General features: G+C 41.2%; 1 protein-coding gene across 5 annotated transcripts; it reads right to left on the reverse strand.

The window, feature by feature from the left end:
- Positions 1-18,036: 18,036 nt before the first annotated feature.
- RCL1 (RNA terminal phosphate cyclase like 1) lies at positions 18,037-101,453 on the reverse strand. 5 transcript variants are annotated; one of them, XR_006737966.1, is made up of 10 exons: positions 101,110-101,417; positions 83,193-83,264; positions 80,598-80,773; positions 72,214-72,288; positions 71,148-71,272; positions 62,928-63,053; positions 60,074-60,230; positions 56,345-56,448; positions 23,237-23,350; positions 18,037-18,098 (listed from the first exon to the last, which is right to left on the reverse strand). XR_006737966.1 is itself a non-coding variant. In XM_045563895.1 (9 exons), exons 1-9 carry the CDS (start codon positions 101,243-101,245, stop codon positions 23,341-23,343), a joined length of 981 nt encoding a protein of 326 aa, XP_045419851.1. In that variant the 5' UTR covers positions 101,246-101,417; the 3' UTR covers positions 22,733-23,340. The 5 variants fall into 5 exon arrangements, 3 of the variants coding, with proteins under 3 accessions (XP_045419851.1, XP_045419850.1, XP_045419852.1); XR_006737967.1 differs by lacking the exon at positions 18,037-18,098 and adding an exon at positions 20,872-20,889; XM_045563895.1 differs by lacking the exon at positions 18,037-18,098 and having other exon boundaries at positions 22,733-23,350.
- Between the last annotated feature and the right edge of the window lie 14,132 nt (positions 101,454-115,585).

A 115,585-nucleotide genomic window follows, 5' to 3' on the forward strand; every position in this document is an offset into this window, starting at 1 on the left:
TACCTAATATAATTGACAATAACTTCTTAATATCTAGTGCCCAGATCATATTCAAATTCCCTGGATTACCTCAAAGATATATATTTATAGTTGACTTGTTTGAATTAAGACTTAAATAAGCTCCTCGTGTTACATTTGACTGTTTTGTCCCTTAAGCCTCTTCTGTTCTACAGTAGTCCCCTTGCCATTATTTTTTCATGTGTTAAGATTTTTAAAAAGCTTTATTGAGATGTAATTCCAATACCATGCAATTCATCTATTTAAAGTGTACAACTCCATAGTTTTTAGTACATTCACAGAGTTTTGCAACCATCACCATAATCAATTTTAGAACATTTCATCACCCCCTAAAATAAATTCTGTACCACTAACCATCACTTTTCATTTTATGGCTTTAACATTCATTGATAAACATGTTTCTTAAGTCTACTAGGGTTGCAAACTGGTGATTTTCCATTTCTATCATTCCTTCTGCATTTATTAGTTGGAATGCTTCCATAAATAATGTTCATCAGGCCAGGTGTGATGGCTCATGCTTGTAATCCCAACACTTTGGGAGGCCAAGGCTGGAGGATTGCTTGAGGCCAGGGGTTTAAGATCAGCCTGGGCAATACAGTGAGATCTCATCTCTACAAAAAATTTTAAAAATTAGCCCAGTGTGGTCATGAGCACCTGTAGTTCCAGCTACTCAGGAGGCTGAAGTAGGAGGATCACTTGAACCCAGGAATTCAAGGTTACAGTGAGCAATGAGCAAGCCACTGCACTCTAGCCTGGGTGACAGAGCAAGATCCCACCCCCATACCATCTCAAAAAAAATAAAGAATTTTTCGTTGGTTGTTTATTATTGTTTGGTTATCCTGAAATAATATTTGAATGGGAAAGGCAGAATAAATGCTTGATTCTTTCTCTTTATTTATCAATTTGTAGATGAGTTTGTGCCTTAGCAACCTTCACTGAAGACCAAAGAAGTTTGTTACGTTTTGTATTATGAAATTTTACATATCTGATGTGATTCAATGAATTTCAACTATTGTTTTTTTTCTAATGTCTATATTTTTCCAGTTAGTCTTTGATACCTTGCTTGTTTTCTGGTACAATAAGATGTCCCAGGTTTATCCTATATACATTTCCTACCCCGAAACTGCAATCACCCATGTTTCCAAGGAGACTGGCTTCCTTTTCACTGGAAATAGAAATCACTATTTGAATACTAAGGGGCTCATTGCTGCTGTACTGTCATTGCATTTAGATCTTTCCAGTAGACAGAGTTAGAAAGTACATACTGGTTTCTGAAAGAAAAAATATAAAATTATACTGATTTTCCATTTCACAGTTAAGATTTACAGGTGTTTACATAACTTCTCTGGGTTTTTTTGTTTGTTTGTTTTGAGACAGTCTTACTCTGTTGCCTGGGGTAGAGTGCAGTGGCGTCATCATAGCTCACTGCAACCTTAAACTCCTGGGCTCAAGTAATCCTCCTGCCTCAGCCTCCCGAGTAGCTGGGACTACAGATGCCATCTGTTTTTAATTTGTAAGCATTTCTTTTTATCATTTTTTAAATTTAATTTTATTTATGTAAAACATTAACATGGTTCTAACATCAAAACCATATAACAAAATAATTTGGCTAAAGTCTTGCTTCATCTCTGTCCCTTCCCCTGAACCTTGCTTCCTCCCATAGGAAGTAATTTTATTAGTTTTTGCCTCACACTTATATCGCTTTGAAAAGATGAAGTAGACATACCTATGCCCCCCTTATACAAAGATAGGACACTATAAGCAGTGCTCTGCATCTTATTTCTTTCACTTAAAATATAGAGATAACTCAGTAAAACATATAGAAATCTTCCTCATTCCTTTGTACAACTGCATGGTTAGGAGAGATCTTTTTAAAACATAAATCAGACTATAGGATTTATCTGCTTAAACGTTTTAAACGTTTCCCATTGCACTTAGAATAAAATCTAAACGTATGACCATAGTTCTAGAAGCCTTGCCTTATCTGGATCTGCTAATAACTCAAACTCACCTCATTCTCTGCTCCCTCTAGCTCAGTGGTTCTCAACCCTACCTGTATGTTAAAATTATTAGTATCTGGGCTACTTAAAAAAATATTTTTCTCCAGCCTCACTCTTCAATTAATCAGAATCTCAGGAGGGCAAGGCTCAGGCATTAAAATGTTAAAGAGCAGTTCTCAAACACTAACTCACATCAGAATCATCCAGAGGGCTAGTAAAACACACCTTCTTAGGTCCCACTCCTGGAGATTCTGATTCAGCAGATCTAAGTGAGGGCTTGAGAATCTGCATTTCTAAAAGTACCCAGATAATTCTGATGCTACTAGTCCTGAGAACACTCTGAGAACCCACTCAACTTATTACAGGCATATCTCATTTTACTGCACTTCACTTTAGTGTACTTCGCAGATGTTGCATCTTTTACAAATTGGAAGGTTTACGGCAACCCTGCATGTAGCAAGTCCATCAGCATCATTTTTCCAACACCATGGGCTCAAGTTGTGTCTCTATGTCATATCTTGGTAATTATGGCAATATTTCAAACTTTTTCATTATTATTATCATATGGGTTCTAATGATCTGTGATCACTGATCTTTTTTTTTTTTTTTTTGAGAAAGAGTGTCACTTTGTCGCCCAGGGTAGAGTGAGTGCCGTGGCGTCAGCCTAGCTCACAGCAACCTCAAACTCCGAGGCTTAAGCGATCCTACTGCCTCAGCCTCCCGAGTAGCTGGGACTACAGGTATGCGCCACCATGCCCGGCTAATTTTTTCTATATATATTTTAGTTGGCCAGATCATTTCTTTCTATTTTCAGTAGAGACGAGGTCTCACTCTTGCTCAGGCTGGTCTCAAACTCCTATGATCACTGATCTTTGATGTTACTACAGTAATTGTTTTGGGGGCACCACAAACCACACCCAAATAAGACAGCAAACTTAATCAATAAATGTTGAGTGTGTTCTGACTGCTCCACCGACCAGCCATTCCCCAATCTCTTTCCCTCTCTTCAGGCTTCCTCTTCCCTGAGAGACAACAATATTGAAATTAGGCCAATTCATACCCTACAATGGCCCCTAAGCATTCAAGTGGGAGGAAGAGTTACATGTCTTTCACTTTAAGTCAAAAACTAGAAATGAATAAGCTTACTGAGACAAGCACAATGAAAGCCAAGACAGGCCGAAAGCTAGGCCTCTTAGCCAAACAGTTAACCAAGTTGTGAATTCAAAGGAAAAGTGCTTGAAGAAAATTAAAAGTGCTGCTCCAGTGAACACATGAAAGATAAGAAAGCAGAACAACCTTATTGCTGATATGGAGAAAGCTGTAGTGGTCTGGAAAGAAGATCAACCAGCTGCAACATTCCCTTAAGCCAAAGCCTATCCATAGCAAGTCCCTAACTCTCTTCAATTGTGTGAAGGCTGAGAGACATGAGGAAGCTGCAGAAGAAAAGCTAGAAGCTAGCAGAGGTTGGTCCACAAGGTTTAGGGAAAGAAGCCATCTCCATAACATAAAGTGCAAGGTGAAACAGCAAATGCTGGTGTAGAAGCCACAGCAAGTTAGCCAGGAGATCTATTGATGAAGGTGGCTACACTAAACAACAGATTTCCAGTGTAAATTAAATGGCTTTTTATTGGAAGAAGGTGCCATCTAGGCCTTTCATAGCTGGAGAGAAGAAGTCTGAATATTTTAAGCCCACTGTTGAGATCTACTGCTCAGAAAAAAAAGATTCCTTTCAAAATATCACTGCTCATTGACAATGCTCCAGGTCACCTAAGAGTTCTGATGGAGATGCACAAGGAGATTAATGTTGTTTTTCTATCTAACACATCCATTCTGCACCCCATGGATCAAGGAGTAATTTTGACTTTTAAGTCTTATTATTTAAGAAATACATTTTATAAGGCTATAGCTGCCATAGTAATTTCTCCGATGGATCTGAGAAAAGTAAATTGAAAATCTTCTGGAAAGGATTCACCATTCTAGATGCTACTAAGAACATACATGATTCATGGGGGGAGGTCAAAATGTCAACATTTTGGAAGAAGTTGATTTCAACCATCATGGATGACTTTGAGGGGTTCAAAACTTCAGTGGAGGAAGAAACCGCAGATGTAGTAGAAATAGCATGAGAAATTAGAAGCAGAGCCTGATGATGTGACTGAATTGCTATAATCTCATGACAAAATTTGAATTGATAAGAAGTTGCCTCTTAGGAATGAACAAAGTGGTTTCTCTCTCACACGCTTTTCTTTTCTTTTCTTTTTTATTTTTTAGAGACAGGATCTCACTTGTTGCTCAGGCTAGAGTGCAGTGTCGTAATCATAGCTCATGGTACCCTCAAACTCCTGGGCTCAAGCAATCTTCCTGCCTCAGCCTCCTGAGTAGCTGGGACTACAGGTGTGTACCACCTTGCCCAGTTAATTTTTCTTATAATTTTTAGAGGCAGGGTCTTGCTATGTTGCTCAAGCTGGTCTCAAACTCCTGGCCTAAAGCAATTCTCCCTCCTCAGCCTCTTGAGTCACTGGGATTATAGGTATGAGCCACCATCGTTGGCCAGAAAGTGGTTTCCTGAAGTGAAATCTACTCCTGGTGAAGATGCTGTGAACACTGTTTAAATAACAACAAAGGATTTAGAATATTCCATAAATTTAGTTTATAAAGCAGTGGCAGGATTTGAGAGGACTGACTCCAATTTTGAAGAAGTTCCACAGTGGGTAAAATGCTGTCAAACAGCATCGCATGCCACAGGGAAGTCTTATGTGAAAGGAAGAGTCCAACAGTGCAGCAAACTTCATTGTTATCTTATTTTAAGACACTGCCACGGCCGCCCCAACCTTCAGCAACCACCACCAGTGAGCAGCCTCGACATTCAGGCAAGACCATCTACTGGCAAAAAGATTACAACTCACTGAAGGCCCAGATGATCGTTAGCATTTTTTAGCAATAAAGTGTTTTTTAATTAAGGTATGTACATTATCTTTTAGACATAATGCTATTGCACACTTAATGAACTACAGTATAGTGTAAACACAACTTTTATATGTACTGGGAAAGCAAAAAATTCGTATGACTTGCTTTATTGCAATGTTCACTTTATTGTGGTGGTCTGGAACAGAACCTGCAACGTCTCCAACTTGTATGCCTGTAACTTCTATCGCTTTACCATGTTTGTTTCTTTTTAAACTGTTAATCACAAATTTTTGTTGACTTGCTCATGTCAGCCCCACATGGAAAGAGGCCATGCTTATCTTGTTTATGGCTCTGTCTATACCCAGCACCTAGGACAATGCCTAGAGCATAGCTCTTTAATAAAGAGCTGTAATGTATTGAATCATAATGGAAGAAGAGGCCTCTCCTACAAAGCAACAACTCAAGCGGTTAAAAATAAATAAGAACACTTCACATGTGTTAGGATGGCTATAATAAAAAAGACAGATTAAAAAGTGTTGGGGAAGATGCAGAGAGATTAGAACCTGCATACTCTCCTGGTAGGAGTATAAAATGGTCCAGCAACTTAAGACAATAGTCTGGCAGATCATCAAAACAGTAAACATAGAATTAGCACATAACTCAGCAATTCCACTCTCAGGTATTGTGACAATTAATTTTATGTGTCAGCTTGGCTGGGCCACAGTGCCTAGATTGTTGGACAAACATTTTCCTGGGTGTTTCTGGATAAGGTTAACATTAAAGTCAGTGGACTCTGAGTAAAGCAGATTGCTTTCCATAATGTGGTTAACAATTCTGATACTACCATACATTTATACTGTAACTGAACAATTAAGTAAATGGATGGCAGTTGGTGAGGACCAGGTTTCTCACTGTCACCATGGGAATTTACAGATATGCAAGGAGAGGAGGCTAGAATGATCTGTGTGGTAACAGAATAAGAGATATCAGTATGAACTCATGTTTGGCTTAATATAGATATAGATGGACACATATGGAAATATTTATTGATACACACACACCCACACACGTTATCGACACACATATATTGCCTTGCTCTGTCAGCTGAAAGGGGCTAGAAACAACACCGCCCCAGTTGCAACAAGCATATCTAGCACCAGATGTTGGTTTCTAACACCATTCTCCAATAAAAGGAATCAGGGCTCCCTGGAGAAATGATGGATTCTAGGACAGGAACAAGAAATACACAAGATGAACCTGAAGCATCTTGTCATGCCAGAAAATAAGGAAGTACTCAAAACAAAACAAAAATAAAAATAGCCACAATGATAGAGGTATGTCAAAGGGACACAGAAGCCATGAGAAAGAGTTCCAATGGCCAAAACTGGAACAAATTAAGCAACAAATAAATGTAGTAGCATTGGATTGTAATCCAAAGTATGAAAGAAATATCCATGAGTCCATGCTGACATGAACAAATCATTGAAATAGTAAATAAATAAATCATTAAATAAATGAGAAGGGAAAAATCTCCCTTGCAGAAGTCAAAATAAATTATGTAGATAGATATTCTGCTTTCAAGGAAGTGGGTCATAATTCCCCACTCCTTAAGTGTGAGCTGTGCATAGAGCCTTCCTTCCAAAGAGTACAGTATAAAAAGGAGGGAAAAGAGAGTGACCTTACAGTGAAGAAACCTGACGCACTACCAGAGCCAGGTGGTTAAGGTTCACATCAACAGTGATAAGTCATATTGACAGTGTGCATCCTTGATGTGATGTGATGAGAATAACACTTTACCTCTGTGGTCTGCCTCTCCAAAATCCAAAACTACAGACAGATCCCGTCAGAGGGACATTTTACAAAATATTTGACCAATAGAGTCAAGGTTATCAAAAAGTCACAGCCAAGAGGAGGCTATGGAGACAAAACAACTAAATGCTATGTGGTGTCCTAAACAAAAAGCACACTAAGTTAAAAGTTTAAAAACCATTAAAGTATGTACTCCAGATAATAATATTTCAATATTGGTTCATTAGTTGTAGCAAATGAAGCATAATAATGTAAGAAGTTTATAGTAAGGAAAACAGGGTGCAGAGTATATGGGATTTCTGTACCATCTTTGTAATTTTTCTGTAAATCTAAAACTGTTCTAAAAATAAAATTTATTTAAAAATTTTTAAATGTTTTAAATTTATGCAGTTAGACATTTTAAAATATCTCTCTAAATAACTTTTGGGTACAAAAGAGAATGGAAAGAAAAATTATAAACAATTTAGAAATAAATAACATAAGAACATTATACCTAAGAAGTTCCACAATATGGATAAAGCAATATGAAGAAGAACATTGAAGCAGCTAAAGAAACTTCACCCCAAAATATGACTCCTTGGTATAAAGAATATTTTGCCCTTAGAGATCAACGGGCCTGTGGAAGGGGCTTTCTCTCTATCCGCATAAACCAGACCCATCAGAAGAACGATTGACTTCCCTTCCCCTCCCTGTTATCTCACTATATTGCAGGAAACAAAATCAAGAATGTAACCAGACCTGGCCCAAATCATTTTAAACATAATACCTGTCTCTCAGGTAAATTTACAAGTCAGTCTGTTTGCTCTCATCCATTCATTCTTCCAAGTATCTATTCATCCTCCCTAGCAACCATTTATTGCCCCAAAACAGAATTACCTATACTCCTCATCTCCCCCTCCTCTCTAAAAGGTGTGTATAAAAATATCTGGGTCCCATTGGGATATTGGGTAATCACTCTGTGATTATCAACAGTAAGAGGGCATGGGGCAGAGAGAAGAAAAAGGAGAATAAATTAAAGAGGAGGGCAAGAATCGGGGGTCAGAATGGCCAATGGGGACAAGTAATATGAGTCTCTCTTACTCCTTTCCATGGGTAAACTCTCATTATCTGAATGCCTTAAATTTTAAAATGGTAAAAACTCTAGAGCAGACTATTCAGTATTTGGGGAACTTATAGTGAAAAGATTGGGAAATATCTCCCATATGATACAGCTCAAATGTGCAGGGCATTCCCGATTTTTTGCAGGATGTGAATTTAATTTTTCCTTTCCTAGCCTCCATAAATTCTCCCAAATACCCTCATTTCCACTTTGCTTTTCTCCTCTTCTGCTTTCCTCCACTTCTTCCTTTCTTCTCTCCTAAAACTAGAAGATCCTCCCTTCCTTTCCATTAAACCTAGGCCTGGTACCAGAGGAGACTGAGGTTTTGTGTCTAACTCAACCATGTCCTCCGTGGAATGGGGGAATAAAGGAATCAGAACTGATCACGTATTTACTGAGTGCATTCCATGTGTGGAAAGAGTGCACATTTGAGAACTAAACAGAACTGGGCTGAAATCAGGCTCTTTGCTTATAAGCTCTGTGCCTCAGTGTTCTTATCAGGAAAATGAAGACAAAAATAGCAGGTCCCATAAAGGGTGGTTGTGTGGATTAAATGAGATCCTGCTGGTACAATGCCCAGATACTCAGCAACTAGCACTCATTAGGAAACTATGTTTGGAAAACAAGCACGGCAGTAGAAAGGGCTGCTCTATCTTTTTCTCCCATTCTCCTACCCTCTAGCCTGAAATTATAGAGAGGAAGAGAGAGGAGTGAAGGAGGAGGCAGGGGAGGGTGTGTGGGCAAAGCGACACTATAATTTAAATCTCAGTCCTCAAGTTAGCTACCAGATTAGTCAAAGACATTGACTTAATAGTTTTTACTTTGTATGACTAATTTTATAAATTATTCCAGAGAAATTATCAAAGGAATAACATTATATTTGGAATAAAAATCTCAAAGAGGAAAATGTTTGGGGAAAATGCTCTTAGACCAAAACTCCAGTGAAACTGACACACCCACATTACTCACTGGCTTCTCAAGAGAAACAAAAATCTGGTGATGTCATTTCTCCCCTTGCTCAATCCAGTATCAATATACTTTTAAATTCTGAGACAGTAATAGAAGGTTTAGTCTTTCACACAATAAGAAAACACAGCAAATTCCCTAAAACTCATGGGGGTACTAGGATTGGGAAGGAGGGTGAATTTTATCTAATGAGTGAATTTTCCAAATATTTTATGTTTGTTCTGCATAAAAATATAAATGCCATTGTAAACAATTTATTCCTAGTGAAAAGGAATTTTAACTTGTTTGGAAAGCATTTTCAAAGCAAGTAAACACATTCTTCAGATACCAGTCCACTATATAATTATTACTACACATATAATCATTTTTGTTTTCACATTAAAAACAAAAAAAAAAATAGTTGAAAAGGGGCAAGTTCCACCATAGTCCTCTTAGAAAGCGCTTCATTTCCCTCTGTTGTTGTTCAGCCTTGGCCATATCTGATTCTAGTACACATTTAAGTAATAAAAACACATTCAAGTCACTACCAAAAAGATATTTCATCAGTTTTCCTGTTAGCATGAGTCATGGGAGAGAATAATTTGATGCTTTGCGAGAAGAAATCACAGTTCACTAATAAGCACTCTAAGCCTTTATGCCATAAGAGAGTGGAATCAGCAACAAACTTTACTCAAAATCTTTCTTTGAGCACCTACAATGTACTAGCAATGTTCTAGGTTTTATGGGTACTGCTAAAAAAAAAAAAAGTACAGGATATTCCTGACCTTGAGGAATGTATAATCTGTAATTTTCTTTATAAAGAAATCAGCATTCTTTTTTATTAGTCCTCTGATGTTGAGACTTTTTAAAAAAAAAAAAAACCCAATATAGCTCAGCCTTCATTTGCCTTTAGAACAAAAATAATGACATTAACATTAATAGCAAAATTTCACCACCTCCAAGCCCCCCATTGATTGGACTTCCTTCTTGACCACAGGAAGTCCAACCTTGCAGAATCTCTCCTTCAAAGTTATTTACCGGTGCCTGCAAAGATGCCTACAAATGTCCACAAAAAAGTCGTGGACATGAGCTAATGAACTCGGCTGGGAGGAAAAGAGGCTGGAGTCTGCAAATGGTAAGTGGTTAGTTCAGACGGCTCCTTCATTTGCCACCTTATTAAGCAGTTTAGGCACTGACAGTTCACCCAAGGGCCACATCATCTTGCCAGTGAGGGACATTGATTAACACAAAAATGCCTTGATAAATAAGAGGCATGCTATGTGAACCCACTGGTGGTCAAGGTCCAAGTCTTCTATTCCAGGGGGTTCCTTGGTTCCCTTGCAAATCAGTGCCTGACTGTCTCAACAGAATCACCTGAGCCCCAGCTCCAGCCCAGCCAAGATGCTCTCTTACACAAACCAACACTGGGAATGTCACTGTTAGGTGAATGGTCATAAGCAATTGACCAGTGTGATGGTAAGCACGCTGAAACTGTAAAAAGCCTTCCTGGCTTTTTAATGATATTTTCACTTGTCAGTCAACCAGTTCAAAGGGGGAAAGATAGGGGTTTGATAAGAAAGCCTTTTAAAGTGACCGCCACAAGAGAAAATTCATGTTAATTCTAAAATAATTAGTATTTTTCCTGTAGCTTTTCTCTTCTCAAAAAGATTAGAATATTTTATTTCAGAATATTATGTGCCCAGAGCCAGAAAGCAAGGAGCAATTGACCTGAAATGTTCTGCTTAAGGGAATCTTGAAAGATCGAGTATAGCAATTAGAACACAGTTCAACCCAGACGGCAGAGCATGATCGGCAACATTTTTTGAGCAGTTTCTACATGCCAGGCATTGTGCTATATGATTTACATGCATTGTCTCATATGAACAAACAAAGCTTTGAGGGGGGCGCTGCCATGATCTCCACTCTACCAACAGGAAAACTCAGATTAAGGAAATGTTCCAAGATTCTACACCAGTGAAGGGTGGAGCTGGGATGTGAACATCAGGCTTCTGAGGCTCACTGCCTGCCTGTGGGCTTCACTGTGGGATTTGGGATCTGCCAAGTTTGACCGTTTCTGCTACTAGAGGATCCCTAAGCCTTACTACTTTGTCTATAAAATGGGGAAATGAAACTTCCCAGGAAGTGGTGAGGATTTTCTGAGACAACATTTGCAAAGACCTCAGTGCAGTGTTGCCATTTTGTGAAAGGGATGATGGGGACAGAGGATCTTCCCCCTCTGTTCCAGAGGAGGATCCAGCTCTGGGACCCCGTCAGTGCCCAGGCACAGGAAAAGAAGGTCAGCATTGTTCCCAGGTGCAGTGACAGTGTGATTTGAGGTATGAGAAGAATGTGGGCACTCCAGTCACCAGTCACGTTCCTGACCTCACACCATCACTGACTTCGGGAAAGGAGGTTCACACATACTAGACTTATTTTAGTTCCTCCCCAGATCATCTTTTGCCTTTGTCCAAAATTGCTCAAGTTGGGAAAACAAGAGTTATCTGCTTCTATTATTGTCATGAAATTTTTCTCAATGACCAAAGCTGTTTTCTGCAGATGCACTCTTGCTTCTTATCACAGTCTCTCAGAACAAGCTTTTCCTCTTTGATTCATGAGTATTATCATATTTTCTCCCTTTAAAGCATGCCCACAAAAGTGACTTCTGCTTCTTTCTTTGTTCAGCATGATTCTATGAATGATAAGAAACCAACAAAGTAATGCATAATCTCATGATATCAGCTCTGCAAGTCATAATTTGTCAGTATTTAGGCAAAATCTTCAGGAAATACTTGGTATACTCCTTGATCCTGTTTGCTCCACAGCTGCCCTCCTTACTTGCTCCAAAATGACAATTTTGTTTAAAAATGTAATGACAATCTAGTCTCCTAAGTAAATCACCACACCCATCTCTTCACCCATCCATCTCTTTATGTTGCTCTGAGGAAGAAAAAAAAACCTGTTTCTTTTGGAGCAGGTACCGGATCAGACTTCCTAAGTGCAGAGGCTGTTGAAATCGATGTGGTAGGCTGCCAAGTGCTTTCTCTGAACAGCACCATAATGAACCCTTAATGCATTAATGATCTCTACAAAGAGCCCTCCCTGGCAGAAAGGCAGAGATGTGTTCTCGGGAAGGAGAGAGAAAATGCTGTCTTCACAAAAGCCGCAGTTCCCAAAAACTTGTATTCAAATGCCCCAGAATCCTTGGGGAACTTTATAAACATAGATTCCTATAAATAGTTACATCAGAAAACTATTATGTAAATAATTACATTAGGAAGGTATTCTAATTCGATAGGTCTGGGATGGGGCTTAAAAATCTGTATTTTTTTAAATGTTTTCTTAGAGACAGGGGTCTCCCTCTGTTGCCCAGGCTAAAGTACAGTGGCACAATCATGGTTCCCTGCAGCCTAAAACTCCTGGGCTCAAGCAATCCTCCTGCCTCAGGCTTCCAAGTAGCTGAGACTATAGGCACACACGACCATGTCTGGCTAATATATTTTTTAATCTTCTTGTTTTTTGTAGAGACAGAGTCTTGCTCTGTTGCCCAGGCTGGTCTCAAACTCCTGGCCTCAAGTGATCCTCCCATCTTGGCCTCCCATAGTGCTGGGATTATAGGTGTGAGCCACTGTGCTCAGCCAAAATTCTATATATTTTTAATGCTAATTTTAATGATAGCATACATACAGAAAAATGTAAAAATCATATGCATACAGCTTAAAGAATTTTCACAAAGTGACCATACCCAGAAAACTGATCAGATCAAGAAATAAAACATACTAGCACCCAGAATCCCTTTCACGTTTTTTCCAGACTCCACTTCTTCCCCCAAGGTTAGCCAATATCTTGACTTCTAACAGTATAGACTGGTTTTGCCTTTTTTTGAACTTCATATAAATGAAAATACATACTTTTCTATGTCTGACTTTCTTTGTTAAATATTATGTTTGTGAAATTTATGTTGTCACTTTATTGGTGGTTGGTTCATTCTTATTGCTGTTCTCTTGATGAACACTTAGGTTGCTTGCAACTAGGGGCTGTTACAAATAGTGCTGCAATGAACATTCTTATACATGTCTTTTGGTTCATATATGTATGCATTTCTCTTGGGTATATATCAAGGAATAAAACTGCTGGGTCAAAGAATAGGCATATGTTTAGCTTTAGTAGAGACTGTCAAGTAGGTTTTCAACATGGTTGTATGAAATCTGACTATTTTTAAACTGCTTCCCAGTTGATTCTGATGCCAGGTTTGGTAACCACTGAACTAAAGCATGAACAACTTGAAGCCAGCCACCATGTTGCCTTCTTTCTACTGCTCCCAGTGTATTAGACAGTATCTTAACACATGACAAGAGATCAGTAAATATGTTAGATTAAGTGGCGATTAAATTTTCCACACGTATTAATGAGGAACAAAAAAGCTCTCACTTTAGTTTCTGATCATCTTTTCTTGAAATTTCATAATAGTATCCCAAATAAGTTGGTAAAAAGGAGGCATTACCCCAACCAAATCAGGGTCAAATTCTCTCAGATCCATCCAGAAAAAAAGTCTATAAGAACTAATCCTGGCTTAATTACAGACACACTCCAATGTAATCTAACAAGCATTTAGTGAGCCTACTGGGTTTGAATACCATTTTGATAATTTTAACTAGTTCTAAAAGAAAACTGGAAGTTAACTCTCAGGGGGATATCTTAGCACACTATTTCAAAGCATTTGTTGACAAATTTCTAGGGAAAGAACACTCTGATTTTTGCCTCCATCCAGGAAACAAAACCTTCAGAGCTATGTTTAGGTTGGTCCAAATTCATAAGTTCCAGAGTTGGCAAAAACAGTGGTTGATGTAGGCAAGAGATCCCCAAATAGAAGAATGATTCTATACAGAAAGACTGAAAATAAGGACTAAATTTTCTCTTCATGGGGAAAAGTTCATGTTTAAGACTAAAATACTAAAGACAGATTTTAAAAAAAAAAAAAAAGCAGTACAAGCATGTTATTTTTGAAAATCTATCTATATACACACACTCACACCCATAAATAAGAAAAAAAATAAGAAAATGACTGAACAGGGAAAGAGAGTCTCATATATATCAGTAGGATTAAGTTGACAATAACTTTCAAATTTTAATTGCATGTGCTTTTTAACCCAGCAATTCCACTTCTGTGGTTATTCTTACAGATATGTTAGCATGTGAGCCCAACCATACATGTACAAAGATGTTTATTATGGCATTACTGAAAATACAGAAAAATCAAAACAATCTAAATGCTCATCAATAGTGGAATAGTTAAAATAAATCATGGTATACTCATGCAATGGAAGACCATGCTGTCTTCCATAAGAATGTGGTAGGTAGTTTTCTATAGGTACTGACATTGACAGCTGTCTATGATATACTATTAAATGAAAAAAGTAAGTCACAGAGCAGACAAAGAAACTTCCTATGTATGACTCTGTGTGCAAAAACATAGGAAGTAAGTCTGAAAAGACAGTGTTGGTCATGGTTACCCTGGGGAGAACAGTGGGATAACAGGAAAAGGTATGTATTAGTCTGCTAGGGCTGCCATAACAAAATACACAGACTGGGTGGCTTAAACAACAGAAATTTATTTTCTCAGTCTGGAGGCTAAAAGTCGAAGATCAAGGTGTCAGTTGCTTTGGTTTCTTCTGAGGCCTCTGTCCTTGGCTTGCAGCTGGCCGTCTTCTCACTGTGTCCTCACATGGCCTTTCCGCTGAGAGTGCACATCATGCCTGGTGTCTTTGTGTATCCGTAGTCCTCTTCTTATAAGGACACCAGTCATATTAGAGCAGGTCCCCCACTCGTTTTAATGTAGTCTCCTCTTTAAAGGCTCTATCTCCAAATACTCACATTCTGAGGTACCGGAGGTTAGAGCTCAAGCGACCCTCCTGTCTCAGCCTCCTGAGTATCTGGGGCTACAGGCGTGTGCTACCACGCCCAGCTTCAACACTATTTTTTTAATGAAATGAATAAATCTGACAGCTCCCTCTTCAAAAGGTTGGAAAGTAAACATACTCAGGGAACCTTTGGAACTGGCTTATGATCTTTAATTATCTACAGTGACAGTTCACTTAGAGTCAAGTTATTTAAAATACGTGATCATTCAGAGATGGCATGTATTTCTTAGGGTATGAAAACCAACTTGTCTTCTCTCAATTTTCCAGGTTACAGTACTAAAGTGAACCTAGGCTTAAGTTAGTAGCCTTTTCAAGCAATTATTCAAATTAAAGATTTTTTCAAATGAGTATTACACACTGTCTATGCAGTTAATTAACACTGTGAATGGCATACTTCTTCTTACTTTACTCAATTTCACTAAGTCTTAATCCCAACACCAATAATAATCATGTCCTATATAATGATAACTTTTTTCCCAAGAAAGGTATACAGTATAGTCATTAAGTAAATAGTTCCCTCATACTCGTATTATGAAATCACCTGTGGAAAAATGTGTAAAGAATAAGAAAACAAATAGCGTATGACTCCAATACTTACCTACTTTGCCTGAGGGTTTGGAACTCACAAATCCATGAGATTTGCTAGTTCCTGAGTTCAACATCTTTTCCTTGGGGCCCACATGAGCAAACTACTGTTAGGAGGTGGGTTGTCAGTGTAGCTCCCAGGAGAGTTCTGGTCTGGGTGTGGAGAAACACAGGATGCTTCGAACATCTAATAAGGAAATTGCTGCATGTTCCCTATGTGGCTATTTGAAGGATAAAGTAATGATGTCTTCCAACGTGGCATCGTCTTTTTTTTTTTCTCTTTTTTTTCTTGGACACTGCCTTTAGTGCTGGTAAGAGCAGATTTCCCAGAGATGGAAATCAATCTAAAGTAATAAATACAGGAAATTTTGAAATTTTTCTTTTTGTGGTCAGTGATCCCAGTGGTTTTCTTCCCAATGGGGAGCCACTCAAAACTCCTGATTATTCATTTATCCACTGGAATGAAGCAGATTTGGAAACTGCATTTCCTTACCATGCCAAGTCTTGTCAATGACAGTGGTTTGCATTTACCAGCGCTTTTAGAAATGAACAGGGTTTCTTTTTCATTCACATTTCTAGTAGTAATAAGCCAAAATAAACACTTTGGAGAATTGCTATGAATGGAAGATTAGAGAGGAGTGAGTGGCTTCCAATATTATTAATACATCACTGAATGTGACATTCCACAAACTCTTTAGTAATAACAATATTGTATTTACAAATATTTTCTTCCCATAAAATGCAAACTAAAAATTGGCTTAAATTAGCAATTATCTAAACATCTATCTCTATACCTAACTCCATGCAAGCTGGGAAGGTTAACTATTATATGTTTGTCTACCTGCTGGAAAAAGAGTGGGAGAGAAAGACGGAACGGCCAAAGATGGCAAAGTGATTAAGAGCTGCTGCTCGTGTTTGGATTCAATTCTCTTTCATCTCTTCAGATGTGCAATGTATACCCTTTTGTTCCCAGAGACAAAGAAGCAGTGTCTTTGCCAGGTTCTTTGACAGGATTGGGGGAGGCACCTGGACTTGATGAGGTGGCTCCACGTGGGCAAATGAGCAGCAAGAGTTTAAATGAGAGGTACCAAGAGAAGACAGAGGAAGAAAGGCATAGAGGCTGCTGGCTGCCCTCTCTTGTTCCACCCTGGCGAGCATAGGGTGAGCCCCGCTCACTAACACCAGGTCTTCTTGTCACAGTTTCCCACGCCCTTGTACATACAACATATCGCCTGGCTTTCTCAACACCCCTATGGGAAAGAAATGGCAGGTTTACACAGTAAATACTATTTTGTGTCCCATTGAGTTTTCAGGCTTTGGAGGCAGACTATTGGGATTCAAATCTTAACTCAGTGACTTCATGCTTCAGTGCCCTTAACTAAGGTAATTAATTTCCTTGAGCCTCATATTTCTTATTCATAAAACAGTGATAATAATAACACCTGCTTCATAGGATTGATGTGAGAACAAAATGAGATAACACAAGTCCTCAGTACATGACCCAGCATATAGTAACCTCTCAATAGATGTTAGCCACTATTTGTCATCAGTATTTGCTTGTATCTTTGGTATGCCATGAAAGTTCTTTCTTTCCCTCAGATTATATATTCATTCATATTTCCTTTTATGTTTTATGTTTTACATTTCAATCTTTTATCTATTTGGAATTTATTTGGGTATATGCGATAAAGGAAGGAATCTAACTTTGTTTTATTTTTTTCCAAACGGTTACAGGTATAAAACTTTAAACAACAAAATCATATAATACATAATGCCTAGCAAGGGTGAGGACAGGGCAGTTCTTTCATAATGAGACCAGTTTAATTATGTCTTTTTAAAAATAATTTCTCTATGATCCCATAAATAAGCCTTTTTCTTAAAAGGCTATGGAATTATTAGATTTTCTTGGTTTATCTTGGTTTTTATCATCAAAAATAACAAAAAATTTACTTTGTCTTCTCAAAATATTAGGAAAAGAAGAATATACCAAAAGGTATATTCTTTGAAAATAAAATGAGAAAAATAATGACATGCTGGTTGTATCAACTAACTCCTGTCTATTCCTGGCAGGAAGAAGCTATAAATAATCTATATTTCTAGATATTTAAGGACAAAGCGACATAATGGGGAGGGAAGGAAGCATATCACAAGCAAAATATTTGTATTTTATTTGCTTATATCTATTTTACTTTTTAAATTAAGATAGTTTAACAAAAATATATAAAGTAGAGAGTAAATTAGAAAAGGACAAGAAAAATGATGCAAAAGAAAAATAAGAGTAGGGCATAAATAGGAGGCAAGAATGAAGCTAATCTTAAAATATTTACCCCAATGTTCTGTGTGTTTTCTATAAGTGGGCCATAAATTTATCCCTGAGCTTTCAATTGTCAATGAAAAGTCAAACATAATGGCAGTTACAAAATTCAAAGTACCTATAAGAAAAAAGCAAGGACATTTCTCAGAAGCTACTGTTGGAGAATAATAAACACAGATGGATATGATTGATTATCATCCCAGAATTCATTCTCCCCCTCATGCTTCCTAAGTGAACGTCAATTTCTCATGCAGCATTTTTGACTGAAGGAAGCTGATCTCAGAGGCAGACAGATTAGTATAAGCCAACAAGTGATTGGTTCAGGAATGAGCATATGATTTAGTTCTAGCCAATAAGACACAAGGAGATGGTTGCCGAAGATTTCTAAGTAAGTTCTTTCTTGCCCTTAAGAGACACCAAGGAGAAGCAAGTGTCTCTCACCTGAAGTATGCGAACAGAAGCTGCAGTTGCTGCTGGCATCCATCTTGAAACCATGAGGGAATCTAGCTTGAGGAGAAGCAAAACATAGGAGAAGGGAAGAGTCAAGACAATTAAAGAGAAATAGATTGAAAGCCCTGATCACACTGTACCTGAAGTCTACACCACTACTAGACATCTACCCCTATGAATCTCCCATTTACCAGTGTATTGATTCCAGTGTCCGATATTTGCAATCTAAAACATGTTGATGCATACACCCTCAAATGTATGAAAACATGGTGTCTTTTTCCCAAACTAATCATCACAGTCAAGTTAACACATGTATAACAACACACCCTTTCCTATTAAACCATCCATATCACAAATATCTCTTGAATACATATCATATGTCAGCTTACTGTGCTAAGTTCTGGGAACGTAGTGACATAATGGTGATGTGATAAGTGCTATGAAAGAGTGCCTTACACCATAGGAAGGGGATTTGATCTATGCTGGGAGGCAGGAGGCCTCCCTAGGGAAGACTCATTTAAATTGAGACATGAAGGATGAGCAGGCATTTGCCAGAAGGAAGAAATTGAGAGGGAAGAATATTACAAGCAGAGTAAACGTCAGACAGAGCGGGACTGAAATTAGTCCAGCAGAGATGGAGCTGAGACAATGAAGTGGAAAACAGGACAAAATGAAGCTGAGAGACAGAGAGGTGCCTCCTAAGCCACACAAAGGATTTGGAGCTTTATCCTAATGGCAATGGGATATCCTAGAAGAATTTTAAGCAGGGATGAAATAACATATTTGCATTTTTAAAAGATTATTCTGACAAAGGATGGAAATGGACCATAGTGGATGCTGGAAGTCACATTAGGAGGCTCAAGCAGTAGCCAATGTGACAGGTGATGATGGCTCGGACCAGATTGGTAGCTGTGATGGAGGGAGAAGCACACTGACTGGAAAAATGTGTAGGAAATGTAATCTACAATATTTGGTGATAATTTGGATGTGAAGAATGAAGAAAAGAGAGCAGTGAAGAACAAGTGCCAGGTTTGCAACTTCTCCAACTGGGTAAAAGCTGGTGCCATTTATTGAAACAAATAGCAGTAGCATAAGAGTAGGCTTGAGGGGAGTAAGAAGCAATAACGAGTGTAGTTTGGGGTCCATTAATTTTTTCCAAGATTTTGTTATAAAAAATGTTCATGCATACAGAAAAGTTCAAAGAATTGTGCAATTTACATCCATCCATATGTCCAACACCTAGATCCTTTAATTAACATTTTATTATATTTTCTTTATCACATTAATCTCACGTGATAAAGAATCCATCTTACTTAAAACTGAGGCATTTCAAAGTAAGTTGCAGTACATTTCACCCCTAAACACGTCAGGATACATATCTTCAACTGGAGTTAAATATTTGTCTGTGGCTCGTTTTCTGAGGTAAAACTTACATACCTTGAAATGCACCTATCTATCTTAAGTGAACAATTTGATGAGTTTTGACAAATGCATACACCTGAGTAACCCAAAACCCTATAGTAAATACAGAACATTTATATAAAATATATGACTCTTACACCCACCTCCCCCTTCTCCTTAATATTATCATTATCACATGTATTAAGTCTTCATCTAGGTTCACAGTTGTTTTTTCTTTCAACACTTTGAAGGTATCATTGGCCTCTACAGTTTCTAATGAGATGTTCACAGTCATTTTTCCCCTATATCTAATGTGGTGTTTTCCTCTGGATGCTTTCAATATTTTCTATTTATCTTTAGTTTTCAGAAGTTTGACTATGTTGTGCCTAGACATGATTCTCTTTATATTTACCCTTATTGGGGTTCTTCCTGAATCTGTAAATATATGTTTTTCAAGCAAATTTGGGTAAATTTGTCCATTTATTTCTTTAAATACATTTTATGCCCCATTTTCTCTTGACTCTCCTGGAACTCCAATTACATGTATGTTAGACCTTTTGATATTGTTACAGAGGTCCCTGTAACTGTGCTCATTTTAAAAAGTTTTTTCCTCCGTTTTCTTCAAATTGAATGATTTTGATTATTCTAATTTCAAGTTCACTGACTCTTCTGCTATCTTTATTCTGCTATTAAGATCTCTAGTAAATTTTTATTTGAGATACTGTATTTTTTTAATTCTAGAATTTCCATTTTGTTCTATCTTATAATTTGTACTTTTCTTCTGATATTTTCTATTTTTTAAGATGAGCATATTTTCCTTTACCTCCATGAGTTATTATAATACTTACAAAATCTTTTTCTGCTAAAATCTTTATATACTACTTCCAATGTCTGAGTCATCTTAAGGTTGGTCTACATTGATTCCCTTTTTTCTTGAGTATGAAATCACATTTTCCAACTTCTTTGTATGCCTAGAAAATTTGTATTTTATGTGAACATCGTGAATAACACATTGTAGCACCTCTTGATTCTGTTATATTTTTCTAAAGAGTGATGATTTTCCTGTTTGTTTGATTGATTAGCCAATTAACTTGACTGAACTCAATGTCTAAACTCTGCTTCTCCTGCAGTAGACAGCAGCTGAAGTCTACTGATGAAAGATTTGGAGGAATTAGCATATAGACTGTACATAAAGCCATTGAAGTAGATAAGATCACTCAAGAATAAAATGAGAAGACAATGTATTAGTTTGCTAAGGCTGCCATAACAAAGTACCACAGACTGGGTGGGTTAAACAACAGAAATTTATTTTCTCACAATTCTGGAGGCTAGAAGTCCGAGATCAAGGTGTCAACAGGGTTGGTTTCTTACAAGGACTCTCTCCTTGGCTTGTAGATGCCCATCTTCTCCTGTGTCCTCACATGGTCTTCCTTCTGTACCCATCTGTGCCCAAATTTTCCCATCTTATAAGGACACCAGTTGTATTAGATTAGGGCTGACCCCCAATTACTTAATTTTAACTTAATTAGCTTTTTAAGGACTCTATCTCCAAATATAGTCACATTCTGAAGTACTTATTGGGGGTTAGGACTTCAACATATGAATTTGGGGGGACACAATTCAGCCCATAACAGAGGGCATAAACAGAGGCCAAAGGAATACTGGTATAAGGGGTCAGGAAATGGAATAAAAATCAGCAAAAGAGAAAAAAAAAATGTGTCCTAAAAGTAGGAAGATACTCAGGAGAGTATTCCAGGTGCCAAAGAAAGAAAAAGTTTCCACGAGGGCATAGTAAACAGTGTTAAATGGTGCTGTGGAATTCAATACCATAAGAACTAAAAGACATCCAGTCTTTTAGTGAAAGGGAAATCACTGGTGACCTTGGTGAGAACTGTTGTGGTGCTATGATGGGAGTGAAAGTCTGATGAGAATAGATTGAGTAGTAAGTAAGAGAGGGGGAAATAGAGTCATTTAACTTCTCTGGGGCTAGCAACCAAGAGGAGGAAGTAGGCTTCATTGTGACACTTACTGCAGATTGGATCATTCAATCCTCACTTCAACACCCTTTTAGCTTCTTAACTGTGTTATATTCATTAATTCATTGAATATTTATTGCTGAATGCCTACACTGTGTGCCAAACACTGTTTCAAGACACTGTCCATGGTATATCCATGAACAAAACAAATATCTGAGCTCTCATGGAACTTAAATTCTTGTGGAAGAAGACAGACTATAAGTATTAAACATGATAATATCTTAATTATACATCAGTAATAAACTATAAAATTATACAGTATATTAGGAGGGATAAGTACTGTGAAAAAAGAGGAAGCGAGCAAGGTAAGGGGAATGGGAATTCCAGGAAATGAGGAGAGGAGGAAGCTGCTGTACTAAATATCAAAAAATTGGGATAAAATTAATGAAAATATGCAAGATTTCTACACTTAGAACTATCAAACTGAAAAAAATCTTAAAAGATCAAATACATGGAGAGATGTACCACATTCATGGAAAACTTAATATTGTGAAGGCATCAGTCCTCCATAAATTGTTAAATAGATTCTATGCAATCACAATCAAAATCCTGGCAGGCTTATTTTTGCAGAAATTAATAATCTAATTTTAAAATTTATATGTAAATAAAAAATCCTAGAATAGTCAAGATAGTCTTTTCTTGAAGGAGAAAAAAAAAAGTTGGAGGGTTTCAACTACTAAACTTTAGGACTTACTGTAAAGCACATGAACACATCCCACCTCCTGGTTTTCTTTGTGTGCAACTGAGATCTGTATACCTGCTCCCCACACTTCCCACACACCCATATGAAAGGACATCATATGGGTGATCTAAGTTAAATCAAAGCCTTCCCAGAGATACAAATTCACTAAATATCCCTTAATTTAACATTTAGTAATGCTGTCCATAGTAGAGAACACAGCCAAAACAATAAGAAAGTTTTCGATCGAAGAAGAAAATTATTGGCCTACTGTAGATTGATTTTCACTTCTGTTTACCTTAACCCAGTATTTCCTAAAGTGTATTACTTGGTGATAATGTTTCATGAACAGGAAGGAAGGAAGGAAGATAAGGAGGCAAGGAGGGAGGGAGGAAGGAAGAAAGATAACTCTAGACTAAATAAATTTGAAGATTGCTGAGTTCAACAAACTTTATGATTTTGTTGTTACAGGATTTCCCACAACACCTAATCAGTTAATGTTCTCCATAATTTTCCACAATGGCAGAGAGTAAACTTTTGTGTTTGAAACTCTTTTTAAAATAACTAGTGTTCAATGAACAACATACTTTCCGAAATGCTATCTCAAACCAATGGAAATGCTGCAAATATAAATTTATTATTTTTCTCTGACTCAAGAAGAAAAAGCTAATCTTCAAGCTTATTAGAGCAAATCTTATATTTTAAGTCATGTGAAGCACCAAGTTTTTATCAAAAGAGCATGGGATTAGGAACCAGGAAATGTGCTCTCTTCTAACTAGCTGTGTGACCTTGAGCAAGTATCACTTTAATCTTTTCTAATCCAATTTCTTTCCTACAGTTGCAAAAGCAGAAATCCCCTGGACAGAGTTCTTTGTGGCGGCCAAATATAAAATGCATTTGAATAACAGAGAATTAAAGACAATACAAATGTTAGAATGGAAATCCCCAGACTGTCCAGTAAGAAATTCCCTCCAATTTTCCCTGGTTCTTGCTTGTTGAGTACTGACCACATTTTGGTGTTGGGCTTGGCTCAAGGGTCCCCAAAGGCAGAGTGAGGTCAAAGGTGCAAACTTACCGGGGCAAAGCCTTCTGGAATGGTCAAATCAGCAAAGTCAATGAAGAAGCGCCCACTCTGTAGGCCTCCCCACCTACAGTGCTGCGTTTACAGATGTCTCCTGCTCAAGCAAACCTATGAGGGTAATTGTGGGAGAAAAGAAACAGAGAGGGATCTTTAAAGAACCCAAAGTTCTAAAAATCCAGAGCTTTAGTCCTTAGGGGAAGAATCAGAATAAAAGACTGAAGAGTTGATGAGACTACTTAACCCAAAATATTTTTCACCATATTTTTTTCATTTTATCTTGAATGATATAGTGAATACCACTACTTAGGGATTCATTTACTCTAAACTGATTTAGAAAAAAAATGCAAATATCTCTAGGAAGGTTAAAGAGTTATTAAACATCCATCTGCAGTGTGAGTTTATTCAATCAGGCCACTTTCCTCTTAATACTTGAGGTTATTTGTACTCAGGGAATAGGAGCTGTGACTGGCAGAGTGGGGAAGGTAAGAGGAGGCTGGGGATGGAGGGAGTTTTCCCCAGTGGGAGGTGGGGCATGGCAGGGAAGGTTCGGAGAAAGCATTCATATAGTACAGAGAAGTGCAAAAATGGAAGTGTAAAACAAGATGTTAACAACATATTATCCACTTCCCAATGGCTCCTAAGGCCTATCCTTCCTTTTCTTCTTCTTCCCTCCTTCACCTTATGGTCCCCTGCTGGAAGCTACCAGGAAAGCTGGGACTAGGATCGGGCAACATCATGAGTGAGCTTGGTTTTTATGAGCTAGCCTGACAAGCTAGCCCACTTGTCGTTGTGATGGCCAAATATATTCCAAATTCCAAAGCACCTCCTTACATGAGAAATTTGGGGATATAACCTGTTCGTGAGCCGACAATTTCCCATAACAGCTAGTCAATAAGTATTTACCGGGTGCCTACTAGGTGCTGAAGATACAATGGAGAGTAAGAGACATCTCAGTGCTCACAAAGCTTAACAATTACATTTGCATTTCAAAGGTCACTCAGAAACGTAGAAAGTGGGTTGCAGGGAAACAAGACTGGGGCCAGGAGCCCATCTAGCAGGCAGCTGCAGAAATGCAAGGAAGGACATGGTCTTAATAAGTAAGACTGTAGTCTTTTGTATTTTTCAGCAGAACTGGTATTTTGATCAGCAGGATAATGGGCACTCTTTCCCTCTAAGGTGTATAATAAATAATCACTTTGGTTTTAACATTTATTCCAACTCATCAGTCTTTGGTTGAGGACTGCTCCCTCTAGAGCAGGAGTGGCCAGAGGAAGCCCCCAGGCAGAACAGGTGCTGGCAGCTAGATATTCTGTCCTGCTCTGAAGTGATAAAGGCAAGACAAAATGGTCAGAGCACTGACCATATCTGCTACCCACTACGGGGGGCAAGCAGTGATTTTTGGGATCCCCCTACAGACTACGGGAAGACAATGGAACCTGGGGCATTGTCTCAGGCCCATCCACTAGACACCTGCTGGCCATTTCTAGCCATCTACCTAAGTAGTCCACACTGCTCAGATGACCTACACTTTGAGAAACACAGCTCTAGCCCCTTGAAGAGCATCTCGCAAGCAATCAACACTGGTTGAAAGAACAGACATACAGTTTAATTGTTTGTAGAGCAAAAATATGTCCATGTTTTCCATCATGTTTGTCTCTTCATTTCAGTTTTTTCTCCTGTTAACATTTATCCTTCCATGCTTAAGGGGTCTGGCTTCTTTCAGTACATTACCATTTAGCCATCCTTCCTCTAGGCCATCGCCCCTCAACCTATCATTGCTACTTTGATTCAATTTAGTAACTATTTCCTGAGTACCTACTGTCTGAAAAACACTTTGAGAGCCGTGGAGGCCACAAAGATGACTAAAGGCAACATGAACTCTTATTTCAAAAAGGAGTTCTTTCTGACTTCTCCTTTAACTTCTTTGACTTCTTCTGGCTCCGTTGAAGTTTATTTTAGTCCTCTTATTATTAATTCCCTGGCTCTCTCTAGCTCTGCCCCCTCTAGCCTCCCATTGTCTTGGAAACATAAACTTCCCTGCTATGGTAGACTGTTACATTAATGGCTCTGAATGAATCATGTACCCAATGAATCATGCCATTCCGTAGGGAAGTCAGTCCCCCACATTGAATTTGCGCTTGGTCACATGACTTGTTTTGGCCAGTGGGGCATTAGCAAACATGATGCATGCAGAGGCTAGATATGTGCTTGTGCACTACAGTTTTCTCTCTTGGAATACAGCCACTGCCATGAAGGGAAGCCTGGTCTAGACTCCTTGAGGATGAAAGACTATGGAAAGAGGTCCCACTGCCCCAGCCATCCCAGCTCTACCCAGCATCCAGTAGACCTGCCTGCTGAACGCAGCCACGTGAGGGAGACCAGCAGAAAAACCACCCAGCTAGAGACACAGAATAATAAGAAATAACTTGGCCGGGAGTGGTGGCTCACACCTGTAACCTTAGCACTCTGGAAGGCTGAGGCGGGTGGATCTTTTAAGCTCAGGAGTTCGAGACCAGCCTGAGCAAGAGCGAGACCCTGTCTCTACTAAAAATAGAAAGAAATTAGCTGGACAACTAAAAGTATATATAGAAAAAATTAGCCAGGCATGGTGGTGCATGCCTGTAGTCCCAGCTACTTGGGAAGCTGAGGCAGTAGGATTGCTTAAGCCCAGGAGTTTGAGGTTGCTGTGAGCTAGGCTGACACCACAGCACTCTAGTCCGGGCAACAGAGTGAGACTCTGTCTCAAAAAAAATATAAAAAAAAAAAAAAAGAAGTAACTGTTGTTGAAGCCAAAGTCTGGTTGTTTTGTTATACAGCAATTGATAACCGAAACATGCGCCTTATTTTCAAGGCCCTCCTTCTTAGGTCTACTGTGCAAGCGGGAAGAGCCCGGGCTCCTGAATCCACCTTTTGGCATCAAGGCCTTCTTAGTTCTGTGGCTTTGGACAATTTACTTAACCTTTCTAAGCTTCAGTTCTCTGTGCTAGAGCTGTGTTTCTCAGAGTGTGGTCCACCTGCATCGGAATTACCTGGGTGTTTGTTTAAAAAATATAGACTGAAGCAGCTATTTTCATAACGGCCCCAAGCTGGAAATGATATAAACATCCACCTACTGGTGAGAGGATAGGATATATTCATATGATGGAACACTACTCAGCATTACAAAAGGACTGAACTATTGCTACATGTAACAACACGGTTGACTCTCTCCGATATTATTTAGAACAAAAAATGTCAGACACAAAAGAGGACGTATTGTATGGTTCTATGTATTTCAAATCCTAGAACAAGCAATACTGACTTGCAACTATCAGGCAAAACAAATTGATGGGATCAGAAAAGCGATTGCCTCTGAGCAGGCGACAGGAATGATTGACTGCAAAGAGGCACAAGGGGACTTGCTGGCAAGGTGGGAACGTTCTATGTCGCGAGTGGGCTGCGGGTTACATGGGTGTGTGCATTTGCAGAACTCATTAAATTATTTTCTTAAAATCTGCATTGTTATAAGAAAATTATATCCCAATTTTAAAAAGAGATTGCAGAAAACATACAGATTTGGGCCTGCCTTGTGTGCTGGATACTTAGATTGGCTCCCTCCAACTATTTCATCTCCCACACGGAGAGGTTAGAAAGCTGAGAATACATGTCCAGGTCCCCTTGCAGCCAGGCTTCTGGGTGTGAATTGGTTCTGCCAGGTACATGTGTCCATGCGTGATTTGGAAAGTGTAAAGGAAGCAACACTACTCTGCCATCTTTCCACTGAGCTTCAGGCCAATAATGGGCTCTGGCAAATGGGAGCCACTCTCTGATGGGTGGCATGATAGGTGTGGTGGTGACAATATTGACGGCCTAATAGAAAATAGTGACAGAATGACAGAGGTTCCTTATTACATTTTCCCATAGTTCCCTGTACTTTTTCCTTAGAACCACTTTCCTAATTATACTTAAAGATTAATAAGTTGTAACTATTTCATACTTCTCTCCCACACTAGATGCATCTTCAAGGAACGCATCACTGGACAGGACATTTATTGCTCCAAACAGCCAGGCTCAGTGCCTACAATATCAACTCCAAAGAGTTCATGCGAGGATTTAAAAGGGCCGTGCACTCAGCCCCCAGCCTGACAGATGGCAGCTGCTCCGAAACGTTAGCTATTATCATCATTATTGAGGCTAAAAATTCTGGAAGCTCTCCCCTAGAAATTACTTCTGAAATAACCTTCATATCAGAAGCTTTTTTAAACCTAATCCTCCTAGAGAATTTTCCTCCTAGAGAAAGGGTGAAAGTAAAGGCTCTCTTTTTCTTCTTGTTCTCTTATTCTTCATTCTTTTTGGTTTTCCTGACAAATATTCACCAAGCGCCTACCATGTGTGAGGAATCATGCTGAACGCAGGGATATTACCATAGTCCTAGCCCCTCTAGCTCTTGTGATCCAGGTGGAGGAACCCACTGAACAAATTACACAAATTTTCATACTTAATAATTTAATGGCAAAAGAAGGGGAAGAACAGAAGTACTCTAAAAACACAAAACAGGGTAGAAACTGACGGAGTTTGGGGGGTCAGGAGAGTTTCCTTGAGCAAGTCATAGTTGAGCTGAGCTTTGAAAGATGGGAGGAATCAACCAATCCAAGGTTGGGAAGTGAGAGGTGGAAGGGCCCATCCAGGCAGAGGGAGCAGCAGGAGCAAGGACTATGAAGGAGCAGGACAGGTTTCTTATTTGCCAGGGGGGGTGCGCATGTGGCTATATTTGTTTTTACTTTTCCCTACAGTCAAGAGCCATGGAATTATTAAGCCTAAACCTGAAATTATAGAAGGAACTGGAATGGCAATTCTGGGACCTGGGCATTAGTTGTAGCTGAGTCATTATCTGGTCTCTGTGTATAGGTATGAGATCTTCTATTTCTTCATGTGCAAAATGAGGGTTCTTAGGATAAAATTATCTTTAGGATGATTCTAGGGACCTCTACGCTTCTAGGAGACTAACTGACATATGTTGGACATTTACTGGATCCTCCTCTGGGAACGCCATGTTTCTAGTGTGTGGCCCCTACCCCCCTGAACACAGTTGATTGATTTGGGGTGGGAATCTGACTCAAGCTGGGCCAATCAGATTTTCTTCCCTGGGAATTTACATTAGGCTGGTCCCTTGAATGAAGGAGATAAAAACTGGGAGGTTGTAGGAAAACAACTTTCTTCCCAACGGGTAGAATAAGAAGCAGAGGAAGGAAGATTTCAGAGAAAGAAGAATGAAGCATATGGGCAGAAAGAAGTAGCCAGGTTCAAGTTCTCTCCTAAGGCCAGCTGTATGCCTTCCCTAGTATTCCATGAGACACCACTGTATCCTTAAAATAAATTCCCCTCTTTTTCTATAAGCTAGCTTGAATTATATAGTGCATTGTAGTAGTTATGTTTGTCTAATGATGTGTTCCCCCTCTCCTGAGCTCCAGTGATTCTCCTGCCTCTGCCTCCTGAGTACCCTGGGACTACAGGCGCATGCCACCATGCCCAGCTAATTTTTATTTTATTTATTTATTTATTTATTTTGGTAAAGATGGGGTCTCACTATGTTGCCCAGGCTGGTCTCAAACACCAAGCCTCAAGTGATTCTCCCACCTCAGTCGCCCAAAGCGCTGGAATTACAAGCATGAGCCACCTCGCCTGGCCCAAAATCTTAACTAATACAATATATACAATTTTATAAAGTCTTGGAGTTCAGACAATTTTGCCTGTGGAATTAACAAGACCACTATTTTGTTTTTGTTTTTGTTTTATGTTGACACCCAGTGCAATTCCAAGGACCACTGTTTTAACAGGGGCTTCCAAGTTACCCACGTAACTCCTTCCAGATCCCCTTGCTGCAGGTCCTCCAGCCTTTGGTCTCCATTATGAGTTGAATTGTGTATCCCCTTAAAAAAAGATACGTTGAAATCCTAACCTCATTACCTCAGAACGTGACCTTATTTGGAAACAAGATCATTGAAGTTGTAACTAGATAAGATGGGGTCATATTGGAGTAGGGTGGACTCTTAATCCAATACGATCGGTATCTTTATAAGAAGACGCTCATGTGAAGACAGAGGCCCAAGGATAACTATGTGGAAATAGAGGATTTATCTACAAGCACCTACGAGCCAAGAAATGCCTGGGATTACCAGAAGCTAAGAGAGAGGCATGGAACAGATTCTCCCTCAGATCTCTCAGAAGGAATCAACCCTGCCAACACCTTGACTTTGGACTTCTACACTTCAGAAGTGTGGGATGATAAATTGCTGTTGTTTTAAGCCACCCAGTCTGTAGTACTTTGTTGTGGCAGCCCTAGGAGACTAATACAGTCCCCAAAGCATGAAGCACTATTTGGGTTGATAGTTTTCAGGTACAGAAGATGCTGACTTGCTGCCTCCCATCAGGGTTGTAATTTTATTTATGTCAGAACAGCTGTCCTTAGACCACGTTCCCACTTTGCTACTCTTCTTTCACAATTTGTTTTCCTTTTGCTTTAAGGAAACTGGAGGCCTAGCTGGAAATTCTGGTAGCACAGCCCATGGTCAACCCCAGCGGAACTGAGTTGAGAGCCCAGTTTCCAAGGGACTCGGACATCTATGGAAGATGGCATTCATGGCTGGCTGCAAGGCAGGAGAAAGAGACAATGAGAACCACACGCTGTGGCAGGACTGGCAGCAAGGCAGGCACTCAACAGCGGTAGCCAAGGCCCCATTCCCAACCTGTGTCTGGGCAGTGCGACAGCCATGTTGAACACAGGAATTATCCTTTTTTCCCAACAGCCAGCACCACCCCCGAACACAACCTCTGACATGGCCAGCCCAGGGCATAGGAAAGAGAGAAGAGGGGAAGGCTAGAAAAGAAGTAAAACAAGCACAAACCCTGACGTCTCTGTTCCTAGGAGAGACAACCGGGAGAGAAGACCCCAGTGTGGCTGCCTGTCCTCGGCCAGCTAACAGAAGATGGAGATGATGTGGCATGACACCAACACCAGATAAAAGGCACCCATGCTGAGAGCTATACGGCTCAGCTGGAAATAAGGGTCTCAAGGAGCTGCAAGAGAGATTCAGAAGATGAGCTGGTAATTGTTACAAGTGTTTTTCCTCTAGAGTTTTTCTTCTGAAAAGCCCATAATCTCCCTCATTCGCTAACGCTTCCCTCTGTTGTTGGGAGGACCTGCCAACCTGGACAGCACAGGGCCTGCCCCTAACTGTGGGAGCAGCTGCTGAGTGCATCTTCAGATCTCATCCAAGGGTGGGTGGAGGGGACAGCCTGGGAGCCACTTTACCAGGAAGCAAGATACAGCTTTAGAAAAACAAACAAATCAAAACAATCTCAGACACTTGATACTTCTTAGTTTCCCAGCAACGGCTCCATTAAATTGTCATTTATTGATTTAACGTTGAAGCGAGGTTGGTGCCAAGGCTCAGATCAAACTGTGCTTGTCCTTTAGGCTAGACAGGTTTTGGTGACCAAGATCCCTGAGGCAGCGAGTGGATCCAGGTCAAGCTTCTCTGAGACTCGAGCCTCACCCAGGCAGTCTCTCCTGCCCTCCCCGAGCCCCACGCCACACCCTGCCCAGGACTCAGGGCCTTGGCCAGCCCCCACTTTCCCCTCCCCTCCCCTCAGAGCCCAGGCTGAGCCCTCAGCTTTTAGAAAGCTGGGCATCTGGGTGTAGGGAAGAGGAGGGAGCTGTCGGACAATCCACACCACACCACATTCTTCACAATTTGAGAAAGGTCGGCATCTCCATGGCAAACAAAAATGGCTCTTTTACAGAGATTGCCACGGAGGGGAGAAATAAAAAATTCTGGGTCTGAGATTTTCTTTCTGGCATTGCTTTCAGTTTTGGGATATACCACTCAAGGGTGTGTCAAATCTTAAAGCTGGAATTACCCTTAAGGACATCCCGCTCCCACACCACACCGTGTGCCAGCGCTGCTGCAGGCCCGGGGGGGAGGGACAAATACAACATTGCCCCTTTCAGGGCCTTATAATCCAGCCAGGAAGAAGCAAGAACAAGTAAACAAAGTGGGATAAACGCTGTGATGCTCTGAGAGAGGTATGTCCAGGGTACCACAGGGATCCAGCAAACACTTCGCCTGGTGCAAGCTGTCCCTCACATATTCTTAAATTTTCTGTGGCTCACAATATAGAATGGCTATTTAGGATCCTATCATATGAATGCCCTATAATTTAATTGACAAATTTCCTAATTAGTGAATGGTTACATTTTTTTCCTGTGGCCATCCTATACTCAGCCTTTTGTCCAAACAGCTGATTATTCCCTCAGGATAAATTTCTAGCAAGGGAATTATACCCATCAAAAGTTATGAAGATTTTTTGAACTTCTGATACAAATTCCCTATTCCCCTTTAGAGTGAAGCCTTTTAATGGGGAAGTGGCCTGGAAAGATTTGTGTTTTACTCAGATATATCTGGACAGCGGAGTGGAGAATGTATTAGAGGGAGCAAGACTGCAGTCAGAGAAACCAATTAGGAGACTGTGGATGCTTAAATTAATGAAATGATTAAAGAAGTGTCCATAGACGTGGAAAAAAGGGATAATGATGAGAGCTACTAAGGAGACAGAGTTACCACAACTGGAGACCGACTAAAAGGGTGCAGAATATAAGAACTAGAAGAGGGTGGAGCAAAAGACGACCCCGAGATCTCATCATGTGCCTTCTGTATAAATAAATAAAATAAGTAGTCCAAGATTTCTGAATTGAGCTACCACCCACCAAGAGAAGAAATGTAGGCCAACAAGCAGCTTTGGAAGCAAGGTAAAACGAGCTCTGTGTTGCACATTTAGGCTTCCCATTCCTGTGGGGTTCCCAAGGGCTGTAATTCTAGAACAGTTAAAGAGCTCTGGTAAGAGAGATGCATTTGAACAATTAGAATAAGGAAGATGGTTTGTACCTAGAGAAGTGATTTATACAAGTTGGAAAGAATCACATTTACCTAAAAATGGTGGCTTTCAAATTTTTATCTACCTCAGCCCAGCTGAGTATCAAGACATGTCTCTTCAGCGGGGGTGGACACCACATACTCCCTAGAGAAAGCATATCAGAACTGAGGATGGGGCAAGACGGAGTTTATAGCTGCTGGGGTGAGAGGGAGGGGAGAATATATGATTCTGATGCTCTTCCTCAGGGAGGCATGCTGTCCTCTCCCTCCTTCCATTGAGAATCCCTGTCTTTAAGACCCAGAGACAGACAGAGTATATATCTAACCTGCCCAGTGCTTCGTAAGCAATGAATAAATTGGCAAGTGTAACCTGGAGTTCAGCTTTGCAGTTTTGGCTGCAAAGACTGGCCCTTCTCCCAGGAGCATTCTGGACATAATGCTGCAACACCCCCGCCCACATTAGCAAGAGGTCCAGAGTATCCACAGCCATCCTTGTGTGCTTACATCCCTACCAGCTCCTCCCTCGTCACAGAAGCATCTTCTGGGTCAGAGCCACTGAGAGAAACAGTCCTCATGCTTCAAAGGCCTTAACTTTTCTGAGTCTGTGGCTGCCTCATGTTTGGGTCCTGAGTCTTCTCTCCAACTTCCCTCCAGCTCCCACTCAACTCCCCATCAGAAGCACTGTGCCAATCTTTCTCAAACTTTTGTGTTCAGGGCCAAGAGTGACTCCCCCAGATATCCCACAGTGGCTCAGTGCCTCCCTGTAAGTAATTCCAGCAACAGAAAATAGACAAGCAAAAACTGCAAGTCCCCTTCCCAATCTCACAGGCCTATGCTACTCCCATTAATGGCTTAGTATGTATCCTTCTAGATGATTACTCTTTGGGGACTCTTGAGAACATTCTTTGACCTAAATCAATGCATATTCTGAATACTAGGCAGAGTCCACAGTAGCAGCCATACTGATGCACCCTCTGCAGAGCCTTAAGTGGGGTGTGACTACCGTGGGCTGTTTTAAAGTCTGTTTAGGCTGCTGTAACAAAATACCATAGATTGGGAAGCTTATAAATAATAGAAATCTATAGTATTTCTCACAGTTCTACATGCTGAGAAGTCCAAGATCAAAGTGCCAGTAAATTCAGTGTCTGGTGAGGGTCCAATTCCTGGTTCATAGAGGGTGCCTTCCTGCTGTGTCCTCACAGGGTGGAAGGAGCACAAGGTCTCTCTGGGGTCTCTTTTATATAGCACCAATTCCATTCATGGGATCTCTACCCTCCAGACCAGACTTAATCACTTCCCAAAGGCCTCACTTCCTAATTCCATCACATTGAGATTTCGGATTTCAACATATGAACTTGGGGAGGACAAAAACATTCAGACCATAGCACTGGCCAAAATGGACCACTTCCAGAGCCTGGAGATCTCTTGGTGCAGCTACAGCCCACACCAGCCTTGGGTCCTAGAAGAACCTGGCAGGGTCATGAGACAAGCAAGGCTGTGCTACTGGCTGGCCCAAGTGGCAGGGTTGGCAGTGCTCCTTGGTTCCAGTAGCCAATGGGCTGGGACCAAGATCTGGTCTGAACCTTTCCCTATCCTAGCTATGTGACCTAAGTCAAGTCCCTCTGCTCTCCAACTTCCTCGCCTGGTGAAGACAGAGTTGGAATAAGGAAAAGCAAGTTGAGAAGATGCTCAGGGAACAAATCTGCAATGTGATGGAATAGAGAAAATTGGAACTCTGCCAATGGAGTGTCCTAAATGTTGCCTAAAGGAATATTCTGATAAGCTGCTGAGTGTTAGGGGGCTAGAGGCACATTTCTTTTTTTTTTTTTTGAGACAGAGTGTCACTTTGTTGCCCTGGCTAGAGTGAGTGCCATGGCATCAGCCTAGCTCACAGCAACCTCAAACTCCTGGGCTTAAGCGATCCTACTGCCTCAGCCTCCCAAGTAGCTGGGACTACAAGCATGCGCCACCATGCCCGGCTAATTTTTTCTGTATATATTTTAGTTGGCCAGATAATTACTTTCTATTTTTTTTTTAGTAGAGACAGGGTCTCACTCTTGCTCAGGCTGGCCTCGAACTCCTGACCTCGAGCGATCCACCCACCTCGGCCTCCCAGAGTGCTAGGATTACAGGCGTTAGCCACCGCGCCCGGCTAGAGGCACATTTCTATAGAAAATATTTATCTTGGCCTGCCCAGCACCCATGTCCTTATCTTTTGGCACTGGAAACCATATTTTCCTTGGGGAATCAACTCTCCTACTCTTGCTCCATGTGGTATGGGAAGTCTCACTGCACTGGGTTCTTGGAGTTGGCATGCAACCCAGTCGAGGCCAGTCACAGCAACCAATCCTTCTGGTGACAGCGATTGATTTCAAGTTGGGCAAATGACCCAACTCGATTAATCCCATGACATTCAACCTTTTGGGACAAGTAGTGGAAGTGTTGTGAAAAGTGTGGGAACTGTTCAACGGAGAGATTCTTTCTGTTGGGGCTGCCGAGAGGATAGGATATAAGCCAAGAACTTCTCGTGGCCTCTTGTTACCATCAGTGGAGTAACCTTGCTGGAGAATGGAGCAGGAAACAGAAGAGCTGAGAAATGGAGCAAAGATGATGAGTCTGGATGACATGGTTCAAGCCCCTGGATCTAGTTTATGCCTGGAGTGAGATGCACCCCTGGACTTTTCATCTAAATGAGTCAATACATTCCCATTTTTGCTTAAACCTGTTTGAGTTGTTTGCAGTCACTTACCCTCAAGGAAAAAATTCCTACTATAACTTCCAAAGGGAATGCTTGAGTAACAAAAGATAACCAGTTTGCCCTCGGTTAACTGCAGGGGTTTAATTTACCTGAGAAAACATGAAAAGTCAGGGTGCCACCTCCAACACCCCCCTTTTCCACCTTTCCCTCACAAGATGTTCATCCTCTCATCTCTACATAGATATTGAACAAAATTTAAAGAATACCCATTTGAATGGGTACCAAGGTATGACCTGCTGGAGACACTCATACATCATGGTTCAGAGCTGCTGGAACCCAAAATTTTATGTTTATGCTCCAGTTTCTCTACAAATCGTGTGATCTTGAGTAAGTCTCACAGCTTCTCTAAGCCTAAACTTAAAAGTCTCTGTGAGGATGGAATGAGATAATGTCCATGGAGGTGTTGTGAAATCCATAAGGCAGTGACAACTGGGTGTCAAGGCCACCTTGGAAGTCAGCTGCTTTGTGGAGGAAAACATCCTATGCCTTGCCTTGGGCAACACTTTAGGATCAGGAGATCAGTGATGCTAAGTGGAACGCCATCTCCCTGACTGATGACTGAGACGGCCGAGTTACGGCGCTGCCCTCCAATCTCCCCCTTCTTCTCTCTTCTACCTCCCCTCTCCCAAAGAAGGCAGATAGTCAAGGTTTGTGCCAAGAAATTCAAATTTTCTATAACCTTCAAGAATAACTACATAACCAAGGCAGGTAACCAATCGGAGATTGCTATGGAGGAGAAAGCAATTTTACAATGTAACAGTCACTACAACCTTTTTAAGAAAGCACAAGGACCTTTTTTAAACATCCAAAATTTTCAGACCTGCTTCTGTATGATGATAGAATCTGTTGATTGAAAACGTACACAATGAAATAAGTATGAATTCAGTACGGCTTTAACGTGGATTTGTATGTCATTTGCAGTAACAGTAGTTCTTCACTTGTAGGAAGACAGTCCCACAAGACGTACAAGGCATATTATGTGCTCAGCATTCGGACAGTCCTCTAGGACACACGAATTCCTGGCAAACAGATCAGACAAACAGACCAGTCCCTGGGGGCTAGAGCGGCTGACCCACTCCTGTTCTCCCTGCAGGCCTCTTATTTTGCCAAAGCTGTTTTCTCAGTATTGTTAACAAAGGTACTCATCACACACTCCTTCCACACAAGGTTGTTTTCCACTTGCTTTCTCACTCTTCTTCCTCTCAGGTAGGTGGACAGGGAGTTCAAGGTCTTTTACCTTCTGTACTCCCAAAAGACAAAACTCAGGGACTACAAATAGCAATCACTCAGGTTGTTGAGAGCTGCAAAAGTTTATCCTGGGCATACAGGATCAACGGCTTCGCAAAGCACCCATGTAAACTATATTTTGAAGAAGACACTCAGAGAATATTGGTCAGGCTCTCTTCTGGAGAGCCCATCAACAGAGCAGTAAGGCTGGCAGCGATTCAACACAGAGGCTTAGCCCACTCCGTCTCCCCATTCCCAGTCACCATTGCCTCAAGGACTGTGTCTGTGCATCTCTGTGACAGCTGCTGGCAGGTGGTGCACTGGTCAGAATTCTCTAAAAAGCCAGGTGATTCAAGGTTCAGGCTCAGCCTAACTGTATGGTCAAACACAGTACTTAAAGGAACTTTCCATTTCTTCTTGGTTCCTCCTCCCCAAGGATTTCTCCCTGACCTCTTCCAACTTCTTCTTGCTAAGAACCCAAAGTGGGCTCTACTGCCACATTGAACCTCTGAGTCAAGAGGAAGAGAACAGTCAGGATAACTCTCAAGAAGCTGGGGACACTGTTATAATACCCTACCAACAACAAAATCCCATCCTATCCACACACCTGACCCATCTAATTCCTAGAAGCCCAGACAACAAGAGAAGACAATGGGGCCAGTGGGCTGGTGGCCATTGACTTAAAGCTCATGAGTGGTCAGCACTGCAGGGCTGGGGTAAGGGTCAGACGTGAGCCTGGACATTCCACCCAGGTTCCCTACAACTACTCAGCTTCTCACAAACATCCCAATCGAGAATGCAAGAGCTAGCCAGGCACAGTGGCACATGCCTGGAGTCCCAGCTATCAGGAGGCTGGGATAAGAGGATCACTTGAGCACAGCAGTTCAGTGTACCACTGTACTTCAGCCTGGGCTTGGGGGGAAAAAAAAAGAATGTAAGAGCTTATATTTTCTATTTTCCTAAAATATCCTACTAGACCCAGAGCCCCCGGAATAAGAAAACTACATGATATTAATATTTTCTTTCTTTTTTTTTTTTTTTTCAGGGTAGGGAGAGTACCATGGCTAAATGAGTTTGAAAAGTACTAAGTTAAGCAGTTTCAACTGCAGGACTTCCTGGAGCTTTTGCTCTATTAACATACATTGTGACTCTCCAAGCCTGGGATAGAGACGGTAGCATTTGAACATGCTCTGGGAAGTAGTACATTAGACATCAAGAGACCCTAATTTGGAGGCTGAGCACCATGCTCTGACCTAGAATCCTGCTGCCAGCCCTGGAAAACAGGTAACGTGCAGGGGCCTATGCCACTTGTCCAGCCTCCTAGCAGGAGTCCTTCCAATTGCGGCACCTGCTTCCCAGCCTCCTGCCACATCACAAGGAAGTTGATTGTGTAGTTCTGTGTTATTTTGGGGTTTTTTTGAGGGATGGTGCAGAGGAGTGGGACAAAGAGAATTCCTAATCTTTATTTGCCTTAGGGTTGATGGAAAATTACGGGAGTTGTACCTGAGATTCTTAATATAAACTAATATATATACATATGCAAATATTTGTGTGTGTATATAACCATAAAAACAAAAATAGTTTAAATTATTTGTAAATAAGAGAAGCATCTCTCATGCTCCCACCCCAGGACCCTGTCACAGCTTTGATGTGTCTTCATTGCTCTCTTCCACAGGCAGCTCTTTTACATTGTCATCCATTTAACTGTCCTATTCCTGGCAATGGAAAAAAGTCCTGGTCTTCTTCCCCCACTCCTGAATCTTTCCAGAGGTTAGGAACGGCAGAACCATGATAAAGACAACAACTGACATTTTGCTTTAGGGTGGGCCCCCACCCCTCCTCCTGGCCCACACCCCACATGCTGCTCCCACACCCAGAACTGATCACTGACATTTCTCCTCCTCTGGGTTATCATCTGGGGTACTGTGCCCCTTCTAGCCCCAAAATACCACTGGCTAAAATGATAAGCATTTGCCAAACATCCCTGTTAATTTTGGTCTTCTGGGTATAATGATCTTCCTTTGTTGGGCATCATTTGTTAAACTGAATTCATCCTTGTCTACCTCATTCTATATCATAACGCTGGAAGATTCTGAATGGGGGAAGATGGTGGTGGGCAGGCAGTACTGTGGGGCATCTTTCTGAGAACATTCAGGCAAGTAGGCAATACAGTCTATAGTGGACAACTGTTGTTTCTGCCTGCCCAGTACCAATTCTTTTTTCTAAAAGCATTCAGATTCCCCTTTGAGAATCACCTCTTCTTATTCTTAGTCCACACAATCTAGGTGAGGCTGACATCATTACCACTCCAGGGAAGAGAATCAAATGGAGAATAGATCTGGTCAGAGAATTTTGTATTCAGCAAAAAAGGGAGACATAATTCTGTGGTTTTTTTTTTTTTTTTTTGAAACAAGTTCTCTCATTCTGTCGGCTAGGCTAGAGTGCAGTGGCGTCATTGTAGCTCACTGCAACCTCAAACTCCTGGGCTCAAGCGATCGCCCTGCCTCTGGGACTACAGGCGCACACCACCATGCCTGGCTAGTTTTTCTGTTTTTTGTAGAGACGGGTCTTGCTCTTGTTCAGGCTGGTCTCAAACTCTTGGGCTCAAGCAATCCTCCTGCTTCAGCCTCCCAAAGTGCTAGAATTACAGGTGTAAACCACCGCACCCGGCCTCTGAGGGGTTTAAATATATATATATATATATAAATATACATAAATATATATAAACATATATGTATATATTTATATATATTTTAAACATTGGGTAGAAAGTATCTCCCTGTCCATGAGGGTTGCCAAGAGGACAGCACATTAAAGACAATGCTGGAAAAGGCAAACAACACAGAAGAAAGCAGAGCTGAGAGATGGAAGAGAGTTAAATTCTGATGACATTGGTTGAACCCCTAGATCCAGCTTTACCTGAAGCCAAATGCACTACTAAACTTCTTAGTTAAAAGAGCCTATAAATTCTTGTTTGAGTCAATGTCTTTGATTTTTCATTTACAACTACATTATACCCAATTCAAAGCCTTAGGACTCACCCAAGTTAAAATGACTTCCATATCCCTTTCATAATATCTCTGGACTCAAGAAACCTAGTCTTTCACTTTATCATCGGTCAAGAAAGCAACTCAGGTTGTTAATGCCTAGTATTGTCAATATGCACGCTTAATCTTCATAGCCTTCTGCAGTAGGTTTTGTTCAAATCCCAATGAAACTACAGATCAAAAAGCTGAGTAATTTGCTCAAAGGCAGGCCTGAGGCAGAAGACCCAAGACCAGAACCTTAGGCTTGTCTGACTTTTTCTATTATATATGATGTTCCTTGTAGCCCCAGGCTGGCTACAGGAAAAGTAGACTGACATACAAAATTTCAGAATTGGCAACTAGAGATTATGATTCTTTTCCTTCCTTGGTGGGAGAGGAAAGGATGGAGTTCCTTACAACTCAGTTTGCTTTGGTGTACATATTAGCTCCAGGATCTTACAGCCCTGAGGTCAGCCAGGGTTTTCACTCTGCCCCGACTGGATGGATCCTGGCACTTGAGATCACGGTGAACTCACTCTTATAACATGTGTCATGGGACAGTTTGACCTCAACCTGCATGCAGGTGCCACAGTTTGTCCCTGGTTTTCTAGCTGAGTGCATCCAAGAACTAGATGTAAAGATAAACTCTGTGACTCATGCTGACATTAACCTGCGAGGTGGAAGGCTGCTCTGAATCTTCAACAAGGACTGAACTAAAAAGAATCCTACCCACAACCATTATGCTTAACAAATCCTCTCAACAGCAGGGTGGGCATGAGGTAGGTATTTCCCACTCTCAGGTCAGAAGGATGGAGGACCAGTCCAGTGCTACTGACACAGCCAGATTCAAATATAGGTTTAATTCCTAAGCCTGTGTTATTTCCACAATGCTCTACAGAAATTCAAGAAACCGTTCTGCTTTCCTTGTTTTAAAAAAAAAGAAACCAAAGCCTTTTCTCATAAATAAATTTTTTTCTAAAAAATAAACACTTAAAAAAAAAACAACAAAAAACCTTTAAGATTGTGGCCACACCAAACCTTGAAAGATGGCCCCAGTCCTTACCACCATAGGTTAAAACGGAGGAGAACTGACCAACTAACAGTGTGATAAGCACTAGGATTAGGGGGTAGAAGGGCCTATGGGAACATGTTGCAGGGGTTGTATTGCAGGGTCGGGGCTCCCTGAGGAACCAGCCGAGGCTTTAAGATTGAGGAGGCAACTCGGTGAGAGAAGGAGAGGGCTTGGACGGTTTTACTTTCTAGGCCTCTTATGAGAGAGTGTCATCAAACCACACATATTAAAATCTCTGAAAGGCTTTTTATAATTTTGCCTTTTAAATAGTTGGTGATCAACAACTCATTTAGCATGATTAGCTACGATTCCTTGGCAAACACAAATTCTTGTGAAGTGATCGTCTCAGCAGCTCAGATACTAAAACCAGAAATTGCTGTGAAAAAAGAAATTCTCACCTACATTGTCTTCAATATTTTAACAATTAAGCTGGAAAGCATTTCATTTTGTAGATAATTATTTTTGCTCTTTTCTTTGCATAATTTGCAGCCAGTATTTTTTTTTTTTTCCTGGTTTCTTGGAAGCATTTTCATAGGTCCTTCAAAGCTTATAGATCTTAGGCATGAGGCTTTTAATTGCCTAATGGGTAAAATAGCAGAGTGGTCAAACAGAGCTTAGGATCGAGAGAGGAGCACGCAGGAGGGTCCAGGAACCAAGTGCATGCAGCACTTACAAAGCCTGAGATTGGTTGCAACGATTGAAGCCAGGCACCGTTTCAAAATATATGGTCCCCACGAACATTGTTCCTTGAAGACTACAAAAAGCTTCCAGACAGCCACAATTCCCAGAGGTAGCAGAAGAGGCAGCTGCTCCTACCATTTGCCTTTGGGGCATCACTTGCTCCCAAGATGGAGACCAGCGACCCAGATGGCCACCAGTGAGGACAGCAACAGCCCCACCTCTCTACCACAGCTGTGGTGACAGGGCGCTGGGAGAACAGACGCATGAAGGCACCACACATGTCATCACTGGGTTGGTTCATTATCTTTCGTCTTTAAGTTGGCCTCTACTTTCTATAAATTCATCTACCACTGTCAATTTGAATATATCATTTCCCAAACTGTAGCAGAGAGAAATTATTAACAAATTAATCAATCTGGAGGCAAGGCTCTTTAGAGGGCTGGGAATGGGGAGGAAACAGAGAACTAAAGAATGTCCCAAGCCCTCGGAGAAAGCCAAATCAGAAACATCTAAGATTTTGGGGGGAAGAGGTTGGGGGGTGGTTTATTTGTTTTTGGGGGTTTTTTTGAGACAGAGTCTCACTCTGTCACCCAGGCTAGAGTGCAGTGGCATCATCATAGCTCACTGCAACCTCAAACTCCTAGGCTCAAGCAATCCTCCTACCTCGGACTCCTGGGACTACAAGCAGGTGCCTAATCTTTCTATTTTTAGCAGAGATGAGGTCTCACTCTTGCTCAGGCTGGTCTTGAACCCCCAGCCTCAAGTGATCCTCCTGCCTCGACCTTCCAAAGTGCTAGGATTACAGCTGTGAGCCACCATGCCTGGCCTAGAATGTTTTAAAATAGGTGCTGACCTGTGCTCTGGGTAGGGAGTCAGATGATCTGACAGGAATGGGCCAAATGTGACAAGGAAGTACAGCAGCCCCACACCCAAGCACCCTGGACAAAATGACAGCTTTTATTTGCTTGGGTAAAGGAGTGATGTGGCTTGGCCTCCGTTAGATGCCAAACACTGATAAAGTGTTCAACTCAAATGGCCTCTTAGATGTGGCCAACAAAAGCACAAAAAGGCCCCACCGCTTATTCACATTCCCATTAACTGGGCACTTCTAAAGAACAGGCCAGGGTTGTCTGAATACAGAAACTCTCGGTGCCACTTAGTTCTCATCTGCTGTGCAGCTGGGTGAGGAAGAGCAGAGATCCAGGCTTGGCGTCTGCCCACGGTGCTGCATTCCCATTCATCAGACTGGCTAAAATCACCCACTGTACATCCACAGGTCTCCAACACAGTGCCAAATGGTAAGGTCAACAGGACCCCACATTCTAACCCTCACCCCCTTGACCAAAGCCCCCAGTCCATCCATCTTTTCAGCCCACCCTGATGCCCACCTAACCCAGGTGAATCCCACTCCCACATCAGGCACTGCCAAAGGTTTGGGAATTCTGTCTCCCTGGCATTTTGGTGTCTCCATCTATCTTGATTTCATCAATTGCTTCCAGCTTCCTCCATCCTGCCCAGCTCTTTCCCTCGCTTTACCACCCTCAGCTCTTCTGTGACCATAAAACTAACTGCCAGCATTGGCCTCACCTAGCAGCCTCCCAAAACAGAGTCCTAGCAAGACAGCCACCTCATGGCCTTTTATTGTAGGAGTGACAGTCTGAGGACAGACACCATGGTGCAACTTGAGTTATAAGTTGGGTCTGTGATTAGCTACCCCTCACCACTTTTTATCAGAAATAATTTTTTAAAATAAAGAAAACCCACGTGGTTTAGCTGCCTATGAGAGCAATTTGGATTTCAGCAGGTCCTCCTGTTGCTCTTTCCCCATGAGCCCGTCATGCTGCAATACACCAGCTTCCTTTCACCTTTTAGCAACTGTTCTGACAAACACGGTAAAAATATTAGGTTGGTGCAAAAGTAATTGTGGTTTCAAGTCATGAATTTTAAATCATTATAACTAGGCTCAAATGCATCTTTACTAATCAAAATAGGAGCCATTACAATCAACACGTTTTTGCCAACGAGAAATAAGTTTGTTTGTTATTCCTGTAGCATAAAAATCTGTGCTTTGGGATTTGACGAACTCTTGGAAAGCATCTTCTGCGCCCTGCTGGTTGTGGAAGTGTTTTCCCTGCAAAAAGTCCAGATGATGAAGAAGTGGTAGTTGGTTGGCAAGAGGTCAGGTGAATATGGCAAAACTTCATAGCCCAGTTCATTCAACTTTTGAAGCATTCATTGTGCAATGTGCAGTGGGATGTTATTGTGGAGAAGAATTGGGTCCTTTCTGTTGACCGATGCTGGCTGTAGGCATTGACTGCAGTTTTCAGTGCGTCTCATCTATTTGCTGAGCAGACTTCTCCGATGCAATGGTTTCACCAGGATTCAGAAAGCTGTAGAGGATCAGACAGGCAGCACACCACCAAACAGTGGCCATGATCTTTTTTTGGTGCAAGTTTGGCTTTGGGAAGTGCTGTGGAGATTCTTGGTCCAACCACTGAGCTGGTTATTGCCGGTTGTCATATAAAATCCACTTTTGTCACATGTCACAACCTGATCAAGAAATGGTTCATTGTCCTTGCGTACAAAACAATGATTTTTTTGATTTTTGGTCAGCTCATGAGGCGCTCACTTATCAAGATTTTTTCACCTGTCCTATTTGCTTCAAATGCCGAATGACCATAGAACAGTCAACATCGAGTTCTTAGGCAACTTCTCATGTAGTTGTAAGAGGATCAGCTTCCATGATTGCTCTCAATTGGTCGTTGTCAAGTTCCGATGGCCGGCCACTGTGCTCCTCATTTTCAAGGCTCTCATCTACCTTGCAAAACTTCTTGAACCACCACTGCACTGTACGTTCATTAGCAGTTCCTGGGCCAAATGCGTTGTTGATGTTGCAAGTTGTCTCTGCTGCTTTACAACCCCTTTTGAACTCAAATAAGAAAATCACTCGGAATTTGCTTTTTGTCTAACATCATTTCCATAGTCTAAAATAAATATAAAATAAACAGCAAGTAATAAGTCATTAGCAAAAAAACATAAAGTGAGAAATGTGCATTAAAGTGATGTATGACATAACCACATTTATTTAAGAATGTATTCCAACATCAAAGGACAAATTTCAACAATGCTAAAACCACAATTACTTTTGCACCAACCTAAATAACATGATGATATCTGTGCAGAATGTAGTTGAAAAGTGCTGAAACACAGAGGCAGGGCCTGGTAGATGACAGGAAGACAAACACAGTGATTCTGCCATGACCTTCCAAAAGTCCACAGGTGTATCTGCCTTAAAAACTCGCTAGTCCCATTGAGCACCAGTTGCTATAACTCAGAGCAGTTTGTCAGCAGGAAGGAGCAGACAGACCAAGACAGAAAACCAAGCCCCCAGATGCTGGAATCTCTCCCCTCAAACTACCCTAGTGAGTAACTGGACTGACTAGCAGCTAAGCTAATAACAAGGCAGACGCTGCTGGAGTTGAATGGTCTCTAAAATATACCAGCAACCAGCAAAGGATGCATTCTGCCCAAGGAGTGGTATTGTTTCTCTTCAGAATTCGAGAAGGGGCTGGAAGCATGCTGTTTAAATAAATATTACATTTGTCCTCCTTTTGGCAACCATTACTGCTACTGCCAGATGTTTTGGCTCCAGAAGCAGCTGTGCCAAATAGAGGGCTAGAACCCCACCAGACACTTCCATGTCTGCAGCAGACAGGAGCCCTGCCTGGCCTCCACATACCACCCCGAATTGACTAACAATACCATTTCCAGAGCTTGCACCAAGGGACAGAGGCCCCTGCTATACAGTATATGATATGTCCAAAGCAACATGGCCCTTCTCCTAATTCTGGGAAGTAGAAAAAATAAATAAATAAATAAACAAAACAACATGGACCCTTAGTTCTGAATCTGAATTCTGTATGGGTAGATCTGAGTTCAAACGTCAGCTGCACATAATAAGATTGGGGTGTGTGTGGTGGGCAGAATTCTAAGATTTCCAGCCCCTGGTTATTCAAACACAAATCTAGGTACTGCTGTAAGTAGTTGACCTTAAGATAGGGAGATTATCCAGGTGGGCTATTATGATATGAGTCATTTAGAAGCAATGTTTCTCCAGCTTGCATCACAAGAGGAAGCCAGATTGGAAGCACCAACGGTGCCTTAAGCCAGGCACCATTGCTGGCTTAAGATGGACGGAACCAAGTGCACACGAATAAGGGCAGTGTCTATAAGCTGAGAGTTGTCCAGACTGACAGCAAGGAAACAGTGACTTCAGTCCTACACTCTGAATTCTGCCAACAACCTGAATGAGCTGGAAGCACATTCTTTCTTTCCCAGAGCCTTCAGGTGAGAGCCTAGCCCAGCTGACACCTTGACATCAGCCTTGTGAGACTAAGCAGAGAACCCGACCAAGCCTGCCTGGATGATTGAGCTACAGAACTGTGAAATGATAACGGGGTGTTGTTTTAAGGTGCTAAGTTTGCAGGCATTTGTTATACTCTGACAGAATACCAATACAACACGTAACGTTCTCGGCAATGCCTCAGTTCATAATGTCCTGGCATTCCTCGGTGTTAGCTCTCTACCTCCACATCCTCCCACACCCCATCATCCGAGCACAGCCTTTCTCTAATCCCTTTTCACTGCAAAATAAAAGGGTACCAAGAGGGACTGGTGAGGCAAAGACCTTTGCTTACTTCAAAAGCCCACCCTAGGTGGAGGATACCATTTGGAATCCTAGCGTAAAGAATTAGATCTTTCCCCTTCTACCAAACCCAACCCCATACAGACACCAAATGTAGACTCTATTAGTTGGCAGGGGAAATCTGTCACAGATCCTGAGTATTCCCACACATTCTTGCTGGGTGGGAATACCCTTTACCCCTTTATCTGGGTCCTTTCTCAGAACAGTGTTTGCAGCAAGCAATCCTGAGGGATGGGGTAACACCTCCATGTGGAAAAAAGAGCAGGCCTGCACAAAAGAGGTGGAATCCCCAAGCATACATGTTTCTTGGCTGTGACGCAAACCCATTATGCACATGGCATCTACCTGAGCCCCTCTACGTCCACTGTGGGATGTGGGGGGTAGGGGAACAAATATAAACAAGAAGCTTATGCTGCTTACTATGCTGAGTAATAGAAGTTCTTTGTCTCTGACCCAGGACTCCCATGTCTTCTGCTAGCATCAACAAAACAGTAATAATCTAACTTATTAATTTGCAAGTAGGGTAAAATCCTAGACGTTGACTCTATTACATTTAGATCTTTACATCAGAAGATTTAATGTCTTTACATTATAAATTTCAAAGGAACAAAACACTCTTTTTGAATTTTCTTGTGGAGATAAAATTTACATTATATGGTTATTGTGAGAATAAAACAAAATGTATAGCACACCTGGGCTGCAGAAAACACCCAGAACTTTAGTTGGACCCCCACCCTCTACAGCTACCCATCCCTCACATATGCATGCAATGAACAAGATAAGGATCAGTATCTGTGCCCATAATAGCAATCCATTCAAAAGAGATCAAATAGTCTAATATACCCAGTTCTGACCTTTGCATAGCACTGCACAACTCATAAAATAACTTCCACATATATTATCTCATTTAATCCCTATAACAGAAACCAAGGCTCAAAGAGGTTAAATCCTTGGAGAAAGAACAGTTACCACAGGTTACTCCACAAGTCTGGAAAATGACCATATGACATAAGCCCAGGTATGTGGGCTGAGGAGCCATGGCTGAACGCAGCTGCGACACTGGTCTAGCAGGACAACCGTGTCCTGAAGGCACACTCTTCCTCCAGGTTAAGCCGAGGGAGCTCTTACGGTGACTGGGCCTCCTGAGGAATATCAATGCCACTGGAGAAATGGCAGGAAACCACATGATACAGAGATGTCTTTTATTTGTATACAGATTTTTTTAAAACAGAAAATTAAGCAAGTCCTTAATATAAGTAGCTGTCCTGTCCTGGAAGAATACATTTGGACTTGGTCCCTTTGCTGTCCTTGGCAGTCTCTGCTTTGTCTGTAGGCACTGGGGCCTTATCTTGTGATAGTTATCACTTGAGGGTCTTGCTAAGGTTGGAGAAGCCAATGCCAACACAGGTCATCAGTACTTTATCCCCGCCCTTGAGTTCTTCACCACATGGCTTGGTTTCAATTTTAAACATAATCTGGAAAAAGCTCTTCAAATGCCGCAAAAATTCTATCCTAAAAAAAAAAAAAAAGGAATAAAAAGGAATTCATTTCTTAAAAAAATTTCTCCTCCCCCCTACCTAGAATCCAAGCTTTTAATTTCCCAGACCAAGAAGAAGGACTGAAATTAAAACATCTCACCAAATCTGATTAAATAGTACGTATTTCCAGCCTAGCAGTTTCCAATGGAGATTTACATAACTTGCAGAGATGCATGCAATATAGCAAGACAAACAGGGGGGAAAAAAGGTTAATGACACCTAAGTCACTTAGTCCTACACACCCATTAGGGAGTGGACATAAATATGGTGATAATTTTTTCTTAAAGAGACAGTCTCACTAGGTTGCCCAGGTTGGACTCCTACTCCTGAGCTCAAGCTATTCTCCCACCTCAGCCTCCCAAGTAGCTGAGACTACAGTACAGGCACATGCCACTACTACGCCTGGCTTTTCAGTAGCCCATGCAAAGACAGAACTTCCAACCAAAAAAACAAACATAAAAATCCTTCCCTTGTGAAGATTTCAATCTAATGGTGTAGACAAGATAAATAAGTTAAACATTCTTGAAAAGTACTATGGAAATTTAAATAAAGCAAACAACACAGATAAGGAAGAACTACAGATATTAACAATATTTGTGCATATTTGGCAGGAGGCACTATTACATAAAGTGGCCATGGAACAGCTCACACTAAACACAGCAAAGAGTTTCATAGGGCTGTTTCTTATAATCCCTCTTTAACACACAGTGATGGCATCACCCCAAGAATACCTTGCGAAGAGCAATTTTATGGATGGACCACAGGGCAGGTATACAAGTTTCTGATGGTCTGCCCTAGCAGACCCAGCATCGCCCCAGCTAGCCTGACCAAAGCACTCACCTGCAGAGTTCATTAAATACACAGGTTCTTGGGGTTCTGATCAGCTTACAACCAGTAGGAAGAAATACCCATGTGGAAGAGCTCAGAATCACAGGCTACACGCAAAGCTGTCCCCTCCTCATCCCCTACCAGGCCCTGTGCTCCCCAGTGCATAGAGGCCAGAAATATATTAACAAGCATCCCTGGCAATTCTCATCAGGCAAGTTTGGGAAATACTGGTTTAGTGAAGAACGATGGTCTGCACACCTGCAATGAAGTATTACAACAACCTTGTATTGTGCTGTCTCCCAATCAAACCAGCCAAACTCCCTACCCTGGCCAGATGGTTCTCAACCTCAACCACACACCTGAGAAGCTTCAAAAATACTGATCCTAGACGTGCAGATCTATGGAATAGAATTGAGAGTCAAGAAATAAACCCACACATTTATGGTCAATTGATAATTTGATGGGGAAAGAATAATCTTTCAACAAATGGTGCTGGAACAACTGGATATCCACATGCAAAAGAATGAAGGACCCTTTCCTCACATTATGCAGAAAAATTAACTCAGAAAAGATTAAAAGCTTAACTCTAAGAACTAAAAACTATAAAATTCATAGGTGAACATACTGAAATAAATCTTCATTACCTTGGGCTAGGTAACAGTTTCTTAACCATTTCTTAAATACAACACCAAAAGCACAGTAATTAAGAGGAAAAAAAAGATAAAATTTGATTCCATCAAAATTAAAAGCTTTTGTGTATCAAAGGATATTACTAATAAAGTGAAAAGACAATCTACAGGATGGGAGAAAATATTTGCAAGTCATATATCTAATAGAGGTCTGGTATCTAAAATATATAAAGAACTTTTACAACTCAATAATAATAATAATAATAATAAACTCAATTCAAAGATGTGACAGACCTAAATAGACATTTCCTCAAAGAAGACACACAAATACCCAGTAAGCACATAAAAAGATGTTCATCATTAGTTATTAGGAAAATGAAAATGAAAACCACTATGAGATACCACTTCATACCCAATAGGATAGTTATAATAAAAAGACAGACAATAACAAAAGTGTGGGTAAGGATGTAGAGAAATTAGAACCCTCATAGACTGCTGGTGAGAATGTAAAATGGTACAGCCGCTATGGGAAACAATCTGGAAATTCCTCAAAATGTTAAACAAGGAGTTACCATTTGACACAGTAATTCTACTCGTAGGTTTACATGCAAGAGAAATGAAAACATAAATCCACACAAAAACTTGTACCCAAATGTTTGTAGGAACAACCCAACTGTCCATCAACTGATGGACAGATAAATAAAATATGGTATATACCCATCTAATGGAATATTACTCAGCCATAAAAAGGAATGAAGTACTGATACAGCATGGATGACCTTGAAAACATTACACTAAGTCAAAGAAGCCAGTTGCAAAGGACCACATATTGCATGTTTCTAATTACAGTATATGAAATAGCCACAATAGGCAAATTCATTAGAGACAGAAAGTAGATTAGTGGTTGCCTGGGGCTAGGGACAGTGGGACAATAGCGAGCGACTGCAAATGGCCACAGGATTTTGTTCTGAGGTGATGAAAATGTTCTAAAATTAGATTGTGGTTGTGTTTATGCAACTCTGTGAATATGCTAAAAACTGTACACTTTAAATGGGTAAACTGTGTGGTATGTGAATTTTATCTCAATAAAGCTGTTTAAAATAAATAAATACATATTTGTGACACTAAGAAACAATACTGATCCTGGTTCTCACCCCTACTCCATGCATGCCGAACTACATAGAAAGCCTATTTCCATGAATTTTCCACCCCTGGCAGTAGCCTGTCCTGAGCACTGGTCTAGTTAAACGAGGGAAAAGGCAACGAGAATGGGGCCTGAACAATCCCTTACCCTGTCTGGCTGAAAGCCCCAGCACATTAGGGGCCAAGAGATGAAATGGTTGCTGCCCTAGAGAGCAGCAGTTCTGGTGAGTGCTGCATGCTAAAAAATCCCCCAATTCTTAGCTTTCCCCTCCACCTAGGAACATGCAACTTCATGTCCATCTTTAAAATAACATTCTGTTTGTCAGCTCTTCTAAAGGCTCTCCTAGAGCCCACCCCACACCATCTTTCCTTCCTCTCTGAATTTCCACAGAACTCTGAAATTTCTCTGCTTATGTTGTCTAATTAAATGTTCATGTACAGTTGTCTCCATAACTGTCCTCTTCCTCCTTATTAAATTATATAAGTACCTCAAGAGCAATGACCTCTATCATTGAAACCCATTATTCAAGGAAGGCAGTATATAAGGCTCTCAATATAGAGGCACCGAATAGAGTTTAGGAGTTAATGGCAATTTTGAGAAAAAATTTCAACATTCTTGGCAATTAAGGGAAGTTCTCTCCCTGCTGGCTTTCCTGTCTTACTAACCAATTAAATTTTTGTTGTTACTTGCTTTCCATCCACCCATCCCACCACCTCCCCTACCCAGTCCTAGGGAAAAAGAAAACAAACACATCAAACCCACAGGTAAATAGTCCACATCTGTGGGCAGAGCTTCCAGCTGGCAGCAGCTCAGAAAAAGCCAGCCATCTCACTCGTCTGCACGAACAGCTTGGCCTCTCTTTCGCTGCTGCCTCACACTAACACAAGCCTAGGGTGTGCTCTGCTCGCAGGGTCTCACCCTGCCTACTGCACTCTGAATCATTCAACTGTGCTGGAAAAACCAGACACCCACCCCAGCTGGCAGAATTCCTAAGGGGCCTCAGCTTGCTTCTGATCTGTTGGAGAAGGACAGGAAAAACACAGGCTTGAGTGTGTGCAGGCCTACCTATTTGCAACTTCGGGGTATTTGTAGACTTTGGAACAGTTAGAAAAAGCAAAGTTGGTTCCACTTTTTACATAATGTTCTGCCAATCCCTCAGCCTATCTAAGGAAGACTGTGTAAGAGACTGGATTAAGGTATATTTCAGAACGTCTTTCCCCCACCTTCAGTATCATTCTCCCTATGTCTCCAACAGCTAGGATATTAAAAAGCAAAAATGCTGGGATGGCATGTTGATGTTAAAAAAAATTTAAAGAAAAAAAGAAAGGAAAAAAAGCAGAAATGCTCAGAAGCTGAGAAATAACCACGAAGATATTAAATCCTAACAAATAGCCTCCTTAAGAAAAAGAAAACTGAATGAAGAAGAGCGTCGCCCTGTAGCTACATGCACTTGAACAAAGTCTCGCCCGGTGCTGATCCACATCCTTCTCCACAGCCCCAGAACTCTGCACAGCTGCAGCCCCAGCAAGGCACCAGCCCCCAAGTTCACAACACTCCCTGCCCTTCTCTGCCACGGCACCCTACCGCAGATTCACACTTCCCAGATATAGCCACACGGCCACACAGCCAGGACAAAGAGAGACCCACAGCTCACGGAGCGGAACTCCTCTGCCCTTCAGTGAACGACCACCCCCACTGTGCCATCAGCAGCTTTTCAGACAAACCATTTTTGGCGATCTGATCCTGGCTCTATGCAACTCCTGTATGAAGGGCTTTAACTCTTGACTTACAGAACTGTATCTGCAGTGAGCCCCTCACCTTTTCTTTCAGGACAAAGTGATTTATTTTCAGAAAATAAAAAACAACCAACTTTTCTATGAAAGTCTCTAGTCCATCTGACAGGCAGGTTTCAAAGAATTCTGGAGCACAGAGATAACTTTTCTTGGGTATTTTCAAAAGGTGGGTTGTTCCCACTGCCACTGCTGGTCAACAGGTAAGGCCATGAGGCTCCTGGTCATCTGCCTGTTGAACCTTAGTGGCCCAGGACTTGACAGGCCCCACCTCTTTAACACAGCCCCTCTCACTCAGTCCCCTTTCTGAAGCGTGTTAGAAAGTAGGGAGAGAGCAATCCCAGGGTGAGCTCTCTCTTTGGCAGCTCCCATAGGAAAAAAACCACACGAGAAGGTCCTGCCTCCTGTTCCACTAAGCCACCTGGTTTCCATGCCACTAGGATATGGGACAGAGTCAGGGGTTACCTACACCTCAGGTGTAAGGAGATGCTCTGGAAGTTGAGGGCAAAGGCCTGGGGGTAAGAAAAGAATCTGCTCAATGGGATCTCCTGTAGTCATTACATAGCACCTTTTAAATATATTGGTGGTGCTTTTACTGCCAAATACCAGCTTTCCCAAAGACCAGCTGACCTCTACTCCGAGAATGAAGTTATTAAATTCTGTTACACAGGCAGCAGGAAACAGTGAACAGGCTAGCTGCACCGTCAAGGGATGAGGGTCCCAGGCCTCATTTGAACAGGAACTCAGTATAAGTAGTTCACTGACCTCTTTTTTTCATCTAAAGTAAGGATATCCCTTGCTTTTACTATACGCCAAATATGTTCTGGGGCTCAAACATAACTAAGGTCATGGGACTTTGCAGCATTTAAACCACTTTTCAAACGTAAGGTTTTGTGTTCACAGGGTCTGGTGAAGCCGCTGAATCCAAAGAACAACACCTGTGGCTGGCAGTTCCCAGTTTTCCACGCGTTATCTCATTCAATCTTCACGTGGCTGTGCTTCAGACGGGGTGAGCCGACAAGCCCTGATCAGTCGATGTTTAACAAGGACAGTGGGTGCCGGCTCCCACAGCACTTCCACAAGTGACAGAAAGAGGTCATTTATCACAGTTAGAAAAAAACAAAGAGGCATGGTTTATTTTAGATTTCCAACTAAAGATAGAAGGAGATCATTTTACAGCAGAATTTGAAACGAAGACTCTCATGAAAAGATGCAACATGGCATTGTGCCTCATGTAAGGTGCTTAGAGTCCAACAATATGGATGGAATCCCAGCTCTTGCATAAGAGCACGGTGGTTACGGGAAGCAGCAACTGTGGATAAGACTGGCCAGGTCTGAACCCCGCATACTGTCTGTGTCACCCTGGGCACATAATTTAACCTCTCTGGGCCTCAATCCCATCGCCTGTAAGATGGAGCATATATATGATAGTATCTGCCCTTTTCCCCCTCACAAGGTTATGATAAAAACTAAATGAGTTAACATTTCTAAACACTTAAAACAACATTTGGCACACAGTAAACATGGTGTTTGTTAAATAAACACCTACCTGAGAGAATTCATGGGAACAATCAATAAGATATAGGTAGTTTGTTTAGTAATTAATGTAACTGGAGGAAGTTAGTCATGAATTTAAAAACGAATAAATATAGGACAGGCATGGTGGCTCACACCTGTAATCCCAGCACTTTGGGAGGCCAAAGCAGGATGAGAGGCCTGGAATTCAAGAACATAGCAAGACCCTGTCTCTACAGAAAATTTTTAAATTAGCCAGGTGCATGCCTGTAGTCTCAGCTATGCAGGAATCTGAGGCTGGAGGATCACTTGAGCCCAGGAGTTCAAGGCTGCAGTGAGCTATGATGGGGCCACTGTACTCTAGCCTGGGCTACAGATTGAGACCCTGTCTCAAAAAAAATAAAAAATAAAATAAAAAATAATGGATATGAATTTATTGGTAGCTGAGTAGATAATTTAAAGCTGACTTTAGGCCTGAGACCACCCAAAGCAACTTTACTAGGCCTCCTGGTATTCAAAGTGACCTGACCAAGAGACTGGACTGAGGCAGGGCAGGGGGTCTCCAGGCAGGAACTGCGGCAGCCAGCACTGACTGAGCACCTCACCTGGCCTCATTTAAGCTTTACCCTATTTCCACAAGCCCATGACTTCAGGACCAGGCACTTTATCTACAGATGGGACCAAGGCTAGAAATGCTAAATATCACTTCCACGGTCTCCTGGTGGCTCTGTGGCCAGTGTGATATCCAATACTATTTTATTCTCCTTAGAAAACATCTCTCTGATCTTCCTAGAGGATTTCACACATATAGACTTACTTTCTCAAATAGCAAAGAAAACCACCAACAGCAATCTCCTGAAGTAAAACAGTGGGAAGAACGCAATAAGGAACATAGAGACACTTACTTTGCAGAAAGGGTTTGAAAACAACACTGAAAAAAAAAAAAAACCCTTCTTAATCCCAGTGTTCTTTAAATAGACATTTAAAAAGCCATTGATATAAATCAAAACATGTGCAAACTGCCAGAAGAAATATATTTTTTTAAACCAAGGAGGGTCTTGCTTCTGGTTTACTTTGGAAATTTGAGGTTTCACAAAACAGGTTTCTATGACTTTAACTGCACATAAAAATAAATGTGATAATCTGGTCTCCAAAGCTCTAGAATCCAACTAGAATAAACTGTTCCCCTGCCACGATGGTCCTGACTATGGATTCTGTCCCTTTTTGACCCTCAACTGTACTCACAAATACAACATTAACTTTGTCTGCTGGGTCCCACCTTCCCCCTTCATCCCTTTGGGCCACTGGACCCTTCCACTTTGATTAAGGGCAGAAACAGTCCCAAACGGATTCAGCTTTCTTGAAAATAAACTCCCTTAACCCTCCTGTGCTAGCTAGCCAAAAAGAAGGGAGGCTGCCCTTTCCCACTCCTCGGCAGACCCCTTTGCATGAAGCCTTGGGAGGCAGGTAATCCAGAAAAGAGAATGTCTCTAAGCGGCAACCCCAAGTCTCAAAATATATCATCTTACGATTTGTCCTACTCTTTCAAAGCTCCATTCAGAGCAGATCACTTTGTTTTCCCCAGAGATCCAGTAATTTTAGGAAAGGTTTCCGCAAGAAAAGACACTGCAATTAATGTTTGGTGAAGGGGTGTATTGAAGAGGACACAGGAACTTTTTTAAATGTCCAGTCAAGTCACATCTTGACCATCTCCAGAAAGCTGCCAACTTGAAAAGCAGGCTCTGGAGTCAAATTGAAAAAAATCTCCAAAAGCCAAAAAAAAAAAAAAAAAAAAAAAGTGTCAAGGAAAAACAAAAATATATATTCCATTTTTCACATAATGTTCTGCCAAACCCCATGCCCCAGGACCACACACATTTTGGGACGATGCCTCATGCTGTGTGAGTGGTCAGGTCTTCTGCAGCCCTGAAGCAGGGCCTGGGAAAATGGCAGCAACGAGACCAGTTGAAAAGCTGGCAGGGCCATGGTGGTCACACAGCTGTTGGCTGCTTCCAGCAAATTCTCTATGGGAAGTGAATCTCTGCAGCTAGAGTGCTGTACTTCTAGCCCTCGCCTCCTCTCCAAGCACTAGCTACCAACTCTACTTTAGCACTGTTGACTACTGATGTTAGCATGTCATTTAGGATTACTCAATTCACAGGTTTCCTGTCCTGTGAAATACTTTACACAAGTTATCAGGAGATAATGTGGTCCTCACCAGTTTCCTGCTTATCGTCTCACTCCATTGCTGACAGAATGTATTCTCCTCCATTTTCCTGGTCCAAAAGAACCTCCCACCACCACCAAAAAAAAAAAAAAAAGAAGAAGAAGAAACAGCCTTCAGAAGAATTTCTTTCAAGCTCTTGATTTCCATGCTTTGAAGCCATGGCCCAAAGCTGCACTACTGCATAACAGTCCTCACCCCTTTCTCAATGTGATGGCACCACCATTCTTCAGTTATCACAGTACTGTACCTTTCAGATATACAGCATCGGTACCATGATAACCGAAAAAGGACAGTTCAGTCTCATATCTACCTGAACATTTTCTCCCACCCAGCTCACCACCCACAGATGGCCATATGATGACCTCTAAGTTCATAAGCATATGCACGTAGGTATGTCACAAACACAGCGTCAGTACTCAAATAGGCAGTCTTCAGCAACCTCATTTCCTGTAGATAGGAAATGCTTTTGCTGTGCTGTTTATAATTAAAGTTTCCTGGTGAGCTGTTCTTTTTGGAGAGTGCAGGCTTTTCTATCTTAGCAGTCAACTTTTGCTAACATCCAATGGCCCACTTCTACCATTTCCCTACTCGTCCAATAGCATTACTGCAAACTCTGCCTTTCTTCTTTCCCAGCCAGCTTGTACCCTCTCATCTTGGACAAAAAGACTGTCCATTTTGCCACAGCTAGTGAGACTGCTAGGGAAAAGAACAATTACAAAAACTAATAACAAAATCCAAGCTACACTGAACCAGTTGTTTACCTCCAAAGCGGAAGCAGAACTTAAAGCACAAACAAAAGAAGAACTGCCTAACAGATATCACACAAATGTAGTTACATGGGAATGACAGATGGGAATGAGGAAAGAAAGGAAGGCAAAAGTCCTTGTGTGTAAAAATAAAGATCATATTAAGAGTGACAACTGCTGGCTCATTTAAGGATCAATATAAGCAGGTATTCATAGTGACTGGCTATACACAACACCTTTGTCATTTTGTGCAATTAGGAAATTAAACTGGACAGAATAATGAGGTTGAAAGAGAGCAACTTACGTGTAGGGAGAGAGTGGTCCTAGCAGGACTTTGGAAACATCCTGCTGTCCAAGGGTCATGAGCAATAGTGCCAGGCTTTGGTTGGTTGAGTCCACACAGCCACCCTGCAAACACAAATTAATCATTGTACAAAGCAGAAAATGGACAACAAAAGAGAGCTGGAAAAAAAAAAAAAAAACCAGAAATATATGCTCAGAATATCAAAATCCATAGTAGAGCAGGCTGCAAAGTCAGGAAATAATAAAACAGAATATACATCTTATAAGAATAATCCTTGTATTGACTAACTTTAGGGATTAAACTAACAGTTAATCAAAGCAACTGTAATAGCTGAGACTATCCGAATGAATAGACATTCAAATCTTCTGAAGTGAATCTAATGAGAAATGAAACTCTCCCCTTATAATTAAAGCAGCAAGAAGACACCATTTTTATTGAATATAAGCCCAAAGAAAAGCATAATCAGTTCTAGGAAATGTTTAGTTAATCCCAAGGGTTAAGTAGATGACACTTATATTTATTTAATCTGTTATAGAACAACACAGTAAATCTGACATGAAATGGCCTTTAGGGTCTTACTATTACTCTTATGCAAATACATTCAGAAACTGCTTGCCATGCTGTGTTAACTTTTCTTTATCTCTTCCTGAGTGCCTTAAAACCACAGAACTGGGCCGGGCACAGTGGCTCACGCCTGTAATCCTAGCACTCTGGGAGGCCGAGGCGGGATCAGGAGTTCGAGACCAGTCTGAGAAAGGGTGAGACCCCGTCTCTATTAAAAATAGAAAGAAATTAACCAGACAACTAAAAACATATATAGAAAAAAAATAGCCAGGCATGGTGGCACATGCCTCTAGTCCCAGCTACTTGGGAGGCTAAGGCAGAAGGATTGCTTGAGCCCAGGAGTTTGAGGTTGCTGTGAGCTCAGCTGATGCCACAGGGCTGTAGTCCAGGCAACAGAGTGAGACTCGTCTCAAAAAAAAAAAAAAAAAAACTGCAGAACTGTTAGGTTTAGATCCCTCCATTCTTATTACTTAATTATTATTGCCCCCTTCCCTCCTTTTCTTCCAAATTAATAAGCAGGACAGAATTCTCTTTTAAACACTTTCTTCTAAGGTACAATTGCTTTCGTTGCCTTCCTTCTTTCATTCTTGATTTTCTCAACCATTCCAGCTGTTCTGTTTCTATTAGATGCATATATAACTACTGTTTAACTTTGTGCCTTAAAAATGTTTGTATTTCTGATGATTTTTTCTGGGATAACTTTATTTAAAATGACTTAAACTTAAATTGTACATAGTAAAAGCAGGATGATTTCGAATTCCTACATATTTTGCATAGGTCACAATAAGAAATCGTTTCTGACCACAGCACATTACTGTCCAAGGCTAGACTGAACAGATAGGTGGCCAGTCAGCACTGTTCATGCGGTACACTGCCCCTCCTTTCTAATGTATGTAGGGTAGGGTGTAAATCAATTCTCAGGTGTAGACACTCATTCTCTGGCTGTCAAACTTCATTAGTAGCCTTGGTAATCATGTAAAAAATAAGGGGATTTATCTTACCACTAGCCTTTATGAAAATGTATTGCTCTTCCTTAAACTACTTAAGTTAATAAAGAACAGGGAACAATATCTACCTCACTTAGCAAATTTTAGGACTACAAGAGTTCCTTTTCCATCCAAAATGGAAAACCTGGCCCATGGAGAATATGAGGATCAACAAAACTAATTCTGTTTTACAGATCTTGCTCCCTTTCATAAGATTGCCTAAAATTAAACTGTTCTCTTTAGTTTCTGCTTCCTGTCACTGTTGTTATTCCACTATTCTCAACTGATTCCTATCATATGCCGGACCAATATTTTCATGCAATAAATATGTTAGGGTCCACGTACAGGACATCACGGAGGGAGTGGGGAGTGGGTGCTATCAGACTGCCAAGGTGGGAGTTAGGGTAGCAGGGGAGAGGGAGGTAGTGGAGGTGGGGGTAGCAGGGGAGAGGGAGGTAGTGGAGGTGGGGGTAGCAGGGGAGAGGGAGGTAGTGGAGGTGGGGGTAGCAGGGGAGAGGGAGGTAGTGGAGGTGGGGGTAGCAGGGGAGAGGGAGGTAGTGGAGGTGGGGGTAGCAGGGGAGAGGGAGGTAGTGGAGGTGGGGGTAGCAGGGGAGAGGGAGGAGGCATCACTCAGCCGACACCAGAGGATTTGGGAAGTGGGGACTTGAGCTAGCCCTGGAGGGATGAGCAAGGTTTGGAGAGGAAGGAAGAGCAGAACAATGGGGAAATAATGACCCAGGGCCAGCAGGGAACAGCCAGGAGGCCAGCCTGAAAGGCTCTGAGAGATGGGAAGCTTGCACAACAGAGAGAAGGTGGGCAGCCAAATTGAGGAGGGGCTTTCCTAAATGGGTCAAGAATTCTGACTTTATCTTAGGAAAGTGGAAAACTAATGAAGGTCTCTGTGCACAGGAATGAAGAGATCAGATCAGTGATTTAGAGAGAGATTCACACTGAAAAGGGTGTTGGAAGGGATTTGGAAAGAGCTGCCCCCTCTGGAGATGCAAAGAGCCAGCACGCACAATCCAGGTGTGGGGCAGGGCGGGAAGGCGGGCAGTGGATGGAGCAGTGAAGAGGGTGGAAAGAAAAGGTCAGTTCCACAAAGCCCAGGACGGAATCAAGAGAGCTTGGTTAACTGACAAGAAAACAGGAGGGGTTAGATCAGAGGCTTAAAACTTTGATAAACAACACCTTTAAAAGGGATGGATTTTTATTACTTATTCAAATCATGTCATAGCACAGTTCTGAAAAGAATTATTCAGAAAAGAATGAAGTATTTTCATCCTTTTAATAATAAAGATCATAGACACACAAAGAAAATTTTCTTAATGACTAAAACAAAACAAACTTCCTCCAGGCATAATGAAATGGTTTAACGTAGATCTCAACTAAAGAAAAAAATTCAAATAATCCAAGCTGCATGTTTTTCCTGGTGTAGACTGGTGGGCTGTGATTTCACACTGAGTCTTATAATCTGCTATTTATAGAGACATGAAACCCACACTATAGCTGTGCCCGTAGCTCCTACTGGACTGTTTTGTAATGTGATGCTTCCAATGCTCCCAAGGTCTACTAGAAAGGGATGGAAGCATCCCCTCGGTCAGTCAGAGAGAAGGCCTGCCAGCCACTACAGGACCAAGAAAAGGAAATCTGCACAAGTCAACAAGGGGCTTAGAGTCACACATATCACATACACCTTTTTTCCCACCTACAAATGTCTGGACAACAAACTTCATGAATTAAGTAACTGGCAGGGCAACCTCCTGATCATTTACCCCTAAACTTTTAGTTACTACCCATCTTTCAAAAAATTACTAAATTTATCATCAAAAATGGAACTGATTTGGCATCAAAAAATCTGAGGCCAGACCTTGACTGCACAGGGCTTGTGAAAAAATACCTCCTCCTTCAGGAGGATTTCATCTCCTGCCTCCAAGATATCCCAGCGAAATGGTGAATAGAGAGGAAAGAGCCCCTGTTGAAACTTACCTGCCTTGCCAACCCAGTGAGGCTGGATCTCTTCTCACTGACTATTTCAACTAATCTGTGAAACTAGTTAATGCTAAACTCTTTGGCTTAAGCTCTTGGAGGAGGAAGAAAGTTGCCAAGGGGCAAGAATGAGAGACAACAAACTACTTCCTGATCAGTCCTCTCCCAGACCCTGCAGAGGCTGAGGACATACCCTGTAGATTTCCTCAAGCAGCAGCTTGGCACAGCTCCTGCCGAGGTCCTCTGGAAGTACTGCTGTTCCCTGGCCCTGGGGGTTGGAGGCCAGTTCAGCACTGAGGAAGGTGCCATTGGTGGTCTCAGCAACCAGTGACAACCCAAAGCCCGGAGACCTGGGGATACAAAGGCAAAGACATTGAGTAGGGTTAATGAAATGGGGTTTATACTCACCAGCAAATAGAAAAAGACCAACACTTTTTTGATGGCACTGTGTTCTAAAGTTGTAAGGCTTCCTTCTGGCTACATTAACCTTACAGCATTGCTATTACGTACACTGCAGACACAGATGACTCAGTGAGGGCCTCACTTGAGGGCACGGAAGGCAGAGACGAGAGATGTGAGTTCAAATTGCTTTTCCCATCAGCCCTCCCTTCCCCCACCTCCTACACTGTAAATGCTCATACTGTGAGAGTTTATAACAATCAACAGTATAAGATAACATTAATAAGGGCTACTACCAGTACTGGGCACCTACTTTCTGCCAAGTACGGAGCTAGGGGCTTTGCAAATAGAATTTGTGATACTATAGCTCTGCCAAGTAAATATCACTATCTTCATTTTACAAATAAGGAAATGGAGAAATGAAGCAACCTGCACCAGGTCCACACAGCTGAAAAGTGAGCTTCAAACAGAGAGCTCCCAGATTCCAAAGCCCACCCAAGTTCCCCGCCACAGCACTGACCCGACCCTCAGCTGCACCAACTCAGGAGGTATGGAAGGCCTGGAAACCTGGAAACCTGGAAAGCTGGAAACCACCTGACCAAAACTTCCTGAGAAACATCGGGTTTTTTCCTCCATAAGGAAAAATGCCACACAAGTCAGAAAGGGACTGGAAAAGACACACCTTCACATTTTTGTCCCCAAGGGACAGCTCTAAACTTAGACTTCAATTAATATTATCAATGAGCTGGCACCATGTTCTCTCCTATTGTGTTTCTAGCCCCCAACAGCCAGAACCTAACACCCTTCTTGCCCAGGACCATCACTGATACATTCATTCATGCATCCAACAAACACCGGCGAGAAGCTTCCATGGGGCAGGAACCAGGGACATCACGGTAAACCCCAGACTTCCTGCCCTCACAAAGACTGGTGACAACCAGTTTGGCCACAAAAGAAAATCCATCCAAAAACAATAAAAACAAGCACCTCTCCACAAAATTTCAAAACCTGACACCTTAAATCTACTTTGCCCAATGCCTTTTAAGTAAAAATGTCATCAGGAAAGATATAGCAGCCTTCCCAGCGGTTCAATCCACATGCAGTCACCACAGAGACTTTCCTCCTTTAACACAGTTCATGGTCCTGAAATGCTTCCTATGTGTCCAGCAGACTAGCCAAAATATTTGTTTCAGAAAAACTATGTGTAAAATTAATGATGTTTCAAATGTACTATATGGGCTCACTGTATGGAAAAATTATATTGGTCAATCCTTAATTTCTTACAAATAAAATTCAACTGCCTATGCAGTCAGGGGTTAATAATGCCTGCCAAGGGAAGGGGGTACAGAGAGTTATCCATTTAATCAAAGGTTCTGGAGCATCATCGACCTTTCCAACCCTCAGCAGGCCAGCTTTGCACACAAACCCTTTCCCAACCCTAACCTCTGACGCCACCACCTTCGTTGCTTTGGACTATGAGCCCCCACCGTATTTCTAAAATCACCTTCATCTCTCCATTGGGCCTTATGAAGGTCAAACATCCTGTAAAACACTCTCCCCTCCTTTACTCTTTTCTTCTTTTTGCTGAAGTTAAAAGAAACCGCAGGTGGAACAACTGTAAAAAAAGGATGGTACCTGTGGTACCACATAGGAAAAAGCTGACTTCTTAACCCACAACACTTAACCCCAGACTCTGATACTCTTATTTTTAGGAGACATAAACTGTAAACTTCGGATTCAAAGTGATGCCATCATTCAAATTAAAGTAGTTCAACAAAAAACAATAAGTAAAACACACAAATAGGTATAGAAAATTTGGCAAAATATTCAGTTAATTATAGCCAGTAAGAATACAAGCAGGTGTTCACTATACTGTTCTTTAAATGTGTCTGTACATTTAACATTTTCATAACTAAAAAAGTGGTTTCAATTGCTTCCGTAACTTCCTGGTTTCTAAATACACAAGGAAGGCCTAAAACAAGCATTTTCATTACATAGATCATCCCTTTTTTTCTATTTTGGTTTTATTTCTTTTATTTTCCTTATTTAAAATTTTTCCTAATTTGTAAAATTTTTATTTTAGTTTTTATTTTTTTTTTTATTTTTAGCAAAGCAAATGTTTTAACTATGCCAAATTCAAATCTGCAATAACGACTTTCTCTGGATCTAGGTGTGTTGTTTCCACGGACGGAGAGAGATGCTGACATTCACTTAGGTAACAAAGATTTTAACCCTATACTGTTAATTACTCAGGGTGGGAGAATTTGTTTAAATTTTTGTTGGAACAAAGTGTAGATGGGATTTCTTTTTCTTTTTCTTTTCTCTTTTGCGCCTCTGGATCTCAGGCAAATATGTAGATGGGATTTAAAGCTTGAAGCACTGTTTATTAATAGATAGGTTTTAATTCCCAAAAGCTCAGAACTAAACCCTCAGCTCCCAGCACTAGTCACCAGGATGCTTTCCGTGCAACAGGCACTCAAGAAATGCCAGTTGCTGACAACAGGAATAAGTCAGAAGAAAATTAATTCTGAAATTGTTCTTCCTTTGGCTGCCCAACCTCAGAGCTGGCAGTTTTGACTTCAACTAGAACAGGCATATGAAAAAGGCTAGGGTAGCTGCAGAAGTAGACTCCACAAATGCAGACTTACTTTCCGGAGTTGACGCCCTTCATGTGGTCTGTGTAAATATAGATATCGGGTATGAACTTGTTTAGGATGCTCCTTGCAGAATCCACAATCCGGTTCGCCATCTGAGGTGACACGCGCACGGAGTACCTACAACCTGGAGTTAAGGATGTCATTCTGCTTGGACTCCAGGACAGGGAAAAGTCAGTTGTAAAGCTGGCAAACATTTGTGAAACTGTAGTAACAAACTGGGACTTCCCATTGCATTAATTACTTAACTTTATAGTACCGTAATGAAATTGTTTTCATTATAATTATATTGGGCTTACATGGTCATGGTGAAAAAAATCCAAATGATACAGAAAGCAGAAAGTTTAAAGTAAGAGTTCCTCAACCCTGCCCTGACTTCCTGCCCACACCACCCACCCTTAGAACCTAAGGCCAGAAAAGACACCCCACTGGGGCTAAACTGGGATAGTCCCAATCTGCCCCCTGGTATGCTGACAAAGGAAGCAAAAAATGTTTCGTGAAAGAACAAGGTGGCTGCTATTTATAAAGAACTAAACAGGTATTCCTAATTTATAGAGCCTGTTTTCTATTATTTAAGAATTAATTACTCCATTTGTGTATGAAATAGCCCCCTTACACCTGGTTCCTTATGGTCAAAATGCCAATAATTAGCACTCCTACAACAGGGCACCCCAGAAAAGAAAGGAGAAAGACACTAGTAACTCAAGTGAAAGGGCTGGAGCTTGAGGAAACAGAAACTATTATCTAAAATTAGACTTTATAACAGAGGCTGGCTCTCCCCATCCCCACATGTCAAAGAAAAAATAAGTATGTACTGTGTACTTTCAATGTGCAATGTATGGTCAAGAGCTGGTTGTACACGTGGCACTAAAGAAATGGAGCAATAACCCTGATACAAACCCCACGTGGCAAGTCCAACAGGCAAAACAATGTATGTGATCTGCACCTTCCAGCCCAACTGTTCAAGAATTACTGTCAATATAAATTTAACTTTCATTTGAGCTGTAGAAACAAAATGCTCAGAGACCATGAAAGGAACCTGACCTGGCTTCTAGCTCCCTTTTGGATGTGTCCTGCACACCCCACTAAAGATCAATCTTATGCTGATGAGAGTCTCCCGGCGACTCGTGACCCTCCCAGACCCTGCTGTCAGAGCCCCTACCCTGGCTCAGTGTGTCCATCCCCAACTCAGCCCCATCAACCCCTCCACCCATCCAAATTGTCCGAACTCTTCAACCTGAGCTGCCCTCCCCCTTTCTTCCAGCCTCAGGTTCTCTCTGTCTCCTGAAAACCTCCAGTCAGCACCCAGCTGTGGTCTCCACTTGAACTTACCATACACCTCTCTTCACAGACACACATTTTGTTCTTACTCTTCAACGAGACCACACACTCCATACGGGCAAGGGCTTTACTTCTGTATCCCTCATAAGTCTCTAATACACTACTTTTGTACTCAGAAATGCTCAATAAATATTTGACTTGAATTAAAGGACAAACCTGAAATGAGGAAAGAGCAAAGAGGGATTTTTCAATACACACACAGAGCCCAGTTACATCACCACCTCTTTGGTCCAGAACGTACTTTTGACCACAGACAGCTTAGACAAACAGTCCCACGTCTCATACCCTTTGGACTGGGTTGGTGCTATCCTTCCGAGGCTGCTCACTCTCCCCAGCACAGCACAGATGTCACTATCCTAACATATAGTCCCACAGCATTCATGGCTCCCACATACATTATCACCTTATTCTGTGCTCACAGCAACCCTGTGGCAAGGGCCATGATTCTTAGTTCTAGGGCTTACACTAAGGACAACTAAGACAAAAAACTAAGATACTTGCTCAAAATTAAACAGATCTGACTCCCAGAAAACACCATCTTCCTCACACCCCTCCAGAGATATGGAAACTGGGAGGTTAACAGGACCAATTCAGGGCCAACAGAAGCCTATACTAGCATTCAGGCAGTGAAATGGAGAAGGTAAAGGAGCTTTAAAGCAGATACATTGGGTTACTTAGAGCCATCTCATCTGGCTTGGCACGGAGGCCCTACTGAGGGATGGCTAAGAACCTGAGTTCTAGAATCAGACTGTGTTCAGGCCCCAGCTCCAGCAAACTGCATCATTCTGAATCAAGTGTGCTAACTGCTCTATGTCTCCACTTCCTCATCAGTAAAAGAAGAATAATCATAATACTCTTCTCACCAAGTTTGGAGGCATAAATGAAATAAAATGTTAAAGTGCTTAGTGCCGGGTGTGCGGTAGGAGCTCAGCAAATGTCAGCTACTGCTTTTCTTATTGTCAGTCCAAGATTCAAACCCCAAAGCAGAGGTTCCTATCCTTTCAAGAATCAGAAAGCCCTCTGAGAATCTGATGAAAGCTATGGACCCACTCCTGAGAAACATATGTGTACTCACAATTTTGCAGAAAATTTCAGGGTTTTGTGAACTTCCTAAAGCCCATTTATGAACACCACATTAAGAACCAATACCCAAGAGACAAGTTCATAGCTACAGTCCATATGGGACTCCCACCACCCTTCATCCACACTAGTGTTCCAGGTAAGAGAGGGCTAAGAGGGTGTGTGTGTGTGTGTGTGTGTGTGTGTGTGTGTGTGTGTGCACGCGCGTGCGCGTGGTGGTGTTGAATGAGTGAGTGAGTGAGAGAGACTGATTGATTCTCAAAGTACCTTCCCTATAGTCAAGAAAAGGAAACCAGATCATCCCACAAATTCCAACTCACCTCCTCGTCTGCCTTTACCCCAGCTTCTTCACTTAACTCTATGTACCAAGTCATAAGCTACTGGGACAGCACCACAAAACTAAAACAGAGTGCTCCCTTCTCTGTCGCCCCACATTAGGCAGGAGGGAGAATCAGCATGGGTGGCATTAAATAAAAGGTAACTACTGTCTAGTCACAGCTGCTGGCAGGAACCCACACCAGCTCCCTCCCAGGCCCTGGCCAGTAGGTCATCGTGTAGAATGCAAGAGGGAAAAGATGTGCTTTGGGGAGTAATTCAGTTAAAACCACAAATGCACACAGGAGAAGGGAGCTAGTTCTCCCAACTTGAGCCCTCCTAGGAGGAATACAACCTCCAACCTCAGTTCAGCAGTCAACCAGCCTTGCCTATAAAAAAACCACAAACCAACTAAAGCTTTTTCCAAAGGCAGCACTTTTTTCCCAGGCCTCAAAACTGGCAAAGAAGGTGATCTCCATTCAAACCCACATTCCTTTGAGGTGTTTGTTAAATGGGCATCTCTGCAGACCAGTGGCTGGAATGTTCGGTTTACAGACGGGGATCTGAGCAAGGGCACTGTCAACTTTCCAGGGGAGTTAGGAGGAAGCCTCTGTAAGTCAGAGTTACACCATGGATGATTTAGGTGTCCTGTCCCCTGCCTCAAGGAAGGGAGGGACTTGGGACCTCACAAGTGTCTTCCTGGCTCAGGTTCTATTCAGGGAAGGTTCAAAAAACATAAGCCAAGGAAGAACAAATTTACACCCACGGTGCCTGGACACCACAGCTCTTTTTGCCAGCATCCTCATCAAAGCATTTGCACATCCAGACAGAGGGTACTGGGGGACCCAATTTTAACAGCCTCCATGAAACCCACATTGTTATGACAAGATTGTGGCAAAACAGAGCACAATGCCGGAAATCACATTTCCATATTACAGAGACTGGATTCCAAGCTGAGTTCACTGCTGCAAAACAGCATTAAAGAAACACATCTCAAATAAGAAAAAAAAAAAAAACCTGAAATAGTCCTGTTAAGTATGTAGGATTTCATGTACAAGGCCATTAACTGCAGCATTTTTATAGAAAACAACTCAATGGCCATTCACAGGGTTTGATTTGGGGTTCTTTATATAATGGAATACAATGTGCCTATTAAGAATGAGATCGATCTATACGTAACTCATGCTGACAAGTAGAAAAGACACATTTGGCTTGTTCGTTTTTAAAAAAAAAAAAAACATTTCTAGTCGCATTGCATTTCTATCTCTTTTAAGCTTCTCATTAACCTTGTTCCAACTTCTCAGAATTGGAGAATATTAGAGTTGAACATCACCTTAGTAAGTCACAGGGTCAATTTAACTATCCATCAAGCTGAGGGCTCCCAGGATGGGGACCATTTCTCTTCCTGTCCACTCTCTCCTGGTACATACATAGCTTGGCCCTTAAGTGGGCCCCAGGACAGCCATGCAGAGAACAGACCATAATCCAGGCAAGCTTTATTCATACTCCTCTGCCTTTATCATGCCAACAAAGAACTTCAAGCAGCACCCCAAGTTTGATCTTTTATCTCACGTACTACTCTGGCTGTGCAGCCCACCCTGTCCCACGTCCTTCACCACTTACTGTTCAAGCTAATCAAGGCTTTTGAAAAGTCAGTCCACACTACACCTCTTTTCCTCCAAGTAAGACCATCCCAACCCTCCTGAGAAATACAAAAGTGACCTCAAGCAGCCACTCTTTCACACCAAGAAGCAGCCATCCTGGTCTGCCTCCCTTGACACACTCTCACCCGGAGAGTCACCATCCAGCTCCCTAGCCTCCAACACCTGTCCCCACCTGGATCATGTCAGCACCTAACGTTTTAACCACTTTTAATATCTGAAATCCCAAACAGAATTTCCTAAACACAATCTCTTGTCCTACACAGGACACGTATCTATTAGGTTAGTGAGTATGAAACGTCCGATTTCCTTAAATACTAAGTTTGACAACTGATATCTCTGACATTTCAGTTTGACACTTCTTGTTTTGTTTTTATTGTGAAGGTATATCCTTACTCTTTCAAAGGCACATTTTGGCTTGTGATTATCTTTCTTATTTTTTTAGAGCGATTTTTATAAAACCATGGATAAATAAAAAATTTGTGTTATTTTTGAATATGAGTTCTGTCATGGAACCAATGCAGCACAGACAGCTCAAAATATCTACAGTGTTTGGGAAGGATGTGGCTAATGAACACACAGTATGTTGATGGTTGGTTGGAAAAGTTCTGTTCTGGTAATTTTAATCTTGAAAATGAGCCACATGGACAACCTGAGACCAAGGTGGATGATGATGAGCTGAAAGCTGTAGTGGAAGCAAATCCATCTCAACCTATGTGTAAAATATCAGCAAGTTTTGACATTACTATTCCAAGAACATTGGACCATTTGAAACAAATTGGCAAGGTAAAGATGCTGGATAGATGGGGTTTCACATGAATTAAATGAGTGTCAGAAGAGAAATCGTCTCAAAGATTGCCTTTCTTTGCTGTCAAGGCATAAAGGCAAACTATTTCTATACTATATTGTTACGTGTGGTGAAAAATGGATTCTTTTTGACAATCTCAAGTGTTCGGCACAATGGCTGGATAAAGATGAAGTGCCAAAACACAGTCTAAAACCCAATATTCATCAAAAAAAGCTAATGGTTTCTGTTCGGTGGTCCAGCACTGGTATTATCCATTACAGCTTCATGAAACCTGGTCAATCCTTTACAGTGGATGGCTACTGCAATCAATTGGATGAATGATGAGGATGCTTGCAATTAAGCAGCCAAGACTGCTCAACAGAGACAGGCCAATCCTCTTGCAAGACAAGGAACGCTGAATCACATATCACCCAAACAATACCGCTCACACTATAGAAGCTGGATTTGGAAACTGTTTGTCATCCACCAGATTCACCAGACCTTGCACCAACTGACTACCTCTTCTTCCAGGCTTTGGACCACTTCTTGCAAGGAAAAATATTCAATTCTCAACAAGCTGTGGAAAAAGTCTCTTGCAATTTCATCACCACTTGCTCTCCAGGCTTCTTCGTTGCTGACATAAGCTAGCCAGCATTAAGATGGCAAAACTGTGTCAATAGTTTAGGCACATATTTTGATTAATTGTAGCTCTTGTTTGAGATATAATAAACCACACTTTTGATTCAAAATCGGACATTTCACATGTAATGACCTAATACTTCCACTAGATCTGATCTTTAAACCCATTAAGGTTTCCAATCCCTTGACCTCCTACTTTCACTAGGCTGGTGTGCCCTTGCTATGTTACTTGGTGAGGTCTGTGCTAGCAATCACTTCAGTGACACCTGCCAGTACCCCAACGCCCTCCACCCCATCCTCCTTTAGGTCTCACTGACCCAGGCTGGAGTGCAGTGGCACAATCACAGCTCACTGTAGCCTCAAGCTCATGGGGTCAAGGGATTCTCCTAAGTAGCTGGGACTACAGGTACACACCACTACACCCGACTAATTTTCCTTATTTTTTTTAGAGACAGGGTCTCACTATATTGCCCAGGCTGGTTTTAAGCTCCTGGCCTCAAACAATCCTCCTGCCTCTACCTCCTCACCTCCTGAGTTGCTGGAATTATAGGCACAAGCCACCACGCCAGCGCCCCACGATGACGGCACATCTTTACCATCCTTGTCATATTCCCTTATCCTACCCCTGCCCACCCCTTGTCCTGAACCCTATCCTAACCCAGTAAAAACTGAAAACTCATCCTAACCCCCTCCCACTCACCTCCAAACAGTTCTACTTGGAGCCATCCTTACCATATGCCTGTGGACTTGAATCTATCCCTCCCAAGTAAGAATAAAAAGAACCGCAGCCACCATTTACCAAATGCTCACTTACACACCAGTGCCTCCTACTACACGACTACACCTCACCTCATGTAACATTCTCTACACCCCACACCGCAGGTGTAACAGGCCCAGTGAAACATGAGGCAACAGTGCTTGGGGCCCAAACGCCCCCATCAAGAAACGGCAGAGCCAGCATCACAATCCATGTCTATTTGACTCCAGCACCTGGCTTTCAATCACCGTGTTACCTTGCTCCACCAGTATCCCTCCCTCCTACTGAAGCCTACTTTACCACCCTACGGAAACACTCAAATCATTACCAACTCGTTTTCACAAGGGAGGGAGTCTTCCCCACTCTCTCTTCATCAAGCTACCATCTCATCATTCTTTCTCCCTGTCTTTCCTGTCAAGATTCTGGAAAGAGTGGCTCCCACGTGTCACCAATTCCCTCTCCTTCACTCCACAACCCTGAACTGGTCACCTGGGCTTCGTCTCCACCACCCTCTGGAAAGAGCCTACTGCTGAGCCCTCAGCTCTCTCCCAGCCTGATGCTCACTCCTCAGGCCCTTTAAGGTGCTGGCGTGGGAAGCTGTGTTTTCTTGATTCTCGCCCCAACTCTCTGACTTTCCTCCTAACTCTGCTCTTGCTTTCAGGTTTTGGTGGCCTCTCAGGCTTCTACCTCCTCCCTTCGCACTCTACGTGGTAGCTGATTCCAGCTACCTGCAACTCCTCACTGGCTCCTGCCTGTCTTCATGCCCCATCTCCTACCATCAAATGTCACCAACCAACCTGAATTCTGGCCACATGGCATTACTGGTCACTCCCCAGAGCCACTGTGCACTGTCACTCTGTGTAGGCCCATGTTTCTACTTGAAGCACCCTCCTTTCTTACTGCATTTCACAAGCCTCGCAAGCCTCTGTTCTTCATGGCTCCTTTCTATAGGAAAAAGCAGGGCTAAACGCCTGGGCTCCAGAGTTAGACAGACAGGATTCAAATCTAAGCTCTACCATCATTATCAGTTAAGCTTCTCATGCCTTGGTTTCCCCATTTGTAAAATAGGATGTAAGTGAACTCAGAGAATCATTCTGAGGCTTAAAAATAAGCTATGTAAAGTGATTATTGACGTACATGCAGAGCAAGCACTTAATAGTAGAAATTGTTCATTATTATTATTCCAGCCCTCCTAGTCCTCCAGACAAAACTGGCCACTCTCTACTCTTAGCCCTCCCAATCCATCGCATCATTGTGCAAATGATATCAGAACTATGTATGTGCATATTTTTTTCCTTCACTGGATGATGTACTCTTCTGAGGCAGGGACTGCAGTGCATGTGTGGCCCCCAAATCAAAGCCCTCAAGAAGGTATCGCATACACGGGAGCCACTGCTTTTAAGTATTAACTTAAAAAAAAAAAAAAGAGTGACTCAATCAATCTAGTCATGGTGAGGCAGATAATAAAACATCATATCTTAGCCAACAATTACAATTTTACTGTTAAGGCTTTTCCAAGACTGTATTAATAGATTAAAATGTAAATAACCTTGGGAAGAAGTAAAGCAGCCAGTCATTCTTATCTTAGGAAGGCAAGAAAAAAATAAGAAATCTAAACCAAACACAAAGGATACGCCATTCCTCTGATACGTTTGATTTTTCCTGGATCTGTGAGCTGAATGGGCTTCAGGACCTTCCGTACAGGACACGAGAAAACCACTTCGCCGCCTCCTCCAGGAGGCATTCCCCGTCGCACAATCTGCACATGGGGGAGAAAGATGAGGCCAGAACTCAGTAAACCGGTGGATTACCCTGACACCCAACCCAGGGAGGCTTACACCAACAGGCTCTTCCCGACAAGGCAAATAGTTCTTTCAGATTCCATTTGTCAGTCCCTTCAAGACCAATAGCACCTTCTGTTGGCTTCAAGAGGGCACGTGCTCAGCAGCATGCCCAAGTCAAAGTCAGAGCAGATTACCCAAGTGACTCTGCCTCTCATCTCAGTAACCTATAACCCTGAGCAGATCACTTCACCACCAGGGCCTGTTTCTTCATCCTTAAAATGATAAACTGGCCTCGTTCATCAGCTGATCCCGTTTCTTGGCCATCAGGAACCCCTTTTTCTCCTCCCAGGCAACTGATCTATCAAAACTCCACATTATTAAATAAAAATAAAGTCATTTCCCCTGTTTAAAAACATCAATTTAAAAGGCACAGATGCTAAACCACACTAGATTGATATAATTCCTTTCAATAACAAACACATGCTTAAATTACTTCTACTAGGTTTCGGAAATAGAGAAAATTCTCAAGTACATCCTGGTTAGGAGCCCCTAAACACAAATTATATCTAGGATCATTTAGATCAGAGAGGTAATATGCCCAAACCCTACCTCCACTACTAATTAGCTGAGTGACACTGACAGAGTTATAGTGAGGAGAAAAGGAGTTAATATATGTGAAATGCTTACAACAGCTCCTATCACAAAGTAAGTAAACATAATTGTTGGCTACTATTGTCAGTACTAAAGAGTCCCTTTCAATTCAGAGTCTGTAGTGTTTGGTTCATGAGCCCTGTTGGGTCTTCTAAAAAGTGGTGACTTTAAATGTGACACACATACACTGACTCACACAGCTCTTCCAATGAGTGGATAAGAAAATGTTCTACACAGATACAGTCAATAGTCCGTATGTTCTTACCTTTAGCTCAAACGCTTCACCATCAATCCCAAACTGTTTCAATAGAGGGAGTGCTGTTGCCTTAAGAACATCAACCTATGACATTGTTTCAGAAAAAAAAAAAAAAAAAGTTTAATTAAGCCTTGGGCAGAAAGAAGAAAGAGTCCAAGAAGCATGTAAGGTTTAGCAACCAAGTAGATAATGCAGTATGATAAACAGAAAGGATTCTGGCTTATAATTAAGAACATGGGCTGGCTCTGCCCCTGAGTAAAACTGCGATTTTACAAGCCCCTGGGATTTTCTGAGCCCACTTTCCTTGCTTACGAGAAGAAAACCTCTCACCTACCTTATAGTCACCGTGAGCATCAGATGCAACATGCAAAAAGCATAAACTGTTGGGCTCATACAGAAAATAAACTGAGATCCCCTTGCTCATTCTTATAGGTATAATATTTCTATTATTCTATTTCTAATATTTCTACAATATTTCTTCTATTTTCACTACAGAAGAAAATATCAGCCTTATTCATTAGTCTTTTCCCAATATAGCTGCTTAATATTTAGAACTGGTAGCTCTCCAGGTCAAAGCAAACCAAATAAACTATTCAACAGCTAACCTAAGAATCTTAATGATGTACACCACACAGGCAGCTAAAGGGAGAGGAGGATGGAGGGGAATGAAAGCCTCACACTGCATGATGCAGCACAAACCCCCAACTATAACTGCAACATCCACCCTAATGTCAAGACTTTGCTACATGTTACTGTTATCTCTGACCCACTCAGAGCTCCTAGCAGGTCCCACTTCTTTCTTATTCATTTGTGGATTCCTCATAGAATAAAAAGATGACATTCAAATCATGTATTTTATATCTAACAAGTAACAAATGTTGCCTCTAGTGCAACATGGGAAAGAAAATTACTCCCTTACTTGCTCCCAATGGAGGAGCAGAGAGGGCCCGCAGCACAGAGAGTTTAGGGAGAGCCCTAGTCCTGCTCTGGACTCTGCTTCTAATTAGCTGCGTGGCCTCAGACAAGAAAATCACAACTATCTGAATTTCCTTATCTCTAAGGTAAGGGGCTCAAGCCTGGCTGTCTCTGAAGTTGCCACCAACTCCAAGAGTTGGAGAGGCCCCCAAGAAGCACTGTAATATCAGAAAATTACCGGCTGGGTGCGGAGGCTCATGCCTGTAATCCTAGCACTCTGGGAGGCCGAGGCAGGAGGCTCGCTTGAGGTAAGGAGTTTGAGACCAGCCTGAGTAAGAGCAAAACCCCATCTCTACTAAAAATAGACAAAATTAGCCGGGCATGGTGGCATGCACCAGTAGTCCCAGCTACTTGGGAGACTGAAGCAGGAGGATCGCTTTAGCCCAGGAGTTTGAGGTTGCTGTGAGCTAGGCTAATGCCACGGCACTCTAGCACAGGTGACAGAGTGAGACTCTGTCTCAGGAAAAAAAAAAAAAAGAAAATTACCAGAGGTAGAAATGACCTGTGAGGCCCAGTCACATGTTCCAAATGGATGAGGTGGGACAGCAGCAGTGACTAGGAAAACCCATTAAAGATTAGCTAATGTCAACTAAATATTAATGCTAAATACACCTAAAAACTTAATTGCCAGAACAGGAAGAATTCAGTCTAGGCTAAATTAAGGTCAGATGGAGAGAAGGCTAAGCCAAATTCTGAAAAAGTGGGGGATGCAAGGATGCAGGTTACTGAGGAATTAGGCAGCCACCAGCTCTCCTGGGAAAAGAAAAGTGAGAAAACAGAGTGTCCCTACTGGCTTGTCCTTTCTACATTGATTCACAAAGGATGAAGCCAAATTTACTCAGAGGGTCAACCAGAAGCCCAAGGGTAATTCCAGGTATAGCCCTGTCTCCTAATCACTCTCCAGCCGACTCGGAGGGCAGGCAACGCAGGGCAGTGGGACAAGGGCTGGAAAGGCAGAAGCCCTGAGACCCGCGGTGCCTCTCACTGGCTGTTGAGGCCCTGGACGCTCCCTGTCCCCAGGCCTCCATTTCCTCCTACAGAAGAGGAGAGGCTGAGCTGGACACTCTGTATGGTCTTCTGCAGCTCTGCACACTCTGGTTTCAGCAGAGCGAGGGTGGCCTGCAAGTTCTGCTTAAGCGACACTGAGTGGTCACTCTGTGGTCAGGGAGAAAAGGCAAAGATCTGACCCAAGTGGCACGTCAGGGCAAAGGCATTACCCTTACAGTGCAGCCAATCAAGCAACAGGCAGAAATGAGATGATCCACGCCAATCCATGCCGATAGAAGAGGAGTGGAAACCTACTCTCCAGTTACCTTATCTGAAACAGTCACAGGAACACCCACCTCACTGGGTTGGCAGAGGAATTAAATAAACATGGATATACACATATACACACATGTACACTTTGAACAATGCCCAGCGTGTGGTAGGCATTATTCTACTTCTTTTCCCTTTCTAGGAGAGAATTGAAAAGGAATGTAACCTTCACCCACCATTGGACCAGCTTGTTGGCACCAATAAATATTTACTGGGGGCTCTGGTGCCTTATCACTGAGATTCAGAGGAGACCTCCTGGAATTTTCCTTCTTTTCCTCAAAATTTCTACCCATTTCCTATCCTTTTGCCTCTAAGGAAAAAGTGTCCCTACCCCTTTTCTAAGGCTCATCCATCCCATCACTTCTGCTTTCGATCCCAGCTGGACTTCTGCAAGGGCCCTCATATCTTTATTTTAATTCTTTCCTTTTCATTACAGCTTCTCCTCAGCCTACAAGCAAGTGCAATTTTCTGGCCCAGCCTAAAAAAAAATCCATACCTCAGCCCTTAACCTTGTGGAAGAATCTCCTAACTTTCCACAGCTCTAGTTCCTACTCATTCCTGAGACTGGTCTATGTCCTTACGTTCCAATGACCCTGCTCTCTCAAAGGTCAATAAAACTGCTCACTGCCCAATCCCGACCCAAACCCTGCAAAGAGTTCATCCTTGGTTTCTTAGCACTCGCCTCCTGCTTGGCTTCTCCGAAGACTTCTAGTCCCACAGTCCCTCTGTCACTCGGTCCTTTTCCCCGAATCATACTTTAAACACTCATTTCCCCTTCTTCCATTCTCAGCCCCTTGGACCATGGGGCAAAAACTCTAATGTCCACAGAGGCCAAAAGGAAATTTAAATGAATGATAAAGTCCATTGCGACCTGTGCCCAGCTGGAAAGCTCATGCCTTACCCAAAGACAGCAGCTGCCACTCAGCTCCCACTGATGGCTGTCATGAAGGAACAGCCACTCAGTGCTGTGACACTGCCCTGCTATGAGGTGAAACCTGGGGCTTTAAACATGAACAACCCATTCAGACACACACACTGCCACCACTACCACACTGTAAGGAAAACACCTGTAGGATGACTTCAGCCAAAAAGCTGCCAGTGTTCAACCTCTGCACTGATTAATCTCTGACACCTAGGAATTTAGCTATCAGCAGGTAAGATCCTGATAACTTGCCTGAATCAGCTCCAAACATTAATTTCCAATTGCCAAATGGATATCCCCATTTGGTTATGCTGCCAGCATCGCAGGGAGCAGGACCAAAATCAAACACATCACCTATTATCCTATCACAATTTTCCTCTTCCCTGTGTCAAGCTCTTTCTGATCATCATCCTTTTAGTCAACCACAACAGAAATCATGGAGTCATTTGCGGCAACTTCCTCTCATTCCATCTCCAATTCGTTGTCAAATTATGAAGTCCCTATCTTTCATATCTGCCCCTGCATTTCCACTTCCCTCTCCATAACATCCAAACTAGTCTATCACCTCTCCAATTTATCGTTCACTCAACCTCCAGAATTATCTTCCTAAAACCCAGACTGACTCCGGTTTCCTCCCCTGTAGAAACCCTGCCACTTAGCATTTTGCTTGTACTTCTAACACAGCCCAGGGGTATTCAGTCTTGTAATCTCCCTTGATGGGTTCACAGCTGTCCACCCATAAGACTGGGAGTTCTTTAAGGGCACAATCATTCATTTCATCCTTATATGCAGAGAGTAGATGCAGACATGAACTAATGAGGAAACCGCACAGAAAAGAGTAAGCTAGAAATGAAGAAGCCATGGAATGGACTGAAGGAGTTACTCTTTATCCAGGATTAGGCATATTTATTTTACCCTGGGCTGGAGTAAGATACCAGTTACACAGCTGGCAAAAGCAGATAGTCCTACAGCATATGAAAACACATTTTTTTAATACTCTGCATAATAGAGTTAAGTACCATTTCTGGGCTTTGTCACTGTTAATTATATAAAAATTTTTTTTAATACTGACAGTGAGAAAAGTTTTTAAGTTCATTAGTAACCACAGAAAAAGAGTACACAACTGAGACACGACATTGCTGGAGTCCCCTGTACACTTCAGGGCCTTTTCCCATTGTTTGAGACACCTCCTCCTCTTCCAATCTAAGTGTATGTATGCCTCCTCTCACACTTTTAACCAGAGGCCCCATTTCCTAGAATCTTCCAGAAAATGCAGAAAAAAAAAGCAGTCATTTAAATTAAAAATTCTAAACAGCTTATGCAATATTCCCTTACCACTTAAGAGTTTCAGATCTTCTACTATACTCAGTGCCCTAGGGAAAAAAGTTTATGCAGCTGAATTTCCAAGAAGTGAGGAATAAGTCTTTTACTGCCTAAGAACATATTAATCATGGTTATACCCTAGTACAGGGGTAGGGAACCTTTTTATGTTAGAAGGCCACATTAATTTAGCTATAATCAAATAAGGCCACATTCAAGAAAGTTCAATAAGTTACATTACTTAAAAACGTACAGTATTTTGCAAAAATCCAACTACTATGTATTTAATAATTTCAAAAAAACTATTTGTTAATTTTAAAGTTAACTAACGGTTTAATGACTTTGTTGTGTCTGCTTTTTGTTGGAAAGCATTGTGAATATTTGGTTGCAGTATTGAGTTCTGAAGTTTCAGCTGATCCTCTAGATGAGTCATCACTTGTGACCCTAAGGCCATCTTGATTTGGGTTAGGTAGGAGAATATAGATTCATAGCATTAAGTGGTTGAAAAGCAAGAAAGCATTTTTCAGGCATGTTGAAGATGGTGTTCTACAGCATTTTTCCATATTTCAATTCGATCTTTCTTAGCATCAAACGATGACTGTAAAATGTCATTTACTGAGAGCTCAATCAAGTCCATCTATAGTTCCCTTAGGTGTCCTGGTGATATCAACTAGGTGAGGCTGAAATGCTAATTTGAATGTGATGTCATGATTCTCAAAGTCAGTGAAGCTTTCATTATATTCTCCAATTAATACAGCTAATACAGCTGCGTATTCTTCAGATGATTTGCATATATCATCCTGCTTTATCAATGACCTTCACTAACTTGGGGAAATGTTCATCTGAAATTTCCTTTTGAAGAAGTGTTTTGAAAAAACATAGTTTTCAAAATGCTTGGATTTTTTTGCCACATCATACACAGACTTATAAGTTTTACTTTGCAAAGAAATATTCAAGTCATCTTGATATGACATGATATCACAGAGCAATGCTGCATTCCTATAGATATCTTCTTTCAATAATTCACATTGCTGATTCTGTTCTTCATAATTTTAACTATCTGTTCTCGCAGAGATAAAATTTTGGTTAACAGCTGTCCCTGCGGTAGCCAATACACTTTAGAATGTTATGGCAAATTCAACTTTAGCATGTTACAAAACTGACAATGCACTGTTGCATTCGCATGAATATGGTTAACAATACTTATAACTTGTTGCAAAGTGTCACTTAAAATAGTAGCTTTAGAACAGAGATTTTGCTGATGTAAGATACAATGAAAAGAAAGGAGAGCATCTGGATCTGTTAACACTTTAACTATGCAATAAACCCTCATGTTTTCCTGTCATGGGAGGTGCACCGTCTGTACATACACTCACTAAATTTACCAAATGCAGTCCAACTTCATGACATTTACCTTAAAAGTTGTTAAAGACATCTATACCACGTGTTCTGTTCACAAGAGTGCCCAAAGAGAGTAACTCTTTGTAGCAAAGAAAACTGTTATGACCCAAATGAAGTATAAAACCTGTGCCGAGTCGGTAGTATCAGGTTAGTTGATTCATCCAAAGTGACTGAACAGTATATATTTTCCTTTTGAAGTATTGGATAAAGTTGTCTGTTAAGTTGAAGGCTAATTCATGCTACTGATCAGTTATGGTTCTCCTTGAAAAAGGCAGTTGTTTGGACTTTGAAACATTACCAGGGTGTAAGCATCCTACAGCTTTGACAATGCATTCTTTCACAACTTGTACATCACTGAATGGCTTCCCATTTTTCCTGAGTATATAAGCTACTTTATAAGTTGTTTCAGTGGCATTATTTACAGATCTTATTGCTGCTTGAAACAATTGTCTTTGCTTTTGCTTTTCATCTTTTAATTTCTGCAATACAACCTTTTGGACCTCTCCCTCTAATTTAAAATATTTGTGGTCCATATGAGTGTTATAATGCTGATGAGCACTGAATTTATTTAATGTTGATATTGCAGTATCACAAAACAAGCAAATCATCTTATCTTTATTAGAAACAAGATAATAATGCAATTCCCACTCCTCATTAAAAAAATCCGTTTTCTTCCTTCAGCATTCTCTTGGTCTTCTTTGATGTGATGGGCTGTTAAGCAGACAGAATTAAAAAATACTGTCAGCCAGGCATGGTGGCTCATGCCTGTAATCCTAGCATTCTGGAAGGCCAAGGTGGGAGGATTGCTTGCGCTCAGGAGTTCAAGTCCAGTTGAGCAAGAGCAAGACCCCTCTCTCTACAAAAAATAGAAAAATTAGCTGGGCGTGGTGGCACATGGCTGTAGTCCCAGCTACTTAAAAGGCTGAGGCAGGAGGTTAGCTTGAGCCCAGTAGTTTGAGGTTGCTGTGAGCTATAATGATACCACTGCACTCTACTCGGGGTTAGACAGAGCAGGGCTCTGTCTCAAAAAAGGAAAATACTGTCAAGCTGTGCAACTATTCATAAATTCCACTTCAAACAGAAACATTGTGCACCGATGTCAAAAGCTGATAACAGACTGGGGTGCTCAACCCCCATAAACTCTCACCAACTCATGCAGTAGTGGCACTAGTCAGGCGGGAGAAGTTAGAACTAAATCATGAGTGTAGCAGCCATCGGTTCAGCCTTTATGGTTTACTAATGTTCTAACTGTGCCAGTCAATCTGGGAGGATTATTTTGTTTAAACTTATTTTATTCTTTGGTATTTTAAATACGTTCATTTTAAAAACAAAATAAAAATACAAAAGATTAACAAAAATGTATTAGTAAAAATAAAAAGGTCTGTTCTGTAAAATTAGGATTCAATCAAAAGGCCACACTTTAGGACCTAGAGGACCACAAGTTCCCCAGTCCTCCCCTAATAGGTATCTTGGTAAATACCAGCAAACTCTATCTCGGGGCTCACTGCACCACCTAACTGGTCCTCCCTGGTTAGAAAAGCTACATACTTCACATTCTGCTTCAAAAGCTGCCCATTCATTGGTATTAGCCTATTTCTGCAGTGGCAAAGACAAGTATGCCTCCTTAGTCAGGACTTCACATCATGGCCATCAGCTTTAAGACACCTTCTCTGGACAGCAGGGCATCCAAAAAGTGGAGACTCTGGCAGGCCTGGACAGGACTTCTCCAATCTCTCTCGCTCTGCCTCTTTCTCTCTCTCTCTCTCTCTCTCTTACACACACACACACACACACACACACACACACACACAAACTCACCTTAGACTGGCACTAATACAGCTATGGTGATCACAATGAAACTTTTAGCTTGATATTAAATTGTTCTCCCCATATCTGTAGAAAAATTAGCATGCTTAATAAGAAGCTTGCTGGGACCTGCAAACTATCAAAGCTCACACATTCCTTCCCTGCCTTTAAGCCCTTTTTCTAAATCTGCACACTCTGTTCAGACAAGACAGTCCTTGAGTTTATTACTAAAGCCTGGACAAGTCAAGATTATGCTGTGGCAATGCCAAGGAGATATTATTTCCTGCCTAAAATTCTGGTCTGGTGCCCTCCAGCCTCAGCTATGATACGACCTTAGAGAAACTCTACCCTCACCCACTCCAGGCCAACAGAGCTGTACTTCATGTCATCCACGATGAGATGGCAAGCCATCTGTTTTGAAGCATCTTAGACACAGGAATGGAACGCACCTTGGTAACTGTTAACAATCATCCTGAATTTGATGATTACAAGTCTTGGTCCTAGAGTGATTAACCTCTAAATCTCAAGGTAAATAGCAAAAGAAATACACTTGAAAATAAAACTGTTCTCTATAAGGAATTTTTTTCTGAGAAGTTGGATTGTGACAAGAGATGAAACAAAAATCACACCACAGTTTGGCCTCAATACTCACTGAAGGATCAACCTGGTCGTTGGTTACTCCTCGCAGAACTATTTTTAATGGGTGCTTCATAAACGGAGCCAGGCAAAGAAGACTCTCTAGGTAATAGCCAATGCTGCGAAGGACACTACAGTCATGTTCCACGAATCCACCATATAGGAGGCCAGGCTGGTAATATAAAGTTGTTCCTTTAAACCAGAGGGAAAAGAGTCACATTCAGCAAGAAAAAAATTAAGTATCACAAAGGTAATGAAGGCACTTAGTCCCAAGGGGAAAGTCTGACAAGGGCATCCAAGGGAGTTTGAAATGCCATCGCTAAGAGCCCATACTTCACTCCAAAAGATGACTCACTACTCTCAAGCCCCTGTAACAATAATAAACTGTGAGTGTAATTCAATAAACAGTAATAAATTAAACCCTTCTCTAAGCCACCTAAGTTGCCAAAGTCATGGCAGGGCACAGAGGAGAGATCCGAGTAGGCACCTATTTTCCCAACAGCACACTCGCAGGCTGGGCTGACTGTAGGGAGTAATTACAAATGATGTTCTTAAACCATCACACCAGCAACCAGCATCTTCTAGATCTCCTGAAATGAGATTTCTCTGATAAATTACTCAATAAACAACATGCCTAGAAAAGGTGAATACTATATGGCATGCTATGCCATTAGTAGTAGCTGTTTTAATTCAATATTGATATATGGAAATAGATAAAATTATTTCATGGCTTTAGTGAAAACTACTATCTTTATTCACATCATCCAAAAAGTTTCTTACTAGGTTTACATAACAGAGGAAAAACCATGTAACATACCCTACATGATTTAAGGAATCATAAATAAGGTATTTCTGCTGCTAAAATCTTTTTCAGGGTTTTCTGGCACAATTTACTAAAACCAAGGAGACATGTTCAGTCACTCAAATGGGAAACAGCTCTTGGGAGTTTGATAAAAATAAATTTAGGTTTTACTAAATCAAAAACCAAAATTGAAACAATCACTATCAGGATCATCTTATGATCAGAGTGGTTAACACTTCTCAAAGGGAAGGGTTCTGGGTCAGTTATGCTAAATATTATTCGGAGTCACAAAACCATCCTTTAGGTCAAAATGCCAAAAAGAGACCATATAACCATGAAATCTTTTAATCTATCTGTTTATGCCTACAAATTGACCAAATGAGAAACTGACCGGATCATCGGAATGAAGGCTTCTACGCTGATGGAGAAAAAAAGGAAAACATGGGGTGGGAGCAGGATCATGCAAGTGTCTTTCTTCTCAACCTACACTGTAGATAAAACTAGGAAAGAATAAAATTAACTGCCCTCCGAACCACCAGTAAAAGTGGTTGAAAAAAATCTCCAGCAATTTCAAGTAAATAAGCCAAAGAAGATTAAAGGAATCACAGCTGGCAAAGCTATAGATCAGCACATCTAACATGGCATAGGACCACCTACGAACCCAAGCTTGTGTTAAGAAAGCCAAAATATGCGAAAGGTCTGAGATTCCTTTGTGGAATATGTGTGGAAAGACACAGAGCTCATGGAGTTGGCCAAAGGACGTTTGCCATGGTCTTCCATACAATGCAGATAAAAATTTCTAATAGAAAAAAAAAAGCTAGAAACAACCTAAATGTTTATCAGTAGGGGGCAGTTAAATAAATTACCATGGATCCACACAACGGAATGCTATATCACAGCTCACAGAAATATTGGAATAGACCTGCATGTGCTGGCATGGAAAGTTCTCTGAGACATTTGTACTAACAAGAAAATGCTGGCAGCAGAACAACATGAAGAACATGACCCCACCGATGGTTTAAACTACCTAAGTGCCCACGTTAGCAGATGCTGCAACAGTGTCTACTGCTGGAGAGGGGAATGGAAGAGGAAGGAGGGAAAGGGATTGTCACATTTTTTTTTTGCATATACCTGTATAAATTTATTTTATGCCTAACATTTACATAAAACTTTTCAAAGTCCATTTTTTTGTATTACCACATTAAATTCTTACAACAAATTCAGTGAGGGGGTTTATGTGCTAAATTCTATTTTAATTTTTAATTTTGTCTTTGAAAATATTTACAGTTAAAAAAAGAGGAGGTGATTGCTTGCTGATCTGAAATTTTCATTCTTCCCACTTCTTTACATCAAATGTATGCCTCTTAATTGGACAATCAAATCACAGACGGATAATGGGTCTTTCCATCTGACAAAATACTGACACCATATTTTTTAAAATGATCCAGAATAAGCTTTTCTTATAATCTCCACTCACATCTTCCTCATATAACCCCCAAATGTTCCAATTTAATGCTGGCTTATACAACACAAAGTGATTAGTAAAGTTTTAAACACAATATTTATACCATTAAGAAGAGTGAGAAACAGGCCGGGAGCACTGGCTCACGCCCATAATCCTAGCACTCTGAGAAGCCAAGATGGGAGGATTGCTTCAGCTCAGAAGTTTGAGACCAGCCTGAGCAAGAACAAGACCCCATCTCGACTAAAAATTTAAAAAAATTAAAAAAAAAAAAAAAGAGTGAGGAAACAGGAATGCTTAAGTAGTGCATGTAGGTGCTTTTAAGAATAGAGAGAAAAGGACCTTACCTGTTTGGTTTATTTCAATTCGAGAACCATTAGTTATTTTGTCCAATAGCCTTATGAAGCTGGCTTCAAAATCTGTGAGGAAAAGAGAAAACATATTGGCCTCATGTCAAGTCACCGTTTCTGGGAAGCACATCTGATCTGGGTACTACTGTAGAGAGCAGGTTACTTCCTGCATCATTCCTGGCCTTTCCTCAGGACCTGGGTGGGTTCACAGGTTGAGGAACTTGAGGCATTTGAATAGCAATGACTGGTACATACACATTTAATAGTACCTAGAAACAGGCTGGGCATGGTGGCTCAGGCTGGCAAGCCTAGCACTCTGGAAGGCCCAGGCAGGAGGACTGACTGAGGCCAGAAGTTCAAGTAGAACTTAGAAACAATTCAGCTTTTACATTACACAAAAAATAGCAGCTCTACCAGCAATCTAATGGAATACTAATTTCAGCAGCAGAAAACCCATAAAAGACATGTTCTTCTGATCTCAGGAGGGCATGGCAAATAAGGGACAAACAATAGAAAACAGAGAAGCGTTTTAAAACCCCTTAAATTCGTCCTTGCTCCAGAATGCTAGAGAGAGGAGATTAAATTGAGGGCCACCCTTCAGTCTCAGAGACAGTAAGAGATCACTTCAATGTCTCTCTCATTCAACAATATCCCTTCCTCTATCATCTTACTTATCTATAACTATCTATTCAATTCAGTTTTTTATTTCATTGAAAACATGCTTGAATATACAGTATTACTGCCACCTTTTTTTAATTACACGAAAAAAGACTGGAAGAAAAATGACCAAATGTCAACAAATGGGCTTCTCTTTATGGTAGGATTTTATATGAATTTCATATTAAAAGTTTATATTTTATGTTCAAATTTGCTTCAATTCCTTTTATAAACAGATTGTTATCTAAAGCATAAAAGCTGGTCATTATTTTAAAAACGGAGGAAGGAGGGAAGGAAGGGGAGGAAAAGACAATAGATTTTAAATTTTAAATTATGAGAGGAGGAATGAGGACTCAAGACAGGGGAATATGTCCTCTGGCCCTCTCCTGAGCCAATCTGACACATACACACCCCCTTTAGTTTTAACAAAGACAGAAAAGGCCAACTCTTCTGCCACTGAAGGCACGGTGAATGCTGATACTTGTAGGCAGTTCCCACTCCTGTAATAAACCACCAGAGTTTGCGGACACAGACCCCAGCAGTCACCTAAAGGGATCCCAAAGGGTGAGCCGATCAACTAAGCAATTCCCATCCACCTAGTCTGTTACTTAACACTGTCCCATAACTCCTGTCATAGTACATTCTGCAATCTGTACAAAAAGCACCTGGCTAGAAATCAGAGAACCTTCATTAAAGCCTGAAACAAATAATAATGGCTAATAACAGCTGCCGTGTATCAAACACTTACTTTGTATCATACCTTTTTTTATTTAATCCCCATAACCCTGAAGCACAGAGTTTGCTATGGTTTGAATGTCCCCTCCAAAATTTATGTTGAAATTTAATTGCCATTGTGATAGTATTAAGAGATGGGACCTTTATGAGATGATTAGGCCATGAGGGCTCTGCCCTTGTGAATGGATTTATGTCATTATCACAGGAGTGGGTTCATTAACACTACGAGTGGGCTGTTATAAACATGAGTCCAACAGGGAGTAGTGGCACACGCCTATAGTCCCAGCTACTCGGGAAGGCTGAGGCAGGAGGATCCCTTGTGCCCAGGAGTTTGAAGACAGCATGGGCAACACAGCAAAACCTCATCTCCTTAAAAAATAAAAATAAAAAAACAAGTCCAGTCCTTTCTTATTTCTCGCCCCCTCTTTCACCCTTTCACTTTCTGCCATGTTGCCAGATGCCAACCAACATCTTGATACCGGACTTCCCAGCCCCCAGAACTGTGAGAAATAAATGTCTTTTCTTTACATAAATTACCAGTTTGTGATATTCTGTTACAGCAACACAAAATGGACTAAGACACCATTACATAGAAGGCTGAGACCCAACAATGTCAACTAGCCTTCCCTGGTCAAGTGATCAGCAAGTGGCAGAGTCAGGATTTGAGACCAAGTCTGCCTTTCTCCAAAGTCCACACTCTTAATCACACCATGACATTAATTTGCCTCTATTCAGTTTGATCCCCCAGAGCCAAGTTCTTCTTCTTTTCAACTGCAGGATCTTGTAGTTAATTGAATGGATCACTCATCAATATTTTTAGGCCGGGCGCGGTGGCTCACGCCTGTAATCCTAGCACTCTGGGAGGCTGAGGCGGGTGGATCGCTCGAGGTCAGGAGTTCGAGACCAGCCTGAGCGAGACCCCGTCTCTACTAAAAATAGAAATAAAAATTATCTGGACAACTAAAAATATATATACAAAAAAAAAATTAGCCGGGCATGGTGGCGCATGCCTGTAGTCCCAGCTACTCGGGAGGCTGAGGCAGTAGGATTACTTAAGCCCAGGAGTTTGAGGTTGCTGTGAGCTAGGCTCACGCCACGGCACTCACTCTAGCCCGGGCAAGAGAGCAAGACTCTGTCTCAAAAAAAAAAAAAAAAAAAAAAAAAAAATATTTTTAAAAATAAACTAGAACAGAATAGACTGTATCAGAGTAACTGTACACACTAAAGGTGCTGTTCATAAAATTTTAGTTTGTTTTACATACATGTGTATGGGTACTAGGTTGCAGTATAAGCAGTATCACAAAAGTTTGAAAATAACTGAACTATGGAATTGAACGAGAAATTATTTTTACAGTCTTTTTCTATAGAACATTCTGTCTTTAAAAATTAAGCACAATCTCTATAACAATGCCACTTTCAAGTTGGGTTTATAGAGAATACAAGGTAGAGCTGGGCATGGTAACTCACACCTGTAATCCTAGTGACTCAAGAGGCTAAGGCAGGAGGACTGCTTGAGGCCAAGAGTTCAAGACCAGTCTGGGCAACATAGTGAGACTTCATTGCTAAGAAAATTTTAAAAATTAGCTGGGCATGGTGGTATACACCTGTAGTCCTAGCTACTTGGGAGAGTGAGGTAGGAGGATCACTTGAGCTTAGGAGTTTGAGGCTGCAGTGAGCTATGATTGCACCAGTGCATTCCACCTGGGGCGACAAAGACCTCAGGGAAAGAGAAAGAAAGAAAGAGAGAGAAAGATTATGCAAGGTACTCTGCACAAAAAAAAAAAAAAAACCACCCTTGATTTGCTCAAGCTTTCTAGGTACCTAAATGGCAAAGAGGAAATGCCCAAGATTGAACCCTATAGCTTTTAAAAGAAGAAAACATGACTTTAGACATTTGGGAGCAGGGGAAAATCCACAGGGGCTCTTGAGCACAAACACAGTCAGAAATGCCCAGCAGGAACATAAGTAGGAAGAGAATGGGCATAAAGAGACTTGTAGGCAGGACCATCCCTGGTCACAGCAAACAGGTGCTTCAGAAGCAGCAATTCAAAGAACCAGACTCAGAGCTACTTCGGGAGCACTGGCAACAGTGAAGATATAGCTCCATCACCTGGTGTGAAAAAGATCTCAAGTTCACCTAATAATAGTAAGATCAAAGTCCTCAAACTTCATTAACCAAGATGTGTAGGATTCTTTGCCCACTCACGTCCCACACACCCTTTCTGATTCTTCCTCTTCACGAATGCTCCTGGGGATATAAAATTTCACAAATCTAAAAATTTTAAAGGAAAAGTTCCAAAAGCAAGCATAATTTTACTACATTATTTAGGAATACATAATTAGGTTATTTAAAACTATAAAGAGAATCAAAATGAATGTCATAATGGTCAGGATAGTGGCTACCACTGGTGACATGGTAGGGAGCTACGAATGCTAAGACGTGCACAGATGTTGGCAAAGTTCTCCTGCTTGGCGTGGATGGGGATCACACAGATGTTCATTTCACAATCCCGGAAGCATTACTTTCATATCCTATGCATTTTTTTATTATATGTCCTTATATTTCACATTTAAAAAATCTTTTAACTGTTGGGATTATCAATCTCAGGATTCCTTATATATCACCTCTCGTGCCTAATCCCCTCCCTCCCACTCTCTATCCCCAAAATAATCCCCCAAGTGATTTCATCATTTCTTTTTTCTTTTACTTTTTTTTTTTATTGGTGCCAAAATATGGGGTTGAATCATCATTTCTTTAAAGTGTTTGTGTGTCCTATAAGACAGTGGCAGTCACCAGCCTGCACCATTCCTCACTAAGAAGGCAAAAACATGTCTCAAAGGAGGAGAGTGAGGAAAGAATAAAATCTAAAAATCTGTATTTTAAAAACAAGGAGCAAATTTCAATAAATACATTCTCAATTTAAAAGTGTTCTAACTCAAATGTCTACAAATACTGGGCTAGTCAAATAAATTATGACATAAGCATATATCAGAACACTCTGTAGCCTTACAATCAATGAGGTTTTTCATATACTAATATGAGTCATCTCCAAGATATACTGAGTCAAAAGAAGATGCAGATGACCACTGGTGTGAAAAAGGGAAAAGTGTACATGTGTGTGCATATATATATATGCTTATTTATGAAAAAATTAGTCCTGAAAAGAAACACAAACTAGTAATACTATTTCACAGATTCTCTAAACCCTTTCCTTCCCCCTTTGAATTTTGTGCCATGTGCACGTATTTTTAAAAATATATAAAATTTAAATTAAAAAATACAAATAAAGGTACTGTAGCACAATTTAAAGAGCCAACAAAACTGCTTTCATTAAATAGCTTATGACAGCCTTTATTAGGCTATGAACCCATTAAAAATGTTTTTAAAAGAATTATTTATTAATAATTACACAACAAAATGTTCACATTATATTAAGGGAAAAGTTAAAAAGTAATATATACAATGTAATTTCAATTTCTTTAGAGAATAACTGGAAGACAAGACAGTGAACTACTAGCAAGTAAAATTAGGAGTGATTATTTTCCTCATTAAATCCAAAAAGGTAGAAATTACAAACACATACCCAATTCTCAGAATAAATTAAAAGATATCCACTCACTTGGAAATAATATATACTTTTATTTATTTTATATATACACACATATATAATTATACCTAAAGTGATAAACAATACTTTAATGTAAAGAGGCCAGGCGCAGTGGCTCACACCTAAATCTTAGCACTTTGGGAGGCTGAGGCAGGAGGATCGCTTGAGGCCAGGAGTTCAAGACTAGCCTGTGCAACACAGCAAGACCCCATCTCTACAAAAAATAGAAAAATTAGTCAGGCATGGTGGTGGGTGCCAACAGTCCCAGGCACTCAAGAGGCTGACGCAGGACGATCAGTTGAGCCCAGTTTGAGGTTGCAGTGAGTTATGAAGACACCACTGCAATCTAGCCTGGACAACAGAAAAAGACCCTGTATCTCAAAAAAAAAAAAGTACATCCTAGGAATAGGCTACAGATAAAGAATAAGGAAAACTAAAACCTTAACTAATATTAAACATATAAACAGAAGGAAAATTTCAAGTAATTAGCTTAATTATTACTGAAAAAGCACATAATAAAACAGTATTTTTCAGTAAAATTCTATTTTAAAAGTTATGGCAAATGAGTTTATTTAATGCAATAAAGTATTTACATTTAAAAGCAGAAGTCTTTAAAGTTCAAGGAGAATATCTTCATGGTCTTGGTATAGGCAAAATTTCTTTAAAAGGACACAGCAAGATTTATAAATTGGACACTGAAAGTAGGAGCTATTACTATTGTTTTTCAAAAGACACTATATTAAGAATGTGAAAACACAAGTCAGAGAATGGAACAAGATATTTGCAATACTTTAACATATCCAGAATATATCAATGACTCCAGAAATCAATAAAACAGACAAAAATGATCAAAAGATCTAAACGGACACTTCCCAAAAGAGGATATGCAATTGACAAATACATCAAAGAAAAGATGCTGTGAGCAATTTGACCAACTAGAAGCCGCTCACAACGACAGCCAGAACAGCAAATAAACAACTACATTTTAATGAAAATAAATAACTGAGGGAGAGTGCTACAGTGCATCAGAAGAGTAAAAGAAACTCTGGTGAACACAGAAACTTGGAATGACCACATAGGGAGTGGAAGGAAATGCCAGGCCCCCAACCAGGATCAGCTGCGAACCAGGAGGAACTTCTCCCTACTGCAAGGAGGCAAGAGGATCCCAGCAACCCCTACAGCCCTCACAGGCACTAAGCCCAGCTGAGGGAGCTGCCTGGAGCCCACACAGCTGTGCTCCCCTAGAGAAGGAGCCAACAAAGTGCCCTGCCCCCCTGGCCTGCCCAGCTACTGCACTACACCCCTGTGGAACTGGAATGGCGGCTGAAGTGTATCTTGCTCTGGGGTCCAGCAGCAACACCTCCCCTTCATCCCTGAGGCTAAGCCACTACCCAACTCCTCAGCCCAAGCTTCCAGCAGCTGTTACACCTGTTTATGTGGGGTAAGTGGAGGTAGAGCCACTCTACCTACCCCTCTACCTCCACCTGAGATGGCACCCTGCCTCCTGGGTAAACAGTATGTTGGCCACTCAGAGCAGTCACATCTCCCCAGTCACTAAGTTAAAGCAGTGTGCCCTGCATCCCAGGAAATGGTACCTTGGCTGTCCAGAGCAGTCACACACCCCAGTACCTAAGCTGAAGTAGTGTACTACATCTCAGGGAAACAGTGCCTGGGCTGTCCAGAACATTCATGCCCCCCAGGCCTAAGCTGAAGCAGCACAAAATCAGTGCCCTGGCACAAATGAGCAGCTGCACATCCCAGGGCTGAGCTGAAGTAGTACCTCACATCCCAAGGAAACAGAGCAGTGGGTAAGCTAAGACACCCACCCTGCAAGCCAAACAATTCTAATACTCAGCTTCCCTGGAGCTGAACTAGCTCCCTGCAGTCTAAGCTGCTGAGATACTCCTTTCCCTGGGGAGTAGGGGCATCACTGTGCAGCTCCCTGCTCTGCCCCAGCCCAAACAACAATGTGCTTCACCATTCTGGGGTACTTGCTGCCACTGTACTTGACCTCATAGAGTCTGGGAGACTGGCGAGCCCTACCATGCCAGGGTCTAGAGTTGTTGCTACATGGTGCCTCATCCCCTGGGACTCAAGTTGACACCGAGCCCTACTGGCTCAGGTTTCCAAATTGCAGCCATACCCTTCTCCCAAGGCACAAACCTCTAGAACACTCCTTCTTTCCCAGAGTAGGCAAGAGTTCTACCCTGCCCCCTAGGGATAGAGTCCCAGCTACAAGCTGACCCCTATGGGCCTGAACTGCTAGGGGGTACCTCAAGTCACAAATCCTGGCACTGTGGGCAACCTACATACAACCCTGCCACAAGGAGTAAACTTGCACCCCAAATACCAAGTGCCACAATAGGTTCACAAGACCCTGAGCCTAGGACCCTCCCCCTACAGCTGCTCCGAGTGCCTAAACCTGGAACCCAAGGCCACTGTAGCTACTTGTAGGTCATGCCAAATCTGACACCAAAAGGAATCCCCTTGGCTAAGTCTCTCCATTATGGGAAAAATAAGAGGACCCCAAAAGCCCTAGACACTGAGTACATTAATAACCTATACCATCACTACTGCCAAAAACTTCTACAGCCTAGGCCACTGAGGCACCCACAGTTAATGCTAACACTAACACAGCTGAAGAAGTTACACCTTTAAGACAATAAGATGATATGTATCCAGAAACAGAGTCACCATACCCTTCCTTACCAGCACATAAAGACTCAACTGCAGCTGAGTTTTTCTATGTGAAAACTACTCTGGAAAGTTGGAAAGAGGTGACTGTTCCACCAGATGCACAGACATCAATGCAGGAACACAAGAAATATGATCAAGCAAGAAAAAATGACACCAACAAAGGAACACAATAACTGTTCTAGTTACAGACCCCAATGAAAGAAAATTTAAAACTTGCCAGATAAGGAATTTAAAATATTGATCTTCAGGAAACTAAATGAGATACAAGAAAATAGACAATTCAATGAAATCACAAAAAAATTCACAATATGTACAAAAAACCTCAACAGACATAAAAATCATTTTAGAAAAACAGAAATCCTACAGCTAAAGAATTCAGTGAATGATATAAAAAGTATAAGAGCTTCAACAGCAGACCTAATCAAGCAAAGAAAATCTCTGAACTTGAAGATAAGTTGTTTGACATTACCTACTAAGAAAAGTAAAAAGAAAGAACAATGAAAAAGAGTGACGAAAACCTACAAGACATATGAGACACCATTAAGCAAATATGTTTGTATTATAAAAGTTCCAGAAGGAGAAGAGAAGGGAAGAGGCATGTTTACATACCTACTAAATAATAGCTGAAAACTTCCCAAGTCTGGAAAGAAGTATAAACATACAGATCTAAGAAGCTCAAGGGTTCCCAAATAGATTCAAACAAAAAGTCCTCCCCAAGGGACATTATAGACAAATTGTCAAAAGTCAAAGAAAAAAAGAGAATTCTAAAAACAGCAAGAGAAAAGTGTCAAGTCACATAAAGGAAATCCCCATTACACTAAAAGCAAATTTCTTCACAGAGAGCTTACAGGCCAGGAGAGAATGAGAAATATTCAAAGTACTGGAGGGAAAAATCTCAGCTCAGAATACTATGCCAAGCAAAGCTAACTTTCAGAAATGAGGGAGAAATGAAGTTTTTCCCAGGTAAGCAAAAACTGAGGGAATTCACCACCACTAGATACACCTTACAAGAAATGCTCAAAGGAGTCCTACATCTGGAAATGAAAAGATGATGATCACTATCATGAAAACACGCAAAGGATATACAAAACAACCAAAAAACAATTAACAAAAGGAAAGGAGTAAGTCCTCACATATCAATAATTACTTTGCATGTAAATGAATTCAATCTCCCACTTAAAAGATATAGACTGGCTGAATGGATTTTTTTTTAAATGACCCAACTATATGCTGCCTATAAGAAACTCGTGTGAGGAGATTATAAAACACATTCCACACAGAGACCAAAATCAAGCAGGAATAGCTATACTTATATCAGATAAAACAGACTTTAAGTCAAAAACTGTATAAAGTCACAAAGATCATTATATAATGATAAACGGAATAATCCAGCAAGAGGATTTAACAATTCTAAATATATGTGCACCCAACACTGGAACACCCAGATATATAAAGCAGCAGTATTAGATCTACAGGGAAAGTAAGACTCCAATACAATAACTGTTAGGGGCTTCCAAACCTAACTCTCAGCATTGAACAGATCATCCAGACTGAAAATCAACAAAGAAACATTAAATTTAAAATAAACTTTATCTCAGTTTTGCTACTGGGCTGAAAAAAATAATAATAAAGTAAACTTTAAGTGGACCTAATAGACATTTACATAACATCTCATCCAACAGCTGTAGAATTCACATTCTTTTCATCAGCACATGGAACATTAAGACCATATTTAGCCACAAAACAGGCCTCAACAAATTTAAAAGAATTGAAATCATATCAACTATCTTTTCTGACCACAATAAACTAGAAATCAATAACAAGAGGATCTTTCAAAATTATACAAATACATGAAAATTAAACAACATGCTCCTGAACAACTAATGGACAAATGAAAAAATTAAGAAATTCTAAAATGTCTTCAAACAAAAATAGAAACACAACATACCAGACCTAAGGGATTTAACCAAAAACAGTATTAAGAGGGAAGTTTATAGCAATAAACATCTACATTGAAAAAGAAAGATTTCAAATAAACAACCTAATGATGGATTTCAAGGAAGTAGAAAAGCAAGACCCAATCAAACCCAAAATTAGTAGAAGGAAAGAAATAATAAAAATCAGAGCAGAACTAAACAAAATAGAGACTAAAATATCACAAAAGATCAATGATTTGGAAGGGGCAGGAAGATCACTTGAGCCAGGAGTTTCAGACCAGCCTGGGCAATATAGCATGATCCCACCTCTATAAAAGAAAAAAAAGAAATTAGCCAGGCATGGTGGTGCACGCCTGTAGTCCTAGCTATTTGGAAGGCTGAGGCAGGAGGATCACTTGAGCCCAGGAGTTCAAGACTACAGTGAACTATGATCATTGTTACAGCTGTGGATGGAAATTTGCCCACTCAGATAAACTGACCAGGCACTACTGCAAACACACAGGGCAGAAGTGCTACCAGGCATTTTCCAGGTCCAACCACCTCACTTTACACATGAAGAGACATTTTTAAATCCCAAACAGTAGATACGATCCAAGATTACAGGAAGAGAATTCAGTATTTTTTACCTTTCACATCGTCTTCCCGTTGAAGATAGGAGCTACTCTCAGCTGGAAAGCACTACAATCATGGTCAAGTTCCCAACTTAACCAATTTGTGAATGGGTATCAGGAAAAACGAGGAATCCAAAATACGAAAATCGAAGAACAGATGGGTCTGTGATTGTATCTTCTAGCATTCTAATTCTAAATCCAACTTGAATATTCCTGGACTTACAAAATGCCAAGGGGACTGACTGGAAGTTGCAGATATCAGGTTATAAATTAGATCCGTGAATTCGAAGAGGAAGACCAGAATTCCTTTGAATTGTGTTTTGATGCAACACAAACATAAAGATCATCTTCTTTTCTCTTTGCCTTCTAAAAGCCATTATTATGATGTTAGAAGAAGAAATTCAGGTACAGAAAATATGTTTTAGGCCAGATGCGGTGGCTCACGCTGTAATCCCAGTACTTTGGGAGGCTGGGGCAGGATTGCTTTAGGCCAGGAGTTGAAGACCAGCCTGGGCAACATAGTGAGACTCTGTCTCTACAAAAATATAAATAAATAAATTAGATAGCCAGGGTACATGCCTATAGTCCTATAGTCCCAGTTACTTAGGAGGCTGAGGCAGGAGGATCGCTTGAGCTCAAATGTAGAAGGCTGCAGGTGAGCTATGATTATGCCACTGCACTCTGGCCTAGGTAGCAGAGCAAGACCCTGTCTCTAAGAAAAAAAAAAGGAAAAATTGATAAATTCTACATCATTAAAATCAAAATCTTTTCCTCTGCAAACAACCATATAGATAGAATGAAAAGGCAAGCTACTATAGAGTGGGAGAAAATATTAGCAAACCACACATCTGCCAAAGGACTAGCATATATAAAGAACTCTCAAAACTCAGCAACAAACAATCCTATTAGAAAATAGACAAAAGACTTGAAAAGACATTTCACTGAAGATATCATTATTAATTTGAAATATGCAAATTAAAACTACAATGAGACATCACTACACACCTATCGGAATGACTAAAATGCTGGTGAGGATGCAAAGAAACTGAATCTCCATATGTTGCTGGGAATATATATAAAATGGTACAACCACACTGGAAAACACTGGGAATTTCTTTAAAGACTAAACATGCAACTACCATACAACCCAGCAATTACATTCCTGGGCATTTATCCCAGAGAAAAGAAGACTTAAGTACACAAAAAAACTAAACACAAATTTTTATAGCAGCCTTATTTGTAATACCCAATAACTGGAAACAGCCCAAGTGTTCTTCAACAGGTGAATGGTTAAAAACAACTGTGGTACTTTCATACTATGGAATACTGCTCAGCAATAAAAAGGAATGAACTTGCTAAGATTTAAAAAAAAACCCAATTTGGATAAATCTCCAGAGAATCATTCTGAGTGAAAAAAGTCAACCCAAAAGGTTATATACTATATGATCCCATTTATATAACATTCCTCAAATGATAATAGATCAGTGGTTGCCAAGGATTAAAGAGGAGGTAGAGGAAGGAGGAAAGTACTTGTGGTTATAAAATGGCAACATGAGAAATCCCTGTAGTAAGAGAAATGTTCTCCATCTTCACTGCATCAATGTCAATATCCTAATTGTGATAGTCTACTATAATTTTTCCAGATAGTACCCCTGGGGGAAATTGGATGAAGTTTAGACAGGATCTCTTTGCATTATTTCTTATTAATACAACTGCACATGAATCTACAATTATCTCAAAATGAAAGTTTGGTTTTTAAAAAAATAGATGATAGATAGTTCCATCTAGAATAGCATTTTACAGCTTCCAAACAATACTATATCTGAAAATAAGTCATTAGAATTCTTGGCATTTGTCTTTAAAATATAAGTATTTTTTAGGGGGGAGGGTAGCCAAAAATCGTCACTTGGAAGTCAACAGAGGTACAAAAGGATAGATTGCTAACCAACAAGACAATATTCAATCTATACTTATGAGCATAGTCATCTGGCATTCCCCAAATCCAGTTGTCTATCAACAATTCTAAATCCCAAACCATGCCTAAATAAAATATAGGTACCTCCTCCTTTTAAAAGATCTAATTTATTGGCTGACGCCTGTAATCCTAGCATTCTGGGAGGCCAAGGTGGGAGGAATGCTTGAGGTCAGGAGTTTGAGACCAGCCTGAGCAAGAGCGAGACCCCTGTCTCTACCAAAACTAGAAAAAATTAGCTGGGGGTGGTGGTACACGCCTGTATTCCCAGCTACTTGGGAGGCTGAGGCAGGAGGAATGCTTGAGCCCAGAAGTTTGAGGTTGCAGCAAGCTATGATGACGCCACTGCACTCTAGCGGGGGCGACAGGGCAAGACTCTGCCTAAAAAGAGTAAAGAATTTAAAACAAAAAAGATCTAATATATGAACAGCCAGATTTACCCCCAAAACAATGCATTAGTTTACCAAAACATGTTTTACCTTTCAAAGGACCTCTATATAGCATGTGTCCTCAGCACATTTTAAAAGGACTCTTTTGATTAAAACTCCACTGAGCTTTTCTTTTTCAGAATCTCATCTGCTTAAGCAGCAGTCCCCAACCTTTTTGGCACCAGGGACTGGTTTCATGGAAGACAATTTTTCGGGGCAGAAGAATGGGCATGGGGGGAGGCAGTGAAGATGCCAGGGATGGGGAGTAAATACAGCTCCCATACTGGGCCATGGCCTGGAGCTTGGGGACCACAGTGCTTAAGCCATATGTAGCACTTCCAGGGGACCAAACAACTTCTCTTTCTTAATTCCACAGGGGAAGACACTGAGGCTTAGTCATGTGACCTGCTCAGGCTCCTGGGTAGTGGCAGTCCTGTCCCCTGACTCCTGTACCAGTGTTCTTGCTCAAGTCCATCATTCCTGCTATCCCCACTTTATTTTTTTATTTATTTTTTTTTTTTGAGACAGAGTCTCGCTCTGTTGCCTGGGCTAGAGTGAGTGCCGTGGCGTCAGCCTAGCTCACAGCAACCTCAGACTCCTGGGCTCAAGCGATCCTACTGCCTCAGCCTCCCAAGTAACTGGGACTACAGGCATGCGCCACCATGCCCGGCTAATTTTTTCTATATATATTTTTAGCTGTCCATATAATTTCTTTCTATTTTTAGTAGAGACGGGGTCTCGCTCTTGCTCAGGCTGGTCTCGAACTCCTGAGCTCAAACGATCCGCCCGCCTCGGCCTCCCAGAGTGCTAGGATTACAGGCGTGAGCCACCGCGCCCGGACCTGCTATCCCCACTTTAAACAATTATTCTCATGGAGTTCTTTTCCATTTAGACCTCACATTAAACAGAAATGGTTAAATTGTTAAACTGAGCCCTGTGAGACAGAGCCCATGAAATCCAGAGAAAGAGGCCCTTTGGACAGCCGCATTGTAGCACTGATGTCCTCACACAAGTCCATCATGCAGTTAAACGGGAGAGAAGAATGGGCCCTCTGGGCTGGAGCTGGCTACATTCTCTTTCCAGCTCTGTCTCTCAGTGGATGTTCAACTTCACCAGCTACCTCACTTAACTATGTCTTGGCTTTTTGACCTTCAGTAAAACAGCAACAAAAAATATGTACTTCCTCCTCAATGAAAGATGAGTACAATAAGACAACATAATTATTCATGTTTCTCATGAGTGAAGCATAAATTACAAATGTGGCTGTATAATTATAAAGATCCTTCCAGGATCATCCTTCTCTGGGGTTCAAATTTTTCTTATTATTTACAACCCCTCTGCACTGGAAGAAGACAGTTTTATTTAAGAGATTAACTGATTTGCCTGAAGTCACAGAGTTTGACCTGTGTCTCATCCACTCTGAATCCTTGTGCCATCTTCTCAGTACCACATGCTGCTATTCCTAATCATTAGAAATACAGAGAAAAGAAAAGGCTTAATTATTAAAGTCCAGTAGGCCAGGGTTTCTCAACATTAGCACTATTGACATTTTGAACAAAACAATTTTTTGTTGCAGGGGAGGGGGGATGTGGGGGGAGGGCTATCCTGTGCACGGTAGGATATTTAGCAGCATCCTTGGGTTCCACTCACTAGATACCAGTAGCATCCCCACCCCACCCCCAGTTGTGACAACCAAAGATATCTCCAAACACTGCCAAATATCCCCTAGGGAACAAAAGTGCAAGTGCCCCTGGTTGACAATCACTATGCTATACATATAATATACAAATGTCTGGAAACAATCACCTAAAGGAAAACTACAGACTGAAAAGAGAAGATAAAGAAAAGGTATAATTCTCTTTACAGATCTAAAAAGTCTCCATATAGGAGTAGGAACAGATTTGGGATATCATGGAGATGAACCATAGCCAGTAGGTATCAGCTACATAATAATAAAACCAGCTAACATTTATTCTATGTGCCAGGCACTGTTCAGTACACTTCGAAGTATTTTTCCATTTAGCCCTCATAACTCAATGAGGTTAGTAGAACTGGCCTCACTTTACTGATGAAAAAAAAATTGAGGCTCAGAAATGTTAAAGAATTTGCCCAAGGTCCAAGAGCAAAAGTCAGAACCAGGACTCAAACCAAAGTCTAACACTGAATCCAATCTCTTAACCACCAAGCTACTATAACCATGTCAAATTATGGATATTACCTCAATAAAATAAACTTAACAACTGTTTCTTTCACCAGCAATGATTCTGGCAGCTCTCATCTCCATTCTATCAGGAGATCAGAAGTATTATACATCCAGAAAGCCTTCCCTCATAACTGCCAGGGAAGTCTCTACTCTGAACTCCACTGGGCCCCTGTACAACACCCAACTCTTTCTACTCCAAGTTAGACACCCTCTTCCTACTTAGATGGCAAGCTCCTTGAGAGCAGGGGCAGCCAGCTTCTCACATTTATACTCCCCGCCTCAAGCCTTGTACATACTGAGGCTCAATAAACTTGTGAATGATTTTATTGAACATGTTGAGTTTTTCCCAACTCTCAGAACCCGAGTCAGGAAGAGGCAGAAAGGGACAGATGACTGGCAGCACAGCCCATCGGCTTTTCCTCAATCAAGCTACCAAAGACTCCCTTGATTATGACCACAAATCATGCCTCAGAGGCCACGTGTATTTATGTATATATGTGTGTACATACACATATATGTGCATATATATATATATATATATATATACACATATATGTATTTCTCAGTTCCCTCTGTAAGAAATTCAGCAAACATCTACAAGATTTCTGAGGCCCTGAGGCCAGCACATGGAGGTCTAAATTAGGGGTCTCTTTTTTCCCCTGGTATATGAATGAGGTAAGGAAAATAATGCTCTACAGTAACGCTCCTCATAAAACACTAGCACATCTGTCAACCAGTACTACCTCTCCCACATAGCACGTCTGGCACCCTTTCAGGAAAATGCCAAGTGGCCAAAGCCCTGTTTTTGGAAGAAATGGAAGCACACATGTGTGTGGCACTGAAGAGATGCTCACAGACAGTTAAGGAGGAGAGAAGGAGAAGCATCCTTTGGGACATTAAATATTAGATTAGAGGCCACCTATCAATAGACAAACTCAGAATTGCATCTTATCGGCCCTATATTTCTTTTAGAAAGCCCAGGTCTCCCGGCTATACCTTCCATTCCTCTTTAAAAAGGGGGGGGGGGGGGGGGGGGGGCATGGATAACCAGACTTAGAATCATGAGTCAAATAATAAGGCGCATGCTTTAAGGAAAGCCTGAAAAGCCTATGGTTTCTGCAGGTATTAATAAGTGGCAGCCTTAATTTGTGGCATCAATTTAAATAACACAGAGGTTTTCCCCCTTATTTTCATGTCTTTTGGTATGTGATGTTGCCAGAGAGCTGGATTCTGCACATTTTATTTCAGTTCTTTGTTATCCCAAGATACAGACTCTTTTCTTCACTATTTAAAACAGACATTTTAAACATCATCAACTCTCCTAGATAAAGCTGCCATTTACATTAAGATCTTGACTTCCTAGTTCTAGTAATTCCATTCCAGGCTATCTGTGAGCCTAGCATATAGTAGGCAATCAGCAAATGTTTGCTTAATGAATAAGTGAGTGGATGAGAGGCAGATATGAGATTCACAGAGATTTCAAAGGAAATAATACACAATGAATGCTAATTAACGAGGGGAAAGATTAAAAAGTGAATCTTCTAAGTATTTTTGGTAAATGATATTTATGAATCAAGCATTTTCTTTCAGAGTTAAAGAAAAAGAACATATTTATTTTCAGGGCAAACGGCTTTATTGGTGGCTAGCTGCATTAGTTAAAACTCCATGTATAACAAATCTACAAAAAAAAAAAACAAACCCAACTATGCCCAGTGTTCATAGAAGGTAGAAGCCCGTCTTCTTACCATATGCACCTAATTCTCCAGGCTAACCTGGGGGTGAAGTGGAGAGCTGGCTGAGAATACCACAGAGTACAGCCAAACAAGCAATCACTTAGCCCAAGGGCCAGACTCAAAATAAAAGGAACAGACAGAAGTAGAGAAGAGCCCCAGTATAAACTATTTAGTGGTATCTTCTTAATTCCTCAGTGTTTTGGAGCAGTAGACAGAGGACAGGAACCATGAACGCAAGCTTTACCTACTATCAATAGGTTTCTCATCACTGTACATGGGATCTTCTGGTTCTTTCCTTCCTAACCTTCTATGTCCATCAATGACATGGCATCTCTGCCCCTTATGTGCAACCAATCACCACTCAAGAGGGGCAGACATCTAAAAGATGATAAAATGGGCTGGCCATCTAATACAGGAGCCACTGCAAAATTAAACACATCAACATGACCCAGCAAGCTACCAAGACCAACCACAAATCCTCTCCTTCCATTTACAGACAGGTTTTTCCTTTTTTAACCGACTTTCCCAATTTGGGATAGCCAGACAGAAGCTTTTAAACATACGTCTTATTCCAGGGGGGCAGTTGAAAATCGGCGCCATTTAATGCGGTGTAGGTTTAAATGGGGCCTATTTTTAACCCATCTACCTTTCTGGGGCAAAAAGTGAGCTTGGAATCCTGTAGTTTAGCGCTTGTCACCAACCCTTTTCTAAAGTCAAGGCAATTAGGCCCATGACTGTTAAAAATCTATCTCAAGGCTCCTGTCCTGCGCACATCAATCACAATCACGGCTGAAAACAAACACAATTTTTTTTTAAATTCTTTATCCACACCCAGGGAGAAGTGTGAGGGCAGCCGAGAAATCATGGCGACAGGAACAGCCGGTGTCCAAGGGGGGCAGCTGCTCCTGAGACAGCTTTGGGACAGAGCAGGGAACCAACCAGTGGTATTTTTCTCTCCAAATGTCTCTCCATCAGCTCATGCACCACATGTTGGTCCAACAAACTGGTTTTCTCCTTTGAGAGGTTTACGGTGAGAGCAAGAGGGACTCAAGGGAAGCGAGGGGGCGATGCCAGGGATTTGTTGCAACACGGAAAACTAGAAAACGTGCAGCTGTTTACTACAAACGCCCGGGAGACGCCGAGCGCAGCGTGCAGCTGAGCGCTCCCCTCCCGGCCCGACCCCGCCTCCCCACACCGCTCGGGCCAGTTCCGAAGTAGGGGCGACGCGCCACCCGCCCCCACCCCCCACGCGCTCGCGGGACCCCGAGGCCCCCAGCGCGCCGGCCACCGTCTCCCCTGGGCCCCCGCGCCCGCACTGCCCACCCCAAGTTACCTCGGAGGCCCGGGTTGTCGTCTCTAGCCCGAATCTTTCGGATTTTGACTGGGCGCCCGCTCAGGGTAGACAGGACCAGACGCTGGCGCAAGAAGTTGCACCCCACGTAGCTGAGGCAGTGCGCCTGGGTCGCCATGTGCGCGCCCTCTGCAGAGGCGCGGGCAGTCCTGGAGCTGCGACTTCAGACGGGCGCGGAGGGTGCAACCCGAGCGGCGGGGGATACAACGGCGGTGGCGGCCCTAGTTGCCTCCCGCAGCCCCACGGCCCCCGACGCGTCCACGTGGTTTGGAACAGGAAGACGGAGGGACTAGACACCGGGTCAGAGGGGAGTGAGGAGGAGCCAGCGACCGCCTCCCCGCCTCCCCGCCTGGCTGGGGGCGGTGTCTGCACCGGGCCACGCTGCTATTGGCCAACGCAGGATCAGGGTGGTGCCCGCGCCACGTCGCCATTGGCCTGCGCTGCAGTTGGGCGGTGCACAATATGCGCTACCATTGGTCCGTAGTGAAGCTGGGCGGTGCCCGGGCCCCGGCAACAGCGCGCGGCTGGAGGGAACGCGGGAGGGCGCGGGTTAACCAAGAGTCGCCTGCCCTGGCGGTCTGCTGGAGGTCTTTCCCCGCGCTGGGGCACGGGGAGACGGCGGCCTGGGGTTGGGTGTCTACTACGTGCCGGGTGCTTAGCATCACTATTTACGGCCACCCGCGGGATAAGGATGGTATTACCGTCCCCGCCTTTTTTTTAATAGCTGAGAAAACTGGGTTGGCGCGCTTACCCTGTTGCAGGCACTGCGCTGAGCGCTGCCGGCGCGGTTGCCTCGCTCCCCGCTGTAACTCTGCGAGGTAAAGCCATCCCGTCTTACTCGTGGGGACAGGCTCGAGGAATAGTGGAAAGCTGACCGTGGCAGACTGTCCTGGGACCCGAGTCTTCTGACACTAAGCCACTGCTTACTTTATTATGAGTCACTTCGCTTTGCCCCTTTCTCTTTGGTCCCTTCGTTTATATTCGCTGCGCTTCATTCCTAGTCAGCTACCTTGCATGCTTCAACTCAAAATGGATACTAATAATTTTCCTCTCTCTCTCTCTCTCTCTCTCTCTCTCTCTCTCTCTCTCTCTCACACACACACACACACACACACACACACTTTTTTCCCTCTTTCCCGTCCTCCAATCCTGCACACCAAAACCTTCTACATATTGGATTATTTCACTCCTCTACTCAAAAACCTTCAAAGATGCACAGTTAACTATCATACGACTACAAACTTGGGAGTTCAATGTCACAATAACGTAGGTTTGCAGCCATTCGTGGACAATGTCACCAGACCATGAGTTCCAAAACACACAGGAGGGGTGGGACGTCTGAAGGGGGTGGCAGCTTGAGTAAGATTAAGAGTTGTAATGAGCCTTATGCCGATTAGAGTCAGTTATGAGGAAAAACTAGGGAGGTCTGAACTCCCGTACGGTGACAGGTTGGTAAAGATGTAGGTAGAACTTGATACATTCAGCCCTGAAGTCTATTGAGGGAAGTGGGTAGTCCATTTATATTTATGCCATTTCTTGAGATTGCCTTTTGGGGAACTGACAGTGGTCATGTGGGGTGTGTTGAAAAGCTCCAGGACCCCTGAGGATCTTCCCTCCAGAATTCTGTTCTGGGGGATGCCAAAACAAGAGGAGGAGCTGTCACAGTAGGCATAGCTTTTTATATGTCATCTCATGTAATTACCCCACCATCTTAAGAAAACAACTATTATCCTCTGCAGCAGACCCCATCAGTGCTATTCACATCCTTTCATCTCTTACTGTTTTCAGTGAAACCCTGCTTAATTCTCTTCCATCAGCACCTATACGTCTTTGCCTAAAGGTATTTCCCACCCACACAGAACTCGGCATGCCAACAGTACCGGGGAATTAATGCCTTCCTCCCACCCCTAGAGTCTTCAACAAATGACTGACAGAAGTTAATATATAAATAACCCAGCTCCCTTCACCTTTGGGTGAGACAGCTTTGAGATGTCCACTCTACACTGTTTCCCCAGGACTTGCCAGCAGGTTCATGCTCCAGTTGCCCACAGTGGTAACTTGCTTGATTAAATATCTTTTAGCGCCTTCTCTTTCCTGTATCACTTCTCAACTCCCTTCTGATACATCCAGGGTAAACTCCCAAATAAACTACTTACACTCAGATTCTTGCCTTAGAATCTTCTGAGCAACCCAAAAATAAATGCTGCCTTTTAATATTTGAGAACTGAGGTTCAGAAAGAATAGATTGCCTGCTTGTGAACACTCTCTCTTCTTTCCTCCTCCTCCTCTTCCTTCTCTCTCTCTCTCTCTCTCTCTGCTTCTTATTGAAGGTTCTCTCTGGCATGGCAGCTTCATGGTAGCCAGACTTCCATATATATGTTTGGAACCATAAACCTTCGATTAGAAGTCTAGCTACCATGAAGCTGCCATGCCAGACAGAGCACGCAGAAAGAGTAAGCTAGCTGTTCCAGCTGACAGCCAGCATCAACTGCCAGATAAGATAGTGAGCAAGCCTTCGGATGATTCCAGTCCCCAGCCAGCCTCTGACCATTCTTTGTTGCCACCCTGGCTGATGCCATGTGGAACACAGATGAGCTGTTCCCACTGAGCTCTGCCCAAATTGCATAGCCCTGAACTAGATAAATGATTGTTACTTTTTAAGCTGTGGGATTGGGGGTGGTTAGTTACACAGTAATAAATAACTGAAATGGACTCACTGTGTGCATTTTGTATTGTTTCAATTTAGATAAAATAGAACTACATACTGCTTAATTCCCTTGCCTGCATAGTTCTGAATTAGCAAACCACAAGAAACATCTTGCATAAGATTATCAAAGGTCTGCTGAGAGACTGTATAAGGGTCTATGCAAGGAATTTATTAATACATACACTATCTCTAGTTTGGTCCTCACACCAACCAGCTCAAAAGTTGAATTGTAAGTAAATAGGGGGTTAGGAAACAATTCGCTCTACTTTTATTTGTGTTTGAAATTGTTCATTACAATTTTTTAAATCTGATTGTAGAATCTTCTTTTACACTAAATTATAAATAACATGCTTTGCTTTTTAATAACTTCCACAAATACTTCCATATTAATAAAGCCACAGGGCATTGGATCTAGGGACTGGAATATAAATGAATTCTCCCCAGTCCACAGAGAAAGTTGCTCAAGACCACACTTCCACCTACCCTGCTATCTCATCATCTCTTTGTTCAAGCCATCATAAATCCAAGGGTTTTTTTCTACCACAGCCTGGAACTAATGTTTACTGTGCTCTGGCTTTAGGATGAATTTCTGTGTTCAGTGCTCCTCCTCTGGGTCTCCACAATAAATATTCGCAACTACATTTTTCCATATTATACCCTTTTACAATCTGTTTATGTGGGAACCTCTCTAATAACACTTTGTGGTCCAGTGAGGGCAGGGACTATACTATGGCCTATCATTTAGAGCAGAAATAATATCTTATTGTATCCCCAGTGCTTAGCACCTATTAGGAGTTCAAGAAAAGTGCGACTAGAATTAATCACTTAATCAATTAATTGAAAGACACATGGCTAGGCTAAATCATTGTTAAATTAAGTTTAGCCTAAAGCTGCCTTCTTACATACCTTAAGTTACACCAAGCTGTAACCAATCTGGCTCTTTCTGTACCTCACTTCTGTTTCCTGTACATCATTTTCTTTTTTCTGTCCATAAATCCTCTCTGACCATGTGGCAACTTCAGAGTCTCTCTGAATCTATTCTGGTTCAAGGGGCTGCCCAATTCACAAATTGTTCTTTGCTCAATTAAACTCTGTTAAATTTAATGTGTCTAAAGTGTTTCTTTTAACATCAGTGAACTCAAAAGTGTCTAAATCATTTGTCAAACTTTAACATGCATTAAAATTGCCTAGAGGGCTAGTTAAAACTCAGATTGCTGGGCTTCATACTCAGAGTTTCTTCAGTACATCTGGGGTAGGGATTGAAAATTTACATTTCTAACAACTTCCCAGGAGATGTTGATGCTTCTGACCTAAGAATCACACACTTTGAGAAACTTTAAAAAATTAAAGAAAGAAAAAAAGTACTCTGGGAGGCTGAGGTGGGAGGATTGCTTGAGATCAGGAGTTCAAGAATAGTCTGAGCAAGAGCAAGACCTTGTCTCTATAAAAAATAGAAAAATTAGCCAGGTGTGGTGCCATATGCTTGTAGTCCCAGCTACTCCGGAGGCTGAGGCAGGAGGATCACTTGAGCCCAGGAGTCTGAGGTTGTGGTGTGTTATGATGATGCCACTGCACTCTAGCTTGGGTGACAGAGCAAGACCACCCCCCTCCAAAAAAAAGGAGAGAGAGAGAGAAAGAAAGAAAGAGACAGAAAGAATATTTGAAGAAATAGTGGGCCAAAACTTCCCAAATTTGATTAACTACATGAATCTACATATCTAAGAAGTTCAACAAATTCCAAATAGGATAAACTCAAAGAAATCCACACCAAGACACAACATCAAACTGTTGAAAGGCAGAGAGTCTTGAAAGCAGCACGAGAGAAGCCACTCACTGTGCACAATGGATCTTCAATAAGATTAGTAGCGGATTTCTCATTAGGAAATGTGGAGGCCAAAAACAAGTGGGAAGACATATTCAAAGTGCTAAAAGAAAAAAAAAAGACTGTCACCCAAGAATTCTCTGTCCAACAAAACCATTCCTTCAAAAATGAAGGAAAGACTGAGTGCAGCGACTCATACCTGTAATCCCAGCACATTGGGAGGCAAAGGCAGGAGGATCGCTTGAGGCCAGGAATTTCAGGCTGTAGTGAGCTAAAATCATGTCACTATACTCCAGCCTGTATGAGAGAGTAAGACCCTGTCTCTAAAACAAACAAAAATAATAAAGGAAAGGAAAGCTGGGCACAGTGGTGCATGTCTGCAGTCCCCACTACTCAGGAGGCTGAGGTTGGAGGATCACTTGAGCCTAGGAGTTCGAGTCCACCCTGGGCAACATAGAGAGACCCCATCTCCACAAAATTAATTAATTGATTGATTGAGTGATTAAATAAAAAATGAAAGAGAAAGACACTCCCAGTAAACAAAAACTGAGAAAGTTTGTCACTAGCAGACCTATCCTACAAGAAATGCTAATGAGAGTACTTTGGTCTAAAATGAAAGGACACTAGATAGTAACTTGAAACCACATGAAAAGATTTTAAAAAACCAATAAAGGTAACCAAATAGGTAAATACAAATGATAGTATTAGCATATTTTTGCTTTTTTATTTAAAAGATAATTGCATAAAATAATAGTTATAAATCTATGTTGATGGACACACAGTATATAAAGGTGTAGTTTGTGACAATAACAGCATAAGAGGGAGAAAAGGAACTACAGAGAGTAAAGCTTTTATATATTAGTGAAATTAAGTTAGATTTAATGTGAACCAGATTGCTTTAAATTAAAACATTAATGTTAATCTCCAGAGCAACCACTAAGAAAATAACTACAAAATATATAGCAAAATAAATGGCAAAATAATTAAAATGACATAATAGAAAATATCTATTTAACACAAATAGACATCAATGGAGGAATTAAGGGGAAAAAGATAAAGATATATAAAAAACAAATAGCAAAATGACAGAAGTAAGTCTTTTCTTATCAGTAATTACGCTAACTGTAAATGGAATAAAACACATAATTCAACTATATGCTGTAAGCCAAAGATTCATTTTATATTTAAGGACACAAATAAGTTGAAAGTAAAAGTGTGGGAAAAGATATTCCATGCAAACAGAAATCAAAAGAGAACTGGACAGGCTAAAATGATATCAGACAAGATAGATTTTAAGGTAAAAATTGTTATGACAGACAAAAATGGACATAATATAAAGATAAATGTATCAATCCATCAAGAAGATATAATAATTATAAACATATATGTTCTACCAACAGAGTCCCAAAATATATGAAACAAAAACTGACAGAATTGAAAGGAAAAATAGATAATTGTACAATAGTAATAGCTGAAAACTTCAATACTCCTCTCTCTTCTTTTTTTCTTTTTTTTCTTTCTGTTTTTTTTTTTTTTTTATAGAGACAGAATCTCACTTTGTTGCCCAGACCAAAGTGCAGTAGCACAATCATAGCTCAATGTAACCTCAAACTCCTGGGCTCCAGTGATCCTCCTGCCTCAGCCTCCCAAGTAACTAGTACTACAGGTACACACCACAATGCCTGGCTAATTTTTTATTAATTATTTTCCTGTATAATTGAGGTCTCACTATTTTGCCCAGGCTTCTACTCTCAATAATGAATAGAACAACCAGGCAGAAAATCAATAATAAAATAGAAGATTTAAACAATACCATAAACCAACTAGACTCAACAGATGTATATAGAACACTCCCCTGAACAACAGCAGAATATACATGCTTCCAAATGCGCATGGAGCATTCTTCAGGATAGACTGGTGTTAAGCCAAAAACAAGTCTCAATAAATTTTAAAAGATTTAAATCATACAAAGTATCTTCTCTGGTCACAATAGAATGAAATTAGAAATCAATAACAAGCAAATTTGGAAGTTTTACAAACAACATCCTCTTAACCAATCAGTCAAAGAAAAAATTACAAGGGAAATTAGAAAATACTTCGAGACAAATATGAATTAAAACACGACATAACAAAATTTATGGGATGTAGCAAAAGCAGTGTTCAGAGGGAAATTTATAGCTACAAATGCCTACATTAAAAAAGAAGATCTTAAGTCAATAACCTAATATCCCATCTTAAACACAATAATAAGCATTGGTGAGGATATGGAGGAATTGCAACCTTTATACATTGCTGGAGGCAATGTAAAATATTGTAGCCACTGTAGAAACAGATGACAATTCTTCAAAAGTTAAACAGAATTTCCATATGACCTAGCCATTCCACTCCTAAGAGATATACCAAGAGGCTTAAAAATACATGTTCCCATCCATAATAACTTGTACACTAATGTTTATAGCAGCATTTTTCATAATAGCCAAAAGCAGAAACAATCCAAACACCCATAAACTAAGGAGTGGATAAATAAAATGTTATATATCCATACAATGAATTCAGTCATAAAAAGGGATGAAGTGGCTGGGTGTGGTGGCTCAGCCCTATAATCTTAGAACTTTGGATGGATCACTTGAGGCGAGGAGTTCGAGACCAGACTGAGCAACACAGTGAGATCCCATCTGCACACACACACACAAAAAAAAAAAATAGAAAAAAATTAGCTGAGTGGAGTGGCACATACCTGTAGTCCCAGCTATTTGGGAGGCTGAATGAAGCAGGAGTATTGCTTGAACCCAGGAGTTTGAGGTTGCAGTGAGCTATGATGATGCCACTGTACCGTAGCCTGGACAACAGAGCAAGACCCTGTCTCAAAAACAGGGTAGGGGTGGGGTGGGGAGTAAGTATTGATACATCTACAATGCAGATGAACCTGAAAACACTATCCTAAATGAAAGAAGCCAGACACAAAAGGCCACGTATTGTATGATTCCACTTATATGAAATGTACAGAATAGGCAAATCTATATAGACAGAAAGTAGAGTAGTGGTCCCCAGGGGAGGGGGGAAGATGGAATTGGGAGGCATGAAGTTTCATTTTGAGGTGATGGAAATGTTTGAGAATTAAGAAAGTCATGATTGTTACACAACACTGTGACTACCCTAAAAAAAAATAAAAACCACTCAATTGTGTATTTTGAAATGTTTAAAACTGTGAATTTTATGTGTATTTTATCTCAATAGAAAATGTAACTTGAAGGTTAAAAAATAAAATAAAACAGGAAAAATGATATCTAGTCTAATACTGGGAACATAATAAGTGCTACATAAACATTTGTTGAATAAGTAAATGAAATTGTAAAGGGGTAAGCTTTCTATATTTAGCAGTTGCTATGTTGGATACTACCACAGAAATCCTGGATTTGACTTGTATTTATGTGGCATTAAGTTACATATTTTATTATGACAATAATGAAAAAAGAAGGGAGAACAAATGCTAGATATATTTTACTTTTATACATATTTTTTATTTTTTAAAAACGTAGAGATAGGGTCTGGCTCTTTCTCGGGCTGGTCTCCAGCTCCTGAACTCAAACAGTCCTCCCGCCTCGGCCTCCCAGAGTGCTGGGATTACAGGTGTGAGCCACCACGCCCGGCCTAGATATACTTTAGATCAAGAGATTCCAGTCTATTCCTAAGGAGGGAGAAGGAATTGGCTATTAAAATTGTCTGGGTAGTTTCTCTGTACAGCTGACAATCTTAAAAATAAAATTTCCCCATCATTGTCATAAATGTTCATGGCGATTTGGAAGGCATATCTTTCTCTTTTCTTGTTTCGGATTTCAAGGCCCTTCTGAGTGCATTCTGGTCTTGAAGTGTACCAGGGATGTCTGGAAAGTATCCATCCACTGTTAATATAACAAGAACAGTTTGCACAACATCGATGTAACCTGGCAGCCAAGGCGAGTGGACTGGAATGCGCATACGTGAACTATCACGACCTCACTGTACTGGTCAGTGGGACGCTAGGTGCCATTCAGTGACCGTGTGTACTGCGTGGGCATCGCATTCAAAAGGATTGAGCGAGTAGAGCAATGGATCTGCATCAAGTTTTGCATCAAGCTTGAATATTCCTTTGGATTCAGAAGGCTTTCAGGGACGATGCAATGAGTGCAGCACAAATAAAAGTGTGGAACAAATGCTTCTAAGATAGTTAAGAATCTGTTGAAAGTGATCCACGTTCTGGAAGGCCTGCAACAAGCAGAACACGCAAGAATGTTGAATATGTGTGGGTTAGGTTACGAGACGCAGGGAGAACTGTGTGGGGTCCCAAGGTGCCTACTTTGAAGGAAACCGAGGCGTCATTGTCCTATGCACTATATTTCTTGTATCTTCTTCAATAAATGTCTCTATTTTTCATATTACATGGCTGGATACTTTCCAGACAAACCTCGTATTTCTCTATTTAAAGAAAGTCATAAGGACAAAGCCAGGGTGTTCAATATAAGAGAATAATAATGTTCATCATTGTACTGATCATATCCCTAATAACTTTAAATATATAAAATTAAATTTTATTCTGCATATATCTGATTGCTGCCTTTCTGTTTCTTTCTACCTAGGGAGACTAGATATAGCAGGACTGATGCTAAATCAAATGCCTGTTCAGAGAACTCAACAACTGCCCTGTTGATGAGAGACAAGAAGGTAGACTTCTTAGAATTTTTAAAATTTTGAACATGTGCTTGACATTCCTGGGAGATTTGAATTCAGCTAGGTTATTCCTTTCCTTGTTAGATGCCTTCTTCCATTTTTACCTGTTGTTCTCAGATTTTTTTTTTTTTTTTTTTTTTTTTTTTTGAGACAGAGTCTCATTCTGTTGCCCGGGCTAGAGTGCCATGGCATCAGCCTAGCTCCCAGCAACCTCAAACTCCTGGGCTCAAGCAATCCGCCCGCCTCAGCCTCCCAGAGTGCTAGGATTACAGGCATGAGCCACCGCGCCCGGCCTGTTCTCAGATTTTTTAAAAAAACTTAAATAACACTTTGGTACTACCCTATATTCCACATCTTTAAAAACTATCCCTTCATTGTCTAAATTTATTTGTGGAGAATACTATTTTTCAATAACAGTTGGAATGCAGCTTTGACTATTGTAACAAGGCCAAAATAATAGTGGCTCAACCATAAGCCATCTAGAGTTGATATGCTGATGTAGCAACTGCACTGTTGCTCCTAATTAGCATTCCCAAACCTATAAAACATAGGTTCTCACCATCCATCTGTGGGAGGCATGTACATCTCCATCTTATTAGTATTTTGCTTTGCGTCTGACTTGCTTTGACCAATAGCATGTAAACTTACATGACGTTTGTCATTTCTGAGCAGGGGGTTTAAGAGCTTTACATGTTTCCACCAGCTCTCTTGCTCTTTTTCCATTGACCATGACACTATGTCCAGATTAGGGAATGTTTCTTTGGCCTGCATTCTAAAATGAAGAAGACAATATGGAAAGATCCATAGCTAACCCACAGCAACACTCAGCTAACATATTCTATAAATGAAAAACTTTTGTTATAACCCTCTGGAAATTGGGGATTGGTTGTTACTGCAGCAAAGCTTCCTGATACAGGTGACTCCATCCTTGTATCTTCTTGCTCTGCCATTCTCATAATGCAGCTTCCATCTCCTGGTCCAACACAGCAGCTCTAGCTTCCACCGTGGGATTACATTCTGCCCAGTGGGATGGGAGGATGGGAAGTAAATGGCACATACATTCTTTTCTTAAAGTGACTACCCAGAAGTTCACATATCACTTCTGCTTCCATTGGCTAGTACCCAGTCACATTGCCATACTCGGCAGCACAGGAAGTTAGGAAATGTGGTCTTTAGCTGGTCAGTCATGTGCTCAATTTAAACTGCATGTTCTATTTTTCTTCCATACCCAGATCATCATGGTCCTCTACCTTGCCTGTTATATGAACTTTTGTTATTATAATAGAAAGAAAAAACATAGTAGTAAGAAAGAAAACATACATTCTGGGATTCTGTGAGAAGGTGAGAAACTAAAATGTACTGAACTCCTACTAATAGTTTTATTTTTAGGTACTGAGAGGACAACAGAGAAGTAAACTGACAAGGTCTCTGCCCTCAAAGACCTTACATTCCAATTAGGGGAGACCGACAATAAACAAGTATTCAAACAAATAATAGGATATTTTCAGAGTGTGATGATGTGACATAACAAGAAATATATATATTTGGTCTCTACCTCCGTTTTCTGACACAGAGCCGCTAAAACCCGTATAATTCTTAAGCAATAGGAATAATAGGAGTATCTTTTGTTCTAATATTTGGTCTTTGATCCTGGTGCCTGAAACAGAGCTCCTAAATACCTTGGCATTGCCTGGGTGCTAGGAGCATCTTTTGCTCTACTGAGGCAACTTTTGATGGGCTTCTGGATGGGAGCTGTCCCCAAAAAGACAAAGCCATGATTAGAAGCTTGGAAATTTCAGCACCATTCTCCATTCTCCAGGAAGGGGAGATGGGCTGGAGATTGAGTTAATAAACAGTCATACCTACATGATGAAGCCTCCATAAAAATCCCTAAACTGAGGGGTTCAGAGAGCTTCCCAGTTGGTGAACATGTTCATGTGATGGGAGGTTGATGAACCTCGACTCCTAGGGGACAGAAGTTTCTGTGCTTGGAACACTGCTGGACCTCACTCTGTGTACCTCTTCATCTGGCTGTTCATCTGTATCCTTTGTAATATCTTTTATAATAAACCAGGAAATGTCAAGTACGTGTCTCCCTGAGCTCTGTGAACTGTTCTCACAAATGATCAAACCTGGGGCGGGGGTCATGGGAACCTCTGATTTGTAGCCAAGTCAGACAGAAGTTGTGAGTCACCTGGGAACCTACCACTTGCTATTGGTATCTGAAGTGGGGGGCAATCTTGTGGGACTAAGCCCTTGCCTTGTGGGGTCTGCACAAACTCCAGGTAGTTAGCGTAGTGTAGATAGTGTCAGAATTGAATGGAATTGTAGGACACCCAGTTGGTGTTCACAGAAAACTGCAGATTTGCTTGGTGTGAGAAAACCCCACACACATCTGGTATCAAAAATGTTGTGTGTATAGAGAAGAAAGCAGTTTGTTTCTCCCATACAGGTAAGTTCTAAGAGAGTGGTGGATGATGGGCAGGTTGGTCAGAAAGAGCCACATGAGAGAGGTAACATTTGAGTTGAGGAATGAGTAAAAGCGAGCCATGATAAGCCCTAGAATATGAGCATTTCAACATCTGGAATAGCAAGTACAAAGGCCCCGAGGAGGGCATAAGCTTGGTGTGATCAAAAAACAGTAAAAATGTGAGTGTGGCTGGACGTGTTAGGCAAGTCATAAAAAATAAAGTAGGAGGGATAGGCAAGGGGTCAGGTCATGTAGAGCCTTCAAGGCCATAGGAAAGAGGTTGAAATTTATTCTAAGTGCAATGAAGAGCCCTTTAGAGTTTTAGGCAGAGGAGTTGAAAAATGTGACTCACATGTTAAATAAATTAGCTATTGTATAGACAACAGCATTTATTAAACTCCTGTGGTTAGGACCTGTGCCAAGTGATACACAGACATTATTCACTTAATTTTATAAAAATTTATTATTATTAATAATTGGCATCATTATATTTCAGATGAGGTACTGAGGCTCAGGGAGGCTTTGTAACTGTCACAGATCATACAATTTAGGAACCATGCAATCTAGGTGTAGCAGACAGATGATTCTTACCTCTCAATGTTCATGCCCTTGTAGAATCCCCTCCCCTTGAGTGTGCACAGGGCCTGTGACTTGCTTCTAACCTATAAAATAAGGCAAGAGTAATAGGATGTCACTCCCCTGACTACTAACATTATAAGATTGGTTATATAAGATTCCTTATCACTCCAGACTCTCCCTTTGTTGCTGGCTTTGAAGAAGCAAGCCACTATGAATCATACAGTTGCAAGGAACTGAATGTTGCCAACCACCACATGAGTAGGAAAGTGGACCCCTTCCTAGTTGAGCCCCCATATAAGAGCCCAGTCCTGGCTGACACCTTGATTACAACTTTGTGGGACCCTGAAACACGGAACCAGCTAAGCCATGGCTGAACTCCTGACTCCCAGAAACTATGATATAATTGTAAGTGTTTTTAAATCGCTAAGTTTGTGGAAATTTGTTACACAGCAACATAAAATTTACACACTGGCTTTCAAACCCACATCTGTGTGGCTTCCAAACTCTGTGCTCCTTCTACACTTGATTAGTTAAACTCATGGTAAAAGGTGTTAACTGAGAAGTTGATGGAAATTAGAGAGTTTAAAGAAACTTCCAGATCATGTATTCCAGCCCCTCTATGACTAACATATCCTCTTCTCCCAAGAGAAATTATCTAAGAAGGTTAGGATATTGATTTGGAAGCCAGCAGCCTGAGTCCCATTTATATTTAGATGACAACCAGGGACAACTATAACTAATACTTTTAAAAATTGCTTATGATTCTGGCAGACCTGTTTATTATGATATTTAATCTCTGTTTTCCTAGAATTGTTAGCAATGAAAATGTTAAAATTTGGATAAGTCTGTGTGTTTGTTTCAGAGCCTTCAGGAGAGGGACAGGGTGAGGAACTTGAGTCTTGCTTCACAGACAACCATAAACTATCTTTGTTGGCTGTGAAAGTGAAAGAGAAGTGGGTGACCAGCAGATAATGAAAAACTTGGCAGAATTTTTAAGGTCCTAGTTGCCCATCTTGAATTCATTATACCATAATTATGAAACATTATGATTTATAATTATGAAATTTCAAATATGAACTGATGCCTAATACACAAATGTGAAATTGGGTTATCAATAGTTACATAAATGATACATTCCCAATTTTTTAGGGCTGTCTTAAATTCCCATATTTTATTCACTGTCTACATTAGTACATTTGCACTTATCAAATCACATGTTCTAATGTTTGATTCAGAATCATTTGCGTTACAACTATTTCAAAAATTTCAAGATACTGAGATGTAAAAAGGAATTGATTTATTAAAAGTGAAGAAATATCTAAATGTCCACCAACTAAAGAATGGATAAGCAAAATGTGATCTATCCATACAGTGGATTATAACTTGACAATAGAAAGGAATAGAGCACTGATAAATACTACATCATGGATGAGCCTTGTAAACATGCTATGTGAAACAAGTCATTCATCAAAAAACCCCCAGATACTGTGTGATTCCATTTATAGGAAGAGTCCAAAATAAGCAAATCTATAGAGACAAAAAGTAGATTAGGTACAGGCAAAGATGGTCATTAGAAAGTCCAGACTAATGTTCTAGTAGCTTAGCAAATACAACAGGAAGAAGCCATCTCTTTCCCAAGAGCACCAGAAATCTGGATTAGGTCTCTCATTGGCCCAACCTGGGTCACATACTGGTTTCTGAACCAGTCACTGTAGTCTGGGGGAATATGGTATTCTGATTGGTCAAACCTGGGTCACATGCTCACCTCCTATGAGAAAATCTTATCTGTGACTCTCAAACTACAAGAATGGAGCATGGGAGAGGGGTGGCTCCCCTAAGGAAGGTTAAAGTGCTGTTATCACAAGAAGATTCCTGATGTCAGAAACAGTGTGAGACAGTAAATTTTTGTTGTTTCAACCAGCTAAGTTTTGGAACAATTTGTTACACAGCAGAAGATAACTAATACACTGACAAGAGGGTGCCATCTTTTTAAAGTAAAGGATTGTTTTAAATTACCATCTGTTACCATTGTATAAAAAATGATTAAAATATTTATTTATTTTTATTGTGTATGGTTTTAACATAAACCAAAGTAGAAAGTGAACTTATGTACTTATCTACCCAATTCAAAAATGATTAACTCATGAGCAATCTTATTTCACCTGTACCCATA

Source organism: Lemur catta, chromosome 10 (genome assembly GCF_020740605.2).
Source record: "Lemur catta isolate mLemCat1 chromosome 10, mLemCat1.pri, whole genome shotgun sequence".
Taxonomy (NCBI): Eukaryota; Metazoa; Chordata; class Mammalia; order Primates; family Lemuridae; genus Lemur; species Lemur catta.

Excerpts from the sequence above, each read along its gene's own strand:
- RCL1 (XM_045563894.1), bottom strand. The coding sequence starts at position 101,245 with ATGGCGACCCAGGCGCACTGCCTCAGCTACGTGGGGTGCAACTTCTTG. Across the intron at positions 80,774-83,192 it reads AATTGAAATAAACCAAACAG|GAACAACTTTATATTACCAG; the intron begins GTAAGGTCCTTT and ends TCTGGTTTAAAG. Across the intron at positions 60,231-62,927 it reads AAGGGCGTCAACTCCGGAAA|GTCTCCGGGCTTTGGGTTGT; the intron begins GTAAGTCTGCAT and ends TTGTATCCCCAG.